The 144,179-nt window shown below is 40.9% G+C and overlaps 2 long non-coding RNA genes across 2 annotated transcripts; one reads left to right on the top strand and one right to left on the bottom strand.

Annotated features, from left to right (window-relative positions):
- Positions 1–74,686: 74,686 nt before the first annotated feature.
- On the top strand, positions 74,687–104,311 carry LOC144061008 (uncharacterized). The gene is made up of 4 exons (XR_013296060.1): positions 74,687–74,750; positions 76,500–76,567; positions 76,833–76,996; positions 102,225–104,311. It is a non-coding gene; the product is annotated as an uncharacterized LOC144061008 (long non-coding RNA).
- Positions 104,312–131,901: 27,590 nt separating this feature from the next.
- LOC144060241 (uncharacterized) lies at positions 131,902–138,950 on the bottom strand. The gene is made up of 2 exons (XR_013295882.1): positions 135,545–138,950; positions 131,902–134,893 (listed from the first exon to the last, which is right to left on the bottom strand). It is a non-coding gene; the product is annotated as an uncharacterized LOC144060241 (long non-coding RNA).
- Positions 138,951–144,179: the final 5,229 nt, after the last annotated feature.

The raw sequence follows: 144,179 nt of genomic DNA, 5'->3' as shown, positions 1-144,179 counted from the left end.
ATTCTCTAATTACTCTCTGTCTAGGAGTGGACTCTCATTAGAATGAATCCAGGGGAGGTGAGGATGTGCTTCACAGAGTGATTAATGAATACACTAGGATCCCATTGTACAGTTCTTTAACATGCTCGAACAGTAAGACGCCAGAGCCTAAGGTCCACTCCAGTGATTTTCCACGTCAAAGTCAATTTGAATGTGACAGACTGAAGTGACAATTGTAGTATACTGCCTTTTCTTAAATAGTTAGTTTTTAGTTTGATTATGAACAGACAGACTGAGTTATTCGACCAAAATGCATACAGTACACACGTACTACATACACATAAATACAGAAAAAACAATACATATTACAAGAAAGGTCAGTAGTCAAGTCCAAATGATAGAAGTAAGTATATGGTAACCAGGCCAAAATATGCTTTTGATTATTGGCACTAAATCCTATCTCTTATTTCAAGCAAAAAAGAGGACACATGCTCACTGAACATGCATGCTTTAGCCCCATGGCATAATTTTGTATTTAGAGTATTCAGTTGTGAATATATCACTATGTCAGGGTTTCCTTTGGTGTTGTTTTGTTTGCACTTCATTGCTTTGGTCTAAATTTTGGTTCATGTCGCCTTCATTCATTCAAGTTCGTTGATCCTGCCTCGCATCCTGCCCTTGTGCCTGCTGGCTTGCCTCATTAGTTTCATCTGAGTCTGTTCTTCCAGTCTGCCTGTGCACTTTTCAGTCTTTAAACAATACTGTAGTAGTATTTACACTAGACTTGCGTTTCGGAAAAAGGGAGTCAAAATTCATTGTTTTTTCCCCCCTGTATTCAAAAAGAAGCACCTTGTCATCTCGCCTTGACCCAAAGACATTTTCCACATCAGTTAAGGATAGTTGGTAGTGAGTAAAATCATACTTTTTTTTTTAAAGGGCAAAATGAAAATAGCTAAAGTGATGTTTAAAGCAGGGGAAACACTTTTTTTTTTACCAACTACAGACCCATTTCCGTGCTTTCCCAGTTTTCAAAAATACTGGAAAAACTCTTTGCTGTGCAATTGGATAGCTTTTTGGATAAATTTGACCTCACAAATAATCAATATGGATTTAGAACCAATCGGTCATCCTCAATGGCACTACTGGACTTGGTAGAACAGATAACCATTACCAACCGCAACCACCTGCATTAGATCGTAAGAAGTTTGCAGTGAGCGTTTTTATAGATTTAAAGAAAGCATTTGACACAATAGATCACAATATACTGTTAACAAAATTGGAAAGATTTGGGATTACAGGGTTAGTGTTGCACTGGCTAAAAAGCTATATGGAGTTGGGAAAAGAAAAATAACATACCACTCATATCGCAAATTCATACCATTCACAATTTAAGCAAGACAACTAATATTATTGTTTTGCATGTCTTACATTGCCTTTGTTTACGTCTCATATAAAGATATATTTAATTAGTAATTTTCAAGTAAACAATATTCTGATATATATCTCTGCTACTCCTGCAGAATGAATATAGTTTAAGTACAAAAGACTACTGACTATTATGTTCTGTAACACTTCCATGCATGAATAATATAATTCAATCCATTAAAGTAGACGTACAATCGACCTAAAAAGTTCCCAAAGTCCTTTGGGTTAAGCAAACAATGAAAAATGTTTTCTATAAGACCAGAAAAAAGCCGCAGTAGGGAAGAAGAAAAAAGATTCATCTCTGAGGTAAAATAACCTAGAGCTGCATGGAATATGTTACTATATATCGAAGTTAGACTTGCATAAAAGTTATTCAGGAAAGATCCTTTACACAATGGATGAATTGGGTTGTGAAAAGTACTCTCTGGCCCACACATTCCATAACAGTTGTGTAGTTTAATTATTATTTCAGTTATTCAAGGTACACAGGTCTGTGTTGCATGCCTTTAAATGATTAATGATACTGTGCCCAACACATGAGGTTCACATCACATCACATGTTCGCTCTGTCAAGCCAGCTACGTCCAGGAACATCAGCTGATAAAATAACAGACAGCTTCTGAAGAAAGCGGCAGTAAACGTTGAAACTAGTAAAGGTAAGTAATAAATAAAAGAAGAAAAAAATCATGGATGTCATTTTTCCTCATTCTTTGCTCATCATGCACATTGACCTAGGTGCATTGTGCAGTTCAAAAAGGTAACATTTAAGCTTTTTTGACCAATGCCCTGACTTTTTTACTCCGAATGTGCTTATGAGCTTGTATCTTCCCTTTAGTGTGGAGTGTTCAGGGCGAACACTATGGTCAGTGACGTGCGGTCAGGATAGGCAAAGTAGGCACTACCTACCCAAGGCTGAAATGGAAGTTGAAACCGTTAGGCTTTTTCTATTTATTTTAATTATTTCTTTCATTTCAAAAAGCCTACACTACATATAGGTTTTAAAGTGACAACATTTGGTGATTTTCATACATCAATTAAAAATGACTCATTACTTTGTCTGGCCTGGAGGCAAAAATTTAGCAAAAAATATTCTCCTGTGCTTTTTCCAACCCTGTCCGTGTAGTGATGTGTGTTCACGCATGCATAGTTAGTTTCCCAGTAGAAAAGTTGTGTCTGTTTTTCGTTGTGCGGCAAATGAGAGGCACTGCAATGTTTACTGTGGCTGGCAGACTGCGCACTGGCTGACAGTGGCCCAGAACTATAGCTGAGTGGCAAGTGTTGAGATGTCGCACCGGAGGCGATGGGTACGAACCCTGCTCGAAGTAAAAGAAGAAGAAAAAATTGCGGTGCAAAAAATGCAAGACTTCAAAAGAGAGTAATGTTTGTTAGTTTTATTTTCTACCCACACACAGAAGGCCTATGCTAAAATTGTTTGAATGTATGGCATCTTGTATCTGAGCATCGCCAGAGTAGCAAGGTTGGAAGAGGTAGAAATATTTTGGGGAATGGGGAAATGAAGCGACACTCCTTGATCTTCTCATTTCATTGAGACGTCTATGGAAGATGACGTGTCATTGCCGTGCCTGAAGAATCGTCTGCAGGGCTGAATTTCTAAAGACAAATATAAAGTTAAAAATTAAATATCTTGTCTATTAATTATTATTCTTATTATTTTAGCATTCCTCACTTTTTTTTTTACGTGTTGCAGTCACCAGATTCAATATGAGAGAAAACAATAACGTTCACCAGTTTGAATATTAAGCAACATTACATTACGTTATCTTCTCTTTGTACTGTATTCAATTGAATAAAGGATTTGCATATCATTGTATTCATTTATTTAGTTTTTACGTTTTACAGAACGTCCCAACTTAAGTGGAATTGGATTTGTATTCAATATGATGATTTCATTCAAGCGCCAAGCCAATTGGGAGCAAAGACACATTTTACTGCAGCATTTATCACAGGCAGACATTTTGATATTTCCCTGTCTGACATTTTTCCACCACCATGGATTTGTCCCCTGAAAAATGACTCAGAGTTCCACCCATGAACATTGTTTGCGTACTCTCTTGTGAGGGAGAAAGGGAAGGGGGCTAAGATGTAGTGTTTGTCACTGCAGATAAGGAACATGGCCATGAATAAGACATGTTTAGTTGAAACAGTTCCAGTAAGTCTTCATTTATCAACATTTTAATGGAGCTGGAATATATGGAATATATATATATATATATATATATATATATAATGTGTATATATAAAGTAAGGGCAAAATGAAAATAGCTAAAGTGAATGAAATATATATATATATAAAAAAGACAATGAAAAGGTTTTAAAACAAATAGGGTTTGAATCAAAGGTAGGCCAGTAGGTGGAGAGTGTGCTCTTGTTGTCATTGCCAATACCCCACACCCCTCCCGTTCATTAAACCACCCACCTTATGGATTATTTTGCCCACTCGCTCTCTTTCTTTTGAGCAGAGTATCTTTCCCTTGGGAGGGATGCCATGAGTTTAATTGCTGCCAGGTGACAAGGAGCAAGGAAAAACAGAATTAACCTTGTCAGCTCAGACGCATCCCTTAGTTCGTTCCTTATCCCTTGCTTTATCCATTGCATCAATTAAAGTTAAGCCACTGCAGCCTCTGGTTTGAGCAGGCTCAGGGGCAGGTACACAAAGAGGACAGACAAAGAGATACAGTAGACTGAGCAATATGCTGGATTTAAGGAGAGAAAAAAAAGGAGAAACTGACAGATGATGAAGAAGAGAATGAAACAAGACAATGATCCACAGATCGACAGACATGCTTGGCAGTTAGAATGGAGAGGGGGATCAAGTGGGATAGAGCCATTGCAGGATTAGCATGAGAGGATAATGGCTGAGTCAGATGAAGCAATAGATTTGAAACAACCAACAATATGGAAAGTGATAAGAGTTTGAAAAGGATACAAATATATTGGAAAACTTCTATCCATCCATTTTCTTAACCGCTTTTCCTCACAAGGGTCACGGGGGGCGCTGGAGCCTACCCCAGCTGGCTTTGGGCAGTAGGCGGGGTACACCCTGAACTGGTTGCCAGCCAATTGCAGGGCACACAGAGATGAACAACCATCCACACTCACAATCACACCTATGGACAGCTTGGAGAGTTCAATTAACCTGACATGCATGTCTTTGGAATGTGGTAGGAAACCGGAGTACCCGGAGAAAACCCACACAAGCACGGGGAGAACATGCAAACTCCACCCAGGAAGGCCGAAGCCCGGTCTCGCTCTCACGTCCTCTGCACTGGGAGGTGGACGTGCTAACTAGTCATCCACCGTGCTGCCCTATTGGAAAACTTGAGAGAGAGAAAAATATTTGTTGAATATACAGAGTAGCCTACTGGGTAATTTGGAAGATAAAAAAAGGTAGGCAATGTAGTGTAATACTTGCAATGCCACCGACCTCATGGATGAACATAAAAATTGACAGCACACCCTGGAAAAGTCAGGCCCACGGGCCACAACTGTCCTGTTTATCGTCTTTGCAGCGTTTATGAAGTCAACTAAAAAACATTTTGATGTGCATGTGTGTGAGCAGTGCAAGCGAACAAGAGCAACGACTTGGCTTCAGTGCCGCCAACTTAAAGATAATGGCGTTGCAGTGACCTTTTAAAAAAATATATATATATATGAAAAGTGTCAGCACACTTCAAAAATATAGAAACAAATATGAACACTAGTTTTTGTGTGAATGTTGATTGAAGAGTGGTTGAATGTTATGTTTAGGGATATCATGTTGATGTGACTGATTATGTGTTTTTTTATTTACAATTTTTTTAATTATTTTTTTTAGAGCAAAATATACGTGGTAATACATTTACTGCTTTATAAGACATTAATTTAAGACATTAAATTCATAGCATTTAGTGTAATTGAGCATTTTGATGTGGACCTTGGCAACTTTTTGAGTTTATCCACATGGCAGCTTCAACTCTTTCAGCACAGTTGTCTGAGCAACGGTCCGTTGCCTGATAACATATCTTGATGAACTGTCAAAACCGCGGTCCAATGAGACCTAGATGACTGCCCCAGAGGCCAACCCCTCAAGTCTAGCTCACAGCCATTTCCGTGTGAGCAAACAAATTCAAGCTCGTCATTCGCGATGGCAGCTTCAAAATAAAAACCTCACAGGTAATAATTTACATGGACACCGATGCCTTAGTAGTATTTTATTCTGAAGTTAACCCTCGGAAGCAATTATTGTGGCGACTAACATGACTGACTTTCAACAGACGTCTGTGATATATTTAAAACGCAAATGTGCACTGAGACAACAGTTGGTACACCAGATCGACAATTTCCTGGTGTTTCCAGTCGTGGATTACAACTGCGTAATGCAAACAAAAACAATCCCTACTGACAGTGGCAAAGAAAAATAAATATCCTGGTATGAATACATTAGATAAATTACCTTGTTATAATATGTGACTGTTGACAACGGATCTAACATTTATTGAAACTTAGATGTGCTCATAAAAACCTCCTGAGACGGCAAACAGTAGGGGGTCACAAAGTATACCAGCCCAGACGGAAGTATGAATGAAGAAAGTTACTAATGAGTACATTATTTCACCATTGTCCCACTCTCAGTTTCTATCACATTCCATGTTGTTCACACCTGTCTGCCCTTTTCTTTGATCATAAAGCTTTCTTTCTGAAGATTGGACATATGTAAACAGACACTGCATTAACAAAAAAAAAGCTTCATACTTGGGTCCAATGTTCAAAGCGTACTTTCGAAAGAAATGCACTCACTTTGTATTTGTGCTTGACTCACATTTATTACCAGTTTTGCTATGCTTTAAATAAAAATTCAGTGTTAGGACTCATTGAGGACTACACATTTATTTACTGTCTGAACTTACTAAAAGCTCTTCAAACTTTAGAAACTGATTAAATATCTATAATTTATTAACGCTAACAGGGCAATAGTCGAATGGTTAGCAATGCTACAAATTTTTGTGAAAATATGGGGTCATTATTGCAGCAAAACCCTTTACAAATGCATATTTCGATCCACAAATATGTACAAAAGAATTTGTATCCGTAACCAAAGTCACAAATGGGTAACAAGAATCTACAAATGTGTGACTGAAGCACAAATGTGTAACCCAAATATACAAATTTGTAACTCGAGTCACAAATGTGTGACATAAATGCACAAATGTGTACACTGATTCACAGAGGTGGGCGCGACTTTTGAGCGTTCGTTATTGTCAATCAGTCAATATTTCAAACCGAACCGCATTGTAATATTCAATCTGTCATTGCTCAGCAAAATGACCGTCTGTCAATGTTTCCGTCATTCGGAGTAGGCATTTGTCAATAAAATGATGGATTGACGATTACATTGACGGACTAAAAAACCCTTCCAGCAATGCTTAGTTCGTCAAATTTTCTATGTTTCCTATCAATCGTCAATCTGCAACAAAATGGACGTCTGCTATTGACGGACCTTCCGTCAGTATTTACAGAATGCCTACCTGTGCTGATTTGTATGCATGAACACATAGTTAAATGCGTACATATATCTGATCTGTAAACACCGGGCCTCTTGATGGGCTGTGTTCTTACATGTGACTTTTGCTACAGTCCTGCCGTACATGATTTACAAATGTGTAGCGATTTGCAAATGAGTGTATGGACACGTGTGTGGTTCCATACGCATTCAGACTACAGGGGACACTAGTATTCTAAAGCTGGGTTAGGCAGATGGCCCGGTACACTCAACCTTGCGGACTTGGCTGCAATATATTAAAAAGGATATGAAAAGATACAGTTACCAGGTGTTATTTTTGTGAAGGATCAACAGTGATGTTTTTCAATGGAAAAGTGTTTATAATTCCATTTGTGTGGAGTCACTTGCTTTGAACTTGTATTTCTTGGCTTCTTTGACTATCCACTTTGACAAAAAAAGTTGTATTACTATTATCATTAAATTATTGTTTTTTAAATATTATTTTAAAAGTCTTGAGCGTGAAACTTGAGAGTCTGAGTAGTCTGTCAACTATGTTGGTGTCCTGATGCTTTAAATATTCAAAGTAGATAGAAAGATAGTTTGCCGTGACCGGCAACTCGCTACTTAGCGCTATTTTGCCATGAATCGCGCTTGAACTATAAATTATGTGCTGTTAGTGCACTACTTCTAAAAAAACAACAAAAAACAGCCTAACTTTAAAAAAAAAAGAAGAAAAAAAAGCTAAATTGTTGGTCATTTAATACAGTGAAATAACTTGATTCTAAGTGCCGATGCATGCACAAGGGACAAAGGGTAATCCGTAATAAATCATTGTAGAACATATTGAACTGCTGATACAAGAATTGTGTGTACACATTTTTGCATTTAACCTACAGAGTGAAGGAAATATTCTGTTTCAATTTAATTATAACTGTTTTGATTTAGTTATAACTATTTAGAATTGAACAAAATTGCTTTGATTTACTCAGTATAGTTTTGTGTGACTCTTTTCACATTACATTCCTATTAGCATGAGATGGGGGAAGGCGAATGTGTTAATTAGACCCTTTGTTTATACTAAGTCTGCCTGTGGCTTTGAAAGGCTGACTATCTGTGTTTTTCCATTCTTGGGACAAAGAGAGGAGGGGCGTGGTTAGCCAACTGTACTGAGACATCATTGTGACAAATGGGGGCGTAGTCAGGATCTTTGGTAGGACAGAGAATTTTATCCACAGGCGGAGCGGGAAACGACACAGTTTGAGAGACAATGGGAGCGAGTAGGCTCATATTCTCCTGTCCACGAATTCGTGAATAAATCTACAAGAAAATGCCTGAATTCACTGATCTCATTGTATGTTTTATTAATCAACGGCATGAACACGCAAATGGTAAGAATTCTTCATCCTTCAAATGGTGATGCCCGACGTTCGAGATCTGCCGTTCGACGTGGCTGGTTGCGGAATCTCGACGAACAGAATCCATGGCGCCGAGTTAATGTGAGTAAAAGGACAAATTATCCTTGTTGTTAGATGAATTCTGTTTGTCGTGGACTCTGCGACGGGTTTCGTCGGCTAAATTTAGCTAAGTTGTATGTGAGATCTGAGTGAACAGGTATTGTTTTTGTTTAGTGTACGCGTTTGTTGGTTAGTTCCGTGGCGGAGTTTCGGCGCCACGTGGTTTTATTTGTTTGTCTTCTTAAATGTGCGCGACGAGTCTGTGTCGCGGCTACCTAGGTTAAAGTTAAGGACGTAACGTTACGATGGATTGTGCGCAACTATGACGAGAAATGAGAGATACAGGTTGAAGCATGCGGTTTTATTAAATTACAGAAAACACATGGCAGTCTCGTTCTGTGAGGAATCTGAGAGATCGTAAGTCCGTGCATTTCTGAGGCAATTGTTAAGTTGATGTGAAGTTGGAAACAACTTCCCCGCTGCGATGTAATCGTTAGATTGCAGTATTTGTTATTTTATGCATTTGAAAAGGTACAGGTTGACGTTTTGGTTTACACCTTAACCAAGAAATCGGTAGATGATCATATATTTATTGTTTCTTTTATTTTTTGGTGGTGTGATGAGCAATGTTGCAGGTAGATTTTAACTTATTGTACTAGTCCTATAAGTGAGACGTCACTGGGCTAATGATAATGGTTTATCCGTATTGCAAGTAGTACTACAATGAGTGAGTGTTGGGGTGTCTGTGTTGGTAGGTGAATTTGTGTGCAAGAGTATGTGGCTAGCATTTATGGTATGTGTGAATGGTGTTCTGATGTTCTTTGTTATAAAAATGGAGAAGAATAGAAAGGGGGAGAGAATTTGTTGGAGATAAGTATTTTTCATGTCTCCGAAGGTGGGTGTGTGATAAAATAGGTGTGGTAATGGCGTTTGCAGAAGTAAAGTGGAAAAAAAACAGGTTTCAATGAAAAAAAGGGTGAAAAGTAATTTTTTTCCTCCTCTCTCATTCCTTTGTCCTCAAATATAAAGGGTGTGAGATTGGAATGTTGTAGAAACTGGTTCTACATATTTTGTTGTGGGGGAGAATTCCTCTTGTCTGTGAGAATTTTTAAAGCCCTTCCCCCCACTCTTGTTTCAGAACAGGCCTGTGGGGGGTTGGGGGTGAGTGAGCTGTTGTTTTAAGAGGGAGACTTGCAATTTTTTTGTGTCAAGCAACACCTGGTTGCAATCTTTTGTGTGTGCGTAGCAGGGGGCTCTTCTGATGCTAATCTGTTGGTGCCAGTGGGATTCCTGATGAGCGGACGGATATGGAGGGTTAGATGTTAGCTACAGGAGGCATCCATATTATTTTATATGATTAGGTCTGCTTTTTATAGTTGAATGTGGAGTAATAATTGTTCTTTTATATTAAGAATTTTCTTTTTTCTCTTTTTCCCCCTGCCTCTCTGATAACTCAGTCGTAGGCGTGAACATGATTTAACCTTTGTTCTCTCTCTCTGAGCTTCATTCCAGAATTTGGTGTCGGCCATTTTGAAGGGCAGTCCTGAGGCTCTGGACCCCATGTGGGCGCCGACTGGTAGTTGTCACATTTTAGGCATAATTTGAGGTAACATGTAATGAAGAAGAAGTCTATGGTAGACATATGCGTAAATATAGTAATACTACTTGCTAAAGTGTAGTGAACAAATAAAAAAAACTACAAAAAAAATAAATAATAATAATTAAAAAATGAAATACAATAAGCAGATAGTGCTCTCTTGCTGTGATCTCATCTCCCTCTGTCTATTACGAGTGTATAATGTGTCCAGCAGGTTCAATCATTGGCCAGATGTGTTTTTATTGGGTGACTCAACAACGTGCTGGATTAACCTGGCTATTGGGCCCCAATTGCGGACAGCGTTCTCCTGCTCTGCTTGGTGTAAAGCGTGGGCGGCAAGCTGCACGAAGGCTACTTTCAAGGGGGTAAAGTGGCCACAGACAGCATCTAGGAAGTACACTGTATATCCGCACGCCCAGTGACTGTTCAATGACTCTTATGCGTTGTTTTGGGTTGAGCATAATGTCCAGTCTATCTTTTGAGCAGACATCTTGAACTCTCATCTTACTGCCTTGATGAACTCTTCCTGGGATCTCCAGTGAAAGCCCAGGCCCGCTTTGAACTTTGCCCTGCGCAGCTGCTGCCATCTGCTGGACAGGAATGGATATTGACTCCAGTTGTTGACTCAAAGGTCTCTGATCATCTGAGTTTGGCCCCTCAGGTCGTATTTTGGTCTGTTTGTGTACATTTGCACTATGTACTGTGTCAGAACGGGAGATGTGATCTATAGCAACGCAGTTTCGGAAATTGAAAACGACATATGTGAATATGTGATAGGATATTGGGTAAAATTTATTTCAATCTTAATTACTCTATTTTCCCTTATTTGATGCTTGTTGGATTTGGTCTTCTAAATTTTGCCCATTTTTCTTTTTAAATTCCTGTTTCTGGATTGGGACTCATAGATGTGGAACACTTACGGCGAATTTGCTGTGTTTTACAAGCCCCACTACTCTGTAGAAGAGGTGGGGTTAATTAGCATTTTAAGAATACTTTTTGGTTTGTTTAAAGTAGGAATTTTGTCTTGTTTTCCCTCTGATCTTTTACTAGTTGAGGTGGCAGATATTTGGAAGATTTGTAACCTGCAATAGATTAATGGGGTTGTCTTAACTCTATTTCTCTTCTCTTCCTGACCCTAAAAGTCCTCCGCTGCAGTATCTCAATTTAAATCTGCTTGCGTTTTTTTTCCCTCACTTTGTGTTGTCTTGGCTAGGATCCTGATTTGCATCACAAACGCCTGCCTCAAAGGCTTTTGTCTTTTATGACTTACTGTAGCTCAGCCGGATCTGCCCTCCTGTGGTTTTTGGTGTTGGCTGAATTGCCCCAATTTGGTATTTCTTATCTACAGGACACAAGGTGTCTGTTTTTTTCCCCCTTTGAAGCAGCACTGCTACAGGTTTCACATACGTGTCTGTAAAGATCAGAATTGATCTTTATCAGATGGGGGAAGTGACTGGTCTGTCTGTGTGTATCGTCACAAAGGAAGGTATGCACACAAACAGTTCATGTTGAATTAAATAAATGTAGAACTATAGGTGAGTCTGAATGTGATAATTCTACAGTCTGGTGTGAGAATGAATGAATTCACAGGAGGAGAATTGAGGTGATCGGACTTGGAGGACAAGTAAGTTTCGGCAAAGACGACACTTATGGCGGAATTAAGGTAAATATCTTCCATTTCAGAAACAAATGCTCCTCAGAGTGTTCACGTGTCCGGCCGGCCGTGATGGCTCTGAGTGATGATGTTGTTTATTCATATGGTTTACACTGATATAATAAAAACCAGTGTCAAAAATACAGACATTTGCTGGTTACGACTGGGAGCACATTCATGCTAAATCTACAACAGTAAATATCATCGTAAAATATTTGATTAATCATTATATACCATCAGAAGGGTTTCCTAGGAATATTGGATCAGACAATAGAACCCATTTCAAAAACAAAACTTGATAAGATATAGAAAAGGTATTGGGATTAAAACATATTTGATTTAGTATATTATCCCTAATCCCAAAGACAGAGTAAAGAAAAATTGAAATATTAAAACAATTGGCCTCATAAAGTTTTAATTGGCTACAAGATTTCCATTGTTGTATCAATGAATGTGCAAATGTCATTAAACGGATTCTGTTTGAATGTCACAACAAACAGAAATTTTCTGGGTCCAACAGCATGTTCCAAATCCTACTACTTAAACAATTAACATTTACTAACTCCCAACTAACAAAAACTACCAGGTGCTCTTTCCAAAATAAAGAATGGAGAATATGTATGTTATAAGTGACTAAATGAAAATATTTTGCATACAGATTGGTGAAGGAGAGGTCGATCTGGTTTACTGCTCGTAAAGGGAGGAGGACATCACTCCACATCACCCACAAATGGTCCACAACGGCCCGTCGGATCCTTCCCAGGCTCATCAATCACACCACCTGACCCCCGACCGGGGGGAAACCAAGCTGCTGACCCAGATGCCCCGGCTGTCTGTTCGAGGAGGATGCTGTTCGAGGAGATTGATGTCAAGTGCTTTTCGAGGCACTATTCCACAAATGAGTCGCATTCTGGGAAGATAATCCCGGTGTCCAATCTTTAGATCTCTGGCAGTTGACCAGGGCTCTAAAACGAAGCTTGGTCATTCAACAAAGACCTTCATCACGAGATGGCTTCGAGGCACGGACACATCTGCTATTGCATCGTGACACTTTTTGTTGAATATAACCACAACACATCGTGTTATGCCTCATATATGATATGCTTATTCCACTGAATTTTTTTTAATGAATCAACTTTTTTTTTAATGCCATATGACTGATAAACTACCCCCTCTCCTGCTACACTTATTTCTAAACTCCACACACAAACATTGCTTAATGTTGCGACAGTCATTTGCGACGATCAAGATCCGCGCTGGACTTTCTCTCTGAAGTGTTTTTTAATGTTTATCTTGTGTGTTGGTCTTTTTCAAGCCCAAATGAGGGAATTGAAGGAAATATTCTGTTTCAATTTAATTATAACTGTTTTGATTTAGTTATAACTATTTAGATTTGGACAAAATTGCTTTGATTTACTCAGTATAGTTTTGTGTGACAATTCTCTTTTCACATTACATTCCTATTAGCATGAGATGGGGGAAGGCGAATGTGTTAATTAGACCCTTTGTTTATACTAAGTCTGCCTGTGGCTCTGAAAGGCTGACTATCTGTGTTTTTCCATTCTTGGGACAAAGAGAGGAGGGGCGTGGTTAGCCAACTGTACTGAGACATCATTGTGACAAATGGGGGCGTAGTCATGTGACTCTGGGAGGAACTTTGGTAGGATAAAGAATTTTACCCACAGGCGGAGCGGGAAACGACACAGTTTGAGAGACAATGGGAGCGAGTAGGCTCATATTCTCCTGTCCACGAATTCGTGAATAAATCTACAAGAAAATGTCTGAATTCACTGATCTCATTGTATGTTTTATTAATCAACGGCATGAACACGCAAATGGTAAGAATTCTTCATCCTTCAAATGGTGATGCCCGACGTTCGAGATCTGCCGTTCGACGTGGCTGGTTGCGGAATCTCGACGAACAGAATCCATGGCGGCGAGTTAATGTAAGTAAAAGGACAAATTATCCTTGTTGTTAGATGAATTCTGTTTGTCGTGGACTCTGCGACGGGTTTCGTCGGCTAAATTTAGCTAAGTTGTACATGAGATCTGAGTGAACAGGTATTGTTTTTGTTTAGTGTACGCGTTTGTTTGTTAGTTCCGTGGCGGAGTTTCGGCGCCACGTGGTTTTATTTGTTTGTCTTCTTAAATGTGCGCGACGAGTCTGTTGTTAGATGAATTCTGTTAGATCTCATTGTATGTTTTATTAATCAACGGCATGAACACGCAAATGGTAAGAATTCTTCATCCTTCAAGAGCTATACTACCACAGCTGCATGAGTGTGATTTTATTATTATTATGTTTTTTGGTGGAACAGATGTGGTACTGACAGCGCTCTCTGGTCTGGCGCATTGGGTCTTGTGTCGCATAGAGTGAAGTCACAGACAGTCAAAACCAATATATGTGTTGGTCCAAATCCGATATGAAACTACCTCCCGAATGTGGTTGAAAATCGGATTTCATGTGCTTTGGGATTGTTCAGACTACAAAAGAACCATCCAGTTTCAATCGGGATGGGCTAAAAATCGGATTTTGGCTGGCAGTCTGAACAAGGCCTAAGGCCCCAGTTTCACCTTTAGATAAACAGCTCCAAAGTATAATGCTGCCACCACCGTGCTTCACTGTAGGTATGGTGTTCTTTTGATAACTAGCAGTGTTGTATTTGCACGGCAAACCTTGATTTCATCAGTCCAGAACACATTTTCAAAAATGTGACTCGGAGATTTAAGGTGTGTTTTGAAAATGTAGCCAGGGTCTGAATGTTTCTCTTTATAAGATAAGGCCACCAGACCTCACAGCCCAGACATGAGAAAGATGGGAGATTGTTGTCATACAAAGTCATTGTCATTCCTGCAGCTCCATCATTGTTGCTTTGTGGCTTTCTCGGCAGCCTTTAAGACCAGTTTTCTCGTATTTTAGTCAATTTTGGAGGAACGTTATAAAAAGTCCCTAGTTATAAAAAGGTATGATGTTCAGATCTACATCCCCTCCCTAAAAAAAAGAGTTTGTGTTGTACAGGTTATAGTTCACATTAATGATGAAAAAGGTTTTGAAATGATTATATGATTATTTGTCTCGTTTGTTTTTTTTGATTACAAAAAACTGACATTCGAACCAAGCTCTGTAGACTTCTTATATCTAGTGTCTAGTATATTTTAAGTGGCCCTCAAGGAACAGTTGAATATTTTGGCAGGGAACCTTCCCCTTCTTCTACATCTGTCAATTTGCTCAAAAGTTTATTCAGTGTGTAATGGAAAATAATCCCTCATTAAAAAAAAAGCAGTTCTATTTTGAATACATTTAACCCTGGAGAACCCACAGGGTCAAATTTGGCCCCTATAAATTCTGCTACTCAAATAACAAAGAAAAGTCCAGAGTGCCACTTCTGACCCCTGCATGGGGGCATCTAGTGGATGAATATTGCACTTACATGAGCCAGAGTGGTGGTGACAAGGTGGCTGGCAACATGCTGTTTTGTTGAGCTGGAAATCAATCCAAACCAAACCATCTTCTCAGCAAACCATCAGATGGTAAAATTGTGTTTTTTTTGTTTATCTATTTCATATCATGTTGCAGAATGCCTAGGAGTATGTTTTTTATATATATTTTGATAAATTAGCAACTCTGAGCTAGTTCAAAAAACAAGGGTTAAAATTGAAAAAAACATATATTTTGGTGTTCAGTGAATTTATAGCAGTCATTTAATGTATAATTCATAATTTTCCAAAGAAGAAAAGGGTTCTTGGGTTCTCCAGGGTTAAATCCATCGTGATGAAGTATGGAGGCAAAATAAAACAACCCTCTGTGACTGAAGTACTGTACTTCAGAATTCATATGTAGCTCACAGAGATGCCGTTTAGTGAACAATGTTATCAGATTAGATTATTGAAAAATGTCCTGTCATGTAAATTTAAGTATAAATTAATGATGCATATAAGGATACTAGAACATCTGAACATTAGTTGAGGGTAATCAGAGTCATTTTAAAAGGATGCATGTGTGCGCCCCCATTTAACATCAGTTTGAACACAGCACAAATGATCACAGTTTATTTTTCCCCTTTAAAAAAAATATTTTGTTTAGAGAGGTATTTGTACTGGTTATAATTCACAATGATGGGAAAAAAAAGTTTTGAAATGACTCTCTTTCTCATTTACACTGTACATTATGAAAACAATCACTCGAACCCTTCAGACAGATGGTTAGAATGAGCTGCTGGTTGATGAGAAGTGATTATGCTAAGGACTTTTTTTCTTTCTTTCTTTTTAACTTTGAATAATTTACAGCAACTTCACTGGCTGCCAAACTCAATCAAAAACCTTATGAGGTAACCCATTAGACCTTCAAAGGACATCTCATGAGCAGGAACAAAATTGTTTAAAAAAAAAGAAAGAAAATATTTTACACCTGTACTGAGATCCCAAAATCAGAAAAAAATCAATTCTGAATAGATTTGTCACACTCCCTCTTTGAAATCCATCAAACATGAAGATCAGTCTTCGTTTTAATCATTTATCTACTAAACCTTTATGGTTCCACAGCTTTTTGGAACAGGTGTATTTTTCGGCATTATTAAGGATATCTACTCATTAGCTACAGTATATCTTATTCTGTTCAGGGTTGCATGCATCACAGCTGACTTCAAGCGGAAGACACAGTAGACTTCACCCTGGACTGGTTTTGAATTGTGTATATTGCTCCTTTAAAGCTCAAAGCAACTGATAAAATAATGTATGAGCTATAGCCTCTTTTATTATTATTATTATTATTATTATTATTATTATTATTATTATTATTATTAATTTAAATGTGGCTAGCATAAAACTAATGACTTAGAGGCAGCTCCAAAATTCAAAGAAATGAATAACTAACAAAATGGGGAACCTCTCTCCCTCAGGATTCAAAGGCATTTCGGTTTTAAAGATAAAACTTGGTTGGGGGGTTGGCAGGTCATGAGCATTATTAATGTAATTTGATCAATTAAAGCTGTTTTGCATTCCCTAAATCACATTTTTAGAGAGGAACAGGGAACATGCATAGCTGTAAACCAGATCAGCATAAATAAAATCAGATAGGGTTATTTGACTGGTTAGGCATTTCCTCCACTATGTGGTTTAATATTCTTTTGCTTACTGCTATGGCTATTCGCGCTTTCTATTCAAAGAGTCGGAGAAGGTCTCTCCTGAAAATACTGCCCGATACTGTGCTGCATGTAAACGTTCGTGAAAAATTCCACACCTTCACAGTAACTTTGCAAGGACCATCAATCGTTAGGTGAGCTTGTAGTATGCAAATAGACAACATGCCCTTACTGAACATATTAAGTACCGCAAACGGCTTGTGGCCAATACTAATGTTGCTAACTGACGCGCAACCATACAGACTAAATGCAGGACGCACATAACATGTTCTTACTTTCCGTATGAAACCAGTGCTGAGAAGAACATCAATGAGGTAAAGTAGTAAGGAGTTATAAGGCAACAAAGCGTTTATTTGGCTGTCCTGCTGTGACCCGACAACTTACATACATTTTATATTACATACGTAAAATTGTAGCATTACACAATTAATATTACGCTGAAACTTTTTTTCTGAACAACCTTTGGGTACTGCTACATTAATCATAATTCACAATTTGTATCAACCCTTTTGGATCTTTTTTTTTTTTCAAAATTGAGTATTAATCAGGAAATTACAGCATAATAATTACATAAACATCATAAGTACTACAGTACTACTAAAAGTGTAGGTGCATATTAGTAGTTTTATGAAAGTGCTGTTCATGATCTGGTCAAAAGAATAGGACAAAATAATTAATTGTCATTAGAAATTATGAAAAATTGCATGTGATTGCTGAGAAATGTTAGTCACAATATTAAATTGTGGATTATCAAAATAGTGAGACATGCCAGAATCCTAACAATTCTGTCACAAAGTCTAATTCTGCACAGAGATGCCTATATTGGTTTGAGGGTATTGGCATCACTACATCATTATTTTCAGTCCATTTGCTGACCTTCAATATTATTGTGGAGGAAGTTAAAAATTTCAGAACATCATAGCTCAACTATTCCAAATGGACTGCTGTTTTTCGTTTGTGTTCAAATCCATTTGCCAGTGAGAAAGGGCATGTGCATGCCAAATTACCATGTCACCGTTACTCAAAATCTTGTGCAGACCTACAACAAATTGGGTGTGGCAGTTCAATCATATTCGATTAGTACATTTGACTCGAATGAATGAAGAGCTTTGTGGTGAGTAATGGGTTTGGGTATACAATCTAGTGCCGTCATTTAACCTTTTACAGATGGGTGTATGATAGCATTTGTTTTATTACAATTTAAATCCATTACTTCATTACTCTTAAGCACAAACTAAGGCAGATTTGTTCATCCAGTATCTCAGTTAAATGTTGTCTTTATGTAAAAAAACATCTCTCACTTGACTATGTAAACAGGTCATGACTGAAAACGTCTTCCTGGTGACACGCACACAGTGTTCTCTTGGTTGCTTGTAAGTTTAGGTCAGGGTTGGACTGGCCATCTGGCATACAGGGCAGATGCCTGGTGTCTTTTGGGATCAATGTGGTACTATTTAATTATTACAATACAATGATTTGCAAATAATGTTCAACCTATATTTTATTGAATACACTACAAAGACAACATATTTAATGTTCAAACTGATCAACTTTATTGGTTTTACTTTTTAGCAAATAATAATTAACTTAGAATGTTATATCTGCGTACTCCGGTTTCCTCCCACGTTCCAAAGACATGCATGGCAGGTTAATTGAACACTCTAAATTGTCCATAGGTGTGATTGTGAGTATGGTTGTTCGTCTCTGTGTGCCCTGCGATTGGCTGGCAACCAGTTCAGGATGTACCCTGCCTACTGCCCGAAGCCAGCTGGGATAGGCTCCAGCGCCCCCCCCGCGACCCTTGTGAGGAAAAGCGGTTAAGAAAATGGATGGATGGATGTTATATCTGCAACACATTCCAAAAAGGCTGGCACAGGGTACCACTATGTTATATCATCTTTTCTTTCAACAACATTCAATAAACGTTTGGGAACTGAGGACCCAAACTGTGGAGGCTGTGTAGGTTGGAATTATTTCCCATTCTTTTTTGATGTGCACTTCAGCTGTTCAACAGTTCGGGGTCTCCGTTGTTGTATAATTGAAGACAGGTCGGAACTGCAGGCAGACTAGTTTAGTACCCACACTCTTTTACTACCAAGCCATTCTTTTGTAACACATGCAGAATGTGGTTTGGCATTGTCTTGCTGAAATAAGCAGAGACGTCCATGAAAAAGATATTGCTTGGATGGTTTTGGATGTTTCTCCAAAACCTGTATGCACCTTTCAGCATTAATGGTGCCTTGTGGAGGATAAGCTAGAGGTGTGGAGGTTTGCCCTGGAAAGGAGGGGAATGAAGGTTAGTCCTAGCAAGACAGAGTATCTGTGAGGGACCCAAGTGGAAGAGTGAGGTTACAGGGAGAAGACACTAAGAAGGTGGAGGAGTTTAAGTATTTAGGGTCAACAGTCCAGAGCAATGGAGAGTGTGGAAAAGAAGTGAAGAAGCGTGTGCAGTCAGGCTGGAACGGGTGAAGAAAAGTGTCAGGTGTGATGTGTGATAGAATAGTTTCTGCTAAAATGAAAGGAAAGGTTTATAAAACTGTAGTGAGACCAGCGATGTTGTTTGGTCTGGAGACAGTGCCACTGAGGAAAAGACAGGCGGCAGAGCTGGAGGTGGCAGAGATGAAGATGTTGAGGTTCTCTTTGGGAGTGACCAGGATGGACAGAATCAGGAATGAGTACATCAGAGGGACATCACATGTTAAAGGCTTTGGAGATAAAGTCAGAGTGGCCAGACTGAGATGGTTTGGACATGTCCAGAGGAGAGATAGTGAGTATATTAGCAGAAGGATGCCGAGTTTCCAAATGCCAGGCAGAAAGTCGAGAGGAGCAGAGGATATAGAGGACAGGGTTAGATGGAGGCAACTGATTCGCGGTGGCGACCCTTGAAGGGAAAAGCCAAAAGGAAAAGAAGACACAGTTTAATTTAATAACTGACCAAGACCATTAAGAATACTTTTTACGGTATAAATGACGACGGACACGGCCGATTTAGCAGCTGCTAAGTTGCTACCTAAATAACACTGCCAAGACTTGCGTAAAACTGCCAACTTCAATGGCATTTTGACCAAACATAAAGGGGAAATAAATCCGGATTGTACAAACTTGTAAAGCCTTGGTATGATCAGATTTGAAAGCACTCACCGGCAACAGAGGAGGTAAGTCCACATTAGTAGCGTCGCCAAGTTAAAAAAAAACTCCTGACACTTCATCGGCAATCGAAAATGTCCACCTTGCATATGTATATCATGTGCTTTTCATCAAAGTGACTGTCAATGCTCTTCGGCGGAAAGTTGCGGGATAAACGCTAGTTTCCACCCTCCACACCATTGTAGACCATTAACGCTGTGCCAATAATTTCCTGCCACAGGGGGACGTGTTCAGAGAATGTCAGGATCTCTATTAGCACTAACACAGCCTCATACCATCACAAATGCTGGCTTTTGAACTTGCTGTCCATAACAGTCCATGCAGTTCTTTTCCTCTGGCCACGAGGACACAACGTCCACAATGCTTAAAAATAATTTGAAATGTGGACTCATCAGACCGCAGTAAGCTTTTCCACTTTCCACGGCCCAAAGATGGCTTTTGCTTTGCATAGAATAATTTTAAGTTGTACGTATGGATGTAGCGTCCAACCGTATTTACTGACATTGGTTTTCTGAAGTGTTCTTAAGGCCATGTGGCAATATCATTTACAGCCATCTATTACTTTACCGAACCACTGACCATTATTGATGAAGACGGAACAGAATACCCAGATCAAACTTTCGTTTACGTGCCTCGTTGTCCTGAAAACCTCATCGGACGAGATTTGATAAAAGCCATGAGCCTTGTATTAATGGTCGAAGGCTCCAGCATGGTCGTGACAAAAAGAGGACAAGAAACACCAATGCAGATGTTAGTACTAGAAGGAAAAGACAAACCACGCCCATTCTACAGTCTGGATCCGATCCAAAAAGGTCCAACATCAGTAACAAACAATCTGCAACAGATGCCAGAACAAATCCTACCAAATTCAAATTGGGTGCCCCAAACCACGTACCCACTTCACTCCACCATCCGCTTCGCCCCGAACAAAGAGGACAGAGACTTCTTTGATCAATGGTCCCGATTGACAACCATGCGGGCCCAAATAAAGGACCTAATTTGGGACGAACAGGCAGGATGGATGGCAGCCACAGTAATCTTTCCAGATTACATATATGCATTAACCACATATGAAGGCTTTGGCATTCCCTTCCACATTTCACTGGCAAAACCAACAGGCTGGAGATGGAAGGACATAGGATCAAAAATAAGAGATGTAACATGGTCCGAACAACGACTTCCGTGGACTCCATGTCAAGATGGAAGATTTAAACGCATCATGTCATCAGGAAACGTGGTCTGGAGGAAAAAACTAAACTGGGTGACAACATTTGTCCCCAGCACCCACCTAAGTACGTGACATCCGGAGGAAACCACGATCCTGGCACTAAAAGACGCCATGGATCAAATACCACCTCAGCTGTGGTCAGCGTCAAAAACCGATGTGGGCCTAATGACCACAGCCACAGAAGTAACAATTGAACCAAGAACAAACTATCGCCCACGAATCAATCAATACCCACTCAAACCTGATGCCAAAGAAGGAATCACACCAGTAATCATGAACATGGTAAAAGCTGGAGTGCTCATAGAAGCCCCCAAGGTAACTTGTAACACTCCAATCTTTCCAGTAAAGAAAGCAGACACCACGACCTGGCGAATGGTCCACGACTTAAGAGCCGTAAATCAGGCAGTAAAACAGAGAGCCCCCTGCGTCCCCGACCCCCACACTCTACTCAATGCGCTGAAGCCAGAACAGAAATGGTTCACAGTAATTGATCTAAGCAACGCCTTCTTTTCCATCCCATTGCACGAGTCCGCCCGTCATTGGTTTGGTTTCACCTTTAATCAAAAGAAGTACACCTATACGAGACTACCCCAAGGCTATGCAGAGAGCCCCACCATTTTCTCTCAAGAAATCAACAACTGTCTGAGCCTCCATGAACACAGTGAAACCACTCAAATCTTGATTTACGTAGATGACATTCTCATCGCCAGTCCAACCAAAGAAGAAAATCAAGAAGAAGCAGTGAAACTGTGTCAACACCTGGCAAAGACAGGAAACAAAGCCTCACTGACCAAACTACAGTGGACTCAGACCGAAGCAGTTTTCTTAGGTCACATCATATCGGCAGAAGGAAGAAAACTAACCTCTGATCGGAAACAAGCTATCCTTGATGCCCCCAAACCAAAGACCAAAAGACAGATGATGGCCTTCCTAGGCCTAGTGAACTTTTGCCGTCTATGGGTTCTGGACTTCGCCGAAATAACGCAACCACTGGTGGATTTAATTTACCAAGAAGACATCGCCCTGGCCGATCCCATCACATGGACGAAAATAGCTAATGAGAAGTTCAATCAGATTAAACAGACCATCACAAGCACAGGCCCCTTGGGCCTACCCGAATACAAGAAACTGTTCACCCAAACAGTGGACTGCAAAGACGGATTCATGACATCCGTCCTACTCCAACAACATGGTACACAAATGCGACCAGTGGCCTACTACTCAAAGAAACTTGATGCTGTCGCCAGAGCCCTGCCCCAGTGTGTCCAAGCAGTGTGTGCCGCAGCAATGGCTGTCCAAGCATCCGCCGAATTGGTGTTGTTCCATCCCACCACTCTACTAGTAACACACTCAGTAGATGTTCTTTTGACTCAAACAAAGATGTCATTTCTCTCACCAGCAAGACATCTTGGCCTAACAGCTGTACTGTTGTCCCAACCCCATCTTACCATCAAGAGATGCAGCACTCTCAATCCTGCAAGTCTCCTCCCAGTGGAGACAGATGGGACACCACACAGTTGCACAGAAGCCACCGAGGAAATCTGCAAACCAAGAAGAGATTTGTTAGACACACCCTTACAAGAAGGAGAAGCAGTGTTTGTAGATGGTTCCTCAAGCAAAGATGAACTAGGCAACACCAACACAGGCTATGCAGTGGTCACACAACAAAAGACACTGAAGAGCGGACGATTAATAGGAAATCTGTCAGCACAAGCAGCAGAACTCATCGCTCTAACAGAAGCATGTAAATTATTCAAAGACAAAGCAGTAACAATTTGGACCGACAGCCAATATGCCCACTCGACATTGCACATCTTTGCCGCCATGTGGGCTCGACGAGGAATGAAAACATCAACAGGAAAACCTGTTCAACACGCCAAATTACGGACCAACGGTACTATTAAACTAAGACTCAAAAAGACCATGGAAGAAACCAAAAAACCATGGCCTGAGTGTTTATCTCTAGTAAAAACTTACATGAGAATAACGCCAAACCCACAAGGGATCACGCCCTTTGAGGCAGTAACAGGCAGACCCTTTGTGCTCCCCTTATGGGAAAATCAGCCATGGTCAGACAAAACAGGAGAGGCAGATCCACTGACTAAATGGTTATGTGACTTGTTTAAAGAACGGACTGTGTCAAGAGCAAATGATCTGCCCTCTACTTCTCTTCCTCCTGCACAGGAAACGGTGACCCCGGGTGACCTGGTGTTGGTGAAGGTGATAAAAAGGAAAACATGGTCGAGCCCACGCTGGGACGGCCCATTCGTTGTTCTCCTGACCACACCCACCGCTCTCAAAATCGCTGAGAGAGAGACGTGGATCCACCAGAGTCACTGCAAAAAGGTCACCGAACTCAGATAAGGGATTACCCCCTGATTCTTGTCAAAAAGAAGAAGAACAAAGGAGAAGATGACCCTTTTTCAGACATTGTTTGGACTTTGATCATTATAATGTTTATCTTATTATGTGTTATTTGTTCCTGCTGTATTGTCCCAATGTCTAAGAGATTAGTCGCCCGTATGTTCGTGGCCCAGATGTATCAATATAATTTACTACGCGTAGAGGATTATGTTGACACTGTGGAGACCGACACAAAAGTGTAACCCTCATCTTATTGTGTTTTCCTAACTTTAAATTCAGTTCCATTCTCAGACCAAGAGGTTCTCGTCACCGTGCGGTGGGGGAGTTATGGAATTTTTTCCCTTTAAGTTAACTCTTTCACTGCCACTGACGTTTAAAGACGTCAAGTAAAAACCTACGCTTCACTGCCAATGACGTCAAAAGACGTCATCCAATGATTTTTTTTTTTTTTGAAACGGGTGCTGGGAAGGCTTGCGGAGCTCTCCTGAAAGTTTTAAGCAGGTTTTTTGAGCCTAATGACTATTTTTGGCCCCTAGAGGGCAGCGATGACTCTCTTTTGACAAGATCGGGTGGGCGTCAGTAGAGGCGGAGCTAGAGCGTTGAGCAGGAGATCAGAATGGAAAACAAAGGAAAAATAGCGGCCGGTCGCGAGGAGCTAACGCCAGAGCCGTTTTTTTCAAAGACCAAAAGCATCGCTAAAAAAGCACATTGTTGATGACATGATCATCATCGATGATGAAGATGATGGTGACTCCGTGGTTGGAAAGCATTGACGCGGCAGTAGAAGACGTTAGATGGAGCTAGATGGAGGAGGGAACGGGCAATGGCGAGCGTTTGCAAGCAGCTCTACACTTACAAGACAAAAGGCATCGACCAACGCTAAAATAGTACATTGATGACGACGGTGGTCATCCTCGATGATGATGAAGGTGAATCCGAGCTTGACGGCGAAATTGGAACCGCTGACGCGGCGGCTATGACGGTGTCATAACGCGGAGCGCAACCGAGCACGCACAGGCGGACGTTCGATCGGACGACGGAGAGTGCCCCGAGTCCAATGCATATTCATCGGAGGAAGTGTGTACAGTCTGCTACTTGCTTTTTATTCCCCGGAAAAAAAGGCCGTCAAGAAAGTGTAACGTTTGCACGCAAAACGGACCAATGTGAAAGTGAAAGTAAACTGTTGTGCGAGTCCTGGCGTCTCCTTGCACGCAGGAGAGCGTTACAAAAGGAAAAACTGTATTTGAAACATCTACATAATTGTAAGTAGTACCACAGTTGCACACATTTGTAAATAGTTTGCGAAATTGTTTTGTCAAATTGTTACACTGTTGAATGGAAATAAACGTATTTTGCAATCAAAAAACACTTTTTCATTGTTGGTGAAAGCGTTTTACAGAAGTAAAGCACTATTTAGGTGTTTGTGGCATCATTCATGGACAAAAAGAAGTGTACAATTCACTAGAGTGCATGAAATAACATCGTTTCACAAAAAGCTCTTTTTCTCCGTTTTTTGTTTCAAAAGAGAGAATTTCGGTGAAAGTAACCATTTTCTATTGTTGATTACTGAAGAACGGAATAAGGTAGAAACAAACTTTTTTTTTTCTGATGAAAGCCGAGAGTCCAATCTTTCATTTGGTAGTATGTGTGTTTCCATAGTCCAAACACAACATTTTCTGTGGACCTTGAAAGATCACTCAAAATGCTTAAATCGGCTGGCAGTGGGGACAACCCGTTTCTGAAAACGTCTGGCAGTGAAAGAGTTAAGGGTTTTCGCCATTTCCTGAGAATGGTTCAAATGTTGTGAATCTATTAATGAAGTAATACTGAGAAAACTTAATTGTTTTAGTATTTACTGATGTCCTTTTAAATCCACAACAGGAGCGAATGTGAAGTTGCTTAAAACAGTAGTCTTAACATTATGTGTATTTTAAAGAATATCCTGTATATATTTTTATGTTTTTATATTATCAACTTGCGTTTAGAGGCGCCGCTCAACTTTCTCAAATGTTTTGTATTTTTCCATGACATATGAAAACAGAAACTTAACCATGTTTATATGAAACGAAACTGAAACTTAACTGTAATAAAAGCGACGAGGTGGCCGGGGGAGGAGAGAAAGTCGGACGGAGCCGAGCGTGAGTTAAGGTCTCGCGTCTCCTTTCCTCTCCCAGCCGCGGTTGCAATAAAACAAAGCAACAGCTTCTGCCTCCTTTTTCCTTGGTGCACGGTCGGTAACTAAGGGGATCTGTAATATCAGACCCAACAGTGATCTAAGATCATGGGTATTCAATGTTGGTTTTCAGCCTTGCCGCTTATATGCAGTGAACTTTTTGATGGTATTATGGACCGTAGATGATGAAACCCCTAAATTCCTTGCAAATGCCCATTTAAGAAAATTGTCCTTAAACTGTTCGACTATTTTCTCATGCACAAAGAGATGAACCAAGCCCCGTCTTCGCTTGTGAATGACTGAGCAATTCAGGGAAGCTCCTTTTATAGCCATTGAAGTGTGTCTTCTGCCCAGATTTAGTCATAACTGTTTTAATTTCCTCATTTCCTCAGTAGAGCTTTGTTCTGCGGATATATCCTTGTGAGTGTTATCACAATTTCTGCCAGGTGTAGTCATGACTGAATAACTTCCTCTATTCCTCAAATGGGCTTTGTTCTGTGTTTGAATAGTTTCCTTGAGTATTATCTCATGTCCGGTCAACTCTGTTGAACTGTTTACTGGAAACTGTGTGGTACCGCCCTTCAAGATAGTATAAGAATGTTGTAAATCCTCTGTAACGGCGCACTTGTGAGAAGCTACAGCCTTTGTCTGTAACTCACTTGTGCCCGGAATATTCTGTAGAAATAAAAGCTTTGAAGGAACTGGTCATCTATCTCCAGCCTGTATTCAGATAACCAACATTCTCACTACCCGAAAGAAAACGAACATGCGGAAGAAAAAGCTTATCTTCCAACACCACCCAATCATGGAACCCACCAGTTTCCAATTAGTTTGTTCATCTGAGGGATGTTTGAAACAGATGTTTGATGAGCATTCCTCAACATTCTCAGTCTTTTTGTCACCTCTCCCAGCTTTTTTGGAACATGTTGCAGCTATAGAATTCCAAGTTAAAAGTTACTAAAAACAAAGGTTAAAGATCAGTTTGAACATTATCTTGTCTTTGCGATGTATTCAATTAAATATAGGTTGAACATGATTGGCAAGTCATTGTATTCTGTTTTTGTTTAAGTTTAACACAATGTCTCAACGTCATTGGAATTGGGTTTGTACACAGACTGAAGACTGTCTGTACTGACCTGGTTCAACCGACGTAAACCTGCTTCAGTTGATGCTCTGTCCATGTATTTTTTCAAGGCTTTGTGTCATCAAACACTTGCCGAAAATGCAGATGCACTCATCGAAAGGTGGGCATTCGCCAATAACGGGCTGATGTAACGGTTTTGACCAGCTCTGTTATTTTTCCTCCATTTTACCTCAACAATTCGGCCTACACATGGAGCAGTCCATTAATCCATTTACAATCTAGACAGCAAACTGAACCAATCTACATGAGAGCCAGGAATCATGGGGTCCAGTCATGATGCCCAGGCGGATTTTGTTGGTTTTAATGTTATCAGTATGAAATGTAACACGATTAAACAGATGTACAGTATTCTATTTATCTGACGCCTTGCAATGGTACAAACTATCTGGATAAAGCCAAATTATGGTTACCATTGACAAATAATAACATGGATTCAGTATAAAAACATCAACTGATTGTAACAGCTGCTTGCCAATAAATAAGGATTATATGTTACATCTATACGTACATACATTCATGCTCATCATTGGTGAACTGTTTGGCAGCAGATTCTTGGGTAAGAGGCAGGATACACCATGGACTGGTTGCCATTCGATCACAGTGTGTTACTTCTAATAAAGGATCAAGTGAACAGCATCAATTGAGAATCCTAACCTTCCTCCCTATTGTTTTTAAAGAATCATAATATTAGTGAAAATTGCATGCATCATGGAACAAGATAGTTTAATTTAAATTTATTTCATTTTGGGATTGAATCATCAAGTTATCAGGCAAGTATAGGTTAACATGAATGGTGTTAAAGACAAATAAATCTATATCTGTGTTTTATTTTGATCTATGTAACAGCTTTTCAAGTTTCAAGAGGGGACGAACATATCTTCAACCAACAATGGTTAAACTACGGTAAAAAGTTTTAAATTGTCATTATTAGCTCAAAAGAAAATGACCAATGAAACTCAGCCCAAATACCAGGATGCAGTTGATGAGCCTCAATGATGACAGTGAATGACCATTATCTACAGTACACATTTCTCTTATGCAGAGGTGTAGTCCAGGGTATACGCGGGTATACGGCGTATACCCATACTTAATCCTCAATTTAGCGTCTACCCACTTCTGAAGCCTCCTGGATGTGTAGTTTTGAGCACCATTTAGCCATGACCACTGATTTGTATATTTTGCTGGATCGGCTATCCAGTAAGTAATATATATGATCAGTGGCCATGATCCACCCTCCGCTACCTCTAACTGGCTGGCCTGCACTTGCTGTCTTACTGGTGAATGAGTAGTAGGGCTGGGTTTAAAATATTGATATATCAATATTGAATCGATATTGATTTTCATAGGCAAATATCGATTAATAAAACCATGTATTGATACTTTTAATACGACTTTTTCCGGCAAATTAATGTGCTGGAAGCGTGCACGTACTTGTTCAAAACCTCGTGTGAGCATTGTTCAAATGTGCCCTTCTGTTATTCAGGGTACCCCAAAATGAGCCCAGTGCTTACAAAAAAAGGAAATAGCTCAAGCATGAGCTGATCCGAGCTGCTGATTGCTATATAACTTTAAAAATGGGCTGCGTTTTAATGCAAGCGGATCGCATCGCGGGTCTCCCTCTCGAAAAATACACACATGTAATGCAAACACACACTGTTTAGACAGATGCACTATGGAAAAGCTTTTCTTTTTGCAGTAGTTTTAAATAGCTTACCTTAACTAAAATTATTCGTCACATTGGAGCCAAAAGTAGAATTCTGATCGTTTACTGTGCATCTTGCTGCTCTAAATAGTAAATAAGTCATGCTACACTATAACTAACACAAGACTACGGACTACTTCTATTTTCATTTGATGGTTGTCAAATACCTTTGGTTTATTAGAGCCCCCTTCTTTAGCATAGATACCTATGGCTATGAAGAAAGCCACTGGCGGTAATGCATGACTACTACTTCTTTCTTATCGCAGTTGGCAGGTGCTTTTGGTGCATTACCGCCACATTATTGAACGGAGTGCATGCATGTGGCAGCAATTAAACTGTACATTAAATTAAAAAAAAAAAAGCGAAAGACTGAACACAAAGACCCCCCCAAAAAAGTAAGGTAAGAAATTCGACATATAAACACAAAATGTGGACTGACTGTCTCTTAAGTCAATTTGTTTTTATGTATTTATTAACCACTGGAACCTAAGCATAAAAACCGTCACAGGAACGTGAATGTCGTGATTTGCCAGAGTGTTTTTGCCACTTTATTTACATAGCACTGTAGTTGTATTTGATTCCAATTATTATTTATTGTTTTGATCAGGTCATGTTCAATAAAATATACATGATTAATGTAACTGCATTGGATTAAATTATAAATGTAAATATTCATATGCTCCAAGTAAGAGAAATAAGTTTCTACTATTTGCAACATCGGTACTTCTGAGAATGTCTTACAAATAAAAGTAAAATTGGTACTGCATGAATTCCTAGACTCAATAGAAAATCAATGTGAATCGTGAATCAAATCGGGCCCTTCTGAATCGAATCAAATCGATTTTAGAAATCTGAATCGATACCCAGCCTTAATTTGTGTGATGATGTAAAAAGGCAGATACAAACAGTGCTTAAGTCAATTTTTTTTTTTTTTTATGTTTTATATGTGTCTACACTTCACCCATACACAGACTTGTACATGCATTATTATTATTATTATTGTTATTATTATTTTGTAGATTCAAGCACATTTCTTTTTTATGTGTATGTTAATGTATATGTTTTTTTATAACATAGTACAGACAAGTATAGTCAAAACCCACATTTATACCAAAAATGACATAGCGTTGGACATATTTTGTTTTATTTACCGCTTCTTTAATTGTGTAAAGGACTCGTGGAAATGTCAACAATTCGACTAGGCCCACTAAAAAGATGAGCAGAAAGCCATCTTTTAATAGATAATTTTCTGCCAACTCCCTTAGGATGAGTAGATTGTTCAAGTTTCCGAAAGCAAATAATGGGTTTTATGGTTTAGATTTAGTTAAACAGTATTGTGTGATTAGTACTAAATGCCAGAAAGTACACAGCTGTGGAGCCTTTTCTGATGAATGCGGAAGAAGGTCTGATCTATTCATCTATATTCTTGGCCGCCAACCTACACGGGGGGCAGCTCAGCCTATGCCCATATGAAAATGTGTGACCTGATGGTCTTAACTGGTTTCAACTGGATAAGTGCGCCAGAGTGCAGATAGATAGGGAGATGTTAAGCCAGGACAGTTAATAGCAACACAACGGCCTATCATTCAATTTAATTAAATCATTAAGAGGCCTAATCTACCAATTGGCAACACTGGTTTCACGTCACAGTCCTTGGAGTTAAACGGCTCTAGAAAAGTCAGCTTTCCTCACACATATGACTATTTTAGGTTGTAATTGTTGAACACGTTTAACATCTAAGATTGTCGGCCCTGACTCATTCAGGTCAGCACCCTATTATCGAGACAGAATGTCTTATTGGGACAATCTTACATGAGCCATAAGATAGTTGGGCATTCAACGTCCTTGGTTGGGAAGGTACAAAACAGCCTTTTTGTGTCTACCCGGTCTATATTTAGAAGAGCAAGCTTTTTTGCTCTAAATCCAACACATACTGTACATAGAGTAAATCTGTGGAACCCCCCGGCATACTCACATCTGTTTACAATAGGCAGGTAATACCTTGAGCATGGGAGCATTTAATCCATTCTGCACCACTGCGAGAGCTGTGTTGTAATCCACGGCGATAACAGCAAAGCGATTTAAACGGCACACTGATGTGAATGGAAACCCCTACGCTCATACATATCTAATGTTGTAAGATCGAAGAGATACAGCTGAATCAAAATATTAATGGGAATGCTCACTGACTTTGCTCATCCTTAATTTAGCATGGGTGTGTGTATGCTACAATGTCAATATCCAAAAGAGCCAGAGGATTATAAGCCATACCAAGATATGAAGGAGCCAGGAACTGAATGAAATGATGAATGTTGATTCTATGCGTGTTTCTAGTGTGTAATCCACATATACACCACATAGTTTTGTTGCTTATTATAAAACTAAAACAGAATATCAATTCCATTGTACAATACAGTATCACTGATATTTTCATCACTCCAAACTTTATTCATTAAACTTTCCTATCCTGTTTGGCTCATTCATTTCTAAAGGGAGTCTTATAACTCAGCTGCTTTCGCCCCTTCATTGTAATCTTTTATGGCACATCAGTATCCACCATCCATATAGAGTCCCCTGCCAAATATATTGAGTTCTAACTCTTACCATGTGTGCATAACTGGGGCAGTTAGAATAATCCAGATGTTAGGGTGAAGGATAGGGCTGACTCCCATCCCACCTCTTTTTCTTCATCTCTTCTTCTTTCATGAGTTGTAACAGAAAGAGAATTACGAGAAACAGACACAAACACCCCGCCCACACTGTTCACATCAAATTGGACAGGATATGGATTTCAGAGAACAGGTAAAATGGGGAACTACTGTAATAACAAAGCCATGTGCAAGAAGAACATTTATCCATGTTCACTGTCCTTTATACTCATTGCGCTAGTAGGCAAGAGGGAATTGTATGACTGACGCAGCACACCAGCATAAAGTACATTTCGGTTGAGAACGAGTTAGGAAAAGAAAAAGTTTCATGCCTTTGGCTATCAACAGTTTTATTTACAAATAACATCATGAACCAATCATCACATTTTTTTTACACGTAATTTTATAGATATTTTATAATATATGCACACACTACATTTTAACATGCTACTAGTAGAACAGGAAATTACTCAGCCTTTTTTTTCTCTCTTTTTTTTTTTTTTTTACTGGCGTTGTCATGGCGGAATGTGTACACTGGTTAGCACGTCCGCCTCCCAGTGCAGAGGACGTGTGAGTTCGAGTCCAGGCTTTGTCCTTCCCTGGGTGGAGCTTGAATGTTCTTCCCGTGCCTGTGTGGGTTTCTTCTGGGTACTCCGGTTTCCTCCCACATTCCAAAGACATGCATGGCAGGTTAATTGAACACTCTTAATTGTCCCTAGGTGTGATTAGTCAGTTTTCCGTCCAATTGTTAAGATTTTTCAAAGCGAATTTACTGAAAATGCGCAAAACGGACATGTGACTTATGCCCCTTTCCATCTGTTCCTCTTTTGTGAATATTGAGAGGGGCTGTAGGTGGCGGTATACACTATTGAGATGTGATTTAAAAGAAAAAGAACAGGAAGCGATTGCGCTGTGCGAAGACGTCGTATGAGTCTGCTTTTGCAATTCTTGATAAACCCAGCGTTTATTTGCTGTTTTCCATTTAAAGTAGCATTAATATTCGCTTTGTTAATTAATTCCAAAAACATTTCTGTTTCAGAAAATGGATGGATGGTGTTGTCATGATACCTGCATGAATGGTACTTAAATTTTAAAGTGCTTTTCCACTTTATAAGACCCTTAAATCACATTAAATTTGGTTACTCATTCACTTACTGATGACGCAGCATCAGGAGCAACTGGGGCTTTAGTATCTTGCTCAAGGATACTTCAACGTGATCACAATGGCATGGGATCAAACCCACAACCTCTGGGTTGGGAGACCACCACTCTACCACTGATACACATCACCCCGGTGTAAAGTACCACAACACCAGTAACTGAAACAATACCATGGCAAAAACTAATGATGGACCGACATTTCAGCCGAAACTGGCTATTTTTATTTTGATCTTGTATATTTTATCTTATCTATTTATCTTATTAAAGCCGAAAGAATATGGCCGAAATAGGATGTTATCGTGACGCTAGCAAAAAAAACGCTGCAAGCAAGTGTCTGTTTGAATTAAACAGCGAACGCGGAGGTGAGTGTCCGCCTCTTCTTCTCGCTGGCTTTTCACCGTGTGAGTTTGCACCGGTCGGTCGCAGCAGCTCCCGGGGTCATTGCGCACACCGGAGGAGAAGGGTGTCACTTGGTGTACAACATTTAGGCGGGTTGAAAAAAGACAGAACTGCCGTGTACTGCAGTACAGGTGACCCACTCTTTCTCCTGCAGCGCCTTCCCTTTTTTTAATAAGAGCCCCTCGAACACTTCCACTTTTTCACCGGCATCCTGGTGGCCGTGATAAATACTTTAGCTAATGCTAGCACTATTGCTATCAACAGTTTTAAACACGGAAAGACTTAACACTATCACTGCGTGGCTACAGACCTGTACAGGACGCTGTGCGTGGCTTTGCAGTTTGTTCCCGAAGCCGGTGCAAACAAATGAATTTATTTATGTTTAAATGTTGGTGAATATATGAATGTGTGGATTTTAAGTGCGCTGCACTTTGTCCCACCGCACCCATCTGTGCCTGCCTTTGCAAACTACATTGACAGAAAATGCTCAACCCTCAGTTTGTGTTTAATGTACCATTAGCCAGTATGTCTGCAGTGTGGGCACATTTCAATTTATATTGTGCTTTGTTAAAATGCCAGTGCTAAATAAATATGTTATAATAATATTATAATTTTAGTTAATGATAATAAATGCAATGATAGTAAAAATGGGCATAATTTTTTTTTGTCGTTTCTGTTTTCGGCCAAGCATTTTTCATTTTCGGTTTCAGACAAAAAAATTCATTTCGGTGCATCCCTAGCAAAAACCTAAAACTACTGTATATGCAATAACAGCTGACAAAACAACAGCGTTGGTATATTGGAGCTCGGATTCGCACTCTGAATCCCGATTCCCTATTCGTTTTGACGGTAACTAATACGCCACGATACAACCTCGCAATACGATAATTATCACAATATTGTGGGGAGGTTGGTGACATAAAAAAGCTTAAGATACTGTATGAAAACTAATGATATAAAATAAAGGCACAATTTAATGTATTTGTGCATAATAACAACCCCCTATGTGATTTGGTGCCCTGGGCAAAAGTGTAGATTGATAGATTAAATAATGCAATGTAATAATGTAAAATAAATAAGATATATATGCTCTATAACATTTTGTAGCAGCTTCTGTTAAAATAAAGGTGGTCTCTCCAACTGATGGTTCACAACTTTTATTAAAACAATACAATACAAATAAACAAAAATTGCCATTATTAACTCAAACGGTATGTTTTGTGTATCCTTTTACCGTATTTAAGCCATATACTAGGGTGACCATATTCCCATTTAAAAAAAGAGCGAACACTTGCCCCGGTCTTGAAATTGTGGTACCAGTCGCAGTGACACAGTGTACTTCACCTCCTATTAGTCATGCAATGCCAACCTGACATTTTCATGAATTTATAAAACCTCCGGATGGCCCAACAGGACATAGGAAAATGGTGTGTCCTCCCAAAAGTTGACTCATTTTGTCACCCTACCATATACTTATAAATGAATTGCCTTAAAGTATTACCTTTTATAGCCTTGACAATCTCTTGAGTACAATTCATATTGTAAATAAACATTTTAACCTTGCCTGTTGCCTTTATAAATACCTTAAGACAAAAATAAACCATACAGAAATAGAGATTCTTAGTCAATGAAACAGAATCTTGAGCTATAGCATTGCTAAATATTTACCAAGGAGCGTTAGCACACTCCAGTGGACGAAAACGGTAACATTTTATTATGCAGTAAATTACACAATGAACATGAAATATAGCAACATTAGTTAAACAATGAAACATTGCTCCAATACGAACCTTGTTCCCTTCTCAGCCAGGTGCTAAAGAAGAAATTAGTTGTGAACTTCAGTTTTCTCTGATTTCCTGTGGCGCGCACGTCTTCTCTGCACTTGGAAAACGGCGCTATTAATGGCATGGCAGTTGGTTACTTACGCCAGTTCCTACCGGTTTATGAGACCTTGTCCTGTATCCTTCAAAATAAAAGTATCAACTATATTATAATAGCACAATAAAACAACACAATTCTGCAATAAAAAATGCAAAAACAAAAATAATAGCAGGGTCATTTACATATTTTATTTTAGAAAACCTGAGGGGGGAAAATACTTTAAATCTTCTTTTTTTTTGTTTTACCCCGGCACTAGATGGCGCCCTAGGTGACCGCCTTGTTCGCCTATGCCCTATGCCCTGATAAAAACAAAGAACTAAATCTATGCCAGTAGGTTTGCTGCAACAGGTGAGCCCTGATAGGTCGTTACCTGAGCCCTTGACCACACGTGATGACATTTTTAGTCGACAGCAAGTGGCAAAATGTGTTTTTAAAGGTATTAATTGGACATGAAAAATAATGACGTTATCAAGTTAATTAGATAAGATTAGATCAAATATTATTCTCTTACTGCTTAAAATGGCTACATGAATCAAGTGTCCCACTTATTAGCCTCAGTATGTACATGTGGTGTTTGTAGCATCTGCATTCGATCATTGTTTCAAAGAACTACCTTTAACAAACTCATAAAAGACTGTTTATTAATTTGACAAGCTTTTGGATTTCTAATGTAAATATCCTGTTCCCTCGATGCTTTATTTTTTGAGTTATAATTTTTATGTTATGTACTTTTATTTTAGCGCACTAATGGCAGTCCAGGAAGTGCTATCCACTAGAGGTGCTTTTACACCTAACAGAAAGACGCTAACATAAAAAAAAGAAAAAGGTCCATGATTCAACATGTTGCTGACTGAAACGCCGATTTACGTTGTTGCTCTCTAAGCACCTAGCAGGAATGGGAACAAGTTATGTGTGCTGTTATATTTGTTTTATTGAGATTTTCATGATGTGTACTACTTGTAAAAGGAGTTTTTTGCATGTTATTTTTCCATTGAAGTGAAGCTAATGATAGCTTCTCCTAAGTGGCTGTTTAACTCTTTGACTGCCAGACGTTTTCAGAAAAGGGATGTCGTGGGTGCCAGCCGATTAAAGCATTTTGACTGATCTTTCAAGGTCCACAGAAAATTTTGTGTTTGGACTATGGAAACACACATACTACCAAATGAAAGATTGGACTCTCATCTTTCATCAGAAAAAAAAGTTTGTTTCTACCTTATTCCGTTTTTCAGTGATCAACAATAGAAAATGGTTAGTTTCACCCAAATGCTCTGTTTTGATACAAAATACAGAGAAATCAAGCTTTTTGTGAAACAATATTATTTCATGCACTCTAGTGAATTTGAGACCTTTTTCTTTCCATGAATGATGCCACAAACACCTAAACAGTGCTTTACTTCTGTAAAACATGTTAGATATTATTAACATTTAAATTCTTTATATTAACCGTGTTGAAAGGTTTTATAGACGTGTAAAGCAAGTAGTGTTGAACTCAGTATAATTTGACCTTAAACTGGGACATATTATTTGGTCTAGAAGTTCCTTCTCTGTGGGAAAACACATTTGGTCCTTGAGAACAGAATCTGCTTCGAACACGCACCCCTGACTCTGTTTTCGCCATCGCTCATGGAAAAGTACCCAGAGAGTATGTTTTGTCTACAAATGAAAGAGAGGCGGTCGGTTTTAACTATAAGAAGCCATTTTACACGCGGAAGAGGCACATTCGGCGCTCTGAATTCCACCTGTTAAGTGATGAATTGGAGTCTGTTACGATGTCCAGAGATCTCTATTAGATTAAAATCATTTTTGCAAAGGTTTTTTTTTCTTACATTAAATCTGTCTTCAAGTTTTGGAATACGCAAAGAGGACAAATAATTTTATTCCTCTTTCAAACACTACCCCAACAATGAAAAAGTGTTTTTTGATAGCAAAATACGTTTATTTACATTCAACAGTGTAACAATTTGACAAAACAATTTGGCAAACTATTCACAAATGTGTGCAACCGTGGTACTATTAACAATTGGGTGGATGTTTCAACTACAGTTTTTCTTTTTGTAACATTCCCCTGCGTGCAAGGGGACGCAGCAGGATTTGCACAACAGATTAGTTTCACTGCGATTGCAGACGCTACACTTTTTTGCTGACTTTTTTTTCCGGGGAATAGCAAGTATATACTGCAGTGTGTGTTTGGCCATGTTGCCATCAAGTCTACTCTCAGATCATGATACGGTGACGTTACGGTGGTGTTACGTCTGGCTTCCTCATGTCCTTCAGTTCCTATACCGGGTGGTAAGAGATGTTCTGATCCATCGTATCCACTCCATTCATGGTGGCATCGTAGTCCAGAACCAGTGTCTTCTCCGTGATCAGACTGTACCCACTCCTCCGATGAATATGCATTGGACTCGTCGTCCGATTGAACGTCCGCCTGAGCGTGCTCGGTTGTGCTCCGCGTTTTCCGGCGTTAGCATCGCTAGCCGGTGAGGCTTTATGACGTGATCATAGCCGCCGCGTCAACGCTTCCAACTTCGGCGTCAACCTCGGAGTCACCATCATCATCGTCATCAATGTGCTCTTTAGCATTGGTCGATGCTTTTCGCCTTTGAAAAAAATGCTCAAGCGTGAGCTGCTTGCAACCGGTCGCCATTATGGCTTCCTCAGCCATTGTCCCCTCAACACTCTAGCTCCGCCTCACGTCTTCTACTGACGCCTATCCAATCTTGTCCAAAGAGAGTCATCGCTGCCATCTAGGGGCCAAAAATAGGCATTATACTAACTAGATCTGCTTGATACTTTCAGCACAGCTGGCCAAGGCTTTCCTCCACCCGTTTCCCCCAAAAAAACAAAAAAACTTGGTGAACGTCTTTTAACGTCTTTGCCGCTCCTCCGTAGGATTTTACTAAACGTTATTTAACGTTTTTGGCAGTCAAAGAGTTAATGGTACTAGCTTTGTTTTAGCTAACATGTCACACTGGAATTGTGTTGAAGGTATATTTGACAATTGTAAGGACTGTCATTTATTCGTATTATTCGTTTGTATCATTTGTTTGTATTATTTGTTTGTTTACGGTTTACGGTATACAGACACTCCCCACCTTACGAACGAGTTACGTTCCGGACGATCGTTCGTAAGGTGAATTTGTTCGTAAGTTGCTTCAGTGCTATATTTTGTATTATAATTTATGTTTAAAGCCTATATAAGTATATTGAAGGTTTATATAAGTATGTTTAAGGCTTGTACAAGTAACCTGCATTGGTTTGTACTGAAAAAAACTTAATAAAATGGAGAGAATACGTACAGTACTGTACTGTACTACGTATGTTAGAGAGAGAGTGCGAGAGACACACACACAGTATGTACATGTACGTAATAAGATAAATAAAATGAAGTTTAACTTACTTTTGGAAGATGTACTCGATGCTTAAGGAGATGATGGAGGAGGAGGAAGAGGAGGATTTTATATCATGAGAGATTCTTCGTCGTCGCTGGAATCGGCTTCAAAAGTTATTTCCTGCTTCATGGGGACCGGCGTTTCTTCCTCCTCCTCCTCGCCACGTTGCTCAGCCTCCAATGAGCTCTCACAGCGCCAATCATCGGTATTAGCAGCGGAAAGAAGCAATACGCGCATTACAAAATCTAACTTACAGCATTTCTTTCCGAACATTTTTCGACATACTGTACGCGCAGAAATGTTCGTATGTACCGTTGTTCGTAACTCCAATGTTCGTAAGTAGGGGAGCGTCTGTAGCTCTTACGGTATGTCAACAAATGGAACAAGGAAGAAATAAAAACTTCAAGGAACACCAGTACACTTCACCATTGTCTGGCTGGGTTTGCTTACACTACCCAGAAGACCAATAAGAGAATTTTGCTCACCTTAACTATTTGACTGCCAAAAACGTTAAATAACGTTTAGTAAAATCCTACAGAGAACTGCCAAAGACGTTAAAAGACGTTCCCGACGTTGTTGTTGTTTGTTTTTTTTGGCAACGGGTGGAGGAAAGCCTTGGCCAGCTGTGCTGAAAGTATCAAGCAGATCTAGTTAGTATAATGCCTATTTTTGTCCTATAGATGGCAGCGATGACTCTCTTTGGACAAGATTGGGTAGGCGTCAGTAGAAGACGTGAGGCGGAGCTAGAGCGTTGAGGGGAGAATGGCTGAGGAAGCGAAAATGGCGACCGGTTGCAAGCAGCTCACGCTTGAGCATTTTTTTCAAAGACGAAAAGCATCGACCAATGCTTAAGAGCACATTGATGACGACGATGATGATGATGGTGACTCCGAGGTTGACGCCGAAGTTGGAAGCGTTGACGCGGCGGCTATGATCACGTCATAAAGCCTCACCGGCTAGCGATGCTAACGCCGGAAAACGCGGAGCACAACCGAGCACTTCTGCACAGGCGGACGTTCAATCGGACGACGAAGAGTACCCCGAGTCCAATGCATATTCATTGGAGGAGTGGGTACAGTCTGATCACGGAGAAGACACTGGTTCTGGACTACGACGCCACCATGAATGGAGTGGATAAGATGGATCAGAACATCTACCACCCGGTATAGGAACTGAAGGACATGAGGAAGCCAGACGTAACACCACCGTAAAGTCACCGTATCATGATCCTGATAGTAGACTTGATGGCAACATGGCCAAACACACACTGCATTATATACTTGCTATTCCCCGGGAAAAAAAAGCCGGCAAGAAAGTGTAGCGTCTGCACGCGAAGGGGCAATCGCAGTGAAACTAATCTGTTGTGCAAATCCTGCTGCGTCCCCTTGCACGCAGGGGAGTGTTACAAAAAGAAAAACTGTAGTTGAAACATCCACATAATTGTAAATAGGACCACAGTTGCACACATTTGTAAATAGTTTGCCAAATTGTTTTGTCAAATTGTTACACTGTTGAATGTAAATAAATGTATTTTGATATCATTGTTGGTGGTAGTGTTTTACAGAAGTAAAGCACTGTTTAGGTGTTTGTGGCATCATTCATGGAAAAAAAAGGTGTCAAATTCACTAGAGTGCATAAAATAATATAGTTTCACAAAAAGCTTGATTTCTCCGTATTTTGTTTCAAAACAGAGCATTTGTGTGAAACTAACCATTTTCTATTGTTGATTACTGAAAAATGGAATAAGGTATAAACAAACTTTTTTTTCTGTGTACCTTGAAAGATCAGTCAAAATGCTTAAATCAGCTGGTACCCACGGCATCCCTTTTCTGAAAACGCTTGGCAGTCAAAGAGTTAAGCTGCAAACAGAAAAGTTTTTTCGTTCTGCTCTTTGTTGTGCTCCAGGTAGTGGCACACGATGTGGACCTGTCAATATACCATACTGCGGCAGCGCACATGCAGCGGCTGGCGTTTGGGCCAGATGGTTGGCCTTACGTGTGGCCACTGCAATTCACGAGGTAGAGTGTCATGGCCATCTTCCTGAGCGGCCTCAACGAGCCTCATGTTCTTTGCGCTATGGCCGTCGTACAAATCGGCGCCACAAAGCAAGTGTTTGGTGTCCCAGACGGCATTGATGGCTCTCTATCTGTGGTTCTGATCTGAATCCAGGACCTCTTGTTTTAGTAGCAAACCCCAGGCCGCCTTCCACCCACCCCGTGTTTTTGACTTTTTTTTTTGCCTGTTGGTTCTTTCCTGTGTTTTTGGTGGCAATGTGAGCATGTTGGAGTGAACAACGAATCACGCACCTGAGAGCTATTGGTAATCAGGTCCCAGTCTTCCAAGAGGACCAAATTGTTCCTTTTGATCTTTTGTGTGAGCTGATTGCTGTTTGTATTGAAGAGGAATAAAATTATTTTGTCCTCTTTGCGTGTTCCAAAATTTGAAGACAGATTTAATGTAAGAAAAAACACCTTTGCAAAAATGATTTAATCTAACAGAGATCTCTGGACATCGTGACAGGCTCCAAACATCACATAACAGGTGGAATTTCAGAGTGCCGAATGTGTCTCTTCCGCGTGTAAAATGGCTTCTTATACTCTCTTGGTACTTTTCCGTGAGCGATGGCGAAAACAAAGTCAGGGGTGTGTGTTCGAGACAGATTCTGTTCTCAAGGACCAAATGTGTTTTCGCACAGAACGCTGAGAAGGATTTTTTTTAGACTAAACAATATGTTCCAGCTTAGTTTAAGGTCAAATTTTACTGAGTTCAACACTACCTCACATCTACAAAACATTTCGGCATGGTTAATATAAAGAATTTAAATGTTAATAATGTATAACAATGGTTAATATATGAAATTAAAGAATTTAAATGTTAATGATATCTAACAGTGCGCCCTTTGGGCTTATTTAAAATAAAGCCCAATAACTAAACATTTAAACATCTTTACACAAAGATTCCAGCGGATCTTCATTATCGCAATGGCAGTTGCAACAGTAGAATAAAAACATTCTTTTTTAGCAGGAGAGGAGGTCAGTCATATGTCTAAAACAATGTGATTCATTAAAAGATTTTTTCAGTAAAATAAGCATATCATATATGAAGACAATGTGTTGTGATTATGTTCAAAATTGTGGTGGGGGATCCCAGAAATAGCAAATTGGCATGGCAGTCAGTATGAGAAAGAGTACGTGCAATTGGAGACGCGATTGAAGACTTGTTGTCGTTTGGGCTATGGAAGTTTTTGTTGACGTTTGTCAGTTACGTTTTCATTCTTGCGTTTGTTTTTTTGTTTTGTTTTTTTCAAACAGAGTCCTTCAGCTCTGCGATTGGCTGGCAACCTGTTCAGGTTTCCCCCCGCCTACTGCCCGAAGCCAGTTGGGATAGGCTCCAGTACCCTCACAATCATTGTGAGGACAAGCAGTCAAGAAAATGGATGGATGGATGGATGGATCCTTCAACTCTTTTAGAACCCACATCAACTGCCAGAGATGCAGGGATTGATCACCGGGGGTTGTTTTCCCAAGGTGTGACTCATTCTTTGTGGAACGCCCCGGAAAAGGGATACGTTCCTCCTATCTCCAGTGAGGGATGTCCTCAGCGAAACTCAATCTCCCTTGAGTGATGTCTTCAGCTCGTCAGGTGGCTCCTAGAAACAGTTGAATGGTTTCTCGGTTGGTTCGTCTGGTGGCTCGCTCCTGAAGGTGGGGGTTGAGTAGAAGGCGGACCCGGCAGGTCTGATAGGCAAGATGTGGAACCAGGTGACCCCCGTGGACTGGACCATATTGACCTTTTCATCACCTCATTTGGGTGCAGAATATTTTCATTTAGTCACTAATAATATACATATTCACATCCCTTCTTTTTGAAAGAGCATCTGGTAGTTTTATTAGTTTGGAGTTAGTAAATGTTAGTAAAGTTCTGTAGGCCTGTCCTGTGGGAAAAAATTGTGTTTGTTGTGACATTCAATTAGAATCCAGCCTTTGGCTGACTTTAATGACCTAAGCACATTCATTAATGCAAAAATGAAAATCTTAGCCAATTCTAATCTGACGAGGCCAATTTTGTTTACAGAGTGTAATGATTATTGGAATGTTTTATTATAATATTTACTGTTATAGATATGGCATGAATGTGCTTCCAGCCATTAAATAAATGCAACTTTCGTCAACAAATAAAATCAAAAAATAACATCTGACCCCAGGGAAAAATAGAAATGGAACATATTCACCTTATTTTTGCCGTCTCTGCCAAAACTTACTCCTTCTCCATGGTCAAGGAAATCCCCAATTGTCCTCCTGTCAATTTCATTCTCACAGATATTTTTCACATTAAGACTAACTTATAATTTTATACTTATTTAATTCAACATGGACTGTTTGTGTCCTTCGCAACGATATACCCAGACAGACCAATAATTCCCCCATCTGAAAAAAATCGACTTAGAGAATTTTTCAGACTAATATATAAAGTTCTGCAGTAAATAAATTTTGCTTGCTTTTTTGTTTAAAAAGAGGGGAAAATTTTAAATTTAACCAGTAAATTCGACAATGTGTCCCAAGCAATTGTTTAAATTTCAAAAGAGAATTTGGAAAATATTAAAAGACTAAATTCAATAAGCGTAAAATATAATAATTAAGATTGAAATAAATTGTATCTTATCTTTATTCACATTAGCTGTTTTCGGTTTCTGAAACCAGACGAAATTTACCAGTATTATCTTTTGTACTATGAAAATATTGTAGCTTAAGCCAATGAATTTTACAAAGAATCTCAGTTTTCAGCCAATCCATCAATTATTATTAATACATGAAGTTGCCCTTAGTTTTAATATTTAATATTTTACCATTAAGTTTGTTAGACCCCCTTTTGTTGAAGTTTGTCCAAAAAGCTGACTGTTTTAAAATAGACAGAGATAAACAAATCAGATCAAATCAGAATAGGCATCAAAAGTTTTAAAATATAATAAATCTGTGGTTATAGAGTGTTGTCAATCAGTTCGTTATATTTACGAAATGTTTTACTGTAAATGTTATCACCTTATATCTGTCAAAAATATAGAGTGCAGTGTAAACAGTCAGTATCACATCACATGGTCTGGTATCACTAACTCAAGGAAACATTGTTGGTGGGGGTGGAGTCACCAGCGTAGTGGAGCAGTTTTTCACAGGACAGTTCGGGATGCAGGAATGCATTAAGGCGGAGCATTGTGTGCATTGGAGCAGTTTTTCATTTATCACATTTGTATGTGACGGCACAGTCATTGTGGAAACTTTCCACCAGGTGGCGCCAGGAACCTCTGCTCTCCATCAGGTGGTGGTAGGCCGAGCAGGTGGAGTCAGGTATATTTTTGTGATGATGGCCGCATCACGCCCCTCTGCTGGTGGTAGCAGCTGCGGTTTCTTTGTTGGTGGGGTTTTTGTTTTGATGACATCTGTGTCCCGCTTGTATTGGTTCAGTTGACCTTGTTTTGAAATAATGACCCCGACCAATGAAGCCCACTCGACTGAAAACATTAAAATCTGCCCCAACAGTATTAGGTTATAACATGTCAGTAAAAGTTTGAATAATAAAATCCTGCTTTATATTAAAAAAAAAATTCTTTAAAAAAAAAATTTTTTAATAAAAAAAAAAAAAAAATAATAATAATTGATTAATTAACAATAAAAATAAAAATAATCTAAAACAACAAAAGTTTACAATTTTAAATAATTGCTAATTATATTCCAATATTTGTTATAGTTTACAATATTTAATTTAATATGTTTTGCACACCTTCATAAATAATACTTAAGATGAGATAGGACAGATATACTCTAACAATTTACAAATATAATACCGAGTCAATTAATAAGTGTGTAGTTTTCAATTAATATTTTTCAAGAAACGCCTAGTCAGCTTTTGGTCAAACATCAAAGCAAAAATAATTTTTTAATTACATAGCACCTCAAATTATGTCAAAAATGTTATCCTCCCAGATGGCTTCCCCCATGGAATCCAGTCTTCCAGGACTCGCAAGGCCTGCTCCAAACTCTGAAATGGGACTTCAAATGTCGAATTCAAAGGTTAAATATATTCAGGATAAATTAAAAATTATTTTCTACTTATAACTATGGGAAAAGCCCCTTTTTAAATTATAATATATTACTTCACCCCCAGGACGGGAGACAAGGAACTTGTCGTCTCCTCCTCATAATGGCTGAGGGCCGCTTCTGAAAAGATATTTCAAGGTTAAATAATGTTCTCGCGCACAAGAATAATTATAAAGGAAAAACAATCATCTTATAACAAAATATTCCACCTTAGTTGCTATCCAAATTATTCGTTTTTTAGTTATTATTATTATTATTAAAATACGGAGAGTAGAGACTAAACTATTTCATCTAAAAACAATCCAAAAAAGTTAAATATATATTTTCTCATTAAACTTCAAAAGCAAATTTAATTAACGCACATACAAAAGCAGATTTAAGGCTGTTACCAATTTTGATTTGGAAAAAGGGTGACATCTGGCGGTCAGCTAGAGTCATAGCAACTACAATCTATGTAATGCCGTTCAATTATTTAACGCAGACCCTGACGATCGCGGTTTTAGCGTTAGAAATTTTATTAGTAATTTTACCGTCTAATTAATTTATCCCGTTCAGTGTTTATTAAACGGTTTCATATATTTTATTACGTAAATTCAAAATCATACAAGCTGTCTGTACGAAACAATCGAAAGTCAATATTACAGCATTAATCATCATTTAATACACTTTTCTTAAAGTTACCTCCGGGATATTACTCTATATAAAAATGACATACACTAATAACACTATTAACGAGCGGTCGATGTCTACGCACATCCAAAGTTAAATTGCCGCCATTAAAACCATCGAACAAATGACACTTATTAGAATAAACTAACCTTTTTCACAATATAATCAAGTCCCGTCGTTCAATATTAAATACATTTTATATCATTATTTAACTGTAATATCTAACCCGGAAGGTTTAGTTCCGTCTAGCGGAAGTACTATTAGGTCAAGCCATTCAGTCCTTCAGAATATTTAACATTTTTACTTTATTAAAGTTATATAAATGGTTATAACTTCACAGAAATACCTAAAGCTAGCATTCTAGCATTATTCATCATTTCATACACAATCCACGATTATGCCTCGCTTTTGTTTCACTCGAAGAAATTACCGGTTCTATCTCGTATTTTACGTCGAACGCCTGGCGATGCAAGTTTTAACGTTTTTCACCAATAAAATTAATTTACCGTAGATTATAACGGCGCCAAAAGATTTATTCCACTGGCCGCATCCATTTTTATTTAGTCTTTCAATTCACGGGTCGGTCTTAGTGGGCAAAACTCCGATAGCAACTGCGCATGCGCTCTCAACTTTTTCATAGTGTCATCATGTTCTCGCTTAACGGAAGCTCATTTGGGTCAAACAATTCTGTTTCGCGTTCAAAAAGAGCGTCCTTAATTTCTATTAATTATTGACTCCCGTATTTTATAACTTATTATATTATATTATATTATATTATATTATATTATATTGTAGTTAAGTCGTATTAACATTTATAAATGAAGTGACGTCTCACTTATAACAGAATTAGTCAACAACATATCTCATTGCAGTCCCTTTAATAATAACAGTGACGTCAAATTTTGTACACACAGACAAAACAGAATACACGCAAACAAATGTCATGATCTCCTCCTAAAATAATAAATACTGCTTTAAGTCAATCAAGAAGCAGTCTATCAGCATTTTAATAGGGTAACTTTGTCAATTAAATTTGTACGCCCATTTCAGCCTGTCTGTTCACAATTATTTGATTCAATTGTGCAGAATCCTCATCTGCGCTGAGATTAACATTTCTTCAAGGAACTTATTAAGATTTCTTCACAGCAGGCGATCTAGCCGCTGTGTCAATCCATAATTTTATTCTAATTATCCAAGAATCTACCGGACATATATTTTATGCCTGTTTTCTATCTATTCAAGGAACTTACGATTTCATAACAGCGGGCGATCTAGCCACTGCGTCTATCCGTAATCTTCATTATCCAAGAATCTACCGGTCATATATTTTGTGCCTGTTTTCAATTCAGCGCAGCTTTATTTCATTTTAGCGCAATACCCAACAACGTGACGGCATTTCCGTAGACAATGCTTCCGTCACCACGAACGTGTACAGTTCAAACACCGTGGTAAAATCCGAAATCTGGGACTTCGCGTCCAACCAAACGACTTCAAAATTTATCACTATTTTTCTTACATAAATTCCATCTTCAATATAATTTTGCAAGACAAATTTACTAGCCGCAGCGTTCTCAAACAGACAGAATTCCTAAAACGTGGATAAAGTGTCCATTTACCGTGATTAATGTGGCCGGGAATTCTATTCGTCCTTGAACGCCCCGCTCGCAAAACGTCGTTCTTAGTTGAGGTCACCATTTTGAAGAGGAATAAAATTATTTTGTCCTCTTTGCGTGTTCCAAAATTTGAAGACAGATTTAATGTAAGAAAAAACACCTTTGCAAAAATGATTTAATCTAATAGAGATCTCTGGACATCGTGACAAGCTCCAAACATCACATAACAGGTGGAATTTCAGAGTGCCGAATGTGTCTCTTCCGCGTGTAAAATGGCTTCTTATAGTTAAACAGACCGCCTCTCTTTCATTTGTAGACAAAACATACTCTCTTGGTACTTTTCCGTGAACGATGGCGAAAACCAAGTCAGGGGTGTGTGTTCGAGACAGATTCTGTTCTCAAAGACCAAATGTGTTTTCGCACAGAACGCTGAGAAGGAATTTTTTAGACTAAACAATATGTTCCAGCTTAGTTTAAGGTCAAATTATACTGAGTTCAACACTACCTCACATCTACAAAACATTTCGGCATGGTTAATATAAAGAATTAAAATGTTAATAATGTATAACAATGGTTAATATATGAAATTAAAGAATTTAAATGTTAATAATATCTAACAGTATCCTGTCTCGCTCCTGGTCACAATTTACTCCTTGGTGGCCATTCTAACCCGCCTCTACTTCTTGTCCCGTGGATTTTGGCATCATTCTGGCAACCGTCTTTCTTCTGTTTCCCATCATCGCCAGTTCGTAGTGTTTTTTGTTTCCCAATTTTTGTGCTTTTGTATATACTAGTGGTGCAACAGATCACAAAAGTCACGGTTCGGATTGGATCACGGATTTGAGTCACGGGTTGGATCAGCAAAAAAAAAAAGAAGAAGATAAATAGTACTTTGTCTTCATTTATTAAATGAAAATGTCTAATATAGCCGTTTAGGATTTAGGAACACAACTTTTAAGTGCAATATGAGGCAGGAACATTCTTATTTTATACATGGTCCATGTGTAAAATAACAAGGCATTAATATCTTAAAGTTGTGTGCCTATAATCCAAACAGCTAAATTTGACATTTTGAGTTGAATGTTTTTCTTTTAATGGGCAAAAGTGCTTTACAAAATAAATGAAGACAAAGTTGTATTTACCTTTTTTTCTTCTTTTTTTCAATAATGAAAAGACCACAATGTGCAATTTAAGGCACATTTCCTCCCTTTAAACATGAAGATTAAATTACAAAGCAGCCTTGGTCCAAAATATTGAAATAGAGATTAAGAAAGCAAGGCAAGTACCAGCTATTAAAATCATTTACAGCTACCAGCCAGACACCCATTGGTAATGCTAACAGCTAGCCGTTAGCGGCTAACGTCGGAGTCTTCGGCCATATCATTCAATGACGGTCTAATTAATTAGTGGTTTCTTAGCATCCTAAAGTAGACATGAGTTCAGGATAGCATTGATGTTGGTCACAACTACAATGTCAATCAACTATGATCCTAAACGTCTTAAAGGAAAGTCAAGCTAGCCACCACGCCACAACATGGGCCAACTTCAAAGTAAAATTGTGCTAAAGGCTATTTGCACTGCCGTGAAAGTATTACTGTATGTGGTAAACTTAATTTTTAAGTTAGGCTTAGCGTGTTGGGTTGAGTGTTTGAGCTTCCTTGACATATCAGAATGGTATTGACAGTGAATGCGCATTTTGTTTTTTTACTAATCCGCGGATCGTGCACAATCCGACCCGACCACGGTGATGATCCGCAATGATGATCCGTTGCACCGCTAGTATGTGCCGTAATTTAACAGAAAATAACACACACACGCACACACACAACACACGTATATTAACGAAATGTAAATGGTTGGGAAAAAAACATTTTTGTTAATGATTTACTTTGATTATATAAACTGCTTGATTGGAAGTACAGTATGAAAAACCCTTCATTGGCCACTTAGACCACACACGGCCAGTACACAAAGTCAGAACATTGCACACTTGGAATGCTACATCCTGACACCGAGCTCATGCAGTTTCGAAAGATCAAAAAAGGAATATCTGGCTGAAACATTTTCAGCAGAAGTGGCTACGTAAGGAAATTCAAAGCCCGTTGACGGTAAATCCAGAGAGGCGTTCTAAGCATGTGCAAAAAGATGTGTTATTTTTGCTACAACTACAAAAAAATGTCTACATTTACTATTGATTTTTGCTGCAACTATAATTTTTTTCGGATGCAAAGTTCTTGTTATCGTTGTAAATAAATGTGTTTCCATAAAAATGGTTTATACATAAGTAATATTTGTATTATATACGGTTATGAGGCTATGAAACACACAACAAACCAGCCAAATATACCCTAAGTTGTGATGTGTTGGTGTGCAATGGGCACAAATCCAGGATAATTCTGCTTCCCCCAAGGCCCTATGTAGTCAAACAGCTACTTTTTATTTTATTTTATTTTTTACGAAAACATTTTCTTTAAGACTGCATTTTCAGTTGTTTTTTTCTCGCGACAGAAGCCTGCAATCGCAAGATGCTGTGACTATCGCTAGTCCTACAGCGAGACCGGGAATACCCAACATGGCGGCGCCCTGGTGCTAAGATAGAACTACCTCAATTATGCTAAACCAAATCTGAATTTAACCACCCTATAACTTGGCTTTTCTCTTCTTTCTTTCATCCGGCAGATTTGGAATACCACTCAGCGTGGAGGACCTTGAACGTTTCATCGACGGATATTTTTACAGCTGCGCGATGGAGGATCCTTTTTTCGAGAAACCTTCCAAGAAGAGAAAAAATAACTCAGCGACGGACACGGACAATCTAACCACTACGAACGTTTCGGTCAGTATGCTGGACTCCATAAATAAAAAACTAGATGTCCTCTGCCTCATCCGCGAGGACGTTAAAGAATTAAAGGTGAGTTTGGAATTCGTTGGCCAACAAGTGTGACCTCCAACGAGATCATGCCAAGTTACGCTCTTCACTCGCGGCTGTTTCAGCCGAGTTGGAAATGAAATGATTAAAAAGGCGATTAAAATGCTAAAATAAAACGGACTACGATAGTCGTTGATAAGCTATACAGCGATAGCCAACCATTCCGGAACCCCAACTCCACTCCCTGGCTATTCTAATTGGCATTGGTGGAACTAAACTTTGTTTAATTATTAGATGTATGCATATACTGTATATGTGGTTATAAAACCTAAAATATGAATACTCATTATGTTTAGGCTATATTACAAATATAATATTAATACATAACTATATCTAAAATATATTTAAACAAAAAATCTCGCTTAGGTTACTAGTTACTGGTGTATTGTTATATGTTTAATCTCCCGCTAATTTCCTTCACTTTCACCTCCCTCCTCGTTTTTTCACTGTTATATTTACTTACACGTTACCTCATATTTTACACAAATTACACAAACCAACTAACCACTTTGATTCCATCCTATAACATGCCAATATTAACAAATAGCCTATACAGATATATACACAGGACTGAGTCTATATTGTTTGTATGCATAAATTAGTTCTGGTTTTCTGGAATGTTTGTGGCGCTCGCTCACAGGCAAAAAGAATAAAACAAAATTAGACCATCTCTTAAAATTAAAAGCAGATATTTGTCTCCTTCAAGAAACCCACCTACAAAAATCTGAAGAAAAATTACTTATTGATAAGAATTTTTGTCAAGTGTACTCTGCCCCTTATAACAGTAGACAAAGAGGAGTCTGTATACTCATACATAAGAATATGTTTTTTACTATAAATAATACAGTAACAGACCGAGAGGGCCGATACATTATTATTCAGGTGACTATATTTAATAAAATATATACATTTGGTAATTTATATGCCCCTAATAATGATGATCCGGCCTTTTTCCATGAATTTTTTTCTCAGCTTTTTGAGTTAGCAGCGAACTCAACTATTATTATTGGAGGAGATTTTAACACAGTCTTATTAAATCCATTAATAGATCGTTCTAATAATACAACATGTATAAGGCGATTACAATCTACTAAAGTAATAGGGGAATATATGGATGATTTTGGCCTCGTCGACAGCTGGAGACTTAAAAACCCAACTAAGAAGGAATTTATCTTCTTTTCCGCTGTGCACCGGTCTTTTTCAAGAATTGATTATTTTCTTACAAATAATTCTATTGATGATAAAATTGTTACAAAAATACATCCTATTATTATTAGCGACAATGCAAAAGTCTCCCTTACCCAACAAGTTGATTATACCTTTAAACCACCCCCGACATGGCGTTTTAACATCTCACTGCTAAATGACGCAGAGTTTGACAAAATTATAAGAAGAGAGTGGGCAGACTTTTTGGAAATAAATGACTCTCCAGACTTATCTCCATCTCTTTTCTGGGAAGCTGGGAAAACGGTAATTAGAGGTAAAATTATATCATATTCATCTTATAAAAAGAAACAGGATAAAAATTTTGAAAAAGACTTGAAAGATAAAAATAATCAAGTACGCAATAAACCCAAATAACCAAATATGGACTGACTTACAAAATACAAAAATACAGTAAGACAATATGCTATCTAAAAATACATAGTTTATAATACAACAATTGAAATACAACAACTTTGAATGTAATAACAAATCAGGTAAATTTCTTGCAAACCAACTTCAACGAAATCGGGAAAAATCTCTTATAACGGCTATTAAAGGGACAACTTGTGAATGCCAACTTGTGAATGCACACAATCACCAGAAGAAATTAATAATTTTTTTTACAACTATTATCGTAACCTATACTCAGAAACTAACAAGCCTAACCCTGAGCATATTGAGACATTCCTCAGTAGCTTGAATATACCTCAGTTAACTATTGAATATAAAGATATGTTAGATGCGCCACTTACTATAAACGAGCTGTACAGTGCTCGAGATAGTATGCCTAATGGCAGAGCACCTGGTCCGGATAGATAACCGGCTATATTTTTTAAGCATTTTTGGTTAATGCTTGCGCCACTATTCTTAAGAGTAGTAACAGAAATTAAAACTAATGGTTACATACGCCCACACATGAATACAGCAGCAATTCAACTTTTATTAAAGCCAGAAAAAGACCCCACCCTTCCATCAAGTTACCGTCCGATTTTACTAATTAACACTGATATTAAAATTATCGCTAAGGCTTTCGCATCTAGACTAGAAACAGTAATCTCGACAATCATTCATAGCGACCAAACAGGCTTTATTAAAGGATTGTCACTCTACCAATAATATTAGGAGGCTCTTTAACCTTATTAGCATGTCACAGCGGCATGATAAAAAGGCAATTATCATATCATTGGATGCAGAAAAAGCTTTCGACAAAGTTAACTGGTCCTTCCTCTTTGCTGGTCCTTCCTCTTTAAATAAATTTGGCTTTGAAGTCATTTATTCACTGGGTGTCAGTATTATATGATTCTAAAGCTACAGTTACTACTAATGGGATTATATCTCAGAGTTTTACTCTACAGAGAGGCACAAGACAGGGATGCCCACTGTCCCCTTTATTATTTGCAATATTTGTTGAGCCGCTTGTTTTAGCCATACACCAGGAAAAAAGGATTCAAGGAATTCACTCTGGGGTAACAGAACACAAAATTAATCTATATAACGATGATATTTTACTTTATTTAGAAAAGCCTGCTATTTCGTTAGGGGAAGTATTTAACTTAATAACTAAATTCTCACAGTTATCAGATTATTCTATTAACTGGACAAAATCAACACTACTACCTATTACAGAAAATTCATGGAACCCTGCAAGCCAGGACCCACACTACTCATTTCCTATAGGTAATTTAAAATACTTAGGCATAAAAATCTCCCCTAAATTAACTGATTTCATTCATTTAAACTTTACACTTTTGGATAGCATTTATAGTGACTTGGAGCGCTGGAATAATCTTCCTATTTCTCTAATAGGACGAATAGCCACCATTAAAATGAAAGTTTTTCCCAAAATAAACTATTTTTTCTCAATGATTCCATTTAAACCTACGTCTAATTGGTTCCAGTTGTTGGACTCGGCCGTTACAAAATTTTACTGGAATAAAAAAAAAAAGCAAAGATTAGTCTATCTACTTTTCAGAAAAGTATATCCAAAGGAGGTCTAGAGGTACCAAATTTTATGCACTACTATATAGCTAACCAGCTACAATATATCATTCTATGGGCACAATCCAACAGAGATACTAACTGTTGGCTGGAACTAGAACAAAAGGATTGTAATAACCTCAGACTTTTCAATTTACTCTTTATTACAACATCGATTAAGCGACACAATTGTTTTAAAAAAACAATGATTTCCGCCACCCCGACTGCCTGGTGGAAGGCACTAGAAATGACAAAAGCCCAAGTAGAGCCCTGCGGGCTTTCTCCCCTATGGCAAACCCCGATTTTCAACTTAACAACCAATCGTTTTATTTAGGTGAGTGGGAGCATAAAGGAATTACACATCTCCACCATCTTTTTTCAGATAATATGTCTATATCATATACATCCTTGCTCCAAAAATACAAAATAAAAACAGGAAGTTTTTTACATTATCTGCAAGTTAAAAGTATGATAAAGAAACAAATTCCAACACTTTGGGGTACGCTCCAACCACCTGTTTTAGCTAAATATATTACCAAGCTTTCTCCGACAACAACAAAAAAAACTCAAAAAAATAAATAAGTTACTTTCATATACTGATAAAATGTATTCACCCATCTCAAAATTGCAGACAGACTTGTCTATAGCTCCGGAATCTGACTTTTGGATTCAAGTTTGTGAAAACGTATTTAAAAACACAAAACACACAAATTTACAACTTATCCAATATAAAATTATTCATAAAACATACATTACTCAATATATGATGAAGAAAATGGGACTTTCAGACTCCGACATTTGTCTCTAGTGTTTACAAAACACTACAGAAACTTATTTTCATCCTTTATGGTTATGCACTCCGGTTATGTATTTCTGGACAGAAGTCTTAGAAAAACTTTCCACTTTCTTGGACTGTAGGATAGATACCTTTATCTCCAAACTTGTGTTTGCTAGGTGACCTAACAACAACTGATTTAGCACATAAACAATTTCAATCTACACTTGTAGCCCTTACTATCGCGAAAAAAAAACAATTCTTGTTAACTGGAAAAATAAACAATATCGACCAATGGTCTAACCTCCTCATAAATCACATTTTAATGGAAAATATATCTGCCTCAAATAAAAACCAAATATGAAAATTTATAGAAACATGGTCTACGTATATAGAATCTTTTAATCTAAATCTGGTTACTTAATTCAGTCTGTTAGTGAGAGCCACCACATCGCGATAACTTACATTGCTGTTTCTGTATTTGGCAATTTGTAACTAATGGTTGTGTTTTTATAGTCAGGATCCCAGTTGCTGCCAGCAGGATCGAGCAGACTACATCAAATGACACCTTACAGTCACCAACTCCTCAATATTCACTTCCGATGGGCACTAAGGGTTAATATTCGGAATCACTGTGTGCCAGTGGGTTAACTCGATAGGTGCTGTCCCCCCCTGGCTGAGCGTTGGCGGCTCTGCCCCTCTGTTGGCTGCTGGGTGGCGGCTGCGTCTTGGTCGTTCCCTGGGTCTCTTGCGGGGTGCTGCGTTGCGGTGCTCTCCCTGGTGTCCGGGCAGTGCCGCCCCAGCGCGGTCCGTCGCTCCAGGCCCGGCGATGCGGTTCGGGGCCTGTGGGCCTCCGGGGTGCCCGGTGGCTCCCTCTCCCCCTTCCTCCCCCTTGCTACCTCTCCCTCCTTGCCTCTTCCCGCCCGTCCTCTGCCTCCCTGTCCCTTCTCCCTCGTCACCCTTCCTCCTCCTCTCTCCCTCTCTCTGCTGCCCTGCCGCCGCCCATTGCCCTTCTAGTCTTCTCCTCCTGGGGGTGGGGTGGGCGCGGGTGCCCTCGCGGCTCCGCCATCCGGCACCGATGCCTGGGCGCAGGTGTCCGGGGTTTAGGGGTCGGGGTCTCGCGGGTTGGCGGTTGGTAGGGAGTGCGGGGCTTGATTTCACTTTTCCTTTCTTTTCTTTGATCCTTCCTCAGGTTTCCTGACAACCTCACGACTCTGAAGTATTAGGTTAGGTGAACGGTATGGGATTTGTAAAAGTTTTTAGGTGAAATATTGAGTACACACTCACACGCATGCACACACACATACACACGCACATACAAAATTTTAATAAATAAATAAGTAAATAAATAAAAAGAGAGGGAGCAATGATGATGACATGTTGAATCGGTAAAATTACCGAATGAACAATACTGAGCTCTCAGACAAAAAAAAAAGAGATTGCATTTTCATGCCCAAATCCCTCCTACATTTTAAAAGTTGATTTATTGATTTATTTGTAGGTTTTTCTATATTCAGAGGGTTAATCGAATAATCACATAAAATTTTATTTCACATTAAACTGTATTACAAATCTCCCTCAATTACTGTTTATTAATCAGTTACGGTTCTTTATTTAATATTGTTCAGTAATTAAAACCAACACAAAAAAAACACAATTTAGCAATATCAAAGATAGGAATTGATGTTGCACTCACCAATCTATTATGAATTCAGTAATTGGTTCGTTCATTGTTTTCCAAAGTAAAAAGTCTGAGATGTTCCCTCTATTATTCCATGTGTCTGTGCATTCACACAAACGTCTTGAGCGCTCATTGGACTACGGTTAGCAATATCCACGGACTTATATATGAATAGACTCACAATGCCACATCTTACGTTGCCACTCACTAAGCCCACCAAACTTTAAAATATTTATTTCCCCGCAACATTTTCATCTTATTTACTGTCTCTATGGCGAAAATGTCGCAGTGTGTATCATATGGTTGTACCAATAAGTCAGCAAGAACCGCTACATGCACATTTCATTGGTAAGAACGCAATTGCAAATCTTCTCTTATCACGGACACGTCCACAAACGATGACGTCACATCACTGCTGCATGGAACAAATGAACCATCTATCTGCATGGATGAACTACTATCACCACAAACGTACACTTTATGCTTCATTATAATTAAATTAAAAGTCAAATAGAAAATCTAAACTATAACTCTAAACAACTTTGCAGATTCAAGGCAATTATCAGTAGTGTCGCAAGCACTCTCCCCTGCCCGCACAGAGGCTGAACTTTTGATTATGTATAGGTCGGATGTGCGGATGAGCGTTCATACTGCAGATACATGGCATACATATTCGATTTATATCCACATATGAAAGACGTACAGTTTGGATTTGAAAGAATTGGAATGGATGTAATTGTACTGTTCACACTGCATGAAATAAAAAATCTGATACATGTTGCAAAAAATGGGCAAAAAAGTTGGAATTGAGTTGCAATGTGACCGGCCAGAAAATGGACCGGTCGTCCAGAAACCCTGTCCAACCAACGAAAGGTGGTGATAATAGGTGTTATGTTTGGTGTCCTGTCTTGCTTGTTAGGTTTTGTTTGCACCTGTACTCGTCATCCTGTTCCCTTGTGTCATCCAATCATCTCCCCCAGCCACTTGTGTCTTGGCCAGGTGTCTCTCATTGTCTCGTTGGTTGGCTTGTATTTAGTTCCCTGGTTTCGTTCAGTCTTGGTTGGATCATTGTCACCTCTCTGGTGTTATGTTGTTACTTCGATTTTTGGTCTTTTCATAACTTTGTTGGTTTTGTTTAGAGCTTTACGCAGTTTCCCTGTTAGTGTTTTTGTGTAATAAATTGTTTTCAGTATTACATGCATCCCTGCCATGGTTCTCCTGCCTCCCTGCATTTGGGTCCAACACCCCACCGTGACAATGGGGCTGTGTATGAACTGTATGGACACAATGTTTACCAAGCCGGCAGGCCCCACAAAAAAAAGGAGTGGTGTCACCTTTGCCAAATTAAAATTCCTGGCTTGCTTAACTGTCTAAATCAATTCCCAAGCAACTGGAATTTCTGGCAGAGAATTTGGAAATTTCCGTGTAACTGTTTTTTGGTTGTTACAGAGCCTCATCTGCCCAAGCGCTAAATACAGTAAGTGCACTCCATTCACTATTTTGATCAAGTTGGATTTTTCATTTGTTGGACGATTACAATTTTTTCAGCAAAAGTACATTGAATAATCCATTTGAGTTGATTTGGTCAGTCGGGGGCTAATGTCAATATAAATAGCGAATGTGGATCATAGGCGTGAGTCCAAGCTCTAGTGACCGGAAAAAGGAATGTTTATACACCGATGATATTTTATCATCTTGTCACTCAGGTTTCAGAACAGGGCATACCACTGTCACAACTGTAAATTACCTTTCTGTAGCACTTGACAAGAAACAACATTGTGCTGCTATTTTTATTGATTTGTCCAGCGCCTTTCAGAGCTCCAATTTTATTTTTTATGACTAGCACAGTATCCCCTAAGGGCCAGAAGTAATAATTTAGTGGTGTGCACTGTAAGTTGACTTGCAAAGTAAATATTCATTCCACTTATTTGTATTATATTACTGATAAATTGGCGGCAGATCAACATTACTGCCAACTTTTAGAGATTGTCGTTACGTCCGTAACATTGGCAGATTATTATGTCCGATATTGTGCAGACAACAATTGTATGTATGCTAATGACAAGTTTATTCATAATAGAATAATATTACACTATGTCGTTACTGCTAATGTTGAGATGTTGAGTTGAGTGAACATGAAGAAAGAGTCATACAACTTGTTGGAATATGCCAAACGGCCACAAAGCCTAGCTAATGGTGAGTAATATTACTAATCAATTGTTTATATTTTAGTCCTTGAATATGTCTTCACATGAAAATGGCTGGTGGCACTAAAAAGTTTGGGACTGCTGCCTGAGGAATGAGGTCCTGATTGCCTTAAGATCATTAACAAGTTCTTGATGTGTACTATGGACTGGTCCCTTAACTTTTTCGAGATCATCCTCACTCTACAAAACAAGATCTTACATGGAGCTTCAGACCGGGGGTCATTTGGGAAATTAGTTGATTGTGCACAGCTGTGTGCCACATGGGCATCAGGCAATCTGGGGAGGAGACACATACACACACCTGTGTATGTTTGCATCAGGGCGTTGAGGTCACACTAGCCTTGTCTTCCCCACACGACCCCCCCTCCCCCCGGTCTGGTATCAGCTCCAATAACTGGTATCGGTATGTGCCCATACTTAGTAATGTTCTCTTTCATTTCGCTTTGTAGTAATTAAAAGTATTGTGTCAGAAGTCCAAAATATTTTGCGATCTTATCGGCAAAAAGTTGTAGTAGCTGAAGAAATCCGGTAAGTTGTAAGTGTAGTAATTAGGGATGTTTGGTTGGTACCACCCCCCATACTGATATTGATACTCAACTCTTGAGTACTTACTGATACCCCTACTACATAAGGTTCCCCCCAAAAATGACAGGGAATTTTAAAGAAAGACCTATATATTCCAACATAGTATTTTTCCAAAAAATTAAAGAAAAATAGATTAATGGCAATTTTCTATTACTCTAATTTGTAGCTCCTGATCTTAAAACGGCCGTAAGAGGGTGGCCAATACTGGTATCGGCCACCGGCACGAATACCAATACCTTAAAATAAGGCTGGTTTCAGCTCCGATACCTGGTATCGGTACTCGCCCATCCTTAGTAATGTTCTCTTTCACTCGGCCAGCCAGCATCTTTGTGAGGAGGACAGAAGAAGAATTGTCTGTTACATGTGCCATGACCCTGCGACAGCTGAGAAATTTTACATTGCCTTGCCAGATGAAAGGGAGGGTTTCCAAATCAGGCAGCTACGAATACGAATCTTGGAGTCAACTGGGGACAGTGACCATGATGACGGCCGAAAACGCGCCCACAAGCCCAAGGACACCCCTGACACGAACGGGGAGGACGACGGTGACGAGGTCGGCGGCATGGACGACCAGGCATATGGCATGGCCCAGGACGAGAAATACTGAGAGTATGGCCAAGCACACTTGCTGCTAAAGTCCGGTAGTGTGAGCACAATCGATCCGCATCTAAGTACGGTTCAGATCCCCAGTTTAGCACGATTGGGAGAGGTGGGCCAGAAAACGGTACGGTTGGCTGCACATGCGCACAGCCGCGGCGAGTAGTCGCTGCGCAAAACGTAACCATGACGTCAAGTACGTACATACGTGCGACCAGAACTGTTGACCATACAACAACCAGAGCGTCCCTAGCAAAGAGATGGTAGCAGCAAAGGGCTCACGTTGCTTAGTGCAGTCCCCCTATGATGACGTCTTCTTCTTGCCGTAATCAACGTGATTGCATATATTTCTGAGGCAACTGAGCACAGTTTGGTTAGAGTAGTGTGAGTGTGGGCCGGAGGGGGACGGGATGGGGAGCATCAGTACGGTACGGAAGAAATGGCCCTAGTGTGAGTGTGCCCTAAGGAGTTAGACCCAAATGTCCTGTGGCCTGCTACATATGGACTCTATCTAGGTACCTGATGGGTCATTCACTGTGCCTGATCACAGGCAAAAGAGCGTATGGGTTTGGGTGATGAAAATCAACTTGACAACCCCTCAAATGACTTCAAAACAATAATATTTAATCTCAGGGGAAATGTATGCACAACACAAATGGAGTATGACACAGTTTACTTCGCCAGTTAGTGACATGGAAATAAATTTTTATAGTCAATGGCTCTGCATAACACCTTGGCAAGACAAATGAAACTGTTTTTTTTTTTTGTTCTAATACATATTTCATACTACAGAGTAGTGATTTGATTGCAAGACTTCGGTGTTTAAATAAACGTATAAAAAGCATGTAGTGTTGTTGCGCAGTAGTAATTTTGTGTGTGACCGTTAGACTTCTCTTTCTGTTTCCCTGTCTGGGGGCAAAGACCAATCAGTTTTAGAGCAGTTATTCCTTGGATAAACAGTTGTGGCAGCTTGCCAAGTTAAGTGAAAACTGTCCAAAAGTACAGTATTTGTGTCATTTTCATGACTTTATAAATTACCACAATTTGAAATAGACTTAAAAACAAAATCCAGATTAAAACCATGTAGACTCTTAACTTTAATTCATTCAAGAGGTATCACAAATATATGCTATTTACTAGTGGACATTTCCCAAACATAGTGAAGGTAGTGTTAAAGCAGTGTTGTGTGGTTGCTTATTGGACTCACTGCTGTTTATTGATGATGCAATAAAATAAGAAAAAAACAATATTGTTTTTGAAGTGTATAAAAACATATTCTCTACTCACGACTTTTTGAAAGCAAATGTATTGAATAAATTATTCAAAGGCCAATTCAGTTACCTTACCTCAACTCAATACAGCATAGTCCTTAGTTACTAAAGAAAAGTGAAGGCTTAAACTTAAAAACAAGTAGCAACTTAATGTGAGTGCAGTGAAAGTCTTGCAAAGCATCTCCAGCCTTGCAACACATCGATATTCAGGGAGTAAACTGAATTTGGGTGTCTATCAGGTATTTATTGACTAAAACATCCTCACTCAAGCGAATATGGTTTTATTTACAATTAACACATGACATTGAGATAATAATGTCTTCTGTAGTTTGGTGACGTCACCAACATTTGTTTTGTTAAAACTGCACACCTTAGTGACCTGTTTGCATTACATATAACTAGACAATTGTGAACACAGACGGCAACTGACCTTTGAACTTACAGCATTGGTACACCAGGCATCTTTTGCTAAATCACTTTGAAGCGCTATCAATATTAATTAATTGAACCACAAACAGCATGATGTGATTGTCAAGGACACATGTAATGGTCCCGGCCGTTTGGTATATTTCTCCATTTGAGGAGAATATAAAGTCATAAAAGGGCGAGACTGTGGAAAGCGCCACATACTGTATGTGCTCTTGACAATAACATTTTTCAATCTTGTCACCTTGTTACAAAATGGTGACTAAATGTCTTCTGCAGATTTTTAAGAGGCTGCTGGAAATTATAATACATCTGTGTGCTAGCTTGTGACTGCATTTTTTTTGGGGGGGGTTTAACTATGTAAAGCACTTTGAGTTGCATTTTTTTGTATGAAAAGTGCTATACAATTTTGATTGATTGATTGATTCACTAGCAAGCTGATGTTTGTTTTGGGCTTTGGGGCTCCACATTATTAAACGATAAATGACAGGGTGAATTGCCAGAGAAGTGGTTAGGAATAAAGGAGTCAGTGTGGATATTTTGAGGGGCTGCCTTCCCTCCATTCACTGGCTGCATCTCTCACATGACAGAGACGCTTCACTGTTTTTTCCACAGGTACATATGAAATTATAAATATGCTTAAATATTGTTGTAAAACACAATGGACCCCTACATATTTCAGTATTTCCTCTATGATTTTTGGCAAAATTTGAGTTGTGAAAATTATGTAGATTTTTTTCACGTCATACCTGGAGAGGCGGGGGGCGACAGACACTTATTCAGCACGGGGTGGGGGCACAGTGGCACACAGGATTTGATTGCAGCCTTTTTTGGGGAGATGCAGCATTACCATATTTGCTGCTGTATAGTCGTCTCAATTTGCATACTATAGGTTCATATGACAGTGACTCAAGATATATTTGCTAAATATTTTACTGTAACAAGAACTATGCAACAAGCAGTGACTGTAAAAACAAGTCAATTATTTTAAAGAACTTTCAAAGAAGACATTGGATGAAAAAATACTTTTCTTTTAAGTTGTGAACATTATTTTATTCGACACAGAGGATCCAACTCTTATAGTGAGGCCTCCCAATCATCTTCCTCTTGGGCAAACCAAAGCTTCACAGCCTGCCTTGCATGATAACCAATCAAATCAGAGTTTCCCAACCAGGAGTACGTGAGCACGCCATTGACTGATGAAAATAAAACTGTTATAATATGACTCTGAATATTATTCTTGTTCATTGTTTACCTGTTTAAATGGGACTAACGTAAAGTTACTCCAGTTTTTGGTGGCAAATGTTTTAAGTATTATATATAAGAAAGGCAGATGTGTTCTTTATTTTTGATTCATTTACATAGCAGCCACTAGAATGGAGGATAGAAACTGAGTCACAGTATTAGATGAGGTATTAGATATTGTAAACATAGATGTACCATTGATTGTAATTAGGTGAAATAGCAAAGTGATTTCCCCCCATCATTCCTCTTGATATGTCAGCTTTTATAGATTGAAAGAAAGCCCACATTGTTTACATATTTGCTATTTCTAATGTTTAATGCATTGATCGGACTTCTTTCTGTGTGTGCACGAAATGACCGAGCACATTTGAATACACTTCGCCTCTCGCAAGTGTTTTCATTCCCAAGAGCGGCTAACTGCTAACGCCGGAGACTTGTGCCGTATCATACAATGACGGCGTAATTAACTAGCGGTATCTTGGCGTCCTTACTTAGCGAATGAATATGATTTTGGGATTGCTTTGTGTTGAACTTGCTCATTGAGATAGACCCCGCCACCACACGAGGGGGAAAAAAAAACTGCCACGAAATACCGTGGACCATAACAAGTCAAGTTAGACGCAACGCCACCATGCACTTCAATGGTCAATTTCAAAACAAAAGCCTACCAAGGCTTTTGTATTGACATCCATGTATTATAACTGGAGCGGCGGCTATGATTTAGAAATAGCGGGGCGCCACCGCTGAATGAATAGAACAGAAACGCTGCTATTTGCTATCCTTTTTTGGGGGGGTGGGGGGGATCTTTGATAATTGTGTAAAGGTACCACCCCAGGATATGAGCTCTTTCATAAGCTCTGACAACATTGTCATCGTCTGCAAATTTAATTGAAATGATAACTTTCCTGAAAGGTGATGGTGGTATATTCCTGCTGTGCTCATAGACAAGTATCCGCCCCCAAAACAGCAGGGTGGGATCGCCCAGCCGACGCAAAACTGACCTTGCTGAGATGGTTAATGAGCTTGGAAAATATAAGCTTCTCGGTTGATGCTTGTCAGACATGCCAGCCGACGTGCCTTTCTAAGGTGTCAATGCGATGCTTGTGCGCTGTCTGGGACCTGGACATGACATCTGAAATGTAGCTCTTGTCTCATGTTTATCTTTGTTTTAATGCATATGTTCTAATGCATATGTCCTTAGTCTTCAGCAAAAAAAAAGGAGTTGTCCTAAGTATACTTTTCCAAGAAACAATTTTATAAAAATGCATGCGTAAGTTAAATATGTAGCGCAGCTGTCCAGAATCAAGTGAATGTGACGGGTTTAACCCATATCTTTTTGGTGTATAGTCTCTGTATGTATATTCTGCACGTGTGAAGACAGAATTTTTTACCCTGAGGTCAAAATGTTGGCACCAAGTCAATTGGAAGTAAGGAGAAGAAAAGGCTGTTGAATTATTGAAAGCACAGGGAACAACAATAAAGAGACAAGAATAAAAGACCCCCTTAGATAAATGCCACCTTGACCTCTCTCCCTTGGGATTTATGCCAGTCAGCTCTTCTATAATCACCCGGATGAACACAAGCTATATACAGACACTCACAATATAGATATAGAAATGTGAAAGCAATTATAAAATAATGTTCATGTAAATGTCAGCAACCTTCCTAATTTACAGTTCTCTTTGTGGTAAATAAAGCAGTATTGTATTTACTTCATTCTTTCAATGAATGATACTTTAGTAATCCAAACTTAAACACAACGGGAAAAAAAGAGCATCCATAAAACACCTGGAAATTGATGTAAGAGCCCTTAGATCGTTGAGACAAAATGAGTGTGGCTTTGTTCCCATTCCGTTTACTTAGAATCAGATGATACATCTAAACGGCTTTGTGATCACAAATCTTTTGAAGCTTGCACCATTTTTTAAAACAATGCTGTACACCCTCTAGATATTTTATGACTACCATTGCTGGGGGTAGGGGGATCATTCAATGCCGTGCACAGCAGGAACGAGGATAAGGGTAAAAATAAACAGACTAAGTCACTTCTCAAGTTCAAGCAAATGCATCCCCTGCTTTTATGTCTTGCTTTGGCTAATCTTCACAGGCTACCGTGGTGTTGAGGACCAAGTGGGGGGTTTGGAGGAGACCACAGAAGTGTGGCCTGATTTTACCTCCCGCAGTCCTGTGCTTACCCTTTTTTGAGGGAGGGATTCCCCCTGACTTCCTGTGCATAATTGTACCCAGCTGTTTCACTGGGGATAAGTAGGGCCGCGGGGACAACAGTTTTGTAATTTTGGAGTGATGGTAAAATGGAGACAATTGGGACAATTGGTAGCAGGCTACAAAAATTAGCATTCCTTGGCTTTAGAGATCATTAAACTTGAAATAGCTGCAAAGTACCCTAGGTACTGGGGCCTGAGAGATAAATTGTCTGAGTGAGGGATGAGAAATTATGTAAGTAATGGAACAGAGGTCAGGGGATCAGGGGCTACAAATGTGCTTGATGAGTTTAAAACCTGCCATTCGGAGGCCTTATATATATTTTATATATGCCTTTCAGGTACACCGTTTATCTGGGTCCATAAAGTAAAAACACTGCCACAGTTTGGCTTTAGCCCCTGGTGCTAGGTAGCTAGCTCCCTAGCTAGCTCCCATGGTGTTCGTTCACCTCGGGAGCTAGAAAGCTAGCACCGGGGACTAAAGCAAAACGGTGGCAGGGTTTTTACTTTCTGGACAAAGATAAATGGTGTACCAGAAAAGCATATGTATTGGGGATCTTTTCAGGCTCCCTAGCTAGCTCACATGGTGCTCATTTACCTCCTATGGAGCTAGCCAGCTTGCACCAGGGGCTAAAGTCAAACTGTGGCAGGGTTTTTACTTTCTGGACCTGGATTTGCCACCTCTGATGTCATCTACAACTAATATGAGTACAAATATTTTGTTACTGTTCTAATTACCTTATTATTTTATTAACATCAAACGAATAAGGGGTAGGACTAAGTTAACGTCTTCTTACGCCTTTTGAACATATAAACTATTTTCTTTCTTCCTATTCTTGTTTTCTTTTTAATTCAATTCATATTTTATACTCATAATGTGTTTTCTTTGTGTTTATATGTTCAATAAAGAACCCCCCAAAAAAAAATTCTCGTATCAAAATTTTGGACTGGGGGTCATGCATATATTGTATTGAAAAGTGCGCAAGCTGTATATATATATAAAAAAAAGACTTTAAGTATGTGCTAGAGAGAGCTGAAAACATTACTTAAATCTTATATGTTATTAAATACAATAATTGCAATAAAGTGAGTTGTAAATAAACAACTGTTTTATCAGAGGCCGATTTATTGCGCTCAATTTGATTTAGTTGTTCACAAGAACATGACACATACGATACCAGATATGAAAATATAAAAGTAATTTTTATTTTACCTATTAAAAATATGTATGTGACAGAAGTTACTTCCCAATTTAATGCTAATATATGACAATTTGAAAGCTAAACCCATATGGTTTTTAGTAATGAAGGGGGATTTACAGAGAAACCCATACTATACTTTTTTTTTTTATTAAAGCAAATTCCATCTCATGAGCTTACCATTTCAACTCAAGGTACAATACTACCACATTCAGTTAACAGCTTCTCTGAATTGAAATTTTGCCCTTTCATCTTAACTTCAGTAAGTGAAACTTCATCCCGTGGGGCATAAAAAGAGGTTGAAAAAGGAAGTGTGCTAGCTGCTCCACTACTCACAGCCTATTCCCACACAATATTGTAAGGCTTTTGCAGAGGCTCTCAGGCTGTTATAAATCATCATAGCTTCCATCTGAATCAAAGGGATGTTTTCCCCCTTTGAAAAGAATGGACATTTCCTTTTCCAAAAGAGCAGCTACCTGGCCTCACATACATTCTGTTGCCTGAAAACAACAAACACCATAATATTGTGTTTCCACTCACCTGCACAGCCAATTTCTGTACTACTTGTCCTGGAGCCTCAGCTGCATTTGGGCGAGAGAGTACCCCAACAATGGTTGCCAGCAAATCACAGGACAAATATACACAAACAAGTTAATGGCCATTCACATTCAATTCACTATGGACAATTTAGTCTTAAAGGATTCTAAACTCATATACAGTACTCCAAAAGTAAACTTTTTTTTTTTAATTAAATTTTTTTTAAAAATGATTTTAAAAGTAAAACTACTGGCCGCCATGTTTTTTTTTAACACGTCACTAGTAGTGGTGCAACGGATCATCAATTGATCTGTGGTCGATTTGGAACAGGGCCCCACCGTTCAGATCGTGCACAACCACGGATTAGTTAGTGGGACGAAAACCCAACAAAAAACAAAGTACGCATTCACAGTCGATACCATTGTGACATTTCAAGGAAGCTGTAACATATTCAACATAACATGCTAAGCCTAACTTCAAAATAAAGTTTACCAACTGCAGTAATACGTTGATGGCAATGTAAATTGCCTTGGAACACTTTTACTTTGAAATTAGCCCACGTCGTAGCGTGATGGCTAGCTTGACTTCCCTTTTAGACATTTCTTTATTGTAGTTGATTGACATTGTAGTTGTGACCAACATCAACACAATGCTATCCCGAACTCATGTTCAATCGCTAATTTAGGACGCTAAGAAACCGCTAATAAATGACGCCGTATGTTTTTTTGTTTCATTGTATGATATGGTAGAAGTCACCGACGTAAGTGGCTAGCGGCTAGCTGTTAGCATTACCCACGGGTGCCTAGATGGTAAGTGAGTTTGACAGCTGTTACCCTGCTTACGATATGCTTTTTCAATATTCTGGACCAAGGCTTTGTTATTCTCTCTCCATGTTTAAAGGAAGGGAATGTGCCTTAAATTGCACGTTGATTTACATTATATATATATATATATATAAAATAAATAGAACCTTGTCTTCATTTATTTTATCAAACACTTTTGCCCACTTTGGCACTTTAAAAAAATGCTGAGGAAATTACAACTCCCCTCAGTACCGTCTAAATTTCTCATAAGCCATTACGGCAACCCAAATAATCGCTACAACGGTAACACATAAAGTTGAACAAATTCACCTTACGAACGATGGTCCGGAACGTAACTCGTTCGTAAGGTGGGGAGCGTCTGTAATTTCATTGTTTGTAATCCACCCTAGCTAGATGATTTATCTAGTTTAAATAGTTCAGAATGTTGAACCAGTCTGTAATCTAAATTGATGTTTATTCACCTAAATTCTTTCTGAGTTAACTCTGTTTTTCAGTTCTTCTAAGTGAGAGAATTAATTTTATTTTTGAAAGCCCCAAATTGAGTGTAACATCTTCATCTCAACAATGGCAATTCTGATATAAAAAATACAAAATGTAACACTTCTATTCACAGTTCAATATGTTCCAACACTCCAACCACTGGCAGAACATAAACTCCCTGCCCGTGACGTGCGGTGATGTTCTAGACTGGTGAGGCACCGACTCCTCTGTAGTCAGATATAAAAATGTGAATCTATAAAAAATATAAAAGACAGTATTTAAATTTTGATCTTTATTAAAACCTTTGTTTTCAAATCTCTTTTAATTATGCTTCAATCAGTTTCACACTGTTCAACAATGTGATAGCAAGAAAATCAGGGAAGGTATCATAACGTTTCTAACTTGTCCAAATCGTTAAACAATTAAACAAATTATGATTAATTTATTGGAACGAAACCTTCAATACAAGTGAATGGAAGGGATCACCAGGGAGTCCCGCTTCAAGATGGTGGCTAGGTCTGCAAATCAACTAGTCGAGACTTAATCTAGTGGTGATATATGTGCATTGGAATAGCGCCACACTTCTTCTAAACTTTGCACAAATGGAGCTCAGCCCTGCCATCTGTTGGCTGTGGCACAGTACTTTAAGGGCTCCACTGTGTACTTTGAATTACGTCGCTTTTCTATTTGACAGAAAGACCAAATATTTCACTCATTTATTAATGTCCATAAAATACAAATTATATGTGCGATCATTTTTTTTTATATTTTCAGAGGTTGACGTGGGCATACAGTAGAGATGGATTTTCATATAGCATAATGGAGTGTTAATGCATCTGTCACATGAAAATGACCAAAATGTCCCCACCGTTTACACCATCTTTCAATAGATGTTATTTGCATCACTCAAACTGCGTGTGGCAATTAGCGCTGGTGTTAGTGAATTAGACGCTGTTTATCACACTGAGTCTTATTTGCACAGAAGTGGGCAGTTTCTCCACCAAATATATGAATACTACCTCATTTAAATATGCGCAAAAAACACCGGCGCACTGGGACACATTGTGCTTGACAGCACAGTTAGTCTCTTATCCTTTGTGGATCAGGTTAGCATCGCACAAAAGCCACACAAACCTTTAGTGGATTTGACACAAAGTTTTTTTATAAGTGTACATAGTTTTTAGTGTTGATCATATTTTAGTAATGGTTTGCGATCCTCAGGGCTTCATCAGAGGAAGCCCTTAGGAAGCCCTCTGATCCAAGAGCTGTGGTCGGCCTTGGATGTGGTCCGGCCGGGTTCTCGGCTGTGCATGCAGGCACCTGCTGCACCGCTGCACTGTGGACTCAATCAGACCTGTCACCAGACCTCACTCTTGAGGAGGGCACATAAAATACATGGGGGACCAATTATTGTTTTGACCCTACAAGACGGTACCTACTTTGCTTTGCTCCATATTTTTGACGGCCCTATACTCTACTCTATGCAGTGCACGCAGTCAATATTCTTGAATGGCGCCCTTAGCATCACCCACTAGCAAGTATGTATTACCATAAACAACGTTTATCCTACAATACATATTCTGTACAGTGAACCTACCTCAAGCACTGAATCATACTGGCAGCTGTATTGCCTGTGAAGCAATCTGTGAAGATGCGTCGTTCATTTGCTCCTTGGAGATGTTTCACCAAGTCATAAATCACAGGATTAATACTGAACCATTACTTTTGAATGTATTACATAATTCTAACTTAATGACGTGAAACACTAAGTTGCATTTATATGTATGAAAAGTGCTGTATAAATTATGTTTCATTAACTGATTGACAAACATCTACACTTGTTGGTGACGGTGGTATTAAGGGAGTTGAAGATTTAGCTGTATAAGCAAGATCATGCTTAGTAGTATAATTTTTGGGCTCCATGTGTATAAAATGTAGACACGCTTAAAAAAAAAAAAAATTTTAAAGAAAAAACTTTGCGGATGCACTGAAATGTATTTCCTTGTTGCCAGGCCACAATTGAACTGAGACAGACCTCCATTTAGTAGGTAAACGGCACATAGACATCATTCTGCCCGACTCACTTACACTTAGAGAAATCTACTCTCTGCATATATCATATTATCATATCATTTAATAAACAAAGCTCCAGCCAATGATGATTATGTTGGGCCCACCTCACAGTACTACTATACTTATTTTATTCACTTCATGCCTACTTTTCATTGAATAAAAAAAAAAAAACATGTCTTGCTTGAAGATATTTTTTTTAATTCTTCTCCTCCAATAATTTGTAACTATAACAACCAGCCAAAGCCAGGTGCCGCAGGGCTTCGTCCAACCATGCTATCGTTAGAGCTCCCGACGCAAGTATTTTGTGGCATACACAAGGACCACAGAAGGACCCCGCTGGGTCCTTCTGTGGTCGATTCATTTTGTCACGGGGGTTAAGTTTGGTGGAGGACCTAAACGTAGGGAAGCAGGGCAAGGAGGCAGAGGTAATGTTAAAAAAAACGAATTTAATTATACAAAACAAAAGCGAACTACAAATGGCAAGTAGAACAAAATTTGGAGAGGACAACAAGGCAAAAAACTGGCAGCATGACGGGAGAAAAACGACAATGAACCTACGCAAACAGAGGGGAGACAGGAGACTAAATACACACACACGCTAATGACACAAAACACACTTGGGGCAAGACACAAGTGGCTGAGGGCACTGATTGGTTGACACGAGGAAGGACAGGATTACACTTAACAAGACCAAGGGAGACACACAAGGAAAAACAGAACCCAAACATGACAGTACCCCTCCCTCAAGGGACGGCTCTCAGATGTCCCTAAAACAAAATGGTCCAAAAACAGGGCAGGCGTAAGGGGGTACATAGGCGGGAACCTGGCCCACCCATCAGGGCCAGTCAGGAGCGCGTCCCGGACGCCAGATGAGGGGAGACCGGAGGCGCCGGTCAGGAGGGAGTCCCGGACGCCAGACAAGGGGAGCCCGGCGACACTGGTCAGAAGGCGGCCGCAGGACGTGCGCCGCCGGACGGGGAGCAGAGGACGGCCGCAGGGAATGCGCTCCGGACGAGGAGAAGAGGCAGGCCGTGCGCCGCCGGACGAGGACCAGAGGACGGCAGCAGGGCGTGCTCCGCCTGTCCACAATCATAGGCTTGAGGCTGCCATTGGAAGAGGCGAAGAGACTTGGCACGACAGCGGCCGAGGCAAGGAGGCCAGGGGCTGCAGTTGAACAGGCGAGGATGCCCGGGGCGGCAGCGGCACAGGCGAGGATGCCCAGGGCGGCAGTGGCACAGTTGAAAAGGCTCGAGACTGAGGCTGCTGTAGAGCTGGGACGGGGACTTGAGGCTGCCGTGAAGCCGTCACGGGGACTTGAGGCTGCGGCAGACGTGGTTCGGGGACTTGAGGCTGCGGCAGACGTGGTTCGGGGACTGTCTGACCTGTCACCCAGAGTGCCACCAGCCAAAGCCAGATGCAGCAGGGCTTCGTCCAACAATGCGATCGTTAGAGCTCTGGAGGCAAGTATTTTGTGGCATGACTACGCTGGGTCCTTCTGCGGTTAATTCATTTTGTCACAGAGGTTAACTCTTTGACTGCCAGACGTTTTCAGAAAAGGGATGCCGTAGGTGCCAGCCGATTTAAGCATTCTGACTGATCTTTCAAGGTCCACAGAAAATTTTGTGTTTGGACTATGGAAACACACATACTACCAAATGAAAGATTAGACTCTCATCTTTCATCAGAAAAAAGTTTGTTTCTACCTTATTCCGTTTTTCAGTAGTCAACAATAGAAAATGGTTAGTTTCACCGAAATGCTCTGTTTTGAAACAAAAAACGGAGAAGACAAGCTTTTTTTTCATGCACACTAGTGAATTGTACACTTCTTTTTGTCCATGAATGATGCCACAAACACCTAAATAGTGCTTTACTTCTGTAAAACACTACCACCAACAATGAAAAAGTGTTTTTAGATTGCAAAATACGTTTATTTCCATTCAACAGTGTAACAATTTGACAAAACAATTTCGCAAACTATTTACAAATGTGTGCAACCGTGGTACTATTTACAATTGTGTGGATGTTTCAAATACAGTTTATCTTTTTGTAACACTTCCCTGCGTGCAAGGAGACGCAGCAGGATTTGCACAACAGATTCGTTTCACTGCGATTGCCCCTTTCGCGTGCAGACGTTACACTTTCTTGACGGCCTTTTTTTCCGGGGAATAGCAAGTAGCAGACTGTACCCACTCCTCCGATGAATATGCATTGGACTCAGGATACTCTTCATCATCCGATTGAACGTCCGCCTGTGCAGAAGTGCTCGGTTGTGCTCCGCGTTTTCCGGTGTTAGCATCGCTAGCCGGTGAGGCTTTATGACGTGGTCATAGCCGCCGCGTCAACGCTTCGAACTTCGGGGTCAACGTTTCCAACTTCGGCGTCAACCTCGGAGCCACCATCATCATCATCGTCGTCATCACTGTGCTCTTTAGCATTGGTCGATGAGCTGCTTGCAACCGATCGCCATTGTTCGCTTCCTCAGCCATTTAGCTCCGCCTCACGTCTTCTACTGCCGCGTCAACGCTTCCAACCTCGGACTCACCATCATCATCATCGATGATGATCATCGTCGTCATCAATGTGCTCTTTAGCACTGGTCGATACTTTTCGTCTTTGAAAAAAATGCTCAAGCGTGAGCTGCTTGCAACCGGTCGCCATTTTCGCTTCCCATCCCCAGCCATTGTCCCCTCTAGCTCCGCCTCACGTCTTCTACTGACGCCTACTGAAGACATTTAATATTTTCAATTTGTGGTTTTACTGTTTTTGAATTTACTTATAGACATAGCAATGTGATATAATCATGAGTGTTTAAAATAATACAGTGGAATAATGATTTTGTGAACTTTATTTTATCCTCTCACCCTCAAAGCTATTGAAGATAGGAATGTGCATGATGTTATTTAGAGCCTTTTGGCATTAGAGACTAAAAGTCTGGGGTTAGATCCTAATTGCATTTCTCCCCCAGTCAAGAAGGGGAACTGAATGTAAATGTCTGTTTACTAATAAGATTACACCTTTGTTCAACCTGGAATCAACATGTCTGTATGTAAACTTCTGCTTACTAATAACATCACGTCTGCTTGCTAATAACATCACACATTTGGTCACTAGGAGATGACATGTCTGCCCTTTGTTCAATCAAGAGCCGGGAAGAGGAACCTTTTATCTTTTGAGTATAAATGAGTCGATGTTCTGTAAATTGTCACACACTTGGGGGGATCCACGTTGCATTCTGATGTGGTGTCCTGACTGTGAGGGCTCTAAATAAATTCTTGCAAGAAAACTTCTTCATCAGATCCTGAATACAATTATTTTGGACACGCAAAGATTACACTTAATATAGTAATTTAATATTCCTTCACTACCCAATCTTGTCAAAAGAGAGTCATTGCTGCCATCTAGGGGCCAAAAATAGTCATTAGGCTAACTAGATCTGCTTGAAACTTTCACCACAGCTGGCCAAGGCTTTCCTCCACCCGTTTTCAAAAAAAAAAAAAATTGGAGAACGTCTTTTAACGTCCTTGGCGGCCCTCCGTAGGATTTTACTAAACATTATTTAACGTTTTTGGCAGTCAAAGAGTTAAGTTTGGTGGAGGACCCAAACGCAGGGAAGCAGGGCAAGGAGGCAGAGGTAATGTTAAAAAAAGGAATTAAATTATACAAAACAAAAGCAAACTACAAATGGCAATTAGAACAAAACGTGGGGAGGACAACAAAGCAAAAAACTGGCAGCATGACGGGAGGAAAACGACAATGAACCGACGCAGACAGAGGGGAGACGGGAGACTAAATACACATACACACTAATGACACAAGACGCACATGGGGCAAGATACAATTCAACAAATTTACAAGTCAAGTCAGCCATTACGCCTTGACGCGCTGCCGGTAACAACTTTAAAATAAGAGCGTACCAAGGCATTGATGGCCATATATTATTGGTATAGTAACGTTTATTTTGAAGTTAGCCTCACCCCGTGTTACCTTTAGGAACAAGTTTTTGCTTTGACTGTCTGATGTGAGGTAGCGGCCCAAGGCTAGCGATATACAGGGCCAGTGCTGGTTCTGGCAGGGCCACTACCTTAAAAGGTTTAACGTAGAACCCTGCATTAGCTACAGCATTATAGCACAGTGTCGTCCACTTGATTGTAATGTTGAAACGTTTTTTTTTTTTAATCTAAGAGGAGTTTTGTCGTTGTGAAAGTGGCTGCGACAAGTAAAGCAAAGTAAAGCCCCTCTGCGGTGTGCGCAAATGAAGCACTCGTGTTTTCATCTCCACCGAGTTTATGCAGTTCGTCAGAATGGGGACTGTCTTTGTGTTTCTGTAAAATAGGTAAATGTGAGTTTAACAATTGGCTTGAAAGAGTTTTCTAGCTGGTTGGAAGAGGTAGCAGGCGATAGACACTCGGCTCGTTGCAAAGTATGCAAAAATAATAATAATAATAAAGTTGCAGACTTTGGGCGTGAAGGCCCTCAAGTCACAGGCGAAAGCCAGAAAGCACCAGATTGCTATGACTTGAAGTTGGTCGAAAAATGTTCTCATAATGGTCTAAAAAGGTCTAGAAAAAGGTCTAAAATTTAACCTAGTGATTCCTGCAGGATCCCTGTTTAAATATTTTGTTAGGCTATTGCGCTATGCATAGTGCTCCATAAATTAAAGAAAGGCTCAAGAATGGTCATAATCAAACAACTGTCATACGTTGTTAACACCACTGTGCTGCAACGAGTCTAATAGTCTTGCAAATCAACACATTGTGAAACATCCACTATTATATATGAAACAGTATGTTAACACGCCACACGCTGAAGAAAGAAAGCAAAATCACTTTTTAATGACCACTAAATTGTTCAAGAAAAAAATATTTAAAAACTGAAAGACAATAGGAATAGTCATATTTGTCTGCACGTACACGATGTGAAAATGGATAAAAAAATAAAATTGTTACATAAAAGGTGAAATAATATATCAGTTTTTTCTGATTAAGTAGATAAAAAATATGTATGTTTGTCATGAGACATTATTTAACTTGTGTGATTAAATAAAATAATAATATTAATAAAATAAAAAAATAACAAAATAGCTACCAGTTATTAGGAAGAAAAAGGCCACAAGAGTAATGACAAATTGTAAGCGCATTGAAAGCCTGGCCCATAGACATAATTAAATAAAAATAAAACCAGAAATTGATTTTTAAACCCCATGACACTTCTTGTGATGAAAATGAATTTTCTCTCTTGTAGTCATGTAACTACTTGACTGTCTCACATCACTTCTTGTGATGAAAATAAATTTTCTCTCTTGCAGTCATGTAACTGCTTGACTGTCTTACGTCACAAAGACACCGTTTAGTCATCCGTTTGTCAACACAGTTAGAAAAGTTAGTTTAATAAGTAGAACACTAATTGCATGCCTTGAATTAGGCATAAGAAGGCAAAAAATAAGGAATCAATTTCTCCCTCAGAATAGAATTGTTTCATGCAGTACACAAAAGCATATATGAATTTTCTAATATTGTAACTGATTCTTAATATGTGAGAGGCCTCACACATGAAATAAATACTGGATATATGGTGGTTTGTGGCACATACAGTATGTCATCTGTATGTAATTTGTGTAAATTCGTAGCACAGACATTTAAGTGAAATACTGTTGTTGGTGCTCTTAATTACCAGAGGGGGGGGCGGTCCGTCGGAAGTGACGTACCGTCCGTCGGTCCATCGCCGACGGACCCACGTTTTTCTGCCGAATGATGAATGACGCAGGGGTGAAAAAAATGGCGGAATAGTAAAGACGGAAGTGGGTTTTCATACGTCAGTGTAATCGTCATAGGTAGGCAGTCCGTCGGGTACGACGGTTGCTACCTAGCAGCGGAGTTGCTTGTTTGTTTGCTTCCATTGCATTGAATTGCATTGACGGCAGTGACTGTATACAGTTGAATGTATGGAACCGCTTTGTGCTGCCTGTACAGTAGGTGGCGGTCTATGCATCAGAGCTGTAAATCAGCCACTAAACTAGAAGAAGAAGACAATGAAGAAGAAGAAGCCGCCGCTGGCTCGCCACCGAAGAAGAAGAACAGACAACTAAAAAGAAGACGAAGGCGCTTGGTTCATACAAAGAGCAAAACTGATGCCATTATGACATTAGATGATAATGTAGGTAATTTTGTACTTTAAGAGCCTCAGGGACAGAGGAGAGTGTTGGTAACCGAGTCACCAAGGCCATCAGGGACCTTAAGGGCTACCTAAGGAACTGCGAAGTGTGAAGTCTGCGTAATGCGACAATTGACTCGTTTCCACCATCACTGTTGACTGCCTTCCGGTGTGATTGTGTTGCACGTTTGTCTGAGCTTCTTTGAGAAAATGGTCTCTGGCTGTTAAAAAAAATGTAATCTGCGTCTATTTTTAGATATGAATTATAGTGGAATATCCCCCTCTCGCTTTGTTTTCGACTTGATGATTTTCATGCAGTATTTTTCTATGTTGGTTGGCAAGCACTATAACTCCTCTTTCACCGCCCAAAAAGTGTTGAAAGCTAGCTTGCTTTATCTCCCACCTAATTTTGCTTGTGAAGGGTAGCTTGCCGTGGTTTGGGGGTACTTCCCGCTCCAAAAATTGCATGGGAAGCCAGTGAGCAAACCAAATCTAATAAAATTTATGCAAAGGCGAAAAGGACTTAAAATATAAACAATACCCCAACCCTAATTTCTTGGGATGGGTACTCTTTTTAATACAATAGTTCATCAACATACGTATTGACAGTATGAATGTTTCGGGAGTAACTCAACTCCCCACTAACCCCGCCAGCCAGATTGATTGAGTAATTCTGCGAGAACATAATTAATTGCAGTATCCATTCGTCTATTAGGTTGGTTTGTTTCCCTCCACCATTAGCGCTTATTGGTTTGGTCTTGCCTAAACAACGCCTGATTGGTCCGATCAAAAAAAAGATCGTCTGCAAACCTGTCAGCGGGAGCGGTACAAAATGCATTCTCCGGAGTTTGTGAACTCACAAATACCGTGAGAATAAATCTTGCTGGCAAGGTTAGCTCCCCACAATTTACAGTGAGAATGAACAAAAATGGACGTTGGACTTGTTTTTTTCTTTTTCTTTTAAATGGAACACAGAATATATAAAATATATTAACAGACATTAACTTAATACTCAAAGTAATATGTGTAGCGTAATGCCAAGAAACGCTTTTATTTTGACATTTTTCCCGTGAGCGTTTTGCCAGTCGCGGTGCAACAGATGACTTGACTCGTCCTTCGGAACGTTGCCGTTGCCTGCCGTTCTTAATGCCGGCATAAACTATTTTGAGCAAAGTCAACAGAACTACTTGGTACAGAAATCACGTTCGATCGCCAATTAATGGCACTAAAAGAAGAATGTGTATTTTAGGCGTTTACAGTGTTAGCGTGCTAACGGTACTAGTGGCTGCAGCTAGAATCATCGGACTACTTTTCAAAGGCAGTCTAATCGACGGGATGATTTGCACACTTTGATGTTGACAGCCGGACACAGCTGCCGTTCCTACAGATCAATTTAATAGACCGTGCTCACTCAATTGTGCAGTTGACGGTCGGCAAATTCTCAACTGTGGTTCTGACGTCACTTTGTCTCACAGACCAAAAACTATTCAACTCAAAATTTAATTTCATACAAAGTATCGTAAGTAAGAGTAAAAATCAGTCATGGAATAAAGACGGGTAAAACAAAAATAACACTGAATAAATGAATAATCATCATAAGTGGGTAAATGAATAAGTCAATAAAATAACACAAGTAGTTAAGTAAATAAAATAAATAAATTAATAACAAAATACAGCAGGCACCGCAAAACATTGAAACAATTTAATTTCAAACTATTCTTTAAATTATTTATTTTAGGTTTTTTATGCCAGCCTAGGCAGGAGCAACAGGCAACCCAGGTCCAGCTTGACATCGAGATCCACCAGGACAAAGTTTTCCAGTAAGGATTCATGTTTATTTTCAAACCTTAAAGCTAGGGCTGTCATTTGATTAAATTTTTAAAAATCTTTTTTATTCCCAGGCTTTCCATAGTGAACTCTTGATTAGTCACAAACTAATCACATATTTTACATTTGTTTTAAATTTTCAGCATATTTTTTTTTGTTAAATAATATAAACGTGAACAAATATCTTTACGTAATACAATATGGCTGTATATTTTACTCCATTGACCTGCTCCTAAAATGTAACACCCCGCTTCCTAGCTCTGCTGCAGTGGAGAGGATGCTCTCAACAGCCGGCGAGACCCTGGCCAGCGGCAACTTCGAGAAGCCGGTGTTCCTCAAGGGGAACCTGGCCTTTTTGGGGTACCCCAGCTACAAAGGGCATCTTGAGGAGGATAAGCAAGCAGGGGAAAATAGATAAAAGGGTTAGAGGTTTTAAAATTCCTGTGTGTGTGTGTGTGTGCGTGCGTGCGTGCGTGTGCGTGCGTGCGTAAAGTTTTCCAAAATATTTCATATTTTCATCTAATTTACTTGCCAGCAGTTGAAGAAGGGGAGTATTAGTGTTTATTTGTATTTACTTACAGTGACTGACAGTAATGACGTAATGCCCACCTTTGAAGGTCGTTTGAAGGTAAATTAAATGGCTGACGCCATCGAATAACGAATGATGGACCATTATGTAAAATGCCCACCTCTGTTAATTACACTATACGTGTGTCGCTATGGTACTTCCCTTTATCGCTGTCATAATGCTTCTGGAGTTGCGATGTCCTGTAATAGTTCTTGTTGGAACAGAATTGTCAACAAATCGCTCCTCATAGCGGCCATTTTTCGGCAGATCTCTACTGTTATTTTTATCTTCATCAGTCTTGTCAAAGTTGTCAAACCTCAAATGAGTTCCACGAGGGACATGGACTTGCAAAAATGCTAACATCATGTTCATTGTGAAGGAAGACACTTCGTGAACTGCTTCCTGCGGTACCTCCAAAATAAAAGTCACTACACATTCTAGCTGTCAAGACCTTTATTGTGACGAGACAACAGTGCCTCTAACTGTGCGCTAAACACATTTTCATGAATGGACTTAGTGGAACCTGCTGTAAGCTTACTTAGAGCCTTGAAACTAATAAATAAATTGTAACGCAACAGATTTCACATACAATAACGATAACGGCGTTTCAAATATGGGGAGAATAATTTGTTAGATAAGTCCGTTTATGAAAAAAGAACGGAGTTACTAACGCCGTTATTCTAAACATCAATATTCCCAACACTGGTGAGCAGTAGCACGACTATAAATATTCATGTATTCGTTCCACAAAATCTGGGCAACTGGAACAGCCTCAGTGTTCAACATCAGCACCAAGAAGTTACTATCAAAGTTGGAGATCTGCAATACATAGGAAAGTGCAATTATAGGAACGAAATGAGCCAATTGCAAACACGCATGTCTTTTTACATTGATTAATGTGTGTTGTCCAAAAAAAACAAAAATAACCTCCCCACAACCCCCCCACCCCCGATCCTGGATATCCTGGATACTCAACAATATTGCCAATGCCTACTAAATAAATATTTCAGCTCCTAAAGCAGATAGAAACATAATTCCAAAAACATTTCAGAGCTTCCACATGTGGAGTTCACACAAATCTAAGTTCATTATTATAAACCTTCAATATAATTTTATTTATTTTAAATCAACAAACAACGCATCTGCGGGTGGGTCATGTTGCCTATGTGAATGTCAGCCTATGTTAGTGCTATGTTAGTCCATGAAAAGGCATTTACTTGTTTTTGTTATTTATTTATTTGTCTGTTTAATGTTCAGTGTTAAAAAAATTTTTTTTAATACTTAGTCATGAATTTCACTGTTCAGTTTCCTTTTCTACTTATTGTTTACAGGTCAGTAACTGACATTTGCCTTATTGCCGCCAAGTGGCAGAAAGCTCTATTGTAACTGAGCAACTCATTGACAATTGTAACAGCTCCAATGCATTGAATTCATAACATATGCTCTGAAATTATTTTATGCAGCCTACTAGTCGATGCTCGCAGCCCAAGGTCGGCACGCAAACGGTATGGCTCCATAGTCAAGAGCCACTTATTTAGACTTTTCGGGTATGAACTTATGGCCACCCCTATATGAATCATGGTTTCACCCTGGCCACCCCAATGAAAAATTTCTGGCTATGCCTCTGGTACCCAGTGCATACTGGTGCAACCACATAATCTAATTTGTTCATTTTTACTTCCCCTCTACAAAATATTTAATTATTATTTATAATGTTCAATTGAGTTGTCCAGGTATAGGTCACATGAAAAGTGTACTTTGTGTAGACCATCTTTAAAAGCCATTTGTACATGTACCCTGTTTAGTCCTGATTAGCTCCACATTGATTTGGGAATATAAATAGCATTGTGGCACTTGCATGCATCGTCGTCCTTTGCATCCTGCAACAGCATACAATGGACCCACTACTTTAACATTTCTCCTAGCCAGTCGATGCCATGTTACTGTTAATCTTGATTGCACATATGTGACCTTTTACAAGCTTCATTTCCCTTGGTCCCACGTAATTTATACAAGTTGGGTTAATTGGATGTTATTTGGAGAGATTGTTGACCATGCCCGTTAGAAAACAATGAATGAATGGACTGATGCCGGATCTCGTATCTCTGAACATGCCAACAGATAATTGTCATTCAAAGTCATTCATTCATTGATTAATTATCATTATTATTTATTTGTGAAGCCAGATGGATGTCCTCTTCAGTTGAAAACAAATCAACAGATTTTAATTCTGTAGACAATAGTGTTAATTTTATCAGCCATTTTTAAATGTAGTCTCAGTTTTAGTCCAGTTTCAATCACGATTGTTCGTTTTTATCATAGTCAACCTCATCCCATTTTATTTAGTCAATTTTTAGTCAACTATAAATCTAGCATTTTAGTCTTTATTTTAGTCCAAAAAAAACAAATTTAAAACTAGTTTTAGTCAACAAAAACTGTCAACGTTTTAGTCTAGTTTTTGTCAGGAGAATCATTTTACCCCTGTATATTTTTTTCTCAGAAGATTATGTTAAACATTTTTTATCTAAAATTTTCCCTATTTTTTTTATGAAAACCAACAACACACACAGTTACAGTATATCAACAAGTGGCTAATATGGCTCTATGCTATGAGCTAGTAAATTAGCTAGTATTAGTTAGCGGTTGGATTAACATTATTGTTGGAACGTTATAGCCGTTGAATTAATGTTACGTTATAACTAATTTACTATAATAATAAAAAACTTTCACCGTGAATCCACCTCCTGTCTGTACCGCGTGGTTGTGCGTTGCACTCGCTAGCTGCAGATTTGAAAGGGGGGGGGGGGGTGTCACTGTGTGTCACATGACAGTGTCACAGTAAGAGATTAGCTGTCAGTAAGGTGGGGCTTTAGGACCCAGATGCGGGAAGGCAGAGCAAGGAGGCAGAGGTGCAGTCCAAAAGAGGTTTTAAGGACCCAGATGCGGGAAGGCAGAGGTGCAGTCCAAAAGAGGTTTTAATATCTAATCAAAAACAGGCTAACTTCAAAGTACAAAACAAATGGAACGAACAAAACCTGAAGCAAAACATGAAAAAACAACTAAGGCGAGACTAACAACATGACATGGATCCGGATAAGGCAAAGAGGTCAGCGTGACGTGGCGAAAGACTTACGAACGTGGCAACAGCAAAAATGAACCGACCCAGACAGGGGGGAGACAACCGACTAAATACACCAACACTAATGACATGACAAGACACACCTGGCTGAGGGCACTGATTGGATGACACATGAGGGTAATGGGGAAAGGGTTGACACAGACACCACATGAGGAAGGGCAAGTGACCAGAAACGAGAGGAGTCAGACTTTTCACAATAAAACAGGAAATGACAAGACAAGGGGAAAACATGACAGGGAGTAAACAAGACTGAAAATAAACATGACATTAGCAGAGACAAGATTTTTTATTTTTTATTGTTTATTTTTCTAGTCTAAGTCCGGTGAAAAATGTGCGTTGTCGAAATTATTTTTGTTTAGTTTTCGTTGACGAAATTAACACTCGTAGACAATAGCATATATTTTTACTACTGCATGCACTCTTCTACATCTGGTCTGAATGTTGAAATGTTGATTTTGACAATACATTTCGAGATTTATTTTCCAATTATTACAATGAACAACTATTAACAACAAACAGCTACTAATCAGAGAAAGAAAAAAATACCGAGATGGACAGCATAACTACAGCATGATGACCATTGTGTCAAATGTTGAACACTCAAAAGGTTGACGACAGAATGTAAATTTAGGATAGAATCTCCCGTTCACACTTTAGCCCCTTTTTACATGTCTGGGCTTGTGGCTTTTTCATCACCATATCTACTTCCGTCCGGACCTCTGGTACATCCACCACACATACGCTTTAAATCAATTGTGGTAACACCAATGAGGTGTGATTAACTGACAGCCGAGGCTGGTTTCAAATGGAAAGTGTTTCTTTGCAGGGACTTGTGAATGTAATGTGTAATGCTAATAGGTAGTGAAGACATTTAACATTTTCTATGCATATTTTTACTGTTTATGAATTTACTTATAGTATATAGATGCCATATAACTGTGATAATGTTTGTGTGAAATATATTGGACATATTAACTGTATTGTAATGAATAACACTTTTCACTCCCTTCCAGCTGGTGAGATAGGAATGCACATGGGAGGCAAGTTCTCAAGTTCTCATGGAAGATAACACTGTGGGTCTGAGGGAGTCTAGGTCGCATGGCATTACCTGTCTAATCATATATTTCCGGCTTTGGGCGGAACTGGAGTAAACATGTCAGTAAATCGCTTGTCTGTCTATTATAATTACTAACCCTTTGTCCAGCCTCAGAGGAGGAGTATGCTTTTTTCATCTATAAAGCAACTGTGTGATTTCATATTGACACACTCGAGGCTTAACATCACCTTTGAATGTAAGCATGTCTTGTGTCTTTAAGGAGCTCCTAAAATAAATCTTTTGCAAAAGAAGCTTCTTCATCAGATCTCATCTGCAATTATTTCGAACACGCAAAGATTACATTTAATATAGTAATCAAATAATACCTTGAAATGGTGACCTCCGACGGCGACAAATTGGGACGTTTTTGCAACAGCTGTGATGATCTTGGACAACTGAATTTCTAAATGCGCAAATATTAATAAGGTGAGTGGACAAATTATCCACGTAGAGAAATTCTGTTTGTTTGGGATTACTCAGAGCTGCATTATGTCCGTACCGAATTGTATTTGAGATCTGTGAACAAGTTAGGGGGTTTTTGAAGTCGTATTTGTTACGGAGGGACGCGAAAGTCCTCGATTTTGACAATTACTACGACATTGAACCATGCATGGGTTGGCCCGTTGAATACGGAAGTGACATCAAGTGGGAGCGCTCCGTCGTTCGGAAACGGCATATGAGATTGGTTCCGCGGTGGGATAGGCTGTCTTGTTTTTATTTTTATTTTGGTATGAATAAGCCCTCCGAATAATTTTACGGAGTGAGCGTGTGGTATCATTCACACGGTGTGTGTGCTGTGGGTAATTATTAAAAACCGTGGGACATAATTCCTCGGGGGGGGGGGGGGGGGTGTTGTGTCGAATTAAGCCGCTCGTGTGATATTCACATTGGAAGCGAGAGCTATGAAGAAGCCGCTCGTGTGATGTCATTCACATTGGAAGCGAGAGCTGTGAAGAAGCCGCCCGCGAAGATCCGGATAAGTATTTATTAAGTCGCGCAAAAAGATATTTAATTTCTGTTTCGTTTTTTCTTTTTCTAAAAAAAAAATATATATGTATATAAATATAATAATTTTTTGGGGGGATTAATGAGAATAGTTTTGATCTGTTGTATTGTAGTATCATAAGTGAGACGTCACTGACTTTATAAATATTATAACGACTGACTTACTACATATAATGGACGACATTTTTGACCGAGACTCAGGGTGGTTTGATTTGCATAAACTTCCGGTCCATACTCAAAGCTTGTCGCTAAGCGAACAAGTCACGGCCGCAACGCTCGTCATGGCTGAAGCGCTGCCACCACAGCGACGGCGGAAGATGAAAAATCTTTTAAATGAATGGATGCGGACTAATTGTGATAAAGGTTGGTTCCCACCGTTAAAATCTGAGACATGTCTGATTGCATTAATGAAGTCTGTAGAGCTTGCTTGTGTAAAACAGCGCCAGATGCTGATTGACTCCGTGAAAAACACATCTATATTTTCTTCAAATGGAGAAAAGTGAGACGACAATGTAAGGTCGTGGACCAAATGTTGGTTAACGCTAGAATGCTTGCTTTGGGCAGCTCTGTGAAAGTTGCTTGTAAAGCTGTGTTGAGCGAGTCCGCTAGCCACGGCTCGGCTAACGACAACGTGTTTGATGAACGCATGGCGAATGCTAGGCTAAAATCTCCGCCATCTTAAAATTGTTAGAAATGAGACATGACCCGGAAAATAGATTAAATAAGGCAAAAGTTTTCGGATTGGAATTGGCTCGGCATGCGGAGATTCCACAGTCTATTGGTTCTAGATGGCATACTAATCTGGAGCATGTGTGACTTGTGTGATTTGGAGGGTATGCTTTTTGTTATAAAATGACGAGGGTCAATTGTGTGATTATAATGGGGATTTTTCTAGTTGGTATGTGTGTGCGTATGTGCCCCAAAAGTTTGAAAAAGTTGAGAGAATTGTTGAGTAATTGAATGAGACCTAGATAAGGAAAGTGGAGGCTATCCGGGTGGTTTGGGAGTTAACTGAATCTGTAATTGTGAATAAGAAATGTGTGGATGGATATTTCATTTGTTTTTCTTTAAAATCTTTAACTGTATGTTTGGTGTTGTTTTTGAGTAGAAAAGACTGGTGTGATAATTGCGTTTGTTTTTCGTATAGGAATGTAGGAAAAAATAGGTTTGAATGTGATCTTCCCTCCCCCTTTTTCTGCTCCTTCCCTGTGTCTTGAATGGGACAAGGGGGGATTTGTGTGGAAAATAGGAGTCAGAGGGCAATGTGTCCTGTAATGGGAGTTTTTCTTTTCTAGGTAAGAGAAGAATGCGGAAGGATATAGAGGTCTAGGTGTTAACTACAGGCCACTCTCCATATTATTTAAAAAAAAAAATCAGGTCTGTGTTTTTTATATAGTTGAATGAGTAATAAAACCAAATTTTAATTGAAATAGACTTTTTATTTTTGATTTTTTCCCCTTACATCTCTCATGACTCATTCGTAGGTGTGAAAATGATTTAACCTTTGTTCTGTCTCTGAGTTCCTTTCCAGAATTTGAAGTCGGCCATTTTGTGTGTCAGTCCTGACACTTGAGAACTTCCCATGAGGGCGCCGACTGGGAGTTGTCACATTTTAAGCATAATTTGAGGTAACATATAATAAAGAAGAAGTCTATGGTAGACATATGCGTAAATATAGTAATACTACTTGCTATGGTGTAGTGAACATATTTAAATAAAACTACAAAATACGTATTTTTTGAGAAAATTATTATTTTTTTAATTATAACAAGCATATAAATCTCTTGCTATGATCTCATCTCCCTCTGTCTGTTCCGAGTGTATAAGTGTTTCAGGCAGGTTCAATCTTTGACGAGAGGTGTTGTTCTTGGGTGTCTCCAACGTGCTGGAATAACCTGGCTGTTGGGCACAGAGTGGACGGCGAACTGAACAATGGTCACTTTCGGGGGGGGGGAAGTGATCACACGGACTGCGAAAAGGATGGTATACTGCAAATCCGCTCGCCATGAGACTGTTCAATGACTCTTATGAATTATCTGAGCAAAATGTCCATCAACTCTTTGAGCAGACATCTCAAACTCTCATCACAGCCGTCCTGATGAAACTGTCAGGGGTCTCCAGTGACAGCTAAGGCCTGCTTTGAACTTTGCCCTGCATAAACTGCTATCAACAAGGACAGGAAGGAATATGAACTCCAGTGTGGACTCAAAGTTCGAGTCATCTGAGATCGGCCTTTGAGTCATATTTTGGTCTGTTTGGGTACAGTTTGCACTCTGTACTGTGTCGGTGTCACACCGCGGTGAGGGTGTCTTGTCATTTCCTGTTTTATTGTGAAAAGTCTGACTCCTCTCGTTTCAGGTCACTTGCCCTTCCTCGTGTGGTGTCTGTGTCAACCCTGATCCCTGATTGTTTCCACCTGTTCCCCATTACCCTCATGTGTTAAATAGTCTGCGTTTTCCCTGTCTTGTGCCGAAGTGTTTTCGTTTGAGCCACTGAAGCCTGCCATAGACCACAGCCTTGATATCCAATTGCCTTGTTGCCTTTATTTGCCTTGTCTCGTGAGAGAACCTTTGTTTGTAATTTTGTATAGCTTAGTTTTGTTTAGTCATAGAGTGATTTTTGTTTTTGAATGTAGTTGTGAACTTCCTCCCTTTTGGAGCGCTTTCAGTTAATGTTTGTATAGTCTTTATTTTTCCTCTCTCATTGAAGAGCTTTTGTTTTGTTAATTAAAAGCTGCTTTACCCTCCACCTCTTCCTCTGCGTCTGAGTCCAAAACAGCCTCGTTGTGTCAGAACACTTCGGCCAGCATGGACTCAGCAGAAAGAGAGCAATGGATCGCAGCTTTGCGGGCTCAGGATGCCCGTCTACGCCGACAGGAGGAGTTTCAGACCGCCATGGCAACGCAAATGACTGAGCTTTCAGCTCAGATTCCGGGTGCTCGAAGTCGCACCAATAGCCCTCCGGCCGAGCCAGAGACTCAAGCTACCTTGCCGATCCTACCCGTGCCATATACCGGATCAGGGATCAAGTTAGCCTCTCCTGAGCGATTCTCTGGAGAGCCAGGACAATGCAAGGCCTTTTTAACAGACTGTGACATTCATTTTGAGTACTCCCCCCAGGCTTTTCCCACAGATCGTTCAAGGGTGGCTTTCATGATCTCTTACCTGACTGGAAGAGCCAGAGCCTGGGCCACGGCAGAGTGGGCCCGCTGTTCCCCACTTTGCAGCTCCGCCCCGAAATTCCGAGCCGCTCTTCAGGGAGTCCTTGACCCAGCCTGTTCCGACCGAGAAAAGGCCCGGCAGCTAAGCAGTCTGATCCAAGGAAGGGACTCCGTGAGTGACTATGCCATACGCTTCCGCACTCTTGCGGCAGAGAGTGGCTGGAACACCACGGCGCTCTACGACGTTTTTCTCAAGGGCCTGACAACGTCCATCCAGGAGCTTCTCATCGCAGTCGATCTTCCACCGGATTTGGACTCCCTCATCGCCCTGGCCATCCGGACGGATCATCGGCTGCAGGAGGTGACGCAGAGCCGCGGTCGCCGGACCAGGACAATGGAGGGTTTCCCGCGCTTCTCAACATCAGGGGGGTCAGCTCCTCTCGGATCTCTGTCAGTTCAGCGCCAACCAGCTTCCGCGCAACCAGAGGAAGAGCCCATGCAACTGGGCAGAGCGCGGATCTCGCTGGAGGAGAGACGGCGTCGACAGCGGGAAGGGCTGTGTTTCTACTGCGGGAACCGAGATCACCTCGTGGTCACCTGCCCAGCCAAAAGGACCCAAGAGGTGAGTCAAGTCACGACTCTGGCGGCGGCTCCACGCAGACTCACGTCAGTGAGGATCAACCATCACACCACTCCCACAGACCTCTATGCCCTGATAGATTCTGGGGCCGACGAGAACCTAATTGACTGGGGGCTGGTGAGACATTTAGGAGCCAAGACTGAGCCGTTAATCAAGCCCATTAAGGCTAGGGCCCTGAATGGAAGTGAACTATTTATTATTACGCACATCACAGAACCCATCCAGCTCCAAGTCGGCAAACATAAGGAGCACCTAGTTTTTCACGTTTTTCAGTCTCCTTCACGGACCCTGGTCCTAGGACACCCTTGGTTGTGTGCACACAATCCCCATGTAGACTGGGTAACTGGCGAAGTTCTGGGATGGGGAAAGAATTGTGTGAGCCATGGGATTGGTTCACCAAACCGAGAAGTAGACATCACCACGGTTGATCACATTTCTGTCAAAGCCTTCACAGACGCAGAATACCCGAATTTGAGTGCCGTGCCTCCATGCTACCATCACCTCCAGGAGATCTTCAGCAAGACCAAGGCCATGTCGCTCCCACCCCATCGTGCCTATGACTGTGCCATAGAACTGATTCCTGGTTCCACCATTCCCAAGGGACGCCTATATTCTGTTTCAGGACCAGAGAAGGCAGCTCTTAGGGATTACATCGAAACTTCTCTGAAGGTTGGACTGATTCGTCCTTCCTCATCACCAGCGGGAGCAGGTTTCTTTTTTGTGGGGAAGAAAGATGGTTCCTTACGGCCGTGTATAGACTATAGCCCCCTTAATGACATTACGATAAAGAACCGCTACCCTCTTCCTCTCATGTCCTCCGTCTTTGAAAATCTCCAACAAGCCACGATCTTTACTAAATTGGACTTGCGCAACGCCTACCACCTCATTAGGATCCGAGAGGGGGATGAGTGGAAGACAGGGTTCAATACACCTAGTGGCCATTATGAATACCTGGTCATGCCCTTCGGACTCACTAACGCTCCTGCAGTGTTCCAGGCCATGATCAATGACGTGTTGAGAGACTTTCTGGACCAGTTTGTATATGTTTATTTAGACGACATACTCATATACTCGACAGATCTAGCCACTCATCAGATCCATGTTTCCAAGGTTCTTCAAAGACTGCTGGAGCACCAACTGTATGTTAAGGCCGAGAAATGCGTCTTTCATGCTGGAACCGTCTCTTTTTTGGGTTTCGTCATAGCTCCGGGGAGGGCTGTGACGGAGTGGCCCACTCCTGTTAGCCGCAAGAAGGTTCAGCAGTTCCTCGGGTTCGCAAACTTCTACAGACGCTTCATCAGAGGGTTCAGCGCAATAGCTGCCCCTCTGCATGCCCTCACCTCCACTCTGGTGAGGTTCAGTTGGTCACCGGCGGCTGAAGCCGCTTTTGAAGAACTCAAGAAACGATTTGTCACAGCTCCGATCCTCATAGTACCAGATCCACAGCGGCAATTCATGGTGGAAGTGGATGCATCCAATGAGGGGATCGGAGCTGTCCTGTCTCAACGCGCAGAGAAGGATGGAAAGATGCACCCCTGCGCATTCTTTTCACGACGATTATCCAAGGCCGAGCGGAACTATGACGTTGGGGACAAAGAGCTTCTGGCCGTCAAGCTTGCTCTGGAAGAGTGGAGGCACTGGCTTGAGGGGGCAAAGCATCCATTCGTGGTCTGGACCGATCACAAGAACCTGGAATATATACGCAAAGCCAAGAGACTCAACTCACGCCAGGCCAGATGGGCACTGTTCTTCAATCGGTTTTCCTTCTCTCTCACTTACAGGCCAGGGTCCCAAAACGTCAAACCCGACGCCCTGTCCCGTCTCTACGATCCTGAGCCTGTAACTAAGGAACCAGAGACCATCCTTTCGCCGGACTGTGTGATTGGAGCCGTGACATGGCCTATCGAGAGAGAAGTGAAACAAGCCAACAGGGAGGCAACCCCACCAAAAGGGTGCCCGGCGAATAGGCTATTTGTTCCAGAGCAGCTGCGCCCACAGGTTATCCATTGGGGTCACACCTCGCTTCTATCCTGTCATCCGGGAGTTCGACGGACAATTTACACCATCTCCCGGCGTTTCTGGTGGCCTTCCATGGAGCCGGAGGTCCGGGAGTACATCGAGGCCTGCTCGGTATGTGCTCGAAACAAGACATCCACCAGATCGCGCATGGGTCTGCTACAGCCTCTTCCCATTCCTTCTCGACCATGGGCTGAAATTTCACTGGATTTTGTCACGGGACTTCCTCTCTCCAAAGGAAAGACCACCGTTCTCACAGTAGTTGACCGATTTTCTAAGATGGTCCGATTCTTAGCCTTGTCAAAGCTTCCCTCAGCCAAGGAAACGGCTGAGGTCATGATTAAACACGTTTTTCGAGTTTACGGGTTCCCTAGAGACATTGTGTCGGATCGGGGGCCCCAGTTTGTGTCACGCTTTTGGAAGGAATTTTGCCGCCTAATAGGCGCCAAAGCCAGCCTAACCTCAGGGTACCACCCTGAGGCTAACGGTCAGTCGGAACGTCTCAACCAGCAGCTGGAAACCGGTTTACGGTGCCTTGTATCTCAGAACCCGGCATCGTGGAGCAAACACCTGGTTTGGGTTGAGTTTGCCCATAACTCCCTGCCCACCTCTGCTACTGGACTCACCCCTTTCAAATGCGTTTTTGGATACGACCCTCCTTTTTTTCCTAACCTAGAGTCTGAGGCCTCTGTTCCCTCAGCCCATGCCTTGGTCCGTCGTTGCCATCGCGTCTGGGCAGCCGCTCGGCAGGTTCTGGAGCGCCAGAGGGACAGAGGCAAGCGATCCGCGGATCGGAAAAGGAGACCTGCTCCAGTATACCAGCCAGGGAACAAAGTGTGGTTGTCAGCCAAACATCTGCATTTAAAGGTGCCATGCCAAAAGTTGGCGCCTCGGTTTGTGGGCCCATACCCCATCTCCAAGGTGATCAACCCGGCCGCGGTCCGTCTTCGCCTGCCTCGGTCCTTGCGTGTTCACCCAACGTTCCACGTAAGCCAAGTCAAGCCAGTCAAGGAGAGTTCTCTGGTTCCGGCTCCTACGCCCCCGCCGCCTCCTGTGATTGTGGATGGGGGGCCCGTCTACAAAGTCAAGCGATTGCTGGCCGTCCGCAAGCGGGGCCGGGGCAGGCAGTTCTTGGTGGACTGGGAGGGGTATGGGCCCGAGGAAAGACAGTGGATACCTTCCCGCTTCATCATGGATGACTCTCTAATTGAAGACTTTTTTAGGGATCATCCTGACCAGCCTGGGCCGTCAGGAGTCGGCCCTAGGGGAAGAAGGGGTACTGTCACACCGCGGTGAGGGTGTCTTGTCATTTCCTGTTTTATTGTGAAAAGTCTGACTCCTCTCGTTTCAGGTCACGTGCCCTTCCTCGTGTGGTGTCTGTGTCAACCCTGATCCCTGATTGTTTCCACCTGTTCCCCATTACCCTCATGTGTTAAATAGTCTGCGTTTTCCCTGTCTTGTGCCGAAGTGTTTTCGTTTGAGCCACTGAAGCCTGCCATAGACCACAGCCTTGATATCCAGTTGCCTTTATCTGCCTTGTCTCGTGAGAGAACCTTTGTTTGTAATTTTGTATAGCTTAGTTTTGTTTAGTCATAGAGTGATTTTTGTTTTTGAATGTAGTTGTGAACTTCCTCCCTTTTGGAGCGCTTTCAGTTAATGTTTGTATAGTCTTTATTTTTCCTCTCTCATTGAAGAGCTTTTGTTTTGTTAATTAAAAGCTGCTTTACCCTCCACCTCTTCCTCTGCGTCTGAGTCCAAAACAGCCTCGTTGTGTCAGTCGGAAAAGGAGATGTGAAATAAAAAGAAACAGGATCAAAAATTTGAAAATGACTTGGAAGATAAAATTAAACAACTGACGGATGAGTACGCAATAAACCCAAATGACCAAATATGGACTGACTTACAAAATACAAAAATACAGTTAGACGATATGCTAACTAAAAAGACACAGTTTATAATACAACAATTGAGATACAACAACTTTGAATATAATAACAAATCAGGTAAATTTCTTGCAAACCAACTTCAACGCAATCGGGAAAAATCTCTTATAACGGCTATTAAAGGGACAACTGGTGAATGTACACAATCACCAGAAGAAATTAATCAAATTTTTTATAACTATTATCGCAACCTATACTCAGAAACTAACAAACCTAACCCTGAGCATATTGAGGCATTCCTCAGTAGCTTAAATATGCCTCAGTTAACTACTGAATATAAAGATTGTCAATAAGGTGGGGCTTTAGGACCCAGATGCGGGAAGGCAGAGCAAGGAGGCAGAGGTGCAGTCCAAAAGAGGTTTTAATTTCAAATAAAAAAAAAGCTAACTTCAAAGTACAAAACAAATGGAACTAACAAAACCTGAAGCAAAACATGAAAAAACAACTAAGGCGAGACTAACAACATGACATGGATCCGGATAAGGCAAAGAGGTCAGCGTGACGTGGCGAAAGACTTACGAACGTGGCAACAGCAAAAAATGAACCGACCCAGACAGGGGGGAGACAACCGACTAAATACACCAACACTAATGACATGACACACCTGGCTGAGGGCACTGATTGGATGACACATGAGGGTAATGGGGAAAGGTGGACACAATCAAGGTTGACACAGACACCACACGAGGAAGGGCAAGTGACCAGAAACGAGAGGAGTCAGACTTTTCACACTAAAACAGGAAATGACAAGACAAGGGGAAAACATGACAGGGAGTAAACAAGACTGAAAGTAAACATGACAGAACCCCTCCGTCGAGGGACGGCTTCCAGACGTCCCTTAAAAAGTTCAAAAACAGGGCGGGCGGAGGGGGCGCGGAGGCGGGAACCTGACACATCCCTCCAGTCTAGTCCGGGGGACGTCCCGGACGCCAGACGAGGGGAGCCCGGCGGCGCCGATCTGGAGGGCGCCCCGGACGCCACACCGGAATAGGACGGCCGTGGGATGAACATCTCCTGTCCACCCCCATGGGCCTGACACCGCCATGGAAGAAGCGAAGAGACCCCGCTCGAGAGCGGCCGAAGCCAGGAGGCCCGGGGCTGCAGAGGGTGAGGACGCCCGGGGTCCTGAAGCTGCCGTGGAGGCGCGAGGACTTGAGGCGGCCGACGAGGCGAGAGGACTTGAGGCGGCCGACGAGGCGAGAGGACTTGAGGCTGCCGTGGAGGCTGCCGTGGAGGCTGCCGACGAGGCGCGAAGACTTGAGGCTGCCGTGGAGGCTGCCGGCGAAGCGCGAAGACTTGAGGCTGCCGTGGAGGCTGCCGACGAAGCGCGAAGACTTGAGGCTGCCGACGAGGCGCGAAGACTTGAGGCTGCCGTGGAGGCGCGAAGACTTGAGGCTGCCGTGGAGGCGCGAAGACTTGAGGCTGCCGTGGAGGCGCGAAGACTTGAGGCTGCCGTGGAGGCGCGAAGACGAGGCGCGAAGACTTGAGGCTGCCGTGGAGGCGCGAAGACTTGAGGCTGCCGTGGAGGCGCGAAGACTTGAGGCTGCCGACGAGGCGCGAAGACTTGAGGCTGCCGACGAGGCGGCAGACGAGGCGCGATGACTAGAGGCTGCCGTGGAGGCGGCCGACGAGGCGCGATGACTTGAGGCTGCCGTGGAGGCTGCCGACGAGGCACGATGACTTGAGGCTGCCGTGGAGGCTGCCGACGAGGCGCGATGACTTGAGGCTGCCGTGGAGGCGGCCGACGAGGCGCGATGACTTGAGGCTGCCGTGGAGGCGGCCGACGAGGCGCGAAGACTTGAGGCTGCCGTGGAGGCTGCCGGCGAAGCGCGAAGACTTGAGGCTGCCGTGGAGGCTGCCGACGAAGCGCGAAGACTTGAGGCTGCCGACGAGGCGCGAAGACTTGAGGCTGCCGTGGAGGCTGCCGACGAGGCGCGAAGACTTGAGGCTGCCGTGGAGGCTGCCGACGAGGCGCGAAGACTTGAGGCTGCCGTGGAGGCGCGAAGACTTGAGGCTGCCGTGGAGGCGCGAAGACGAGGCGCGAAGACTTGAGGCTGCCGTGGAGGTGCGAAGACTTGAGGCTGCCGTGGAGGCGCGAAGACTTGAGGCTGCCGACGAGGCGCGAAGACTTGAGGCTGCCGACGAGGCGGCAGACGAGGCGCGATGACTTGAGGCTGCCGTGGAGGCGGCCGACGAGGCGCGATGACTTGAGGCTGCCGTGGAGGCTGCCGACGAGGCGCGATGACTTGAGGCTGCCGACGAGGCGCGATGACTTGAGGCGGCCGACGAGGCGCGATGACTTGAGGCTGCCGTGGAGGCGGCCGACGAGGCGCGAAGACTTGAGGCTGCCGTGGAGGCGCGAAGACTTGAGGCTGCCGTGGAGGCGCGAAGACTTGAGGCTGCCGTGGAGGCGCGAAGACTTGAGGCTGCCGTGGAGGCGCGAAGACTTGAGGCTGCCGTGGAGGCTGCCGACGAGGCGCGAAGACTTGAGGCTGCCGTGGAGGCGCGAAGACTTGAGGCTGCCGTGGAGGCGCGAAGACTTGAGGCTGCCGTGGAGGCGCGAAGACGAGGCGCGAAGACTTGAGGCTGCCGTGGAGGTGCGAAGACTTGAGGCTGCCGTGGAGGCGCGAAGACTTGAGGCTGCCGACGAGGCGCAAAGACTTGAGGCTGCCGACGAGGCGGCAGACGAGGCGCGATGACTTGAGGCTGCCGTGGAGGCGGCCGACGAGGCGCGATGACTTGAGGCTGCCGTGGAGGCTGCCGTGGAGGCGGCCGACGAGGCGCGATGACTTGAGGCTGCCGTGGAGGCTGCCGACGAGGCACGATGACTTGAGGCTGCCGTGGAGGCTGCCGACGAGGCGCGATGACTTGAGGCTGCCGTGGAGGCGGCCGACGAGGCGCGATGACTTGAGGCTGCCGTGGAGGCGGCCGACGAGGCGCGAAGACTTGAGGCTGCCGTGGAGGCGCGAAGACTTGAGGCTGCCGTGGAGGCGCGAAGACTTGAGGCTGCCGTGGAGGCGCGAAGACTTGAGGCTGCCGTGGAGGCGGCCGACGAGGCGCGAAGACTTGAGGCTGCCGACGAGGCGGCTGACGAGGCGCGAAGACTTGAGGCTGCCGTGGAGGCGGCCGACGAGGCGCGAAGACTTGAGGCTGCCGTGGAGGCGGCCGACGAGGCGCGAAGACTTGAGGCTGCCGTGGAGGCGGCACGGAGTCCGGGGGCTGTCGCGGAGCCGGCACGGAGTCCGGGGCCTGCTGTGGAGCTGATATGGGAACTCGGAGCTGACGCGGAGTCCGGGGCCTGCTGTGGAGCTGATACGGGAACTTGGAGCTGACGCGGAGCCGGAAGCTGCTGTGGAGCTGATCCGGAATCCTGGGGCTGCCGCAAAGCCGGGACGGAAACCTGGGCCTGACGCGGAGCTGATACGGGATCTTGGGGCTGACGTGAAAACGGGACGGAAACCTGGGCCTGACGCGGAGCTGATACGGGATCTTGGGGCTGACGTGAAAACGGGACGGAATCTTGGGCCTAACGTGAAAACGGGACGGAAACCTGGGCCTGACGTGGAGCTGATACGGGATCTTGGGGCTGACGTGAAAACGGGACGGAAACCTGGGCCTGACGTGAAAACGGGACGGAAACCTGGGCCTGACGCGGAGCGGATACGGGATCTTGGGGCTGACGCGGAGCCGGCACGGGAACCTGGAGCTGACGCGGAGCCGGCACGGAGTCCGGGGGCTGACGCGGAGCCGGCACGGAGTCCGGGGGCTGACGCGGAGCCGGCACGGGGACCGGGAGCTGACGCGGAGCCGGCACGGGGACCGGGAGCTGACGCGGAGCCGGCACGGGGACCGGGAGCTGACGCGGAGCCGGCACGGGGACCGGGGGCTGCCGCAGAGCCGGCACGGGGACCGGGGGCTGCCGCGGAGCCGGCACGGGGACCGGGAGCTGCCGCGGAGCCGGCACGGGGACCGGGAGCTGCCGCGGAGCCGGCACGGGGACCGGGAGCTGCCGCGGAGCCGGGACGGGGACCTGTGGCTGCCGCGGAGCCGGGACGGGAACCTGGGGCTGCGTCGGAGCCGGGACGGGAACCTGGGGCTGTGTCGGCAGACGTGGCTCGGAGACCTGGGGCTCCGACGGCCGACGTGGCTCGGAGACCTGAGGCTCCGACGGCCGACGTGGCTCGGGGACCTGAGGCTCCGACGGCCGACGTGGCTCGGGGACCTGAGGCTCCGACGGCCGACGTGGCTCGGGGACCTGAGGCTCCGACGGCCGACGTGGCTCGGGGACCTGAGGCTCCGACGGCCGACGTGGCTCGGGGACCTGAGGCTCCGACGGCCGACGTGGCTCGGGGACCTGAGGCTCCGACGGCCGACGTGGTTCGGGGACTTTGGACATCGGCTGACGTGGTTCGGGGACTTTGGACATCGGCTGACGTGGTTCGGGGACTTTGGACTTCGGCTGACGTGGTTCGGGGACTTTGGACTTCGGCTGACGTGGTTCGGGGACGTTGGACTTCGGCTGACGTGGTTCGGGGACTTTGGACTTCGGCTGACGTGGTTCTGGGACTTTGGACTTCGGCTGACGTGGTTCGGGGACTTTGGACATCGGCTGACGTGGTTCGAGGACTTTGGACATTGGCTGACGTGGCACGATAGGGACTTGAGGCTGCGGAGCCGGAGCCTCATCAGCCTGCCACCATGGGGAGTGAGGAGCAATAGGGAGACTATAACCCGAGGATACCGAGAGTGAAGGATCGTGACGTAAACTAACGGGAGTGGGTAAGGAACCAGGTAAAGGGGAAACTATGTCATGACGTGGCGGTAACGGTGGGCTATGAGGTGCACGCGATGGGGACCGGTGTGGTGAACACGGCGGAGACCCAGGTGAGGAGGGGTGACATGACCCGGTGTCAAAATAATCCCTAAATGAAAACTGTGAAGAAAACATGTGGGGAACTAAGCTGGTGAAAAAGTCCAATTCGGAGTCAGATTCGGAACTGTAATCCGTAAGTGCATTAATGGGAAAGGGACCTTCATCTTCATCATCGGAGATGTCAGAGTCTAAAAAACATTGAGGCGACAAAATGGTGTCAGAGCCCTGACAGAATGAACCGACCAAGATCAGACCCAGCGGGAATCTTCCGTAAGCGACCGGCTCGTCGTCGGTCGACACGGAAGCACCATCAGCCTGCCATCCAATCCCATTCCATCCAAGTAAGCTCCTTTTCACGATATTTGTCTTCTCTTCCCCTTTCACACGATCAGCAAAACACACTCAAGTCTCTGCCTCTGCCCTGTGAGACTAACAACATGACATGGATCCGGATAAGGCAAAGAGGTCAGCGTGACGTGGCGAAAGACTTACGAACGTGGCAACAGCAAAAAATGAACCGACACAGACAGGGGGGAGACAACCGACTAAATACACCAACACTAATGACATGACAAGACACACCTGGCTGAGGGCACTGATTGGATGACACATGAGGGTAATGGGGAAAGGTGGACACAATCAAGGTTGACACAGACACCACACGAGGAAGGGCAAGTGACCAGAAACGAGAGGAGTCAGACTTTTCACACTAAAACAGGAAATGACAAGACAAGGGGAAAACATGACAGGGAGTAAACAAGACTGAAAGTAAACATGACAAAGATATGTTAGAAGCACCACTTACTATAAACGAGTTGTACAGTGCTCTAGATAGTATGCCTAATGGCAAGGCACCTGGCCCAGATGGTTATCCGGCTATATTTTTTAAGCACTACTGGTTAATGCTTGCTCCGCTATTCTTAAGAGTAGTAACAGAAATTAAAACTAATGGTTACATACGTCCACACATGAATACAGCAGCAATTAAACTTTTATTAAAGCCAGAAAAAGACCCCACCCTTCCATCAAGTTACCGTCCGATTTCACTAATTAACACTGATATCAAAATTATTACTAAGGCTTTCACATCTAGATTAGAAACAGTAATCTCGACAATTATTCATAGCGACCAAACAGGCTTTATTAAAGATCGTCACTCTACTAATAATATTAGGAGGCTCTTTAACCTTATTAGCATGTCACAGCGGCATGATAAGAAGGCAGTTATTATATCGTTGGATGCAGAAAAAGCTTTTGACAAAGTTAACTGGTCCTTCCTCTTTGCTGTTTTAAATAAATTTGGCTTTGGGAAATCATTTATCCACTGGGTGTCAGTATTATATGATTCTCCCAAAGCTACAGTTACTACTAACGGGATTATATCTAAGAGCTTTATTTTACAGAGAGGCACAAGACAGGGATGCCCACTATCCCCTTTATTATTTGCAATATTTATCGAGCCACTTGCAATAGCCATACGCCAGGAAAGAAGGATTCAAGGAATTCACTCTGGGGTAACAGAACATAAAATTAATCTATATGCCGATGATATTTTACTTTATCTGGAAAACCCGGCGATTTCGTTAGGGGAAGTATTTAACTTAATAACTAAATTCTCACAGTTGTCAGATTATTCTATTAACTGGACAAAATCAACACTTCTACCTATTACAGAAAATTCATGGAACCCTGCAAGCCAGGACCCACATTACTCATTTCCTATAAGTAATTTAAAATACTTAGGCATAAAAATCTCACCTAAATTAACTGATTTAATTAATTTAAACTTTTCTCTGCTTCTGGATAACATTCATAGTGACTTGGAACGCTGGAATAATCTTCCTATTTCTTTAATAGGACGAATAGCCACCGTTAAAATGAAAGTTTTACCTAAAATAAACTATTTTTTCTCAATGATTCCATTTAAACCTACGGCTAAATGGTTCCAGTTGTTGGACTCAGCCATTACAAAATTTTACTGGAAAAAAAAAAGAAGCAAAGATTAGTCTATCTACTCTTCAGAAAAGTAAATCCAAAGGTGGTCTAGAGGCACCAAATTTTATGTACTACTATATAGCTAACCAGCTACAATATATCTTTCTATGGGCACAACCCAACAGAGATACTAACTGTTGGTTGGAACTAGAACAGAAGGATTGTAATAACCTCAGACTTCTAGATTTACTCTTTATTACAACATCGATTAAGCGACATAATTGTTTTAAAAACCCAATGATTTCCGCCACCCTGACTGCTTGGTGGAAGGCATTAGAAATTACAAAAGCCCAAGTGGAGCCCTGTGGGCTTTCTCCCCTATGGCATAACCCTGACTTTCGAATTAACAACCAAACGTTTTATTTAGGTGTGTGGGAGCAGAAAGGAATCACACATCTTCACCATCTCTTCTCAGATAATATGTTTATATCATATACATCTTTGCTCCAAAAATACAAAATAACAAACGGAAATTTTTTACATTATCTGCAAGTTAAAAATATGATAAAGAAACAAATTCCAACACTTCAGGGTACGCTCCAACCGCCTGGCTTAGCTAAAGATATTACCAAGCTTTCTCCGACAACAACAAAAAAACTTTCAAAAATATATAAGTTACTTTCATATACGGATAAAATGTCTTTACCCATCTTAAAATGGGAGACAGACTTGTCTATAGCTCCAGAATCTGACTTTTGGATTCAAGTTTGTGAAAATGCATTTAAAATGACAAAACACACAAATTTACAACTTATCCAATACAAAATTATCCATAGAACATACATTACTCAATATATGATGAAGAAAATGGGGCTCTCCGACTCCGACATTTGTCTCCAGTGTTTACAAAACACTACAGACACTTATTTTCATGCTTTATGGTTATGCACTCCGGTTATGTATTTCTGGACTAAAGTCTTAGAAAAACTTTCCGCTATCTTGGACTATAGGATACCTTTATCTCCAAACTTGTGTTTGCTAGGTGACCTAACAACAACTGACCTACCACATAAACAATTTCAATCTACACTTGTAGCCCTTACTATCGCTAAAAAAACAATTCTTGTTAACTGGAAAAATAAACAAACTCTGAATATTGACCAATGGTCTAACCTCCTCATAAATCACATTTTAATGGAAAAAATATTGGCCTCAAATAAAAAACAAATATCAAAATTCATAGAAATATGGTCTACGTATATAGAATATTTTAACCTAATTCTGGTTATTTAATTCTGCCTGTTAGCGAGAGCCACCACATCGTGATAACTTACATTGATGTCTCTGCATTTGGCAGTTTGTAACTAATGGTTGTGTTTTTATAGTCAGGAACCCAGTTGCTGCCAACAGGATCGAGCAGATTCACCTCCAATGGGCACTAAGGGCTAATATTCGGATTCACTGCATGCCAGGGGACTAACTCTACAGGTGCTGTCCCCCCTGGCTGGGCGTGGGCGGGTCTGCCCCTCTGTTGGCTGCTGGGTGGCGGCTGCGTCTTGGTCGTTCCCTGGGTCTCGTGGGGGGTGCTGTGTTGCGGGGCTCTCCCTGGTGTCCGGGGCGGCGCCGCCCCGGCGCGGTCCGTCGCTCTGGGTCCGGCGACGCGGGTCGGGGCCTGTGGGCCGCCGGGGTGCCCCGTGGTTCCCTCTCCCCTCCCCCTTCCTCCCCCTTGCTTCCTCTCCCTCTTCACCTCTCCCCGCCCGTCCTCCGCCTCCCTGTCCCTTATCCCTCGTCGCCCTTCCTCCTCCTCTCCCCCTCTCTCTGCGGCCCTGCCGCTGCCTCCTGCCCTTCCTGTCGTCTCCTTCCCCCGTCCCCTCCCCCTCCCCTGTCCGCCCTCCTCCCCCTCCCCTAGGCCGGGGGTTCCGTCCGTGGCCCGGGTCTCGGCGCTCCGGGGGCCGGGGGAGTGGGCGGGATTGGTGTTGTGCCCGCTCCGGTGGGCCTCCGGGCACTTCGGGCGGGCCCCGGTATCCGGTGGGGTGGGTGGGGGTTTTGGTGGGCGGGTGCGCCTCCCCCCCCCCGCCCGGTTGGGGGGGGCCCGGCTGGTCGCTCCTCTTAACTCACTGCACTAGTTTTGCACAATACATTTTAGGGCACATAACATACTTTGGGGGGGAGTGGGGTGGGGTGGAGACACCGTCTCCGCCCTGCAGCTCCCCTCCAAATTTTAATGCACCACACAACTGGGGGGGGGGGCATCGGTTGGGGCAGGCCGCAGTATGGAGCAGTGCTGCGGTCGCCTGTCCGTGTGCACCCCCCCCCCCATTAATTTATTTTAATGCACCACATACGCTCATTAACATGCCTGAGGGGCGGGTGGATCGGAGCAGGGGGGGATATCATTTCCCTCTGCTCCGGTTCACCTGCCCCCAATTTTAATGCACCACACACACACACTTATGTATATACACTGGGTGGGGTCACACTCACGGTTTAGGGGTAGAGTTCGCCAGTCGGCGAGCTGGCGAACTTAGTAACAGGGTTAGTTTTTCACTTAGATCGTTGGGGTGACGACCGGGGCCTCTCCCCGCTGGGCCTGGGGTTCGGGGATGCCGCCCGTCCTCCGGTGCCCCCATCTCCCCTTCTGCCCCTGGTGTTCCATCCCTCCGCGTGGTGGGGTGGGCGCGGGTGCCCTCTCCGCTCCGCTGCCCGGCCCCCTCTTCGGCGCGGATGCCTGGGGGCGGTGTGTCCCCGGGGTCTGGGGTCGGGGGCTGGGGGGCTATCGGTTGGTGGGGGTGGGGGCGGGGGCGGCCTGGTTGGTGGGGGTGGTTGTGGTGGGGGTGCCGGGGTGGGGGGTGCTGGGGTGGGGAGGGTGTCTGGGGATTTGGGGACCTGGGGGCGGTTGGGGCTGGGTTGGGGTGGGTGGCGGGGGTGGGGGGGGCGGGGGAGCGGGGGTTGTGGGCCGGTGGGGTGCCTGGTGGGCCTGCAGTGCCCCGTCCTGCTGCGTTGGGTTGGGGGCGCGGGCCGCGTTGGGGTAGGGGGCGCTCCTGCTCCGGGGTTTGCTCTCCGGCCGGTGGCCCCTGCGGGGCCCGGGGGTCGTCCTTTGGCGCGGCCGCGGCCTGGGGGGCCCTGAGGTGTTGCGCTTGCTCTGTCCTGGCGGGGGTCGACGGCTCCCCTCTTTGATGGAGATTTTCATGCATGCTAGATCCACCACACCAGCATCTATCGAGACTCAGACACAATTTGTTTCTCCCTCAGGTCATTGATTCGGTGGAGGCTGGTGTCTGTGGATCTCACTCTGCTTCGTCTGTCCTTTCTACCTTTCCTCAGTTTCTCCTTTGGGCCCTTGAGGTTTCCCTGATTTGTTGGAGTTTAGATGTCTCTGGGGTTGGTGAAGGTTAGTGGCCCGGTGGGTGGTGTCTGGTCGGTGCTGGGCTTCGCTTTTCTTTCTTTTCTTTGGTCCCCCTTCGGGTCTCCTGGCGGCCCCACGACTCTGGCTGGATTTTGGAGTGTTCGGTTTAGGTGAACGGTATGGGAATTCTTTTTTTTTTTTTTCTTTCTCACGCACGCACGCACGCACGCACGCACACACACACACACACGCACGCACGCACAAACACACATACAAAAAAAAAAAAAAAGGGAGAACAATGATGATGACATTTCAAATGATCAATACTGAGATCTCCCAGAAAAAAAAAAAAAAAAAGGAAAAGGAGATGTGATCTATAGCAACACAGTTTCGGAAATTGAGAACGGCTTATGTGAATTAGGGTAGTATAAAATTTATTCTAATCTTTAATACTATATTTTCCGTTGTTTGATGCTTGTTGAATTTGGTCTTCTAATTTTTTGCCCATTTTCCTTTTAAATTTTAGCTTCTGGATTGGACTCAGATGTGGAACACTTACGGCGAATTTGCTGGTTAAATTTAAATTTTTGATTAAGGTCGCAGCACTGTGATTTTTTTTTTAATTGGGTCATGATCTGCAAAGTTGCCTGCTGTGTTTTACAAGCCCCGCTACTCTGTAGAAGAGGGGAGGATAATTAGCATTTTAACATTACTTATTGGTTTATTTGAAGTAGGTATTTTGATCTTTTATCTTATTTTACAGTTAGTTTTTTCCTCACTCTGTGTTGCCTGGACAGAATTCAAATTTGCGCCTCCAAGGGCTTTTGTTTTTAGGAATTGTTGTTGCAAGACTAAGCAGGATCTGCTCCTGTAGTCTTGGTGTTGGCCAAATTGCCCCAATTTGGTTTTTATTATCAACAGGACACAAGGTGTCAGTTTTTTTCCCTTTTTGAAGCAGCAATTTGTAAGCGGCTGCAGTTTTCACATTCAGGTCTGAAATGATCAAAATTGATCTTTATCAGATGAGGGAGTCAGTTACTGGTCTGTCTGTGTGTGTCACGAAGGAAGGTATGCACACAAACAGTTCATGTTGAATTAAATAAATGTAGGACTATAGGTTAGTCTGAATGAGGTGATACTTCTATAGTATGTGAGTGAATTAATTCACAGATGGAGAACTGAGGTGTTTGGATTTTGACCATGGGAGGAAAAGTAAGTGCTGGCGAAGACAACACATGGTGAAAATAAGTTAAATAAGTAAGTATATTCAATTTCAGAAACAATTGAAAAGTATAATTTGTAGAGCCCATGGAATTTGCCATTTAGGTGTGGAAGGAACATTGGGACACCTGGTGGACATTATTTTATGAGACAAGTTGTAAAAATGAACTGCAGGACTGCAGTGTTTATTAAAGGTATAAATTTATATATAAATCTCTTCTCAGACTGTTTATGGCCCGGCCGGACATGAGCAGTTTTGGGTTAAGATGATGTTGTTTTTAAATGATTTACACTGCTATAATAAAAACCAGCGTAAAAAATACAGAAATTTGATGTATGATAAAAAGCACATTTATGCTAAATCTACAACAGTAAATATCATGGTAAAATATTTGATTAATCATTATCTACTATTATAAGGGCTTCTTAGGAATATTGGATTAGACGAAACCCATTTGAAAAAACAAAAACTTCATAAGATATAAAAAGGCTGGACTCCTTTTGAGGGTCATAAAAACAGACCATTTCCCACCCCCAATTTTCCGCTGGGGGAGTCACACGTTGAGAGGCCCCCAGTAATTAAAGAGATAGTGTCTACATTCTCTAAGCTAACAGATAACTAACCAGAAGTTCCTTAAAAAATAAATGATTGTGAATATGTGTGGTTGAAAGTAACTAAACGTAAATGGTCTTGTCCTCGTTGGCTAGGTCCATTTAAGGTCAAGGAGCGTACATCCTGTGCGGTGCGCTTGTATCGGAAAGGAGCTACTTGGTATCATCTCTCATCTACAAGGCCGGCTGTTTCTGGTTCAACGCTGCCTCCAAGGGCAATCATCTGATGATCTACGCCCACACCAGTTGGAGCCATCTGACGGATCCAAAACACGCCGTTTCCAGTGTCTGCCTGACAAGCTGTCCAAGGAGGGAAGCTGCACGCCGAGGAGGTCCTGGAAGGAGATTCATTGTAGTGCCTTTTCCATGGGCAAAGCTGACCAAGTGTCAATCTGCTGTTTGAAAGGGGGAAATCACTCAATGGTGATTTGAGTCACATGCCCCTTTTCATCAATCCACAAGGATAGAGTCACACTGGGAATGAAGTCCCGTGACCTTTCCTGCGATCTCTGGCAGTGAGCCAGGGTTCGGAAAAAGGCTGACAACGCCTCTAAAAAAATAAAATAAAATCAACCAGCGACTGACAAACATCCTTCTCCTTCGACAAAAGAACTTCTTCTCAAGATGGCTTCGATGAAGAACTCTGCTACTAATTGCTGCATTGTGACGGTTTTTCTCTTGTTAATTGTTGTGCCATTTTGGTTATTCATGAAACCCCTGGACGTGAGTTTGAATACAACACACCGTGATAAAAGAAATGTTATTTCCACCCAAATCCCGTGGATAATGAACTGGGCGTATAATAACTCAATTGTCCTGACCGTTGCTCCTAACACAAACACATCTGTCAAACTCCCCATTAAATCTTTGAAGGGATTTAGTAGTGGGGGGCCGACGAAGGGGGGCCTTTGGCTCAAGTACTGGTGGTATTTGACAGGTAGTGTTTTACGACTGGACTGGAGCACCTTCATTACCACCCAAAGTGGCCGATACTGGCCGTCAGGTTCCAGTGGAGAGGCAGTTTTTTTTAGCAAGAGAGTAACATTGAGTAGAATGGGACATCAATTCGAATTAACTTTTGTTCTTCCTGAAGGTAATATCCGGCCACCTAATGTAACCATAAATAACACCTTTTGTTATGGCCTAATGCTGTGGGCATGGTTCTCTGGAACTGATCCCTATTTTCCAATTTTAATTTGCATTGATAAAACTATGAGTAAGACAGAACAACCTAAAATGACTTAATCAGAATCGTATAGCCCTTGATATGTTACTTGCAGAAAGGGGTGGTGTTTGTTCAATGTTCGCAGAACAATGTTGTACTTTTATTCCTAATAACACTGCACCGGATGGAAGTTTAACCAATGCCATTGAGGGACTCCGAACAAAAAAAAAAAATGAAAGAGCAGTCCGGTATCGATACGTCAATTTGGATAACTGGATGGATGCTTTTGGAAGATATAAAAATTTGGTTTCAGCTTTTTTGACAACTTGCGGTTGTTGCTGTATTCCTTGTTTGAGATCGTTGTGCACGCGGCTTATTGCCACAGCCATTGAAAAGCAAGATGTACAAAACAAGTCGTCTTATATGATGGTAGAATCTGTAACTTCTAAAGCTATGACCGCGGTGGCGACATCAGATGAAGATCCGGCTGGAATTTTTCTCTAGACTATTTCTAAGGGGTTTAATGTCTTATTTTGAACAAATTTATTTGTTCATTGAGGGACTGAAGACATTTAACATTTTCTATGCATATTTTTACTGTTTATGAATTTACTTATAGCATATAGATGCCATATAACTGTGATAATGTTTGTGTGAAATATATTGGACATATTAACTGTATTGTAATGAATAACACTTTTCACTCCCTTCCAGCTGGTGAGATAGGAATGCACAAGGGAGGCAAGTTCTCATGGAAGATAACACTGTTGGTCTGAGGGAGTCTAGGTCGCATGGCATTACCTGTGTAATCATATATTTCCGGCTTTGGACGGAACTGGAGTAAACATGTCAGTAAATCACTTGTCTGTCTATTATAATTACTAACCCTTTGTCCAGCCTCAGAGGAGGAGTATGCTTTTTTTCATCTATAAAGCGACTGTGTGTTTTCATATTGACACACTCGAGGCTTAATATCACCTTTGAATGTAAGCATGTCTTGTGTCTTTTAGGAGCTCCTAAAATAAATCTTTTGCAAAACAAGCTTCTTCATCAGATCTCATCTGCAATTATTTCGAACACGCAAAGATTACATTTAATATAGTAATCAAATAATACCTTGAGTAGCCAGCCAGGCCGTGTGGGCTGCTCTGCCTGGCGGCTACTCTTGCATTCTGAAAAAGACCATTTTAATTTTTATTCTGTAGACATAAAGAAAAGTAATTCAATCAGAATACCGTATATGAGTCAATACATGTTTAGAGGTGCATTAAAAAAGGAGTTGCGCTTACTGTGCGATTGTTGTGTTCACTGCTATTAGCAGTCCCAAACCTTTTTTGCTAAGACATATGTTGATGGAACAGCATACAGCAAAGACGGAAAAAGCCCCATGACAATTAAATATACAACTCATCATTACAATGAATATAGTTGTTTTAATTAGGGATGGGTGAGTACCGATACGAGCCTTATTTATCGGCCACCCTTTTGTGGACGTTTTACGATCATGGACTAGAAATTAGAGGAATAGAAAATTGCCATTAATTTCAATGTATACATCAAGCACTCACTCATGTGTTCTCCTTCACACCTTTTCCTGTCACTGAAGTAAGGGATGAACTCATGAAGCTGAACACAGATAAATCTGCCCGTTTTGACGGCTTAGAGCCCATGTTCTTGTTGGCCGCTGCTCATATTATTGCTGCTCCTGTGTCAAAACTATTCAATGTCTTTAGAGGCCAACTTTCTTCCACCTGATTGGAAGTCAGCTATGGTTTTCTCGCTTTTCAAAGGAAGTGTTGGCACAGATCCAAATTGTTATCGGCCCATCTGCATTCTGCCATGTTTAGCCAAAAGTAGGTTTCCGGCAAGGTCATGGCTGTATTGCGGCAACAATGAAGGTCCTGGATGAGGTCATCCCGGCAATGAACAATTAAAAAGTCTGTATTGACACCTTTGTTGACCTCGCAAAGGCTTTTGATTTTGTCAATCACACTATTTTGCTGTCCAGTGGCTGTTGTGACTGGTTCTCCAGCTACCTTTCTGACCGTGTCCAACAGAGCCATTGCCAGTCTCTAAAGGTGTGCCACAAGACTCCATTCTGGGTCCAACACAATTCTCCATCTACATCAATGACAGCCAAAACTGTTTCCCAACAGTTTCCGGATTTATCTCGATGCTGACGACACAATTTTGTATTTGGTTGGACCTTCATTGGAAAATGCGGCCTCCTCTCTCCAGCTCAGCCTTACCTCTGTGGCACAGGCCTTCCATAAACGGCATCTCCTTCTCAACACTGCTAAGACCAAGTTCATTTCATTCAGCCAGAAGCAAGTAATCAGTCATCCTACTATTACTTATGCTGACGGATCTAATTTGTTACTTCTTACAAATACTTATATCTGGTTGGACTTATGCCCGTCATTTGCCACACACATCAGTAGCCTAACCTGCAAACTAAAGTTAAAGTCAGATTATCATTCCTTTTTCGCAATAAAGCCTCATTCACTCTTGCCACGAAGTGGACACTACTGAAGATGAAGTTGCTGCCTACTTTTGATTAGGGAGTTATTTTTTCCAGAATGGCACTAAACTCCACTCTTAAAAAAATGGACAGCCTCTATCATTCAGCTGTCCGATTTGTGACAAATGCTCCATTTCAGACTCACCATTGTGATCTTTATAAATTAGTGGACTGGCCATCTCTCCAAACACGACGACTTCATCACTGGTTTATCTTTATCTATAAATCTGTCATCACTTCATCTTGCTCGGAACACTTAGAGCACCAGGGGCCTCATTTATATATCTGTGCATGAGAACCGGCACAGAAAAGTACGTACAAACGAAACCCAAACCTCACATACGCAGAGAAAAATTTAGATTTATAAAACCATGCGTAGACACACATACGCACACCTGCACGCAATTTCCCTTTTTAAATGCCACATAATCTGCGCAGCAGATTCCACGCCGTTCCCCGCCCATATTTGGCAATGCTAATCAAATCATTAATGGATTTGTGTATTCATAAGCAGCACGAGCGGCGAACGGCAAATCGAAACAATGGACGCACATGGAAAGTCGAGGAAGAAGCCAAACTTTACTTTGATGGAGGTTGAAACCCTGATCGGAGAGGTCGAGGCACGCAAGGACGTGCTGTTTGGGAGCCACAACATGGGGATCACCAATAAAACAAAGCAAGCCGAGTGGCAGAAAGTAGCCAATTTGGTTAATGCTGTTAGCACTGCAGGAAGCACTGTGGCGGAAATCAAAAATGAGTGATCTGACACAAAGGTGAGCATTAAAATGAATTCCAGTCAATTTATTGTCTATAAACAATATTGTAATGCAATAGGGACATTGCATTGTCACTGTAGAGGCAAATCTTAGCCTATTTTTTTGCCTATTATTATTAGGTAAACAATGGGGCCATTCATTAGTTGCAAGTTGCAATTGTTTAACATTATAAGAAAAATAGCGGTAAATGGAATATCATAGACTCAAAATGTCACCAGTAATCACTTATTGCCACAAATGTAAAAGTAGTAGTAGTAATCATGCTAGGAAACCACCTCACAACATGCTTGTTTACTCTATGTTTCCCTCTTAAATTGGAGGTAAAAAAAAAACACACACACACACGCCGGCGATTTGCCTAAGTCAAGAGAAGACTGGTGGAGGACCAGCCAGTACCTGCCACAACAACATGGGCGCCAAAGTCGACTCCATGATTGGAGACGACTGCCTCAGTGGTGTTGTGGCTGAAATGGTGCAACGTAAGTGTCTTTATTATAAAAGGAAACATTAATCCAATCCAAAACAACCATACTGAGCAAAATGTATATGTAACAATAATCTATCTCTAGCTTTTGATGATCCTGGCAAGGGGCACTCACGGCCGGCAGTCCCAGCTGAGGACCCTGCTCCAGAGGTTGCTCCTGCTGCAGAGGTTGTGCTGGACCCACAGACCACAGCATCGGGGGCGGTGACACACAGTGCACGTGTGCTCACCGGCACTGTGCTAGACCAGCAAAAGAGGCCCATCAACTCTATCAACAATCTGACACAGGAGTTAAGAGGGATAAGAAAGGTCTTATCCGAATTAACTACAATTAATTAAAGAACATTTGAAAAAAATTATATTGCCTGGTTTGTCATATGCAGACGTCTCACCATATCCCCTCGAGTTCTTGAAGTCGCTTGGTACTCCGCATGTCGAGGTGGTAAAGGTGGGTTCATGTCATATGCAAGGGGAAGGTGTGGCAGCTCAAGGGGAAGTGGGATGACGGGAGTGGGTTTTCGTCAGTCACTGTTATTTTCAATCCGTTAATAAATTCGGCAATCCGTCAATGACGGAGGTCCCATTTTGGTGATGGATTGACGAATGACGGAAACTTATACGCTCATTTTGCAACGCAATCGACGATTCGCCTTGAAATATTGACCGATTGACAATGACGGAAGTCTGTCCAGACTATTGACGATTGGCGCATGACAGATGCTCAAAATTCATTGATGCGTCCACCTCTGGTATTTATGAAAGAAAACTTTTATATTTATTAAACAAAACACAGAACATTCAGGAGAACGAAAGGTCGCTGTATCTGCACGCGCCACCAAATACTTTTAAACTGATGTTAACAGTAAATGTCAAGAAAACAGTAAAATACCCCAAAATATATATAATAATCGATATCAGGCTTCAAAAGGAAAATCAATTGAATATTGACTATTCAATTTTTATTTATTTTTAAACCCAGCCCTACTCTTTTCAGACCTACTGTCTATGGCTTAACCTGGCAACAAATTGATAATTGTGACTCACTCAAGACAATTCTCTACAATACCAATCTGGGACTGCTGCACGGTGTTTTTCTCGGGAAAAGCGGGACATTCTGGAAAATACTTTGAGCTGATTGGACGATGCTGTCTTGTGCACGTCCACCTAACTTTTGTTTTGGCCAATCATGGCCATGGATGAAAATGTCGTCTTCGTTCTCGTCGAAGAGGGGAAAAAAGCACGAACATTTTTACCAGCTAAAAATGCACGAAGCGCCTCTCGCTGTTCAACATTCAACAAGGAAACGGTTCTGCAAGGACAGAATTAATTGCAGCATCCATTTCTCCATGTTAGGTTTGATTGTTTCCTACAGTGTCCGCGCGCTTCCTGGTTTCGTCACAGCTGCTTATCCCGCCCCCAAACAAAATGTTGCTCTGTGATTGGTCAGAACCAAGAGTGGTTCGAATCAAGATTCTCAGGAGTGAACTCACAAATACCCTGACAATTCAGCTTGTAGAGCAAGGTTAGGTCTGACTGGCCAGGCTATAAGTCTCATCCACCCCAGGGGAACTACCACTGAGGAGCTTGTTAACCCCTCGGTGACTTTAACTCCAGGGATAGGAGAGCTCACTTCAGAGTCACAAGACTCTGCTTCCTCAAAGGAAGAAATGTGGAATTGAGGAGGTCTTCAAAGTATTCTCTCCGCCGACAGTTGGTTGGCCAGAATTTTCTCAAATCCGTCCAAATGTCGTTCTCCCTGCCCTCACCAAACTCCTTCACAAAGTTTTTCCTCAGTCACCACTAACACTGAATTAAGTTAGGCCTGCCAAAACCCACCAGCTGCCTTTGAAGTCCCACAGGCTAAATAGGCCAGATAGAAATTATTCAGCTTGATGGCATCCCAAACTGCTGGTGTCCACCAATGGTTTTAGCAAATGTTTACATAAAAAGCACTGTCCACCTTATGGCCCCAGCTCCGGTCAGCCACCTCAACAAAACATGAAGTATTGAAAATGGCATACTTAGACTAGATGTCTCTCACCTCCACCGTGACATGGTGGATGTTCTGCCTTGGGAGTTAAAACTCCATCTGACAGGGGACTCTTTCAGATGTTCCCAGCAGACTGAGATATGTTGAGGTCTGTCAGGTCTGTTTGAGATCTTGCCTACCATTAGACAACACATCACCAGCTCATAATCAGTTGACAGCTCCACCCTTTTTTTCCCATTGAACGGTGGCCCTCTTATGTTTGAATATAGTGTTCATTATGGACAGTCAGTGGAGACAAGCTTGGTGACAAAATGCTGCTGTTTATGTATTATTCTTACCTATTATGTATCATGCAGACATGCTTTTTCTAATATAATATAGTATTGTGCAAACATCTGTCCAATAAATTGTTGTTTGTCCATCTGTCCATAGTAGGCTACTTCCTGTTTCATGTACAATAACAGATGGGCCTTGCCATTATGATTCTGGTAAGTGAAAAATTTCAGTGACGCGCCATAGTAAAAATACATTCCTTTATCTGCACATTTACTCAGATCCTCACAGAAATTTTATTGATGCTTCACCCCTCAACAAAGACATTTTATTTTTATTTAACCAGGTAAAATGTTTGACAACTAATTCTCATTTACAAACATGAATTGGACATCAATTTTGCATTTTGTGCTTTATTGCTGTTAAAATTACAGGTCAGAATCTTTAACTACAGTGATATACCGTATGAGACCTAATTGGTTAAATAAATTGTCATATGTCAAAGTGGCACACACGCAAAAACAAGTACCGGTAAGCTTGGCTCATCGCCATCCCACGCAAGATGAGATGAGACTAGTGTCATTCACAAGCATTACCTGACTGCGTTATGTGTCATATATTTAACAGTGTTAACACCAAAAGTGTGCCAACTTGGCTGCTTTGAGGACAGAAATGAACATGAAGCAGTATTTTCAACCCATGGCCTCAAAACATCATATAATCCCTCCAGGATACAAAACTATTTCGGTGAAGAAATAAAAAATAGAGAGCACAGGGCAAAATGGAAATGAGTGAGAAAGTGACTTTTTGTGGCTTATTTACACTGACAAGCAGCTTTTATTTTCTAGTTATTGCAGGGAAGTGCACTTCACACAAGTCAGGTTTCCATCCAAATGTTTCAAAATTTGTATGCAAATTTTGTGAAAATGCGCAAAATGGACATGCAACTTATTCCCTTTTCCATCCGCTCTTCTTTTGCGAATATCCGCCGCAAGATGACGTTGTAGTGATGGAATTTTGCGACAATGGGGAGTTCCAGGTGGGAATGTTGGTTTTGACGGACTGAATGGAAGTAGTTTGTCTAGTTGGCCTTCCCTCCCGCATGTAAGTGAAGTGTGCCGTTACATTGAGAGCTGATGTTAACAAAACCCTCTAAAATAACATTCATGTTTTTTTTTTTAAATAAATTATAAAAAAAAAAAAATTGTGTTTCTTCGTCTCCCGAAATATATCTTACTTTATCATCTGCCATTTATTGTGACTACAAACGTGCGTATGTGTGCGGGTCAAAACGTGCAATGTATACCCGGTCTTGTAGTCGTTTATTCGCAAAACCTGTTTCCAGTGCGCGCTTATAACTTGTGTTATGGTGCAGATCGATGGATTTCAACGAGGACGTGCGCTGTATGTCGCTCGATTGCTCGTTGCCCGGGGTAACGGCCATTTCTCATGCAACGATATGGAATGTGCATTGAACGGCGGCATATTGGCTCTATAACTAAATCACTTTGTCTTTAAAAAGACTCGTTTATCCCCTCAGAAGGCAGCTCCAACACGAAAGCGCGTCCCCATACTTCCTTTCATCCGTGACCGGGCGGGTGTCACATTACTACAGGGAATGAGCAAAAAGTGTTGAGTCATGAGAGTGTAAAAATGTTTTTGCGATATTTGAGATTTTTGGAAAATCATGTGTTTCCATTACCAGCTTGCTTTTGCGCAACTTTCCTTTTGCGCAAAACTGGGGGTAATGGAAACGCACCTACAAACACCACAAGGTTAACATGACATGACAAAGAACTTACTGGTTCAAATGGCTGTTGCACTTTGTTTTTAGGGCCAGAGCAGTGACCGCGAAAAAGGGAGTTTGAAGTCAGGGAAGCAGACTGAGGCGAGGCAGGTGTGCTCTTTAACGTGATTTAGTTTAGAGATAAACAAAAGGCAGACAAAGTAAAAAAGACACAAAGTATAACCAAATCTGGGAATAAACTCACTGGTAAAACTAAACTTAAACAGGCAGGACACGCAGGAGCAGGGTGTGACAGACAATTACTCGACAAGGACAGATAGAAAGCAGGGAACTAAATAAACAGTAGCGAGACAACAAGAGACACCTGAACAACACATACACACACACACACACACACACACACACACACACACTTTTTTTTTTGATTTTTGTTTTGTAATTGGGTATCAGTATAACTGACTGTTAAACACGACCAACACCAGTGTTAATCTAAGGACAGCATACAGTAAATAACCAGGTTTAATTACCACACAGACTTTTAAGCCCAAAATGCTATTGTTTCAGTGACGCTCACCAAAATGCTCCAACCTTTCCTGAAAGCTAATGACATTTCAATTTCTATTGTTATGCATTCATCTTAGAAAAAACAACAACATTGGGCCTCTTTGAGCCTTCAGTTTGGCAAGATTACATGACAAATTAATAGCACAATTGTGATGAAACGACAAAGAAAAATATCCATGCAGGAAGTCTATAGGCTGAATGTAATTGCAGCTTTAAAGTGCCGAAAATACTGTTCAAATGTCATGCTGCACACAGTGCTTCACTCTCCTCCCACCGTTTGCCCTCTTTCAATGCTTCCCCCATCATTCAAAACACGAGGAGGCCTTTTCAGAAGCTTGGAATAGTTTGGATGGCAGAATAGCAAGCTAATTAGAGCTCCTCTAGTGATAGATGACAGTAAGGGTACGAAATGTGGGCATAAGGGCAATATGACACACCAGTCGCATCACAACCATCTGCCCAACTTAGATGACTTAATTATTAGAGCAATGGGGATGATTTGAGACTCAGTGCTGACCCAGTGTAAATGGCTAATTCTATTTTGTCCAGAATTGCAGACCATGAGTCAGACCCACCTTTTATCTTAGTCCTATGGGTGTGATTGGATTGTTGAGGTCAACAGGGGTCAATTGTTTGCCTCAGGCAACCACCTTGGCGTCCGCCCTACATGAAAGATAAGGTGAGTTTTAAGTTGTAGCTAAAATGACATCTAAAAGTCAAAGTAGACCAGTTGGTTTCCTTGGGGAAATGCCATCATTGTCTTCTTTTGTTTACATAGGTATATATATATATATATACACACACATTCAAATTGGAATATTCACGCACAAATGCATATGAAATAACCAATGTGTATCATAAATTGTCCATTTACTGGAAATTTGGCTGCAATTTATTTTAACTTTAAAAGTAGAAAACAGCCAAATGTGCTGAATGTTAAATACAGAGTGAGTTTTTCTTGGTCACACAAATGAAGTGTTTACGTAAAAAACAAAAAGCACAAACAAACAAAAAGTCTTTATCATTATGAAATTCAATTCTGTATTAGGGCTGGAAGATTATGGGAAAAATAATAATCACAATTTTTTTGTCAAGTATAACATAACCTTGCAAATATATGTAATTAAAGCCTCTTGCCTCTTTTCATTCTTCATTTTCAAACATAAGCATTAATTTACCCTCTTTATCATGTTTATTTTATCTTATTTTATTTTAGCCTGGGGAGTGAGTGGGTTAACCTGGGACCTCATGGAATGTATTTTGTATGGTGTGACAAAAAAAGTCCTTAGGTAATTTGTGTCCTTGAAATTTGAGAAAAGGAAAATCTGTAAATCCTTGAAAACTCAGTTTTAAATATGACTTAAAAGGACAGCAGGAAGTTAAATTACTAAGAAAGTAAAATAAGACTGCTAAAATAGCAATTGAATTGTTTTGAATTTAAATATACAGTACAGTGGATGTAAGTCTTCTTTTTTAGTGTTTAGTTTTAACAGTTAACTCTAACTAGGCTGGGGTGTCATTAAACAGCTTAAAGAACGCTTAGGGCCTGCAGAATCACACTGGTTCGCTCCGGGTTTGCTACAAGACGCATGGTGCATTCAGGGTACTTTCACATTGTAGGGAATTTGTAAACACAAAGCGCTGTTCTGCACATTAAGAATTTTTCTCGATTATTAAGTTTTAAAGATCGAGAGAAGCCAAAATCGAAATCACGATAACATTTCGATTAATCGTTCAGCCCTATTCTGTACAATTTTTCATTTAATGAGATCAGGTTGTACACAACAACAACATTTTACACAAAATAATCAAATGAAAACAGAATCACTTTAAATATTTGTTGCATGGGGTGGATACAAATTTGTCTAAGTATTTCCTCACTAAAACGTTTGGTTTCCATGTCTGATTCTTTGAACTCCACACTGTTTTTAATTTGAAACTAATGTACTGTATGTTTCACACATTTCATCTAAATGTCCCTTTTATCATCGATGGAGCTACTTCATAATTGCTGAGCCCACAAGTCTCCCTTGCAAGTTGCCACTGTCCAACCTCTTAAAAGCTACATTTAGACCCATTTAGATTAAACATCACTGATAGGTGCGGCCTGAATGAGATTGCCATATCTTTTTAAACCCATTAGGTATCACTACAAGAAAGATCTTGTAGAAAGATATTCATCATTGTCATTTGGGAGCCAGCGCAGCATTTGGTCTTAAAGACCAATTTTGTGTGTGTTTGTTTCATCTCATGCGCCGGTAGATGAAGAACGGCAGATGATTTTTTTTTTTAATACCACTCACATTCTATACGTAACCACTTCATAAACATTTTCAGTCACGCTACTATTGTCAACAGGCACAGTTAAAAAACAATGGAGAATTGTTTAATTGAGTGTATTACTTGCCAGGACAACACTGCTCTCATTTCTACATGAAATACAAAGTCTCTGAAGGCAATTATTTGTTACACGTTACAAAAGAGCACAGATCAAGCAGTTTTTCTGAAGCCTTTGAGTCTTAGCTGTTAATTTTGAATTGAGTTAATATAGGTATTACTTCATGATATCTTCACTGCTATCTACATTTGTAAAGTGAAGTCAATGGGATTGCTATGAATAAGCCATTTTTAAATCACTAAATAAAAGAGAATCCTTCTTCTTTGTTGGAGTAAGTAAAGAAGAAGAAAAGAGTGCTAGCAAAAAGGCCATTTCTTTATGACGAAACTGATTTACAATGTCACAGCTCAACTGGAGCAGTGGTCTCGTCAAGGCTGGTTTTCATTAGTGTATGTTTGGCTTCAGGTAAACGTCAGACCCATAAGTATTGTTACAGGGTATCATATGACCTGTGTAAATACTTTTAATTAAAGTAGGGTGTCTGCTCTCCACTGCTTGCAAACACAAAGTGGCAGCCAAGGTCTGTTTTATAGTAACGACTAGCCCACCATAACATTCCCTTCTAATGTAGCCGTCATATGTGCTTGCCTCAAGATCTCACAGTTAACCAATGCAAATGGACATCGTTAAATTGCATCTGCATACCGTAATGCATAGGGCTGTTCATTTTCCTGAGATCAGATGGAATAATGCCAGCAATACATATCCAGACATCCAACAGAAATTTGCAATTTTTTTTGTGAAGCAGCAATGATGCAACCTTCCTATGTGACACTACAGACACAGCAAACAAAAAGAAAAGGAAAGTGCTTGTTGCAGAGGGCAAATTACATTGCAGATGATTGGAACAGATTATAGCTGTGAAAGAGTTATTTAGAGTGCATTGTGGTCATTTGGGCTGATAAGGTGACAGAGGATTTTAGGGGTGTGGTGTCTGCAACTGGATGATGGGTTGGTGTATTGACTCTGCTGCCACAGGATGGAAGATAGCACCATTATCCAGAAATGAGAGTGTCTTGGAGTTGGCACCCCACTTCACATTTCTGATTGAATACAGAGAGCTACTCAGATGAGATAATTCATTAATGCATGTTTCTACTACAAGTGTTAAGTGCATTAAATTCAAGTTACATCATGGAGTCATTTATTCATTTATTTACTAGGGGTGTGCACAAAAAAATCGATTCTCATTTAGTACGATTCAGAATTAATTTTAAATGTAACAAAATCGAGGGGCAGTGTGGTCCGCGCGTTCCATAGCCATTGATAGAGAGAATTTGGCCAACTCGGTTTCGTATAAAGGACGTAGAGTACTACGCTGTGATTGGTCAACTGCTGGTCACACTACATATGGACGCCATCTTGTTACTCTGCTGAAACAGAGTTGGCCAAACTCTCTCCATTAAAGGCTCAGGCGCGTTCCGATACGCTGTTATGTTGTAGTCACATTAGAGAGCAGAAGGAAAAAAGTCCCGATCAAGATATTCCAATAAAAGTTTTTTTTGCAGCGTAGGAAGAGCATATGCCGGTGAGTAATGTTAACATGCTTCTCTGTATACAATCCTGGAGCATTTTGTATGAATAGCCGTTCTTTTAAGTGATAAAAGTGCCACGAGTAGCGCACTAATTAGTGTTAGCATGTCAGACTGTAGTAGATCATGGGATTTATAAAATGAAGCAGAAATCAAAAATCGATTCTGAATTGAAAATCAATTCTGAATTGAGTCGCAGGCCCAAAAATCGGAATTGAAGCATAAGACCCACCCCTATTAACTACCATAAAATCTGACTAGCGTATTTAAAAAAGTGAATCAGTGAAACACTAAAAAGCTGTCGACTAAATGTGACAAACATATTTGTGCATACGCATGGCTAGTGAATGAGACCCGTTAATCACAAGTCAAAGTGAATTTGGAGTTTCGTTCTTTTCCACTTGTTTTTAAGGTCATTATGCACCTTCTATGGTGTTTTAGGTCAGTTTGTCTGAGTTTTAATAGGAGCAACAGTCCCGAGGTCCCCGCTGGCAGATATTGACCTTTTGCATGTGACGTCACAGCCCTCATGGGAACGCCCCCTCCGGGTATTGACGGATTTGCAGCGATAATTTTTTGAGAGGTTAGTAGATTAATGTTTTTACTTGTAAACGTACACTCTAACAAAGATTGTAACAAAGGTGTTGAATTATGTGTTTCAAGTCACATTAACGAGCCAGACAGTTAACGTCCACTCCAACTGCACGTACACACAGCAGTTTTAAAATGTACCTTCTTCAAAACTATTACATGCATTTGACTGTTTAATAATGGGGAATTTTATCTTTGTACTTGGGAGTTTTTTTACTCTGGAGTCATCTCGTCCCAGAGTAATCATAATAACAATAACAAAATTGCCCAAAATTAAAAACCCGGTCATTTTCTCCCTATACCGATCAGCTGAAAATTATGTAATTGGGACTCGGTTTCCGATCACGTGATCGGGACATCCCTAGTCTATATGCTTTAAATTCAAGCACTAGTTTCTTATAATAGTAAGATAACACGTTTTAGTCTATTCACACAGAATTGTTTCCTTGCTAACAATTTGAAAAAAAAAATTGTTAAAAATAAAATTGTCTCCATGAAAAATATACATTTTCTCTGTACTCACGTCTTGTCTAACAAGACTCATGTACTCTGTCATCTATCATGTGTATGCTTCTCTGAAACACATGATACCATCTTTGCTCTTTATTCAAAAGAGCATTTTTGTAATAACTGTAAGTATAACTATAACACATTTATACTTAATGAAAACTAACTGAAAAAATGATCATGGCTGCCTCTTAACTTTTTGCCATATATGGTACAGTCTAACATTACCACAAATAGCCTCCTTGATGTCTCTATTTTCATTTCCCAGCAGCACTAAGGTTAAAATTGTAATAGAATTGTATGAAAATAAGCAATTATTCCTAGCCAACGTATTTATAGCCAACTTAAGCTTGCAGTGCATCTAGGTAACTTGCCTCAAAATAACCCGGAGTTTCTTGTCTCTAACGTCACTTCACAAATGGTTTATATAGATGATATATGGACATAGCAACCAAAAAAAGTCAAAATACCCCATAAATGTGACCATAGCGTTTCATTGCTGTCCATCTAAAATAGTATTAATATTAGCTTCTTTAATTAATTCCAAAAATATTTCTGTTTTGTTGTCCACCCAAACATACCTTACTTTATCGACCGACATTGCTTTGGTACTACAAACGTATGTGTCATGTAATATTCGGTCAAAACGTGCAACGTGTATCCGGTCTTGCCAGCTGTTATTCGCAAAACCTGTTTCCATAGCCAAAATTGGCATTTTCCTTTTTTCGATTGGCTTCAAAATCCACCCCCTCTAAGAATAAAAAACTTTTGGGTGAATTTTGGGCACTTTTTTTCCATTCAATTTTATTTTCGCCTTTCTTGAAAATTTGAATAAAAATGGGTGGATGGAAACCCAACTACTGACAGAAAGTCAGGATGAGTGTAATGAAAAGTTCTGAAATGCGACAAATGTAATACTGTATTGTAAATAAAGTGACGTTTTGAACGCTTCTCAATGTCGTCAATTTCATGCGACGCCGTACACGGCGCTAGATCGACATGTTAAATGAACCGTCTGCCTGAGTCGCAAATATCACCACAGACTTTCACTATATGCTCTTTTAAGTGGGATGGAATTAAAATCAAATATGAGCTATGAAATATGAAACTTGAAGATGAAAAATGATCACAATGGTCCTCCAAATGCATGTCTCCCCTCTCCAAAATGCACACAGCACATATGGAGTGACTTGTAAATACATTACTGTAGCTATAGTGTTGCGTTCCTTATGTATTATGTTGGCGTGAGGAGCAAAATTAAAGCTTTAACTCTGGAGATTAATATAGTTAAAGTGTAATTTTTTTTTAAAAAAAAACTCAAGTGTGCAGCCAAACTTGGAGGAGTCACTGGTGGGAAGATAAATAAACATGGACTATTACCTATAGTCTAGTTTTACTTTCTGATTTACATGCTTGATGGAGAACTCTTAAGTAATTGACACACTTTGCAGAGCTACATCCAAAAGGCATACAGTATTATTGTTTGCCTTTGGCTTAACACCTCACAGCAAAATTCCCTGCTCACGTTATCCCCATTGGGCCTCGCAAACCAATTCTGCTAAACTAAACCTATAAGCGAAAAGTTTCTAAATCTAAGTGGACAATTTTAAGAAATGTTTCTACGAGAAGAGTACTGTATAAGATGCCTGTAAATCTGAGTCTGTTTTGATCATTTTGTTCAACAGCTGTATTTTACACAACAATTATATTCAAGGACAAAAGAAAGCTATTAGAACATTATTTGAATACATGATCTATATTCCTTGAAAAATGACAAATTAGAGCATGCACATTCCTTAAGTTATTCTAAAAAAATATATAGAATAATCATCAAAATAAGCTTAAATTGTAGTTGTTTTTTTAGATTAGTGGTCTTATTTACATAAACTAGAGAAGGTGCCCGTTTGCAAGCAGCTCTACACTTACAAGACGAAAGGCATCGACCAACGTTAAAAGAGCACATTGATGACGACGATGATCATCATCGATGATGATGAAGGTGAATCCGAGCTTGACGGCGAAATTGGAAGCGCTGACGCGTCGGCTATGACGGCGTCATAAACGCGGAGCACAACCGAGCACGCACAGGCGGACGTTCGATCGGACGACGGAGAGTGCCCCGAGTCCAATGCATATTCATCGGAGGAGTGGGTACAGTCTGCTACTTGCTATTTATTCCCCGGAAAAAAAGGCAGTCAAGAAAGTGTAACGTTTGCACGCGAAACGGACGAAGTGAAAGTAAACTGTTGTGCGAGTCCAGCGGTGTCTCCTTGCACGCAGGAGAGCGTTACAAAAAGAAAAACTGTATTTGAAACATCCACATAATTGTAAGTGGTACCACAGTTGCATACATTTGTAAATAGTTTGCGAAATTGTTTTGTCAAATTGTTACACTGTTGAATGGAAATAAACGTATTTTGCAATCTAAAAACACTTTTTCATTGTTGGTGAAAGCGTTTTACAGAAGTAAAGCACTATTTAGGTGTTTATGGCATCATTCATGGACAAAAAGAAGTGTACAATTCACTAGAGTGCATGAAATAACACCGTTGCACAAAAAGCTCTTTTTCTCCGTTTTTTGTTTCAAAACAGAGAATTTCGGTGAAAGTAACCATTTTCTATTGTTGATTACTGAAGAACGGAATAAGGTAGAAACAAACTTTTTTCTGATGAAAGATGAGAGTCCAATCTTTCATTTGGTAGTATGTGTGTTTCCATAGTCCAAACACAACATTTTCTGTGGACCTTGAAAGATCAGTCAAAATGCTTAAATCGGCTGGTACTGGGAACAACCCGTTTCTGAAAACGTCTGGCAGTGAAAGAGTTAATGTTGAATGTAAAATAACATGAAATCACTGTAACAGTGAAAACAGTACACACAATATTTCTGTTCTTTTACCGAGAAACGCATTAGAAATACATATATTGTTAAAATATGTTAATCTGGAGCAGTGGGTTTTTCAACAGTTTTTTGACGTTTTGAAAGATGAATCACATTATTTTATTTGTGTCATATTCTGTTATATTACATCAAACACCAATTTTTATACAACCTCTTTCCATAAAATTGTCGTTAAAAACAAGAAACACCACATTTCTGTAATTTTAAGCATTACTATTTATTCTGCCCTTGCTACGTCCCCGCTGTAGCTAGACAAATAGATAACTCCTTCAATGAAACACCAGTTGATGAATCGTGCAACTTTATTGACTGTGGAGATAACTCAAGGTGTAAAACTGTAACAAACACAAAAACACTTACATGCTGCTGTGAAATAAAATACAATAAAAGGTTGTACCCCACTCGTTTGCTGTATGATAAACAATACACTAAGATAGCATGCTAACATTTGCTAGCTAACGTGCTAACCGTTAGCTTGATGCTAATCCTAAAGCCATCTATACACTAAGCCGGGTTTTTTGCAAACGGGAGGTATTTTTCTGCGGCTTGCCCTGTCATCCACACGTCCGTGGGGATTTTTTTCATTGCACGAAGGTTTCTAAAAACTGCGGCCAAAGTGAAGATTTGAGTATTTCTCTGGCTCCGCAGTCGCGTGTGTCCGTTAGTAAACAAAGTTTTGCGTTGTCCTCTACACACATGGTCACTCACATAGACCATGTTTTTAAATGTGGGTGTGGTGAGTGAGTGGGAAAAAAAGAAGTGAAGCTTTTTAAGATTTTGTATTTATCCTCTTTGTTTTCCTCTACGCTCCGTTTATGATGTACTCATTGACTGTTTACAAGTACTTTTTTTTTAATTCATAAAAAAAAAACTATTGTGTGCACTGACAGCACTGATCCGCATATATACAGATCAGCGGCCGACAGTGCGTGCTTGTGTGATGTATGGTGAAGTGACGTCAAGAGATGAGCAGTATTTGGCTCACTACTGCTGCCTAGAGGCTTGGCATGCAACCTCATTGTAGGCCCAATTTGTGGAAGTGGCGTCGCCAGATGGAGGCGTACTCTGATTGGATAGGGTTTGGGGAACTGTTGCTCAAAAACGCATTAATGCAGTTAGCTGTGGATGTCTTATTTTCTACAAATGTGGCGGTGTGGACACAATTTTTTTCTACAACCACAGGAAGGAAATATCAGTTTTTAAAAATAGCCTGCTACGTGTGTACATGGCCTAAATAAACATTTCTAACATCTCTTTAATGCAAACGATTATTAATTATCAACCCTTCTAATGTATAATGACTGCGTAGCTTCTTGACATGACGCTAAACAGGAGCTACTTAACCCAACAACATCCAGTTTTCTTTTCACAATAAACGTAACTTTACAAAATAAAGCAGCTCTGTAGCCATAGAAACAAAAATAAACAATACATGGATCTACAGGAGATAGCACATTCATAATACGTTTACTTATTATATTTCTGTCAAAGGGGTAAAGTTTGGTGGAGGACCCAGTCGCAGGGAAGTAGGGCAAGGGGGCAAAGGTGATGTACAAAAAAGGAATTTAATTAGTACAAAACAAAAGCGAACTCAAAATGGCAGTAAAACAAAACGTGGGGAGGTCAACAAGGCAAAAAACTGGCAGCATGACGGGAGGAAAACGACAATGAACCGACACAGACATAGGGGAGACAGGAGACTAAACACACACACACACACACACACGCACACACACACACACACACACACACACACACACACACACGCTAATGACACAACAAGACACACTTGGGGCAAGACAAGTGGCTGAGGGCACTGATTGGTTGACACCAGGAAGGGCAGGATTACACTTAACAAGACCAAGGGAGACACACAAGGAAAAACAGAACCCAAACATGACAATTTCTAGGTGATTTAATTGTTTTAAAATGTAATAATGTTTCTAATTGTCCTGCAAAGAAGGCAAAATAGTGTTGAAATTACAACTGCAAACTATTGTAATTATGGAGAAAAAAACTTTTTATGAGAGGCAATTAAAAATAAGTTTGTTATTTTACAGTATTTTTTGGCGTCCCAGTTGCTGGAAAATTAATGTTTTTTTCTCTCTTTTTTTTACAGTGTAGGTGGAGGCCTGTATTCATGGTCCTTTTTCATTTTAACCGGAGAAAGACAAATACTGTACTATTTTAACCCACAACAACTCATTCAACTTAGATATGACCTACTAAAATTTTCCAAGTTGTAGCTATATGCAGCATTTGTTGCAAGACCTTGCAACTACATCTGCATCCATTAATTATGGTGATGATGGTCAGTAGTGTGGTGTTAGATGGAGGAAGGAACCAGCTGTGAATAGCAGGAAGGAGCTCTGCAGTTCGAAAGATATGCTGGGCCCAATAGACTGGCAGCACAGACCCTGGGAAAGCTCTCTACACCTAACACATACCACACATAAACAATAAAGCTGAGAGGTGAACAATGACAAAGATCCTCCCAAAAAGCAGTTGCAAGGTCCACACAGCTAACACAAATGCAGAGTGCCAGGCTGGTCCTGTTCGCTCTCAGGCTCACTCGCTCTTCTATCTCAGTGAGAGTGTACATTTTTCAAACGTCAGGTCAGATAAAATTCCCCGCACAATATTTATTTTGGCTCATGACTCGACAGTGCCCTCATGGGAAGAATTTGAACACTTCAGCTGAGATGGGAATTGATAAAGTTATACTATGCTACAATAAAGCACATAGATGCTCAAAGTGAAGTCATTTAGTTGCACTGATTTAATAATTATAATGGCACATAAAATACTTACAATGCACACATGCATGGTAGGGGCGATTCTTGTTTCAGAAGGACCATGCCTTTAAGTGATGAGTCACAGCAAAATTTGAATTGAGTGGATTTATAAGAAAAACATATTGTAAACTTACTAATCAACAGGGGTTTGGATAATGGATGGGTGGATGCACTCGCAAGCTTATATTTTTATGTATGCGCCATATCATACATTACTAGTAGTTCCTCTTTGTGCCACAACCCTGCTGAGAAACACCGCTGCTACATGCATCCCCTCTCTCTCTCTGTCCCTCGCTCTTCTTTCTATCTGTCACTTTTTTTGCTTGCCGTCCGTCCATCTGTGACTTTTGCAAATAAAAGCAAGTGTGTTGTAGTGGAGTCGAATACTACGCAAAAGCCGCAAATCTGAAAGTCCAAGAAAAGCATTGCAAATAAGGACTTTTTTTGTATATATATATATTTTTTAACAATGGACAGAAAGTTATGCAACTTAAACATAGACAAACAGGAAACAAGCAATAACATTAAAAGATAGGAAAAAAGGTCCATACTATAGCATGTTTCTCATGAATGGTTTTACAGTACATTGTGATGCATCTAACCTTAGAAATAGTATAATGCATTGCACATATTGTATTTCTTATTCAGTGAACTGTAATGCAGTATCTGTATCTGATTTGTGTATGATTGTTGATATGTTTTAGTAGGGTAATACATTTTTCAAATAGTATTTTTGTTGAGTTTTTATTACACAATATTTATTATATATTTTATATCCTACACTTGATAAATACTTTGTATAAAAAAACAAATACTAAAATTATTGAAAAGTAAATTTAAAAGAATCATTATTTAAAAAAAAAACCTAACAAACCCACTCAACAAACTAATTAAACCAAGCTGAATTTGAAAAACAAAAGTCAAAATGAAATAAAAACTAATGAAAAATCCAAAACTATTGACTAACCCTGGTATTTACACCATATATCACTGGAAAGCAGTGTTTTGCTCTGCACGGTGTGCACATAGCGTGCTCAGTCAGAGAAGTAGGCGGGATCTGGAGGAGACAACAAGAAGGGCAAGGGGCAGTGGCAGGGCCGCAGAGAGAGGGGGAGAGGAGGAGGAAGGGTGACGAAGGAGAAGGGACAGGGAGGCGGAGGACGGGCGGAGAGAGGCGAAGAGGGAGAGGCAACAAGGGGGGAGAGGGAACTACGGGGCACCCCGGCGGCCCACAGGCCCTCGAACCGAGTTGCCGGGCCCGGAGCGACGGACCGCGCCGGGGCGGCGCCGCCCCGGACACCAGGGAGAGCCCCGCAACGCAGAACCCCCCAAGAGACCCAGGGAACGGCCGCCACCCAGCAGCCAACAGAGGGGCAGAGCCGCCCACGCCCAGCCAGGGGGGGACAGCACCTATAGAATTAACCCACTGGCATGCAGTGAATCCGAATATTAACCCTTAGTGCCCATTGGAGGTGAATCTTGAGGAGTTGGTGATTAAGGTGTCGTTTGATGTAGTCTGCTCGATCCTGCTGGCAGCAACTGGGTTCCTGACTATAAAAACACAACCATTAGTTACAAATTGCCAAATACAGAAACAGCAATGTAAGTTATCGCGATGTGGTGGCTCTCGCTAACAGGCAGAATTAAGTAACCAGATTTAGGTTAAAATACCTAACAACCCCATGTCTAATGCCAACATAAATTAGAACTTGCAAAGTCCCGTCAAACTTGACTCACAATTCTCACACACATCTACCGGTATGTTTAATGCAACTGCTCTGAGAACAAAAGCGTACACAATATGTCTATAACCAGGTCATTTAGGATTAGCGTCAAAGCGTAACCTCTCTCATCCTACAAGATTGCAATGTTTTATAACCATAGCTCTAAATAACACTGTACACTGAGTTTATAGGAAATGTTGGCTTGTCGCTTTTTTTTTTTTTAACTCCTTGGATAGCTTCAAATGCAGTAATCTGTACTCATCCCAAAAAAATCCTTGACCTTCCAGAGTCTATTTAGTAAAAACATCCAGACATTGACCCGTGTGTCGTTCTGTCTATCATTCTCCACAGGGTGTAAATCTGGATTTGGTGGTTCTGTGCGCTGACAGAGTTACAAGAGAGCAACCTACTCAAACCAGGTCTAAGCTTTACTTCCAAGAGCTGCTACATAGGGTTTCATTAAAATCTCAGAAATAGGTAACTATTTTTGAGGGGTTTGGTGTAAGAATAAAATGACAAACTAGTTTTGAAGTGGTCGAACACTATCGTTGCCATTTTAAAATCATTATTTCAGTGATAAATAAATTTTATTGGGTGGCTTTAATTCATTTGAATCTCTTAGTCTTTTGGTAAAAGGACATCCAAAGATCATCAAAATCGTTTATAAGCCTCAAAGAAAACAAACAAACCAAAAAAATATGGAGAAGAAATTTGAAGAAATGTTGTCAGTATACTGTACTGACTTGACTATCTGGTCATAAGTGGAAACTTTAACATTCATGATGACAACAACTTTAAAATAAATAAATAAAATATCAAACAATTGTATGCTATACTTGAGGTCTGTCAGAACATATAAAATGTCCAACACACACTCAAGGTCACTTTCTTGATTTTGTTATCTCTAATGGTGTTGACATTTCATCTGTTGGTGTTAAAAATCTGTCTAGTTTAGATCTTTTCTGTGTGTTCTTTGAAATACAAATAATCCCATAAATTTCGACAACCACTGTCTATTAAAAAAAAAAAAAAACGTAGCAGAACTCCTCTCAACAGATACATGCAATTACGGTAATTTGTGGCCATTTTGCCACTTGCTATCGACTGAAAATAACATCACATTTGCTCAGGGCTCAGATAATGACCAATCACTGCTCACTGGGGGCGGCATGGCTCAGTGGTAGAGTGGTCGTATTACATTTCTAATGCTGTAAATAAGAAATATTGTATATATGACAAATGCTGTCTAATTAGTGAACAGACCGTGTACCATGAACTTACACTCACTATAGCGAGGTCTATAGAAATACAGTTTCAGTAAATAGTTTCACATTATACTGCAAAAAATATCATACAGTGACATCAATATTGCGATAAAACCAAACTGTGAGCTTTCCATACATCAGGTTTTCCTGATGAAAATATAATTTGGGCAGCTAGGAAGAAAAAAGAAAAATCCCTGTTGTTAAAGGTATAGTATACACATCTCTCTTGCTACAAGTAATTGTCTATCTGCAAGGATGACAGGTGGTGTACTGCTCAAAAGCAAAAGGATGATTATAATTAAGTTAACCAAAATATTCAATTATTCACCAACAGCAAACTTTAAAGCGCAAAAGCAATGTGTGCTTCCATGTGCATTATTTGTCCATCACACAAAAATGCAAATATTCAAGACATATACAGCTATTATTAATAAATATGGCATGTTTTATTTACTTCAGGCTCTTTCAATAATGTGCACATTGTCAATGAATACTGCATGGTTAATAACTGCAATTTTAAGTAAATTGGGTGGGTGGGGAATTGATTTGTATTACTTTCCATTTTCTGTACCGCATATCCTCACTTGGGTGAGCTGGACCCTACTGACAAACTTGTTTTTCACTACCATGAATAAGCAATTGTTGCAATTTATTTATTCACTTGCTTGCATTCAGTGCAACAAATAAAAAAATAAAAAAAAATCTGTCTCCAGTCCCTTTCTACATCTATAGATCATTACTTAGAAATACAGTGACCTTGGTAATATGTGTGTACATGTGTGCATGTTACATAATATAGAACACATTCTGACCTCTACAGCTATTACTTTATGTGACACAAGCATAACATTGTTTACATTAACTCATTCACTCACAGTCATTTTCACTGAACCAACCCCCTTCGCTCCCGGCTGTTTTACTGGATTTTGACAGATTTTGCAAGGCCCACAGAATATTGTGCTCTATTGCTATACAAACATGGACATACCAAAAGGAAGATTAGAGTCTCTTCTTTCTCTTTCCGTTTTGCAGTAATTAGCATTAGAATATTATTATAATAATAATATCATTATTCACAAACCTGTTGAAAACACTGACAAAAGAGCTTGTTGCAACATTGCTCTGGCTGATCTCTTATACTCTGCTATCACCTGCTGGCCGTTTTGTGTAATAACTACCATTGCTTTTAGCAACCTCTTCGGGTCAGAGGCTGCATTTAAAGCCTTTTGTATGCTCTAGCATAATAAAAATAATTAAAAAAAACATATAAATATGATTTTGGGACCTTGGCAATATTTAAAATAGACGGTTTTTATAAATTTTTTGGAAGCAAATTAGTTTATTACAAATTGTTTTACCTGTGGAGACAATGGATTTGTAATTGTGAGTTTTAAATTATTAAAATCAACAAAGCTAAATTTCAGCAGCTTTCACATGTTCTAACTCCGCCCCCGGTTGTCTGAACAACTACATCCACCCACTGCATTTGCATGAGACAGAACCGCACCCAAGACATACTACGTTTACATGCAGTGACTATTCGGGTTAAGGTCAAAATTCCAGTTTCTGAAACATTCAAGATAATCCGTATATTTTCTGTCTCCACGGTGAAAATTCCACAGCGTGTATCTATAGATATATATACAAGTCCGTGCAGGGCGGGCTAAAAATGGCAAAATGTATTTTTTATAAAAGTGAAAATAAAAACGGATATAAAAATATAATTTAAAAATAAATACAAAAATGAAAAACAAGATTTAAAAAACGAAATAAAAAAATAAATATAAAAATAGAATTAAATGTCAATCAATAAATAAAAACACTCTGATATTTATTTATTTCATTATACAGACGCTGACAGCATGAAATGTGTCATGAAATGTTATTCAAATGAGGGGGCGTTCCTACACAGTGTAAATTTCCGGTGTTCAATCAAATATGCAGTAAGCAGTGTTAATTTTACACTGTTAGGATAAAAAGTTACACTGATGTCGGATGTAACCTCTATAGCACTACCTTGAGTGTTCAATTGACCACACCCTCATTTCTGGTGAAGGAGAAACTTTCCAATTTTCCAGCACGCTGTGGACATTTCAATCGCGATACATCCAATTGTTGTTGGGGCAGCGTCGCTCAGTGGTAAATTGGTCGTCTCTCAACCCTGAGAGCGTAGATTTGATCCCAGGCCACTGTGATGTAAAAGTATCCTTGACCAAGATGCAAACCATTAGTTGCTCCTGATGCTGAGTCATCATTAGTCAAAATGTGTCTTTGAGGGCCTTGTAAGGAGGAACAACGCTATATAATTGAAGTACCAATTGCCAGAGTTAAGTGTACTTTGAGTAAATTTTTTAACACGGACACTAGTGCAATACACTCATAAGTGTTAAAACACCAGAGTTAAGTGTAGTTTGGCAGAAATATTTAACACTGACACTAGTGTAGAGTATTTTCAACACTACTCAGTGTTTACCAGTATAGATTTTTAACACTATACAGTGTTGGAGTAACACTGGTTACGTGTGAAAAAAGTACCACTTTGAAACGTGTCAGATTTACACTCCTTGGTGTTGGCACATATATTTTCTAGTGTTACATTTAACACTCTCAGTGTTAATCTAACACTGGCGATTTTGCTGTGTAAGCGTGGGTTGGACTCCACTGTTGCAACTGGCTTTTGAATGGTAGAGTGAGCAGGTTGGTGTAACGTGTTGCACTGACAATGAGATTAACCAGAACCCAAAACGAGGACTTATTTCAGTTCATTCAGTTGGCACATGCATCTGTACATCAAGTGTCTCATGAGAGCACTAAACGAGTTTACATGAGCCTAACAGAACAGCAGGCTGGCACTGCTGGATCACAGCTTTTTCAACAGAATCCTGATGACATGATTACAGACAACGTTTGAGTTTTGACAAAGTGTTTGCTTGGGCAAACGGTGCATGACACAGGCGAACTAAATCATCATCAGTGTCATAGATCTGGTCTGTTAATGAAGTGATCTAATTAAATTTAGTTTTCCCACAAACACTCAGCCTTTGTCCAGACAAATAGTATGATGTTACGCCACTGCGTGAAACGGTTTGATCAGAGGCGTATAAATAAGACACATACAAACAAAGGACAGTACTGCTGTAGCCTGCTGCGACACTCACTGGAGACGCCATCTTGATTTAAAAAAAAACAAAAAACATTGTGAAGTTTTATTTAATATACATTATGGTGGTGTATTAAGGCAAAATAATAAAAATTATATTCCTATCCCAAATACTCCTGGGCCTTAACATACATATGTGTGTACTTAGCATACACAGATATAGCACACATTTAACTGCAGGTATCGCTCACCACTTTCAATCAAACTATATTCAGGACTGTCTCAAGTCTTAAACACATATGTTATCCTCATCAGTATGTGTGATTAAACCACAGTAACCCTGTATCACTGCATGCTTTTGCACCTTTTCAATTTCCTGGTAACCTAATCCTTTCTGTTTTTCTATTCCTCATCATGGCCTGGGGGAAAACAAGGCTGTGAGAACGCATAAGAAGGGAAGGGGTAATAAATTGTGGCTTTTGATGTAAAATGGATTATGGAAATTACACACCCATGAGTATGCTGATGCGAGGAAACGTGTATGAGACATGATGCCATTTAAGATATCATGATACAGTAACATGATGTTACTTAAATAAGTACTTGAATTTATATCAAACAATGTATACTGTATATGCTGTTGTAGACCTGTTCACAGTCATTATGGACACTGAGATGTACCTAGTCAGACAACATTGTTTCTTAACGGGTCATTTTTTTGGGCAAAATGAATCAAGTAAAATTAAGTGCAAAGAGTTTGTCAGTAGACTGGGAGAATCTTAAACTTGGCCCTTTCTGTTTGGAGTTCTCTTCACTCATTTTCAACCTGTACGTAATATTCCATTGATGCAAATGGTTATCCCCTTTAACTCATTCACTCCCAGCCATTTTCACTGAAGCAACCCCCTTTGCTCCCATTGGATTTTGACTGATTTTGCAAGGCCCACAGAATATTGTATTCTATTGCTATAAAAACATGGAACCTACCAAAATATTAGTTTCTTCTTTCATCAGAAAAAAAGTATATTTCTATTTGTTTCTGTTTTGCCGCATTTAGCATTGGAATATAGCTAAGTTTCATCATTATTCACAAATCTGTCTAGAACTGTGGGGAAAAGAGCTTGTTGTAACATGGCCCTGGTTGATCTCTTATACTCTGCTACCACCTGCTTGCCGTTTTTGTAATTAACATTGCTTCAAGCATTCTCTTCAGTTCAGAGGCTGCATTGAAGCATTCTGTATTCTCTAGCATAAAAAAAACATAAAAAATGTATATATATATACGTCCTTGGGAACATGGTAATATTTTAAATAGAACTTATTTATACGTATTTGGGAGTAAAATGGGTGTCTTGCCCAAGGGCACATTGACAATAGCTAGGAAGCAGAGTAACATCACTTCAACAACTAGTTGCCATTTTCATTTGCCCACAGCAGGACTTAAACTGTGGGCATCCGGTTGTAAAGCTAAAATTCGTACAATTGGTTCAAAAACAATAAATTCCCTACCTCGTGTCTTCAGCTCACTTTAATTGTGGTCTATTCAGCAAAGTCTGTGTAATTAGCATTCATTTAGTGTACAAATTACAGTTGTTCCTGTTGATATCAGTCACAGTTTACTGTTCCTTCCAGCTACCATTTTCTTAGTCCTGATGGCTGTGCCTTGTCTGTCTCACACACAAAGTGATTGTGTGTAACAGTGTTTGTTCATTTAAAGTTTGGATTCAAGTGGTCAGAATAAAGTCTTCTTTGATGACTTTGTGAGCGATCATTTTTTGCAGAAGGTAGACAAAAACAAAGAGAAGCATGACTGTTGTGAAAATGATATGAGAGCGGCACTTGACAATGTGAAGCCACACGTTTCCGACCTTGTCTCAGCAAGGCAACATCAAAAGGCATATTGATTGGCAGTATATATTTAGTTATGTTTCTGTTGTTTTTATTCTTCGAACACAGTGATTTTGTCTGCTGATCATTGGAATGAGGTGTGTTGGAGAAGGGAAACATCCAAAACCTGTAGGACTCCAGCCATTAAGGGACTGGAATTGCCCACCCCTGTTCTACATGCTCTTGTGTCTTCAAGGCACTGCAGGGCGTGATGCCAATTCGGATTTTTTGTTAAATCCGATCTTTTTATGTACTATTGAGATTACAAAAACAAATGCGACATCTAATGTGAACGCAATGCGCCTGTGATGTGACACGCATGAGCAAAGAGCACACGTCGAGTGACGTACACCCAAAACAACAACGCCATGTTGCGGTGTTCACCAAAGTAAATATTGTCCCGACTCGCAACGTTTCACCGCCAGCCAAACCGCAGAGGCAAGCGACTTTTATCAGCGTCATATGCAAATTTTGCTGTGCCAACGCACGCTACAGATTGGTGGACTAGTGGACTCGTTTCGCGGACATGTTAAGAGTTCAATTCATGTGTCTTGTCTCCATTCATTATGCAAATTCAGCTGTGCAAACGCCCACACTCCTGGTTGGTGGACTGTTTTCACGCTCGCTCCTTGTTGGCTGCTGTCCTCAACTTCCTCGTGCGCCAGTTTTGAATGTACTGTTTACAAGCGGAAAACCGTCAGATTTATTTTTCCATCTCATGTTGCCAGATTAGCGAAGTTGAAGGAGGTAATAGAAATATTTTGGGGAAATGAGGGGACACTCCTCGACCTCCTCATTTCATTGAAAAGTCTACCGAAAATGACGTTGCGTCATCACCGTTCGTGATGAACCGTCTGCAGGGCTGAATTTCTACTATGGCCACTAATGTCAACTTAACGCTTCATGTTTCAAGTGTGATTAAATTAAAGACAATCCTAACCTTTTTGACATTAAATGATCTGGCTTCATCATCAGAGATGGGAAGTAACAAAGTACAGTAACAAAGTATTTGTACAATTTTTTTCTACTATTATTTATTTTTTAGAATGCTTTTTACTTTTATCCGTTACATTTTAAAAAACGTATCTATACTTTTTACTCGATACATTGTCAAAACAGAGGGTCGTTACTCATTATTTTTGTTTTACATGCATGACAACGATTAAAAAAAAGATTAGACCACCTAGCTGCCGTCAATGTTCCTGGCATGATCAATCGCACGAAGTGTCTCTCCCCGACATCCATCCCCGCTTGTGATAGGCTCTATCTCAAGATATGAGATGATGCGAGAAGAGGCAATGGTTCCCTGTTGGTCTGAATGTAACGTAGCTCCCGGACGCCACATGAGCGACAATGTGGAGAGTGTCGACGTTGTCAACATTATGGACTAGCGAGTCAACTGACCGCCCAGTCCGCCCACTGTTAGAATTTATTGCTATATTAATATAAACTTAAGTTAATAATCTGACTCCAATTTGTGACCTTACCAAACTATCACTCATCCAACAATAGCATGCTCGTTCTGCAATAGAAAGGTATCAGGAAGCCGGCATTTTCACACACGAGTGGATTTATTCCTAACATTCAAATCTAATACAAACAGCTGGGGTCCCGGGTCCCTATCAATACAATTCTGTACGCCTCTGTCTCAAGCAGCAGACGTAGTCTCATCCGAGTTGCCCCAGTGAATAGTTATACTACACAATATGCAAATGGCACAGCATCAAAGGCATCCTGGCATTATTCTATTGGCTATGTGTATACTGCAGTTAACTTTAGCTCTCTATGATTGGACGTCCTTTCTTCGCCAAGTTGTTTTCGGGCTGCTTCTGGCTGGAATCTCCCCCAGACTTCTGGCCTTCGGTCTTATCTCGTCCTTGAAGCTGGCTCCTGTTTACTCTGAAGCACTGCATTCTTGTACATCCTTACTCAAACCCTTATTTCCTTTATTCCCATCTTTACAAACTCTTATATTCCTTTAATCCCTCTCATGACCTCAGACGACTGAGGTCATCACTCACATACCTTATTTTATTATTAAAGACGAGCTAAAAAAACACTAGCCATTAAGCTAAAAATCTATTAAACACGAGCTAAAAAAACACTAAACAATCAAAAATGAATAAACATCAATAAAGATTTCACTCTTATAAAAAATCTATAAAAAACTTCACTTCTAATAAAAAATTACTACAAAACTTTCACTTCTAATAAAAAATTAATATAAAACTTTCACTCTCTCTCATGGCCGCAGGTCCCTGAGACCACCTTCACATACTTACATCCCGGACTCCCGGAGGGCGACAGCTGTCTCCGCTTCCTGGGGGTCCTTCTGTGGGATCATCATATACTGACCACCCGGGGGTAGTGGCCCCAACGTGCGTTCAATTGTCTTAACAGTCAATGATCTGATACATGGAATACAACAACATCCGCATAACACCATGATAGCCTGAATGCTCTTTCATTTTATTACTTAGCGTGCGCAGACCCTCCAATGCCTTAGTAAGGCGACCATCAGGAGATGTATTGTTGGGGATCAGAGTACAACACTGCTCCCCAAAAATACCACACACTCCTCCTCTTTCAGCTAACACCATATCTAAACTCATTCTATTTTGGAATGCCATAAGAGACGTGGCTGCTAATTGCTCGTGCACTGCCTGGAGTGCCGAAGTGGTAAAGTTCGCCAATCGTTGGACATTATAGTGGACATAATTAATCCGGTCCACATTTTTGTTTACTGTAATAAACAGAAAAATACTCTCCCATCCTGCCGCCACTTGATCCACCAATTTGTATTCATCAGGGACCCCTCTCGGAACTCCAATTGCATCTATGTATGTGGGGTCTCCTGCATTCAACCATTCTTGCATGTCCCTTTTCTTTCTCCCAAGGACGGGGATTTTTCCCCACTGTCTAACTCCTTCCCAATTTATCCTAGCCATGTCTAATGCTGTCACACTAATTGGCATGATCAGCGTTACTAGGGCGCACTTACCTGAGGCATTGGGGGGAAGCCTATCATACAACACTTTCGTCCCACACCACAGCCAAACATCAGCCCGAGCGAGAGGTATTCCTGCTGGCAAAGACACATTTTCATTACACCATGACTCCTGGATGTTTCCAATCCCAGGGCCACTCCCATGTAACTTTAGGCAGGTAAAATTTTGTTGTGCAACATGGATGTCAAAAATGGGCTTTTGCTTTTCCATATTTGTCAGTGGAAAGGCCGAATCCAATTGGCTGCACTTTCCTTGGAGAGTTTTGTTATACAGGAAACCAAAGAGACAGGTTTTGGATACAGCAGTTGCTGCCATGATTTTCAAAATTGGTCTTGCACCTAAACATACTAAACAATCCTCGTTAGTATTATTAGCGGCCTGTTCAGCCATCAGGAGCCAATTATTAGTGACCATAGAAATACCTGTGTCGGTTGTTTACACTTCAGATTTAACAGTAGTTATTGTGTCTGTATCAGCGTCTTACCACCATCTTGCTCTGCTTCATACCATACCGTTCCATTGCAGGAATGATACACCATCACTCGTTCTCCTTTCGTTCCATCACTTCTATCATCCCGCACCATATGTTCAAACGCTAACATAGTCCACACAAAGCACAAGCCTGCAAACAAAATAGTCAATAAAGTTAAACATTTGCATCGTCGTCGTTTTTGTTCAGACACTTCCGAGTCCAATTTTGATCCAATTCTCGCCATCGTCACATTCCCTCTCTTGACCTGCCCGTCCGGGCAGTCAATCTTTAAGCTCACCATTGGCAGGCACAAAGTCTGGGGCCGGGCGCAATTGTGAGTAATGGTACCACTTTTGTCCTTTAGTTTCAATTCTCATAATCGCTTGCACCTCATTTGGGAGGCCGTTCAGCATCGCCGTCCTGAACATCATCTCAGCTTCAGGGTAGCTGCCTGGGTGTTTACCTGTGGTCTCAATCCACAGCTCCAATGCCTGAGCATAATGTTGCTCTTTATCGTACATCAAATTTCTGTATTTTTAACGCTGGTTTCTTATTATAGCAGTGTAAATCATTTAACAACAACATCATCTTAACTCAGAACTATTCATGTCCGGCCGGGCCATGAACAGTCTGAGAAGAGATTTATACTTATACCTTAAATAAACACTGCAGTTCATTTTTAACAACTTGTCTCATGAAAAAATGTCACCTAGGTGTGTCAATATTCCTTCCACACCCAAATGGCATATTCCATGGGCTCTAGAAATTATACTTTTCAATCGTTTCTGAAATGGAACATACTTACCGTATTTCTGCTATAAGGGTCGTCTTTTGTCATCTTTGTAGAACTTATTTTTCCAACTCCCATCCTCTTCATTCGCTGCCTGTAAATTCCTCACACCAAACTTCATTCTCACATCAGACTTCCTTTTCAACCATACACAGACAGACCAGTCATTCCCCCATCTGATAAAGATCAATTTTGATCATTTCAGACCTGAATGTGAAAACTGCAGCCGCTTCCAAATTGCTGCTTCAAAGAGGAAAAACAGACACCTTGTGTCCTGTAGATTAAAAAACAACCAAATTGTGACAATTTGGCCAACACCAGAACTATAAAAAGATCTCCAGCTGAGCTAGCCAGGAGCCATAAAAACAAAAGCCTTTGAGGCAAGAGTTTCTAATGTAAATTTGAATCCTGTAGATTAGAAAAACAACCAACTTAAGCAGATGTAAATTAAGATACTGCAGCGGAGGACTTTTAGGGTCAGGAAGAGATGAGAAAAAGATTTAAAATAACCCCATTAATCTATTGCAGGTCACGAATCTTCCAAATATCTGCCATCTCAACTAATAAAAGAAATGAGTTATAATCAGAAAAACAAAACAAAATCCCTACTTTACACCAACCAAAAAGTATTCTTAAAATGCTAACTAACCTCACCTCTTCTACAGAGTAGTGGGGGCTTTGTAAAAACACAGCAGGGAACTTTGCCTTTGTGCATTCCCCGTGGAATCCAAAGATCAGTGCTGTTGAGCTTAATCAAAATTAAGAATTTAACCAGCAAATTCGCCATAAGTGTTCCATATCTGAGTCCACTCTGAGAAGCCAAAGTTATAAAAGAGAAATGGGGAAAAAAATAGAAGGCCAAATTCAACAAGCATCAAACAACGGAAAATATAGTATTTAAGGATTAGAATGAATTTTGTACTACCTTAATTCACATAAGCTGTTCTCAATTTCCGAAACTGCGTTGCTATAGATCACATCTCCTTTTCCGACACAGTACAGAGTGCAAACTGTACTCAAAACAGACCAAAATATGACTCAAAGGCCGATCTCAGATGACTCGAACTTTGAGTCCACACTGGAGTTCATATTCCTTCCTGTCCTTGTTGATAGCAGTTTATGCAGGGCAAAGTTCAAAGCAGGCCTTAGCTGTCACTGGAGATCGCTGACAGTTTCATCAGGACGGCTGTGATGAGAGTTTGAGATGTCTGCTCAAAGAGTTGATGGACATTTTGCTCAGATAATTCATAAGAGTCATTGAACAGTCTCATGGCAAGCGGATTTGCAGTATACCATCCTTTTCGCAGTCCGTATGATCACTTCCCCCCCCAAAAGTGACCATTGTTCAGTTCGCCGTCCACTCTGTGCCCAACAGCCAGGTTATTCCAGCACGTTGGAGACACCCAAGAACAACACCTCTCGTCAAAGATTGAACCTGCCTGAAACACTTATACACTCGGAACAGACAGAGGGAGATGAGATCACAGCAAGAGATTTATATGCTTGTTATAATTAAAAAAAAATAATAATTTTCTCAAAAAATATGTATTTTGTAGTTTCATCTAAATATGTTCTACATTATAGCAAGTAGTATTACTATATTTACGCATATGTCTACCATAGACTCCTTCTTCATTACATGTTACCTTAAATTATGCCTCCACATGGAGGGAAGTCTCAAATTCCAGGATTTCTCAGACTTCTAGAATGGGACTCAGATAAGGACAAAGGTTAAATCATTTTCACACCTACGAATGAGTTATCAGAGATGCAGGGGAAATCAAAAAATCAAAAATGAAAAGTCTATTTCAATTAAAATTTGGTTTTATTACTTATTCAACTATATTAAAAGTTGGTTTTATTACTCATTCAACTATAAAAACACAGACCAGATTTAAAAAATAATAATAATAATAATAATATGGATAGTGGCCTGTAGTTATCATCTAGACCTCTTTATCTTTCCGCATAACAGGACCAATTTGATTTTAGATTAGCATTAGAAGACCCCTACTATTCACACACAACAGACTACAAGTCTCCCACATGGAGACAATGGGAGAGAGGACTAAATTTATCACACCCCCTGTCCTTTTTATTTAGTTTGATTTAATTTTAACAGACAACAGTACAAATCACCATCTTCTTAAAACAGCAGCTCACGGCCCCCATCCTTTCAAAATATGCAGATTTCCTGCTTACCATTCTTTTTCACCCTTTTTTCACACACTTAAAAATCACTGTCTTAAACAAACTTACACTTCCATTCACTTAACTTCTGCACTTTTCTCATCACTCTCCACTTCCCCCTCGCGGTGATCCGCGTTGCTGGGCGTTGCCTGCCCCCGTCTCTGTGTCCCTGTCACCATTTTCTCTAACATCCCTCTTTCCTCAGTCTGCACCTTCTGTCCATCAAACAACTTCCCCTGTGCCTCCTCCCTTATCAGCTTCGGAGTCCTCTTATTCCCTGCACTAGTGGTGCCCCCCTCTCCTGCTAACACCGCCCCTGACGTGCGCACGGGCGACTCACTCCCCCGCAGCCTTTTCCTCTCATTATTCACAGCCTGTTCGATCAACTGTATTGTTGCTGGCGTCATCCGTGACCCGTCATCTTCCACGTCTAAAACCATTCTGCCCCCCAAAGTAACTACGGGGGCCATCACTGACGCCGTCGGATACGGAGGGGGCGCAAATACATACTGTCCCGAGCTCGGCAACTGTGGATAAACGCCTCTAAAACATTCCGCCTTTTCTCCCTTATCAATCACTTCCTCCTCTCTCTTTTCCTCTTTCTTTTCCTCTTTCTTTTCCTCTTTCTTTTCCTCTCTTATCGCTGCCAGCGCAGTCGCAATAGTCACCAATTGGTGAATGCCCCGTCTATCATTCTCTACATTTTTAACTTCTTTTCTGAGTTTATGACGCTTTCGCCATCCAACTCGGCTCTGTTCCTCCTCCATATCTTGAATATTTGCCAACATTCTGCTCTCCTTTTCCTGTAACTGCCGCGCTAACTTCGACATATCCCACGTTCCAGGTTCTCCGCGAAACAATTCATCCTTCTTTAATTTCCAAAACAACTTCTGACACCGTTCTCTTTCCTTCTTAATTCTCTTACTTTCTATTCCACTAATCAACTGTGATTCCATCCTACCGTAATGACCATTAATCTCCGACCAGACTCCAGGGGACCCGAGACCCTCATCACACTTTCTCTTCTCTGCCATCCTTAAATCCACTCGCACGTGTCCTAATCACTTCTCCTGCAGTTTAATTTTAGTTTTTACATTCACACCGCTTCCACACTGATACGTATATCCCAGATTTTAAACCGTATCGATACGTAAATCCCAGATTTTACACCGTATCTAACCACGAATAGTTGCGACCTATTCTAGTAGGTAAATCCCAGATTTTATACCCTACTAATGTCCACACTTTATACGTAAATCCCAGATTTTAAACCGTATCAAACCACGAACAGTTCCAAACTTATTCGAGTAGGTAAATCCCAGATTTTATACCCTACTAACACGTCCCACATTCCTTCCTCTCATAATTTAGCGTTGCCAATGTGCAGAATTTAAACAAAAGGAATCTGCTCACCTTGTTTGAGTATGGGCCCAAGAGGAAAGCCGATCGGACGTGTGGCTTTTTCAGGTCGTCACCTGGTGTGGACTTGGATCCCAGATCCTCGAGTCACAGACTCTTGTGGTTTTCTCGAAGTCCCAGACTTCTTTTTTTTTACCTCTCTTGCATCACGTCGGCGTCACCATAATTGTTAGAATTTATTGCTATATTAATATAAACTTAAGTTAATAATCTGACTCCAATTTGTGACCTTACCAAACTATCACTCATCCAACAATAGCATGCTCGTTCTGCAATAGAAAGGTATCAGGAAGCCGGCATTTTCACACACGAGTGGATTTATTCCTAACATTCAAATCTAATACAAACAGCTGGGGTCCCGGGTCCCTATCAATACAATTCTGTACGCCTCTGTCTCAAGCAGCAGACGTAGTCTCATCCGAGTTGCCCCAGTGAATAGTTATACTACACAATATGCAAATGGCACAGCATCAAAGGCATCCTGGCATTATTCTATTGGCTATGTGTATACTGCAGTTAACTTTAGCTCTCTATGATTGGACGTCCTTTCTTCGCCAAGTTGTTTTCGGGCTGCTTCTGGCTGGAATCTCCCCCAGACTTCTGGCCTTCGGTCTTATCTCGTCCTTGAAGCTGGCTCCTGTTTACTCTGAAGCACTGCATTCTTGTACATCCTTACTCAAACCCTTATTTCCTTTATTCCCATCTTTACAAACTCTTATATTCCTTTACCACCCATGGCCTTATACCTGCGGGAAATGTTCACATTGGTCGGCTCGAAGAAGAATTCATAGCAAATGCATTGTGTCTTGTGCAAACCTAAAGTCCATGAGCTAGCCGCCTACAAAGAATTCCCCGTCCAATCTGAAAAAATATATTGAGGTAAGGTGCAGTAAATCTGAATAATCGTTATTACCCTTTCGTTAGCTTGGCCCTGAGTAGCCCCTTCAGAATTGCATTTTTTTCTGCTGGGCAAAATGTTTGTTTGTTTGTTTTTTGTGCTGATTTTGTCTCTTTTCCCACAGAACAACATATAAATGTTTTTTGGAGGTTATCTTGTGTTTTTAGTTGTTATAGTGGATGGCAGGATGATATGGCTGTAAAATGCTGTTAACTTATAAGCTTATATGCAACATGTTTAACATGAAGGTTATGTAAGATCCAGTTATGAACCAGAAATGTTGAGTCTGTTGGCATCATTCAAATTATGCTTTTTATTGGTTTCGACACGCTAATACATAGGTGTAAAAACTACGGTCCTGAAGGGCCGCAATCCTGCAGGTTTTGGATGTTTCAGTTCTCCAACACAGCTGATATATGATCAGATCACCAGCAAGCTCTGCATAAGCCTAATAACAATAATGCTGATTGGAATCAGCTTGTGTTGGAAGAGGGAAACCTCCAAAACCTGCAGGACTGCGGCCCTCGAGGACCGGAGTTTGACACCTATGCCTATGTTATTGACAAGCACTTGTGAATTTTTTTAACTCCTCGAAATGGCATTCTTGGCTGATACAATGGAAACTTCATTAATTTACATTACATCTTTAAACCAAGAGCACCATCTAGAGTAAAAAATATATATACAGCAAGGGCTTCATGAGGCAATCTATACCGTTATAAGAGTTTTAAGTGATGATCTTTTTTTAAATTTAATGGTAATAAAATTATATGACACGAGGAAAAAACATCCGGTAAAAAATATTTTTAGTTTTACTTGTGAAGTACATTTTTGAGCCTGTACTTTTTTTTTTACTTTTACTTGAGTAATTATTTGAATGAGTAATTTTACCAACGTCCTTTTTTATACAAGTAATTGTTCTTTTACTCAAGTACAGAATGTCAGTACTTTTCCCATCTCTGTTCATCATATCTGTCGGAACTACTAGGCTCTTCAAATTCACACCTTGTCATTCCTTTAGTCAATAAAATGTCCGCTGGTTGTAGGGCTTTCTCACAGTGATTTATGGAATCGTCTTCCACTAAATGTTAACGAAGCTATCTTCATTGCGATTTTTAAATCCCATCTTAAAACATACCTTTTTACTCAGTACTGTACTCTGGAATGGTTTAGTCTGTGACTGTTTTATCATTGTCCTTTTGTGTTTACTATTATTATTTATGTGTTTCTTTTCCTTTTTTGTACCTCATTTTATTGTGGTGTTCAATTGTGTGTGGTTTTGCACTTTAAATAAGTTGATTGATTGATTGATTAATTGATAATACTACATCTCAATATGTTCTAATTACTATTCTTTAGCTTGTGGCACTGTCTGTGGCCTGAATACATTTGTCAACTAACAAGACGAACCCCCCCCCCCCCGCTCTTCTCCTACCCCATATTTAGAGCATACTCTGGGAAAACAATTAGATTTTGGAGGTAAAGGAGTTGCATTTTCGATCCATTTAGTGCAAATGTACTGAAGGAATGCTTTCTCCACCTAGTAACGGGGGCTCCATATCTATATCTTTGTGTCTGCAGACACCTTTCTTTCTGAGACTTTTACTTTTTTATTGTTGTCAAGATTTTTTTTTCGAGGAGATAGGATGGAGATCAGTTACCCAGCTATATGCTTGTCTTAAAAGATTGGGTGTTATGAGTGTGTGAGCGACCAGCATCAAGCAATCGATTATGGTTGATCTTTTACGCACCAGTGTACTTCTAATACTGGAATTTACCATACCTTCTGCTCTTCCTGGATACTATGTTGTTACTAAACTTCACAGACAACAGCCCTGTCACACTGAAATAGGTTCAAATGTTATAACAAGAGGCTTCCCATTTGAGCTCACATGCAATCAATAGTGAAACAGGTTTTAGCAAACCTCAGACAAGCTATAGTATATCTTGATTTTTCACCTCTGCAGTGTGACAATTGCACTGTATGATGGCTCAATATCTTGAAGGCCAGAAAAGCACCCGGGATATGTCCGATAATGACAGAGGCAAAGAAACAGCTAGGTGTTTGAGGATCTGTTTTTTGCTTTTGTTGATCCCAAGGCTAGCAATAGTAAGATCCAAATAACATTGCATTGTGAGTAAAGACAAAAAGAGAATGACATTTTGGAAGTGTTGCACTTGGGTATTGTTTAACAGCATGCCAGACATCTACTGTGACATGACTGGATGTGAGTACTTGTCATTTCCTTAGTGAGTTCTTATATAAAGAAAAAAACAAATGAAATATATCTTAGTAGATTTTATGGCAGTAAATGATCAGTGACCAAAAAATTAGCTGAAATACATTAAAACCAGAACTTACTTTTTACATATGATGTAAATTCAAGCCTGGCAGTCCTTTCTCCATGCATCATAAATTAAACAAGATAATTGTTTACACAAGTTGTCCTTGAAGTCCCTTAAAATTTAAACCAGTTTCTTTACTACCATTTGTTCAATTTCTATTTTGAATTTATACTGCAAGTCCAAGTGTGATTCAAATTACAATTCAATATATATCTGTGCCCTATATCTATACATTTTTACTGACACACGCAATCATACATTTATGACAATGTTTACATTGAGGGAATACATACAGCAACGCACATGCACAGACCAAACAGACATTTTTTTAATTTAAATTGAAAAATGTCCAATTAATATTGGCTTTTTGCCTACATATGAAAGAGGCCTGATTTTAATCTGATATCCAAATTCATGTAATGTTTTTCTGAATATGTTGCCATCATACATAGTCACAATATGCCACTTGATAAATAAAATCAGATTTGTGTGCCATGAGGTGTAAATCCAGCCCGAGAGTGCATGGATGCTTTGTGTTTTGCTGCCTGCTAGGGCAACCTTATTTTCTTCCACTTTATTTTATCTGGATAGTTCAATGAGTTATGTGACTAAATGATTTCACCTTACATTGAAAGCATCTTGTCAGGCTTTTGTTAGCCTGAATAATGGTGATTGTGCCTCATAAGAGTGGCATGTATTGCATCTTTGTCTCCACCTGTTCTGTTCAAACCTGCTCCTGCATGGTTGCATTGGTTGCATTAATAGTCTTGTGATTTCTATTAGGGATGCACCAAAATGAAATTATTTGGCCGAAACCAAAAATGAGAAATGCTTTTGAAAACCAAAACGTCGAGAAAAAAAATGATGCCAATTTTTTATTATCATTGCATTTATTATAATTACTTAAATAATACTATTATTATAAAATATTTAGGCCTATTTAGCACGGGCATTTTAACAAAGCACAATATAGTTTAAAATACGTCCACACCACAGACATCAGAGACATGTTGGCGAATGGTACACTAAACACCAAATGCGGGGTGAGCAACTGAGCATTTTCTGGCGGTGCAATTGCACTTTATAGTCAATGTACAGTACATCGCATCGGCGGGCACGGATGTAGGCTATTTGGAGCGGGACACAGTACAGCGCACTCGGCATATTCACATATTCACCAACGTTTAAAAATAAATACATTTCTTTGCACCAGCCAAACGTCTTTGGGAACGTACTGCAAAGTCACACACGGCATCCTGTAGAGATCTCTAGTCACCTGGAGATAGTGGTGTTTACTTCTTTAATTAAGACTGTTGATAGCAATAGTGCTAACATTAGCTAAAGTATTTACCACGACCACCAGAATGTAAGTGAAAAAGTGGACGCGCTCGAGGGGCTCTCATCAAAGAAAAAAGGAAGGCGCTGCAGGAGAAAGAGTGGCTCACCTGTAGTGCAGTACTCGGCAGCGTTTTTTTTTTTTCTCTACATAGTTTACCAAGCGACCCTCTCCTTCTCCGGTGTGCACAATGAAGCTGCCGGTATTCACAAACGCCAGCGAGCAGCAAGGCGGACACTCACTCCCAGGTTTGGTGTTTAATTCAACCACTCTTAAAAATGCCAAATTTGACCCGAATTAGGTTATTTGGGTAACCCAACACGTTCCTAAAGTTGGACCGACCCAGCCAGTAGTTATCTTAGATCACTGGGGCTGGGTTATGGGCGTGACCAAGCGTGTTGGGTTACCATAATTAATTTTAAAATGGGTCAAATGGTGACTTCGCTGCTGGGTCGACTGACTTTGTCGCTGGGTCAAATTTCACTATGCTGTTGGGTCAAATTTGGCTTTGCTGAATGGTGAATTTAAAAATGATTTAATTCATTGTTAAAGGGATACTTGACTCATCGAGCCATTTTAAAAAGTAAGAAGATAATATTTGGTCTAATTATTAATCTGATAACTTTATTTTTCATGAACAATTAATACCTTTAAAAACAATTTTGCCACTTGCTGTCGACTGAAGATGGCATCACCAGTGCTGAGGAAACCAATCATGGCTCAGTTTGCTGATAAACCGAGAAAATAGATGAGTCATGACTGGTTGTTACTCGTTACCTATTTTCTCAGCACAAGTGATATCATCTTCAGTTGGCAGCAAGTTGAAAATGTGTTTTTAAAGGTATTAATTGTACATGAAGATTAATGAAGTTATCAAATTAATTCTGGACAAAATATGAACTTTTTGAAGCTGAAAATGGCTCAATGACTTAAGTATCCCTTTAATCCCATTTTTCTGGACCGCATATGATCTAAACATTACACATCTGACTGTTATTTTTGAATAAGTGTTTTGGAGGTAGCATTTCTACCTGTACACATTAAATAAAAAAGTTCTTAAAGAATTACACCCAAGACGCAAATATCATCCATTGTTTTACTCCACAACAAGGGTGCAAGGCTGCAACTAACAATTGCTCTTTTTTTTAATTATTAATCAATGAATCAAATTAAAAATATATATATTTCCATCAATTTATTCTAAAACAGAACAACAGTTCAAATTGACAATACAGGGGAAAAAACTAATTAAGAATTATTAACTGGTTTGGTCTGAAAATGGGCAAAAATGTTGACGATTATCCCACAAATTAAAAGCAGATGTTTGCAATTATCTAGATTTGATATAAACAAAAGGTGTCAGTCTTCTAT

Source organism: Vanacampus margaritifer, chromosome 11 (genome assembly GCF_051991255.1).
Source record: "Vanacampus margaritifer isolate UIUO_Vmar chromosome 11, RoL_Vmar_1.0, whole genome shotgun sequence".
Classification (NCBI taxonomy): domain Eukaryota; kingdom Metazoa; phylum Chordata; class Actinopteri; order Syngnathiformes; family Syngnathidae; genus Vanacampus; species Vanacampus margaritifer.
Note: the sequence above shows the minus strand (reverse complement) of the source record. Positions and strands in the feature narration are given on the sequence as shown.